The sequence below is a fragment of the Melitaea cinxia genome, chromosome 11, assembly GCF_905220565.1.
Source record: "Melitaea cinxia chromosome 11, ilMelCinx1.1, whole genome shotgun sequence".
Lineage (NCBI taxonomy): Eukaryota > Metazoa > Arthropoda > Insecta > Lepidoptera > Nymphalidae > Melitaea > Melitaea cinxia.
Window position 1 is genome coordinate 2,449,900 of NC_059404.1, and position 144,179 is coordinate 2,594,078.

The 144,179-nt window shown below is 35.3% G+C and overlaps 8 protein-coding genes, 1 long non-coding RNA gene and 1 other non-coding gene across 10 annotated transcripts; 7 read left to right on the forward strand and 3 right to left on the reverse strand.

Moving 5' to 3' along the window:
- The first annotated feature begins 3,759 nt into the window (after positions 1-3,759).
- LOC123657989 (lipid storage droplets surface-binding protein 1) lies at positions 3,760-11,270 on the forward strand. Its single transcript, XM_045593468.1, has 9 exons — positions 3,760-3,784; positions 4,886-5,004; positions 5,230-5,415; positions 5,988-6,168; positions 8,103-8,290; positions 8,824-9,005; positions 9,154-9,220; positions 9,980-10,078; positions 10,643-11,270. The coding sequence occupies exons 1-9, from the start codon at positions 3,760-3,762 to the stop codon at positions 10,748-10,750; spliced, it is 1,155 nt and encodes a 384-aa protein (XP_045449424.1). The 3' UTR covers positions 10,751-11,270.
- An 8,890-nt stretch (positions 11,271-20,160) lies between these two features.
- Positions 20,161-26,388, forward strand: LOC123657577 (splicing factor 3A subunit 1). The gene is made up of 7 exons (XM_045593102.1): positions 20,161-20,435; positions 21,443-21,607; positions 21,988-23,093; positions 23,343-23,534; positions 24,572-24,970; positions 25,556-25,711; positions 26,186-26,388. The coding sequence occupies exons 1-7, from the start codon at positions 20,315-20,317 to the stop codon at positions 26,285-26,287; spliced, it is 2,241 nt and encodes a 746-aa protein (XP_045449058.1). The 5' UTR covers positions 20,161-20,314; the 3' UTR covers positions 26,288-26,388.
- Positions 26,389-32,188: 5,800 nt separating this feature from the next.
- On the reverse strand, positions 32,189-43,403 carry LOC123657990 (xylulose kinase). The gene is made up of 11 exons (XM_045593469.1): positions 43,330-43,403; positions 42,818-42,900; positions 42,214-42,364; positions 38,254-38,430; positions 37,266-37,499; positions 36,884-37,040; positions 36,251-36,508; positions 35,690-35,863; positions 32,973-33,070; positions 32,779-32,863; positions 32,189-32,304 (listed from the first exon to the last, which is right to left on the reverse strand). Exons 1-11 carry the CDS (start codon positions 43,384-43,386, stop codon positions 32,189-32,191), a joined length of 1,590 nt encoding a protein of 529 aa, XP_045449425.1. The 5' UTR covers positions 43,387-43,403.
- Positions 43,404-52,769: 9,366 nt separating this feature from the next.
- Trnak-cuu lies at positions 52,770-52,846 on the forward strand. Its single transcript has one exon. It is a non-coding gene; the product is annotated as a tRNA-Lys (tRNA).
- Positions 52,847-55,615: 2,769 nt separating this feature from the next.
- On the forward strand, positions 55,616-92,238 carry LOC123657991 (diacylglycerol kinase theta). Its single transcript, XM_045593470.1, has 19 exons — positions 55,616-55,745; positions 79,499-79,578; positions 79,779-79,881; positions 80,274-80,485; positions 80,891-81,059; positions 81,179-81,286; positions 82,970-83,113; positions 83,964-84,216; positions 84,611-84,810; positions 85,412-85,624; positions 86,073-86,207; positions 86,523-86,697; positions 86,929-87,077; positions 87,383-87,559; positions 88,440-88,566; positions 89,020-89,175; positions 89,765-89,921; positions 90,370-90,477; positions 92,068-92,238. Exons 1-19 carry the CDS (start codon positions 55,616-55,618, stop codon positions 92,236-92,238), a joined length of 2,967 nt encoding a protein of 988 aa, XP_045449426.1.
- A 5,350-nt stretch (positions 92,239-97,588) lies between these two features.
- On the reverse strand, positions 97,589-103,587 carry LOC123657992 (F-box only protein 9). Its single transcript, XM_045593471.1, has 11 exons — positions 103,372-103,587; positions 102,624-102,761; positions 102,083-102,277; positions 101,297-101,447; positions 100,785-100,933; positions 100,185-100,348; positions 99,675-99,869; positions 99,281-99,416; positions 99,076-99,192; positions 98,475-98,706; positions 97,589-97,800 (listed from the first exon to the last, which is right to left on the reverse strand). Exons 1-11 carry the CDS (start codon positions 103,372-103,374, stop codon positions 97,778-97,780), a joined length of 1,503 nt encoding a protein of 500 aa, XP_045449427.1. The 5' UTR covers positions 103,375-103,587; the 3' UTR covers positions 97,589-97,777.
- A 6,014-nt stretch (positions 103,588-109,601) lies between these two features.
- On the forward strand, positions 109,602-118,195 carry LOC123657822 (AP-1 complex subunit sigma-2). Its single transcript, XM_045593331.1, has 5 exons — positions 109,602-109,794; positions 110,352-110,530; positions 111,753-111,861; positions 113,312-113,449; positions 117,423-118,195. Exons 1-5 carry the CDS (start codon positions 109,792-109,794, stop codon positions 117,465-117,467), a joined length of 474 nt encoding a protein of 157 aa, XP_045449287.1. The 5' UTR covers positions 109,602-109,791; the 3' UTR covers positions 117,468-118,195.
- Positions 118,196-120,200: 2,005 nt separating this feature from the next.
- Positions 120,201-131,941, reverse strand: LOC123657563 (lipid storage droplets surface-binding protein 2). The gene is made up of 5 exons (XM_045593086.1): positions 131,818-131,941; positions 130,731-130,963; positions 123,664-123,850; positions 121,549-121,686; positions 120,201-120,706 (listed from the first exon to the last, which is right to left on the reverse strand). The coding sequence occupies exons 1-5, from the start codon at positions 131,939-131,941 to the stop codon at positions 120,471-120,473; spliced, it is 918 nt and encodes a 305-aa protein (XP_045449042.1). The 3' UTR covers positions 120,201-120,470.
- A 5,230-nt stretch (positions 131,942-137,171) lies between these two features.
- LOC123657813 lies at positions 137,172-139,323 on the forward strand. The gene is made up of 2 exons (XM_045593324.1): positions 137,172-137,614; positions 138,663-139,323. Exons 1-2 carry the CDS (start codon positions 137,288-137,290, stop codon positions 139,149-139,151), a joined length of 816 nt encoding a protein of 271 aa, XP_045449280.1. The 5' UTR covers positions 137,172-137,287; the 3' UTR covers positions 139,152-139,323.
- Positions 139,324-141,790: 2,467 nt separating this feature from the next.
- On the forward strand, positions 141,791-143,292 carry LOC123657581. Its single transcript, XR_006743731.1, has 2 exons — positions 141,791-142,133; positions 143,263-143,292. It is a non-coding gene; the product is annotated as an uncharacterized LOC123657581 (long non-coding RNA).
- The last annotated feature ends 887 nt before the right edge of the window (positions 143,293-144,179 follow it).

Genomic DNA, 144,179 nt, shown 5'->3' on the forward strand with positions numbered 1-144,179 from the left:
AAATTATTAAAAATTTAAAGCTGCCTGACTCGGGAAGAACCTCAACCTTACAAAAGATCACAGCTAAATAGCACTGATTTCATGTAGCGTTGTTCTTCCGTGATGAGTGAGGAAGCCAGAGCCGGGTAGGGTCAGTGATAGGGGTCAGCAAAGCGCTTTTACTGATCTTGGAGTTGCAGATATCAATAAGTTACGTAAGCTTGTTTGCCAACTTTTTACGATGAAAATAAGACTTTTTATCTGCACACTTCTATTAAACAACAATGTCTCTTACATAGTTGTTTTTGTGTGAAGACTTGACAAATTTATCCGAATGATTAAGACAGTGAGATGACTCATGACCTCTTGAGTATCAATAGTCATTCTTACTTTTAATTATCATTAAAAGTAAGAATGACTAACCTATAATTAACTTTCTTTTATTTTTTTCTAAAAGCGAAGAACGAATAGGTTTATCTTAAGTAGGTATGTAAAATTGTACAACACTTCTAGCAGAAAATGTTAAATTTAAATTTTAGCTATATGTAAATTCAAATTTTATTCTCCTTTGTTTGTAGTACTTACATTGTTGAAATGTTTTTAAATTACTCAACGGTCCTCAGTAGAACTTTTTCCTGTTTCGGGAGTTCGGAAACACACACAATACATGTTTTCTTCGTAATTTAGGAACGATGATTTTTTAAAGAACACATATTTAAATGTTGCTTAGTTTTCAAATGTTTGTATAATTCAAATAAGATACTAATTGATCTGAAACTGGCGTCTTATCCGAACAGTCCACATAAGGGCACATTTTCGCTTAAAAGAGATCCTTAAATTAATACTTTAGTCATCAAATCTGAAAGACTTTAGAAATCAAATCGTCCAAAATTTAACCTTGAATTTAAAAAATGCCTAGATACGATAAAATAATTAATATTTATAGTTTATGTAGCCTGAACACTTTTTTTAACGTTTTTGTGTTTGACCCTGTTTAAAAACATGTTGTTCTGATATTTATAGTTTTCTTCTGTAGACATATAAAACAGACAATGTTTTAATTAAAGATTTTGAACCCATTCGATATTTATTTTTTTATCGTATTGGCATTACTGTTTTCTCCATTAGTAATTTCTTCGAAATTCTGATAAACGGTTTTGGTGTCGATGAAGAATATTTATTTAAGGAGTTACATAAGATTTTGGTCGAGTTTGGTGAATTTTTACTGTACTGCGTGTTTGTTAGAAAGTAGACCCTTTAAAAATAAATGAGACCTAAGCTTCTATGCATATTAAGTGACTGGTTGCAAAACCTAAATTGTTTTTATTCTAACTTAAATATGTAACACGCCATCTTTAATATATTTACAATTGTCTTTCCTGTAAACATCTTTCCTGTAGATGCCGGTGTCTACAGGAAATACTATTGTCTACAGGAAGGAAGTAAAATATCTTTTCCCGCATTTCTGATGGCATGTTTGAGTTTAAATTGTAGAGGTTTAGTTAGGAACTTATAAGATCGACGAGTCAAATTTTCCTGAAATCGATAAGCTTTTGAATGAGAGTGCTACACGTCCCTTTAAAGGAACGCTCGAAATACATCAAGCTTTGTGGAATATTCAGAACTCAAATATTATCCGTGCTAGATGACTAAGCTGTTTAAACTGCACAGCCATAAATTCAAATACAGTTTGAAGTCCCAAATTCCCTTTCCAATTCTGTGTTATCTGATCCTCATTCGGCCAATTTTTAACCTGTTTCTTCTTAAGCAGTACCTTCTAATCATCACAATAGTCCTGCAAGAGCTCACTCTATTCAGTATTCTGGTAGCCCAGGAACTAGTGAAGCTACTACTGAGTCAGTAACGCCCAATTACTTTGGAAGATTAACACCTGATAACTTAATTCAAAACTTAAATTTACCAAACCAAAGACCCCTAAATAGAGTACGTCGCTTCGTTTCAGAGATTTCCGACTCTTCCGTAGAAATAACACCAAAGAAACGACGCCAGTCTATCATATCAGATGATTCTGACGACGAAAATATTTTTTTTTTTCTTTAATTTTTACAGGAAAAATGTCCTTTGTGTGGACATGTGATGATTAATTATTCATTATTTTCTAATATGTACCAATTTTATAACATTATTTGCTTTACTATGGGCAATGACTTTTTTTTGAACATTTGTTTTCAAGGGAATGATAACATTATTATTATGTAACGTTTATGACTTAATAATAGCACAAACATCCAGACCACGAACCAATAGTAATCAAGTAGATAAAAATGAGTTTACACAAACACAATTATTCAGATAAATATGTGTAAAAATTATGAATCTCTAAAATTATATACATCATATTAGAAAGAGACAATTTTCTTTTTTTATATAACAGGTCGGCAAATAAGCATACGACTCTACTGATGGTAAGCGATTACTGTAGATTATAGACATCTCCGACACTAGAAACGTTGCCGACCCTATCCCCTAGTCCCCCCTAAGTGCTCTGGTCACCTTACTCACCAACAGTAACACAATTAGCAGCTTAAAATAGTATTATTTAGTTGTGATTTTCTGTAATGTCGAGGTACTACCCTAGTCGGGCTGCTCCATATTTTGAGTAGGAAATTTTCTGCTGTGCCCGACCTCAGTTGACGTCTTCATAAGATTTCATTAATAAGATGCTAAATCCGCTCTGGTGTAGTGGTGTGTTGTGTAGGCACCTAAACACCAGCGGTTTCCGAGTTTGATTCCCGCTCGGTACGGATATTTGTTTTTGTACTAATAGTTATATCCAGTTTGGATGTCTGTCTTTGTGGGTGCCCCCATCGAGCCTCGGAGAGCACGTTGAACGAATGGTCCCGGTTGTTATCATACACATCTAATATATCCACCAACTCGCAGTTGAGCAGCGTGTTGGATTTAGCTCCCATCCTTCTCCTATCTGGACAAAGAGGCCTATGCTTAGCAAGTGAGGCGGTACAGGCTGAATCGATTGATTGATATAGATGCTATAGGACCAAATATAAAATATTTGTAGACTAAAGTAATTTTTTTGCTAATGCTTTTTCTTATTTCGAAATTTTAACAATTCAAAACTTAAGAACATATATTATACAGTTACTTAGAGTATAAATCACGTCCACGTGGAAAAGGTCCAAGAATGCTGGCATCGTTTCCCCGTTAAATTGCTATGTCGATTCTCTGGGTAAAAAATACACCAGCCCTATTGTCACCAGTGTGCTAAATATGCTTAAAAATAATTTTTTGTCACCACAAGGTTGTATCGAAAACATCTTAATTCATAGTTTAACTATTTCAGGTTGTAGTTTACCAATATAGCTAAATAATATTTATTTTACACTTAAAATTAAAATTTCAATTAATAAAAAAAGTACGTGCGTACAAAGTACACATGTCAGAAGTGAAACTTCTTTGGCAAACTAATTTTTAGTCCCATTTGTATTTATACAAATCTAAAACTTTAGATTTCCGTTCCAGCGCCATCGATAAAAACGTTGTGGTTTCATCCGTAAAAATTTTACCCTCATACGCGCAAAGAAGTGTCACTTTAAAAAGTTTATCGGTATCTTATTATTTAATAAAACATTAGGGTTACTCGTGTTTTTTAATAAAACATTTTTACCTACGTGTAAAGGTGATAACCTTTTGCTGTATAGTTATAACTGTAATTAAAATATCATATCAATTGTTATTTATATCAATGTGAGACGTAGACGTGAAAATTTAAAAGTATATTTTAAGTAAATTTGATTCAAAATGGCCGACGGTAACAATTTAAATGGTAATTGCGACACATACACTGTTGTTAAGGGAATTAAAGGATCGATTGCGGCAAAAGCTGAGGCATATTTACAAGCTGTTAAAAATTCAGTTCGCATTTTTTGACTTCAACTTTGACCTTTAAATAGACTTAATATTTCGTTACAACTTAAATTAAGATATGTTCACTTTCTACCTGCAATGCTATACCATTACCTTTACAATTAATCATCTGTTGAGTTTCACTCCAATTCTTCACATTAGAATCTTCATTCCGAATCCGAGGTAGGAGTCTACCTCTAAGTGGTCATATACATCATAGAGGTAGGAGGTGACCTCTAGGTCATATACATCATAATAACATAGATACAAAATAATTAAGAATTTCAAAGTATACATTGTATTATTCATGTGATTTTAAAGGGCACTTAAATGAAGAAATGTTTGATTTAATTTTCTGCTTAAAATAAACCCTTAATAAATATTACAGACGTACGCTGTATTATTTTGATGCCGTCTTCGGTGACTTCTACATAATTACAAATCCTGCTTTTAGTGATTAGTTATAGCATACAACATGCGTGTTATCGTTATCACTCGCATTAAGGTTTTTGATTAATGTTTCGGTTGGAGAAGTGATAATAATTTTTAACCTACATTACATACCCTTGATTAGAGCATATAGCGAAAAGAAAACAAGCTCTTCTACTTATGTAACTGAGCTTTATTAGCTATTTACTTTTCTTATGCCCTTATAATTAGTAATTCATTTACATATTTGTTTTGTTAGCTGTGTGGCTATGGCAGTAAAGAATATAGTCACCCCCTCTCTTCCTGTGGATGTCGTAAGAGGCGACTAAGGGATAACACAGTTCCATTACCACCTTGGAACTTAAAAAGACGACCGATGACGGAATAACCATCCAACTGCTGGCTTTGAAATACACAGGCCGAAAACAAAACCAACCCCGCGGTCACCAATCCGTCTGCCTAGCGTGGTGACTATGGGCAAAACACATGAGTTCACGCCAGTTTTGGCGCGAACTTGTGGAGGCCCATGTCCAGCAGTGACTGTGACAGGCTTAAATAATGATGATGATGAAATGCTTATATATTTGTGCAGTGACGAAAGTACAGCAGCAGCCAAGTCTTCCGAAGCTAGAGTCGCTTCAGAGGGTTGCCAACATACCCATCGTGAAGTCTAGTATTGATGTCACGGAGAAGATTTACTTCAAGATCAGGGTATGAAATGACAAATTATTGTATTTTCTATTCCAGTTTTTATAGCAAAATTAAAATTTCATCATCTTTGTCAGTTTATACAGATATCATAATTATTATTTTGATTGCACAAATATTAGAAATTATTGTATCAAAAACTCAAACTCTTATTTCTTTTAAAAAGGCTTACACGAAAATGAGTTGTATCAATTATAATTTAGTTATGCTTGTAATCTTTTGTTGCAGGAATCAAATCCTTTAATACGTTGGTATTTAATACTGGGCGAGAAGTCGCTAGCTACTGGCACTCAATTGGCACTGCCTGCTGTTCATCTCCTGGAGTCACCTATAAACCAACTTGACAAATTTCTTTGCAAGTCGCTAGATGTCGTGGAGAAGAGAGTACCCTCAATATATTTGCCACCTCAAGCAGTGAGTGAACCACTATTGCAGATAAATGTAAAGAAATCAACCACTTCTTCTTTATCCTCGTTTTGATATTTATACGAAAATTTCATGCATAAAATATCATATCATATCTTAAAAAATTATAATTGTTGAATTTATTTAAAAATCAATATTGCTCTGTTAATTCTTTAATGGATTTGATATATCCGACTGAGATCAAAATTATTAAGGAACCTATCCTAAATAATTTACAAAACTACCGAGAAACCTTTCTTATTATATCGAAATGTTTCTTCTTTCTTCTTCTGGGCGAACTCGCTCCATCTTCGACCTCGTCTGTGCTCTAGAGCTAGACTGAGGTCATGAGTAAGCCCATAACATAATAAAAAAAAAAGTTTGGAGTACGTATACTGCTCGTCTTCAGCTGGTCTGCAAAGCTCGAGACTAGGTACAATAATATTAGTCTAGAATTAAAGTACCTTGAAAGATGCTATTCAGTTTGCGAAAGACGAGCAGCATAAATACTTAACACATTTAAATATCTTTAAAACCTATTCCGGTATAGTATCTTCAAGCTTATTTACATTTCTCCTTAGATGTACTCGGAAACCCGCCAATACGTTCTGCGCAGGGCTGACTCTGTAAAACAGTTGGGGACAGCTGTGTTAGATTCTCGTGTAACTGCGGTCACTGCTAATGTTTTGGATCGCGCCCTCACTACAGCTGACAAATACGTGGACAAATATTTACCGCCAGACTATCAAGATGCTGCCGATGGTATGATAACTATTTCGATATTTTTATTTATTTAAAAAAATACGATAATATTTTTATAGAACCTATAAACATCTGATAAATAGTGTGTCATTAAACTTCTATTATTGAATGCCCTTGAAAAATATTAAGACATTACACAAGCATATTAAGTAAGCTCTTAAGTTTTCAAGATATACATACATATCTCTTAATATTACTAAGCTGGCGTAAATAATGGGTTCTTATGACAGTCTTTGATACATCTATATATTATAATACGTGAAGCAAAAACTATGTACCCCTTTTGAATTGCGCGGACGGAGGAGTACGAAATTTCGTACACGTACAGTTTATATAAAGAAGGAGTGCAGAATGGTAACATTTTTTTTAATTATGCATAAAATCAATTAAAAAAAACATAACACCCACTACCATATATTTAACACACACGCGCATATTAACTCTTTTGATGATTTTCAGTCTGTAGTCAATTGAAAATTAAAAAAAAAAAGTAAAAAAGGTTCTCTATTTTCTTTATTTTTTGGTATTAAATTTTTTAATTATGGTTGAATTTCGACCACTAGGCAACGACCAGTAGGTATATACAAATGTGCAAGCGATGTGATTAAGCCACGTGATGCATTTAATATTATACTATTGAGTAGTGTGTATAAAATTGATGATTAAAATATCTGTCTATTTGTCTCGAAGATGTCTAATTAGAATATTCAAGACTATATTAGTTCCTATTGCGAGGAAATAAGTTACGACATAGAATGTTTTAGTTAAGTGCATTACGATAGCCGGGTTATCTAAGGTTCTCTGACAAATTGTAATATCAATAAAATAGTCGCACTTTAGACTCTAAATGGAAATTAACTTCGTGTTAAGAATCAATGTGTTTATTAACAGCTGTTATTAAAAGTTCGAAACTCGTATTTAAGTATATTTAAAAATAGAAAATCGTATAAACATTATAAACACGATACGTATTCATTTGATTATTATTTTTTATCGCAACAAAGAGCGATGATAAATTTTTTGGTCTGTAATTGTATCGTTTAGTGCAAAGTTGTCTTTTTAAACCGATTTTCAAAAAAGGAGGAGGTTCTCAATACGATTGTATAATCACACTTCAATTACCCCGACAAGTAATACAACGTAAGTAGGCGAAAAAATTCTTCAGTATATTCAAGTTAAACCGTGAAAAAGTTGGCTGGAAAATTCCTGGCCAGGCTATATTATATTCGGCAATCGCCATTAAAATTAGACTTTAAGCAGGCAACCCTATGTCATCGTATTCGCAATGAAATTGCGCTCATTTTGATGTAAGATTTATTTATGAAACATGTAGGTGAAAGTAACTAGAACAGTATATACCTACTTCTTTATAACTGTCACCCAGAAGTTATTTCGTTTATTTAGGAAAATAATAGACAATCCAAGGTTTACATTTCCTTTAGCCTTCATACGGTTGGTAGGTATAATATAAAATATAAATATAAAAGTAATTTTTTAATTTTGAATTAAATATAGCCTAACCAGGAAATTTTCAGTCAACCCTTTCGCGATTTTTTTCTCTTATACTAAAATAAATACAAAGTAATTTCATCCATAAAGCAGATGGGTATAAGCTCGTTTCGTTCTCGTTCGGATCTCCTACTAATATCATTGATAATAAAATAGAGATCTCTTCTAGAGATAAATCCGCCTATGCACACAAAGAATGAACTAAAAAATGTTTTTTTTTTAAGTATAATATATGTTATAATATATGTACTTTGTTTACAAGTTTGCTTAAACGAGGATCAAATAGCTAGATCGAATCAGATAGAGCTATACATTTTCTAAACTTTTTACTATTAAGAATTTATGTTGAAGATAAGCTACCGTCCACTGTTTGCCCACTATTAGGCAAACGGTCTAAGGCAGCTTACCTCTCCTTGCTTACGTAGTGGCGATCATAGTGACGAGCGCGGATGCCGTGGACGGGTCGGAGTCGGGGCGAGCGCGAGCGGCTCAAGCCGTACAACACGGGGCGAGGCTAAAGCGTAAACTTCAGAGGCGCCTCACGAGACAGGCCCTCGCTGAGGCCAAGGCTATAAAGGAACAGATACACGTGCTTGTGTATGTGGCTGAATTGGTGAGTACATACCAATGGCCATATTTTTTATGTTAAGGTGCTATGAGATAATAAGCTAGAGGGTAAAATATTAATTACAAAGCTGATCACAAAGATGATTTGGGTGATCACCCTTAACACAGATTATACTAATAATCCTAGAATTTTCAGTCCGAACTCAAAAATGTTTTATGTGCACAACTAAATTTTGTAACTGATACAACTTGTTAAAAAGATTTTATTTTTTTCTAAAGTAGCTTTACTAGCTTAATTGGCTAGAGCACCGACACGGTTAGTCGCAGATGCAGGTTCGATGCCCGTTGGAACGATCGATTTTTGATATGATATTGAAAAATGTTTAGAATTCCCTAATGTGTAGATAATACAAACAAAAAATCGTACAAATTCATCAAACTTTGAAAAAGAATTGTGAATTATTACGATTGTTTTAAGCTTAGGAACCAAAGAAAGAGAGCAATATAATTTGGAAAACAACTTACTAATTGCAATGCAATGTAAAGGGGTGAATTGACTGAAAATATTTTATTTGGCAGGTTGCCACAGATCCTGTACTTGCATGGCAGAAGGCCAAAGAACTCTACGCATCTTTAAGCCAGCCTGAGCCAGAGAACCAGGCCCGTCCCGACACTCTTGAACAGCTTCTAGTTATGCTGTCTCGCGAAACCGCCAGGAAAATCGTTCACCTCATCAACTACACCCATAACGACCTTCCTAAGTAAGTTATTTTAGTTTTGGTGAGCCAATAAATTGAAGAAAAAAAAATTTAGTTATAAATAATTTTAGGTTATTGTCTACTGAATTAGTAATGTAAATAGCTTACTCCCATTGAGAAAAAGATAAAATGACTTCAAACGTTTTTTCAGGAACGTCCGCCAAGGTTTGTCGATTGTAACGAAGCACATGACAGCAGTTTCAGACTCAATTCTTAAGGTATATATTTTTAACAAACCTTTGTATTTATGCTTATTTTTATTAGCAGTGGCATATTTTTAAGATTCTGTGCCCTGTGCCAATAAATTTTACCGACCCATAAATTTAAAAAAGGGAAAAGCAGCGTATCTATTAGGGAAATGATTTTTCGGAAAAAGTCGATGACTACATAATCGATTATTTTGTAATTTTTTGACTGATCTTTTTTTATGTCCAAATCGATTATTTTTTTACTTGTTTGATTGTACCACCCCTCGCAGAATGTTGCCCTGGGCCATGGTCATTTTGGAGTTAGGCCCTGTAAAAACGTCCATTCTTATTACTTAAACTTTCCTAATTACATAGCTTTTGTACTTTGTATCGAGAGTAAAGCCAGTGCTCTTTATTACGACTGTTCGTATGAAAATTCGCAAAAAAATCTTATTACTCTATCCTTAAATCTTATTTATCAATTTATCCTCGGATATTCATCTAAGATAAGTTATAGAATATAGACCATATTTCAATAGCCACTAGTTCAAAATGGCAATACGATTCATTTATTTATTTATTTAGGTTTTATAGGCGTTGTTACAGTTTATGATAAATTACTAGTTTTTTTTTATAAATATATTTGTCATTGTACAACCATATTATGTATGCGATAGTCCATTTACCGAGGAAGAATATAGGGTAGACTATATAATATTTTAGTACGCTTTTTTCCTAATCAAAACTATAAAGAGTAATTATTATTTTTGTTTGATTTCAATTATCTAGATGTTACCTGTGGATACAGCAATGACGGAAGTGCGCGGGATTCGCAACCGACTTCACGAGCTCTTGCAGCAGTTGCAAGCCACATCCAAAACATACCTTGTAAGTGATATTTTCATATACGACATTTACCAACTGGCGACTCATGTTATATAAAGTAATTGTCAAAACTCATAAGCGCTATGAATACCAGAGGATTTATAATTGTTTGTAAGAGGAATGAAAGAGAGAAGGAGGAGCTAACTGGAAGAACCGTACAAAATATAATTATCTAATATATAATTACCTTATGAATAAATGCTTTTTATGAGAGTATAATCAACATAATTTTTTTAAAGTAAAACTTCTTTAAGCACGCTTGACTTGGCGAGTAAGCTGGTGAATGCGTGACGAGAGTGTTACGAAAAGGGTAACTGGGACAAACGAATGGAAGTTGAGAGGGAGATATAAATTATTAAAGATAGAGAGCGAGAGGCACGTTTCATAAGTTTTACTTCAGTCACGCGGTCTAAAGCATACTCATTTTTTTTCAATATATATTTATCTTAAAAAAAAATAAGTACCAAAATTATTGCAAGTAATTATGGATGGAGAATACAATCTGTTTCAAGGTTTCGTGAAAAAAAAATTAGAGATCCGTATAATGTAACAAAGTTTGATTCTTAGGAACAACTCGCTATGATGCTGGCTGGAAATGAAGAGCGGGAGAAGATCGCGTCACGCTCGGTGCATGAACAGCAAGATGACCTGGCGACGATCAATGGTGTCAACTGAACCGTATTTTATACAATATAAGTTTCGTAAAATTTAATTATAAGGATTTCTTTTGTGTATATGAACCTACATTTTTTTAAATAAATATGACTCACTATTGGATTAAAATGCACTTAAAATCCGACTTGATTTAAAACAGACAACAGTTTAAACTTATTAGGTTTTACCGTATTGAAAATGTTAAAAAAAAATCATAAAAACACGGACAAATGGTGATCAAATTTTCATAACTTTTCATAACTCGACATGAGAAATTGTTCTGCATTTGTCTTTGTTTTACGAGGTACCTATACACTATTGTTTTCAAAATATAAAACTTAAATTTTGTATATGAATCTCGTTCAAAGTTCTTATTGTATTTTTTTTTGTAATAGCTATAAATACAAAATTATATGCTTATGGAGGTCGGATTGATAATTCTATAATTAATTTCTTCTGTTTTGGTCAGAAGACAATATTATATAAATATTTTATTTGCCTTTTTTTTTTTTTAAGTAATAAAAAATTAAAGTAGCATATATTTAAACTTTTTTTAAATTAATGTTATAAATGTGTGTAATTTTTTTCCAAGGGTTTAATTCTGTAAAATAACGTTAAAATATCTGAACATTTATTTAAATTTGATGTTATATTTTTAACACAATTTTTATAAATTTATTACTATTTTGGTTTCATACCACTCAATATTAATTCTGACATAGCTGTATATTTGTCTATTTAATTATATTTATCAAAAAATATCATCATTTGAATAAAAAAACATTATAACTAGTAATAAATATGTTATTATCAATCTTGTCTTTATTTCTTTTTAGCTGAAACACATATCCAAAAATTATAAGACTACTAGCTGACCCGGCGAACTTCGTATCGCCTAACACAAACTTTATCGTATGGTATTAAAGTTCAAATTGACTTTTAAGTATTATCACAAATTTTTTGTATGGGAGTATAGAAAAGTGTTGTTTTTAGACTTTTTCAGAAAATTTAAAATATTTTTTTTTGAATTTTTCTCTCCGTAAGAACCATCCTCGTACTTCAAGGAATATTTAAAAAAAAGAATTAGCGAATTCGGTCCAACCGTTCTCGAGTTTTGCGCTTAGCAACACATTCAGCGACTCATTTTATATTATAGATTTACATTTTTGAATGATTGATTGATTGGTTTTATGAATTTTATTGGTGCTAGTGGAGCATTTACATGGTTACACACAACTCATGACAGCGGTAAAATAATTTTGTCCAGCTGACATATAATCGTGCTATTTACGTGCGTGATAATTTGAATAACAATAACTTTTAAGATATGATAAACGGATGGCGTATCCAGACAACTCTTTTGTTAATGATTCTGGTAGTTCTACTCCTTGTTAAAGGTTCCAAATAGAAAACGATGATTGATGCGAAGTTATTGTAAACTATTGTGTGTTTGAAACAGGGATTCTTAATCATGAAAAAATTTTATACGTTAAAATACAATTTTTATCTGGGCATTTTTCGATCTAGATAGTTCTATCAGGATCCCTAATGGAACTTAACATTTTATGTCGGAGTTTTTCCAAAGGGCTGTGGTTTGTAAGTTATCCGTTGGTCTTTTTTTTTAAATATATAGACTAGCGCTTGACTGCGACCTCACCTGATGGTAAGTGAAGATGCAGCCTAAGGTGTTGCGCGCTTGCCTAGAAGATGCCTATTCACTCTTGATGTAAAGATACACAAGTTATAGTTAGTTGCAAAAACGGAAGCCGGAAGGGCATTCCAAATTTTTGCGGTGCGTATTAGGAACGAGGAAGCAAAGCGCTTAGTGCGAGATCGTGGGATTTCAATCACGTAGCGGTGTAGATTCATGCGATTCCTTGCGGTTCGGTGGTAGAAAGGTGGAACCAAATTGTATAGTTCTTGAGCACACTCTCCGAAATATAACCTGTAAAATACCGACAAACAGGCAATCTTGTGCCTATGTTCGAGACTTTGAAGTCTAGAGCAAACCAGTACTTGGCAGAACCATCCCATAAATGGCTGCAGTACTCCAAGCACAATCGAACTTGTGCTTGGTACAGAGTAAGAATCTGTTCCGGTGTGAAGTACTGCCTGACTTTATTGAGCATACCAAGTTTCTTACTAGAAGTTTTTGCCTTGTATTCTATGCATTGTTCGAGGTTCAGATTGGACGAGACATTTAAGTCTAGAAGATCAATACTATCAGTGATCGGTACAGATACACCCCGGAAAGTCGGAGTTAGTAAGTATGGACTCCGTTTAGAGGTGAAAAGACACGCTTGCGTTTTGGAAGCATTAACTTTTACTAGGTTGGCGTCACCCCAATCGGACACTTCTTTCAAAGCCAAATTTATACGCTCGACCAAAACCTTTCTATGCTCGAGAGTTTCGGCCCCACTAGCACGGGGATTGGATATGTATCTCTTCGTAACAGTGCTGTCATCTGCGTACCCGAAGATACCGGGCCTGAGGAGTCACCATCTTTATGTTGCTCTTTGATGTCATTACAAAATCACAGTCAAAGTTTCCTTATTACTTGTTTAACGATTCATTAGGAGAAGAATCAATAGGGCAGTATCAGTTTTTGTATTAGTTGTAGTCAATTGATGTTACAAATAAGTATAGCTTTTTTTTAACGAGATAATGATAAGGTTATCAATTTAAATGTATTTTTGGTATAAATACGTAGTGTAAGTAAAAAATAAACAGTATTTGTAAATTTCGAGTCTGTTTTTTTTTGTTACATTTCAAAAAGGAATAAAGAATTTTTAGACTTATATATATTCCCGCTATCTGTATGCTTAGATCTTTAAAACTACACAACATATTTCGATGCGGTTTTCTTTAGTGAATAGAGTGATTCTAGAGGATGGTTTATGTGTAAAATACATGCATAATATAGTAGAGGAATATAGTTTTAGTGTCGTGCGAAACCGAGACGGGTCGCAAGTTAATCCTAAAATAAATTTTAAATGCACAGTCTTTTATTAAATGTAAATTCAAATTCAAGCAATGATATAAATATAGGTGTTCATTTTAATTGGCTAATATTTTTCGTATCTTTTTTCTTGTTTACGTGTAATCTTACAATAGGAAAATTATTAAATTAATTTGTTATAGAAACTTTTTTCATTTATACTAAATTTAAATAAAATTAATATTGCGTATTTCCTCGTTCAAGCGTGCCTTTAACACAAAGAGCAACACGGAGGGGAGTAGCCATGTACAGGCGTTCCCCTCTGTCAAGGTATAAGGCCAAATGGCCATATGCAAACAATAAAACTAGTTGCAGCCGCACTGACCACTAGACTAAATCTAGTTGCGCGATTGAATCAACGTCCTTCAAAAAATGCCAAATTGTTCTGTTTTTTGCTGCAAAAAAAGATCTGCCACGTCAAATTTACTAAAACATGGCGTTACCTTTCATACGTAAGTATTTTTTAATCACATTATTACTTGTATACTTCTTTTAAACCTTTTTTAAACTTAAAAATTACAAATATTATCGTTCGTGTTGACTCGATTTGTTTACAAACACAGGCCGCTCGCCCGCATACAATATGCGGATTGGTCGAGCGACTGATCGGAGTCTATTTCCGAGAAGTCACAGTCGCCGAGCGATAGTGTTGTTACCGGTTTGTTTGTAGATGGTTATCGATAAAAACGGCAAAGGCAAAAGAGGAGACAGACATTTTTGAGATTTTGATTTATTTAAAATATTATATTGCTAGCTTTTTTTAATAAACATAGTTATATAATAAAATTGCATTAAATTAAATATAATACACGTATTATGAGTATTAATACATTTAACTAGAATTATTATGTGAACTTCCACCATAATGTTTTATATAAAAATTTGGCAGGTTTTCTAAAAATCCCAATTTAAGGGATACATGGAAAAAAATGGTAATAACAGATTAACCTGGACGACCACAAAAAATAGTATAATTTGTTCAGATCATATCAATACCACTAACTTTCAAGTGTTGGCGAACAATAGAAGGATTAGTCGAGGGCACCAAACCAACACTAACGCCACACTGTTTTTGTCCCATAAGTTTTTTTTTGTCTCATGTACAAGGTAATCAAAAATTAACAATGTCCATCCTTTCAGAGTCATCAACAAATCATTCAATCTAGCAGATGACAGGCTATCATCTTATGATGCCATTAGTGCTACGCTCCCTATTCCTGATTCGTTGACATCACAGTGTACATCATCAACTCCTCAAAATGTGGGTTAATTTTAAATCGTTTATTGTAGACTGGCATTGTTTGGCACAACAACGTTGCACCAAACGTATTGTGACATAATTATAATAGTTAGACATATGCTGTCGCGACACTTTTTAACCGTCTTCCAAAAAGGGAGGAGGGTCTCAATTCGAGTGTATTTTTTTATGTATGTTACTTCAGAACTTTTGACTGGGTGGACCAATTTTGATGATTTTTAATTTAATAGAAAGCTGATGTTTATCATGTGGTTGCGCTTAAATTTTATCGAGATCTGATAACAACTTTTTGAGTAACCTTTGATAACGCGTATATATTACATATATTGTATTACTTGTCGATGTAATTGAAGTCAGTTTTTTTTTTTCGTTTGCGAGCAAATACAATTATTGTAGATAATGATGTGTTCTACAAAGTCTTACTACATTATATATTTCTATTATCATTAGTTTTTGCAGCCCACGCAATGTAAGGAATTTTTTAGGATATTTTTTTATCCCTTGGGTTACATTATTGGAGTTTTAGTAAAGATCCCTAATATTTTTAAAAATATAGTATAACCTATGTCGCTCAAGGATAGTGTAGCTTCTCAACGATGAATTAATTTTTTAAATCGGTCCAATAGTTTCGGAGCCTATTCAATGCTAACAAACAAACAATCAAATCTTTACTCTTTATAATCGTTTATTTTACATGAAGATGTTTGATTTGTAGTATATAATAAATTAAGTCTATTTTTATAATATAACTAGCTGACGTGGCGAACTTCGTATCACCTTATTTTTTTCTGAAATATAATAATAACATAATATATCAAAATAAAATATAGCCTATCTTTTAAGTTGGATCAAACTGCACACGGTGTGCAAATTTGACTAAAATCGGTTAAGTAGTTTAGGAGTCCATTGAGGACAAACATTGTGACACGAGATTTATACAGGCTGGGGATGACAATACGACAATAACTTTGACATCGTATATGTAATGATATTCCAAGCCCACATACAAAAAATCAATAAAATACACCCAGTAGTTTAGTCAAAAAATATGATTTTTCATTTTTTAAAATTACTACGTGTTGTATAACATTAATAAACGGTCACCCGCAGGTTAACGACCCTTTGAGCGCGATCGGTACAAACATAATATTACGCGTACGCGTAATTTAAAAACGTGCAAAATTGTTATCTATTTTGGTAGGTCAGTGTTGTGTTAAGACATATTAAAAACATTTGTTAAATAGTTTTAATATTCAGTATGATTCTAATAATTTTCTTTTTATAATTTTTGTTTTTTAAAAATTTATTGTTTCTTTTAATGCTTAAATTTTAAATTCTGAAAATCTAAATTCTGAATCTAACATAGTTTTTGCAAGTAGGTAATATCACGGGGAGCACACATGGCATATCAACAATCTATAATAATATATATAAAAGCGAAAGGTCACTCACTCATCACGAAATCTCCAAAACTATAACACCTACAAACTTGAAATTTGGCAGGTAGGCTCCTTATAGGACGTAGACATCCGCTAAGAACGGATTTTACGAAACTCGACCCCTAAGGGGGTAAAACGGGGGTTGGAAGTTTGTATGAAAGTCCTATGTTTTTGAAGTAAGAGACCTGAAATTTAAAATGTATGCTCTATAGATGGTGAGAAAGTGTTCAAATAATGTATCTTTAGAAATCAACCCCTTTTTGGGGTTGAAACGGGGGATGGTACGTTGACTCACTCATCACGAAATCTCCGAAACTATAACACCTACAAACTTGAAATTTGGCAGGAAAGCTCCTTATAGGGCGTAAACATCCGCTAAGAACGAATTTTACGAAAATAGACCCCTAAGGGGGTAAAACGGGGGTTGGAAGTTTGTATGAAAGTCCTATGTTTTTGAAGTAAGAGACCTGAAATTTAAAATGTATGCTCTATAGATGATAAAAAGGCGTTCAAATAATGTATCTTTAGAAATCAACCCCTTTTTGGGGTTAAAACGAGGATGGTAGGTTGACTCACTGATCACGAAATCTCCGAAACTATAACACCTACAAACTTGAAATTTGGCAGGTAGGCTCCTTATAGGGCGTAGACATCCGCTAAGAACGGATTTTACGAAACTCGACACCTGAGGGGGTAAAACGGGGGGTTGGAAGTTTGTATGAAAGTCCTATGTTTTAGGAGTAAAAGAAATTTAAAATGTATGCTCTATAGATAGCGAGAAGGTGTCCAAATAATGCATCGTAATCTATATATATAAAAGAGAAAGGTCACTGACTCACTCATCACGAGAACTTAATAACCGCTGGATGGTCCATCCATCCAGGATGGACAAAGATGAGGCAGGGAGGTAGATTATAGTTAGTTGACGTCCGCTAAGAACGGATTTTGCGATATTCCACCGCTAAGAGGGTTTAATTAGGGTTGATAGTTTGTATGAAACATATACAGCCTGAAAATAAGACTAAAAATGTGGTGTATAGAGAGGTTTTATAAAAATAACTATTAAATTATACTAAATTGTGCCTTTTAAAAAGTTACTCAGTTTGATAAGCATTTCAAGTGACTGAAATAAAAAAATAATTTGCGTTAAACATCTTAATAGTAATGCATATCTTCATAACCACGCGGACGTATTCGCAGGCGACAGTTAGTGTATTATAAAACAAAGTCCCCAAAAGTATATGTGAAAGATTCCTTCAAAATCTACTGAACGGATTTTCATGCGATTTTACCAATGGAGAGAGGGCTTGGAGAGAAAGGTTTACGGAACGGCTAAGCCGATTTCGATAATAGTTTCACTGGAAGTTTGCCGGGAAAACTTTGTGACACACTGATTTCTACGCGGGCGAAGCCGCGGGCACAGCTAGTATTTAATAAATTTAAGTATTTAATTGACTATATTTATTTCAAGATCAAAATATTCGCGAAACTTTTGCTCGAGCAGTTCAACAAATGCGATAAAGACAACAAATAACAATAACAACAATTATTAATAATAAAATACCACGTTATTACATTAAAATATTAAATCTTGCAACAGCTGAAAAAAACAATCAACGTGGCACGTGTGTTGCAATGACCCTGAGAACGTCTAACGGTGTAAAGGACAACTGGCTGTGCCAGGGCTGCTAGAAAAATTTGTCACACTCGTACAAAATTTTCTGTGGTCATATTTTTTAACAAAAGAATTTGTTGGCTTAAAATTCTTATCATTTTCGTTTCTTCTTATTAATTGCTAGGCTAATAATGTGCCCTTAAGCGTATCATTGGATAAACTGTTTCTAAGTTTTGTTCTGATTAAATTAACTTCGCTAAATTCTCGTTCACATTATAGATTGCACTGTAATGGGGAAAACATAACAAATTTAAAGCAAATTGAGCCAGTGTTTTATAATTTTCAAATTGTTTTTTATTTCAAAATGTATTTTTTTTTCAAGTCGCAATTATTACCACAAGATAAATTATAAGTTTCATTAGAAAGCAAACAAAGCAGCCACCACAGCCTTTATATGATTTTTTAAAGAGTCCTCATTCATATTAAAGTGGTAGGTTCATTCAAGTAAGGGAAATTAACGAAATTCAAGCTTGCCGGTGAATGATGTTTCTTTAATTATGAAATGCTTCCAGGTAATAGGAATATAAAAATCGTACATTTTGCGTATGATTTTAGTCTAGCGATCGTACATGAGTAAAAATTAAAAAAAAAAAATCGTATCGATTAAAATCGTACATCTGTCAGCCCTGGTGCGTAGGCTAGCATAAACAAAACATGTTATAACCTGTTTTTTGTTTTTCCCTGAGTTGCCGCGTACGCGACAAGCGGCCAGTGGTCTCTGTGCCGTTTATTTAGGTACTCATGTTTCTTGATGTCATACGCGTTGATTTGTCAATTTTCTACATATGCGCACGAGTTTTGTTCGTTTTAATTAATTATTGGATTATCTCGAAAGACTTGGAGTGATTGTGCGATATTTTAACGCTTTATTTTTATAGTGACAAGAACATTAACGTAGAATAAATGCCTAGTTTAATAGTTATTAGGTGAATTGTGCGAAATTAGGTGCTAGTGTTAATAGTAAGAATAGTTTTTATTTTATTTATAATGCCACGTTATAATTACACAGCTTCGGAGTACATGATTTTTGTTTACGGAGAATGTCACGACAAGGCTAATTTAGCAATACAGAAGTACCGGGAGAGATATGGGAACATCCGTATTTGTCCAACCGATGGCCGCACTATTTCAAATGCTTTTCAGAGAATACGGGAAGATCAATGCTTAATCCCGCATTTTCTGTGAAGTTTTGTAACAAGCGACTTGTACTCAACAGACGTAAATACAATTGATGAGTTAAAAAATTGAATTATTAGACCTTTTAATAAATTAAAAAATATGGCCACTAATGGCGACATCATGTCAAAATTAATGAATTAAATTATAAGAAGATAATTATTTTAGATAGAATTTAAAAATTTAGTAACCTACTATGACCGACCAAACAAACCAACGTACCTAGTTCGTAGTAGTTCGTTGTGTCACCGCGCGTCATAACAGGTCAGTGCACCTATAGTCACACATGTTGTAGTATAATTTTATTATATTTTTCTTATTTAGTTTGTTTGAAAAAATCATTTTTTTGATTTTGACGTTAGAACTTTTTTGATGGTTTTGAAATACTCCTATAAACTAGTATTACCTGTGTTATCAATTTTTGTCGTATTGTCATCCCCACTCTCTATATATTAAGATATATCTTACCTTTGTATCACTTTAAAAACATTATTTCCCTAACAGAGTAGTTGAATCTATCGATAATGCATATCGACAGTTGTTACAACCACGGCTGTTAGCAACTTTTCAGTGTAGTTGCGGCGTGTCATTATACTGTAATAACACAGAATGTATCTATGTGTGTGTGAAAAATGTAAGTGTGATTTTAATTTAGTATGTGTGAGTTTCGTAGTGACAGACGATTATTTTTGTGTGGGATTTAGATAAAGTGTGCATGTGTGTAATTTCCCCCCGCAAAAAATTACAGAAAGTTTTGTATCGGTAACAAACGCAATGGCCCTCCGTGTTGCTCTATGCTTTAACATCTTAGAGCTATTGTATTATCTGTTGCTTATATATGCTATCTGTATTCTTACCATTTAATTATTATCTGTTGTCACATTGTCAGTGAGATTTTGACATTAAAATTGTATTGTATAGGTGAACGCATTATTCTCGTAAAGCTATGATTTTACTCTAAATTACTTCTTAGTTAAAGTATATGGTTTAAATGCATTGTTTTTATATATTAGTTTAGTAATATATTTCCGAGGCTAAAATGCCTTCAATCGATGTTTTGGCCCCTCCGGGGATAACACCCGAGAATCTCCCAGAAGAGCCGCAACCAGCACCTCCAGCGCCAGTTATAGGCATTATTTATCCTCCACCAGAAGTAAGAAGTATCCTTTTATAATAAATAAAAACATCACAGGGGTATCAAAAAGTGGATTGTATAAGTATAACCTATTTTTATTCAAATACATTAATAGATTTTGTTGTTAAATTTTCAATGTGCATCAACTTTTCTCGGATTGTTGAAATGAAAAATAGTTACGATTGTCCATTAATACATATACGGTTTGTTACCACACTTGAACTGTAAAAACTATACAAATAAAATAACTAATAAATGAATGAAATTATCATATAAGTAAGATTACTCTTATGTATATTTTTTGTTAGCAAGAACGGCCGATATTACTGATTATATGATTGATTCCAAGCAAATTGAAATATTATAATCGGTTGATTTTAATGTGCATTTTACCAAATTACTGATTGGTATAAAGTGTACTATGCACTGAACAATACAGACTATTCTGTATAACTGTATTTACCTCTTAAAAAGATTACAAAAATTAACATAATTGTAGAATTACAATAATTGTTCATTTCTTCTAGAAATACTCAAAATAATTAAAAAAATATTTTATTTACATGACTACAATGCATTATTATTCACTCACATTAACTTATAATTATTACTTAAATTCATTACAAATTAATCCTATGAACTATGATTCCACTTTGAGGTGGGAATGTGGAATAATCACTCCTAAAAAATCATTATGAAAACAATTTTCGAAACCAATAAATCGCTACTGCATTGACAGTTTAATGTAGTAAATATAAATTAATGGAAATGCAATGTCTGATGTTATCTTATGATAACACTGTGTAATTTATACATATATATTTATATGTTTGTCAAACCAAAATTAGCTGTGTCTGCCTGCTGTTACCTATAACACAAGCAGGAAGCTCCATACTTCAGGAACAGAGGACTGTGTTTGTTAAAGATACTCATTTATTTAATCAGCCTGTGTAAAAATTAATAAAAAAGTTTATAATATTGCTTTTTTTGTGTTTCAATTTTGCTCGATATTTCTTTAACAAAATTGTATAGATATTGTCGACAAGACTGCAAGCTTCGTTGCTCGTAATGGACCCGAGTTTGAAGCTCGTATCAGGCAAAATGAGCTTGGCAATCCAAAATTCAACTTTCTCAATTCTGGGGATCCTTACCATGCTTACTATCAGCATAAAGTTAAAGAAATAAGAGAAGGAAAAGGTAAGTCTTCTTTATTTTGTACTATTTATTACCTTATGTCATATACATTACCGATAAACAATGAGGCAAAACTAATAATAGTGCCCTCGATATGCTACCAATTACTAATTATTTTACAAATTAATTAAGCTTGTTAACATATATATGTTTTTTTAATCCATTTTTTTTGACAGTTTTCTACTTAAATTCTTAGTAGCTGACCTGAAAGACGTCCTGTCTCTCAAACTGTCAAATGCATGAAGTTTAACAAAATCATAATGATTTCTGAAATTTTACAATGTTATTTTCTTTTTCTGTTAGTCCAAGTCCTATAAAGTATTATTTGTTACATAACAATGTAATATATTTGTAATGCACAAATCATCAATCATTTTCAACAGGTACAGATACAGCGCCACCTTCCATAGGACCACCTATTCAACGTCCAGGCCTCGCCCCGGCCACTGCCGCCAGGCAACAGGAGCTTCTCAAGGCAGCAGCCCCAGCTGAGCCAGCTCCCCCTCGCGATCCACCTCCAGACTTTGAGTTCATTGCTGACCCACCTTCCATATCTGCATTGGAACTTGATATTGTTAAACTAACAGCTCAGTTTGTCGCTCGTAATGGTCGGCAATTCTTAACAGACCTGATGAAGAAAGAAGAGAGAAACCATCAGTTCGATTTTCTGCGTCCACAACACTCTCTGTTCCAATATTTTACAAGACTCTTAGAGCAGTATACAAAAGTTCTTTTGCCTCCAAAGGAATTAGTTTCAAAGCTGAGTGCCGAAATACGAAGTGGAGTATTAGAGCAAGTTCGTAGCAGAGCTGCGTGGCACTCTCACCAAGCTAGACGTAAAGCTGCAGATGAAGCGAGAATTGAGAAGGAAAGATTGGCTTATGCCTCCATCGACTGGCACGATTTTGTTGTTGTGGAAACTGTGGATTATCCTGCCGGGGAACCTGGAGATTTTCCCCCACCGACTACACCACTTGAAGTCGGCGCCAGAGTACTAGCACAAGAAAGAGGTGAAGATATCACCCATGGCAATGAAGAAGATGATACGGAGATGCAATTGGAGTCCGAATCAGAATCGGAGTCAGATGAAGACCTTGCCGAAATGGAAGACAGGACGCAACAACAGCAGCGTCCCGATGATAACCGAGTTCAAGATATGGAAGAAGAAAGTTCTTCTTCCGACGATGAAGGCCCTCCAGAACCTTTGCGAAGTGGAGAGGAAGCTCCATTGCCTCCACGACCGGATCGCGTAGTAGTTAAAAAATATGATCCGAAACGGGCTCGCCCTCAGCCGACGCCAGCTAATGAAGAATGGTTAGTGTCTCCCATTACTGGGGAGAAGATCCCGGCTAACAAAGTGGCTGATCACGTGAGGATAGGTCTGCTGGACCCTCGCTGGCTGGAACAGAGAGACCGAGCGGCGGCTGAGCGTTCTGACCGTGATGAAGCTTTGGCGCCTGGCGCTGCCATTGAAGCTTCGCTTAAACAGGTGACATAACTTGATTTGGTAGTTTATAATTTTTTATGAAATTTTGTTACTCAGGGTAGTTTTTTAATATTAAATGAAAAGGCTCTTAATTGCCGGTTTTTTTTTAAATATTTATATATAGGTTTGATTTGACTATAGATCGGCAATCGCGTGACTGCCTTATTTCAGATCAACTACTTATTTCTGTCTATGCACGACTTTCTAAAATATTTCAGAAAAGACAGTCAATGTAACTAAATATCTTTACAGCTAGCCGAACGTCGTACGGATATCTTCGGTGTGGGTGATGAAGAAACGGCCATCGGTAAGAAGATTGGTGAAGAGGAGAAACGTCGCGATGAGCGGGTAACTTGGGACGGACACACGTCCAGTGTCGAAGCCGCTACAAGAGCTGCCCGGGCCCACATTACTTTAGAGGATCAGATTCAACAGATACACAAGGTATGTCTGGATGCGGTGTCATACATTAGGTTTATTAAGAAGTACTTAAAAACTTAGGCTAATTAATATGGATAATGGTTTTTAGTATGTTTATATATTAGTATAGTTCGCGTCATGTAAAAAGAACGCTGGCCTTGAAGCTGCGCAGAAGCGATTTATCGGTCTATTTGGTGGTACGGGGTAGGACACGGGAGTGTTTATCATGTGTCGCATGCTTGCCGGTGTGCTATTGGTTGACAGCGGTTGACAGTTCGACGTCGACTCAAATTATTATCGCGCACAAAAGTTTTAAATTACAAAATTCTCCATTTACTATTTATTTCACTCAAAAACAATTATAAATTTTATCATTTTAAACACATAAAAACTATTAAGATACGAATATCGAGAGTATAGATAATTATTATTTTTGAATACGACATTTCAATAACAAAAAAAATTTGTTATTGCTTTTGTTTAAAAAAAAATTGTGATTTTGTAAAATGATAATTATTATACTTATTTAGTCCGAATAATTCGCACTTGTATTTCTAGTATTTTTTAATGTACCTACCAATAACCATTATACGAAGCCGCGAGTGAAAGCCTAATTAAAAAATAAAACAGTAGTACTTGTGCGCGAGTATACCCATGCGCAAACGCACCCCCTCCAGTTTCTTTCAGCGTTTTTTTTACATGACGCGAACTATACTCTGTCAAGAAACTTTTTTTGGTTAATTAAACAGCTTAAAAAAAGAAGGAGGTTGTCAATTTGACAGTTTTTTTATGTGTTAACTGATTTTAATGATTCTTTTTTTAAATCGAAAGTGTTTGGCTCTGGTGCATGTCATATAGTCCATTTAAGTTGTAGTCGTGTGGTATTATTTAAATTTCATAGAGATGTGACTAGTAGTTTTTCAAATTATCTCAAACAAAGTGTATTTACTTGACTGTCTTGTTGATGTCATTGAAGTCGGTTTTTTTCATTTGTGAGCAAACATAACTATGCAAAAAAATTTGAAACATTTAATCTAAAAGAGATTGTGATAATTCCTCAGGTCAAAGGGCTGTTACCTGATGAGGAGAAAGAGAAGATAGGACCAAAACCTGTGCCTCCATCAGCTCGGGGCGCTGTTGCCCCTCGGCCTCCGCCACCGCCGGCGCCCCCTCGTGTCGCAGCGCCTCCCGCTCCTGCCCCTGCTCCCGTCCTCCTCCAGCCCATTCCACCACTCATGGTTATACCACCATTGGCCCCCCGACCACCGCTCATACCTACCCCAGTTGGTGCTCCTTATGGTTACCCGGTTCCTGGAGTACCGGGTGCTGTTGGAGGTGTTCCAGTACCTGGAGCTCCTCCAGAAGAAGATGAGCCGGCTGCTAAGAGAGCAAGAACCGAGGATGCTTTGGAGTCGGAACAAGCCTGGCTTGCTGCTCATCCTGGACCAGTTCCGTTGCAGGTACAGCTATTTTATGAAATATGGTAAAGTATATGTAACTGATATGTTACCTACCAACATTGTACAGAGAAAACTGATCTATTTTTGACTAAAATAAAGAATGGGGATATTTTAACAACATTAGTTCTATCAGAAAAGTTTCTTTAACATTACTGTAGTCTTATCATATTCAGAAAACAGTGATACATCGCTGTCACTTAGCCACGCTTCATTGTCTATATTTTCGATTTAGCCTGTCACATCCCACTGCTGGGCATAGGCATCTTTCCCCATGGAGAAAAAGAATTGGAGCTTAATCCACCACGCTGCTTTGCTGCAAGTCGATGGATATATATCCTACCATGGTTAACGATCGCTATCAGGCGTATAAGATGACAATCGAGACCGACAGCTTAACGTGCTCTCCAAAGCACGGTGTGGAGACCCACTAGGACAGATATCCAAACCGGAAACAATTACTTGTACAAATATGCGCGAGTGGGAATCGAACTCGCAAACCGCCGGTGCTTAGGCCCCTTAACGGTATACGCACTATACAGTGTGGTTGTTGAAAAATAGTAAATGATGACCTTCCCTTGCCCCCAGGTGGCGCTGCCGGCGGCGCCGGAGCGCAGCGAGTGGCGGCTGGACGGGCGCACGCTGCAGCTGTCGCTGCCGCTGGGCGCCGCCGTGGCCGAGCTCAAGAACATCCTGCAGCGCTCCACCAACATGCCCACCGCCAAGCAGAAGCTGCACTACGAGGTGAGGCCTCCACCCACGTGCACGTGTACACGTACACCTTCTCCCCTGTGACATTCTCAGTTCTCGTTATCGGTCCGATCTCACACGGATATTGTTACACACGAAACAGTAGATGGATCGTTGCTGGAGTGTGATTTGATTGGAACTGTTAGGGATAATATGAATACACTCATTGTTTCTTGTTTAACAATATTTTACTAGATCGAGATCGGACCGAGAGATGTGTAATGTAGATGAAGCCTTACACCACGACGTAGCCTGACCTTCTTCCCTGTGACGTTCTTACACAAATACCATTTTGAGATGAGTCCTAGCACCAAAATGTTGTGGAGAGACATTCGCTCCTACGAGAAAAAGAAAATTTAACTTCAAAGATTTAATAATATTCGAAATTTTGTGATTAGTCAATGATGAATTAATGAAAGATAGAATTACAGACAGATATAGATGATTCATAAAATGTGTTATTTCCAGGGCTTGTTCTTCAAAGATACAAATACATTGGCGTATTACAACGTGCCTCCCGGCGCCGTCATACAGCTGCAAGTGAAGGAGCGCGGTGGAAGGAAGAAATAACACGTTTAAACTTATACCAGATACAAAAATATATCTTTCAATTTCAAATTTTTTTTATTATCTTGTAGAAGTTTTGGGAAAAATAAAATATTGAAGTGACATTATTGTTTTATTCAAACCTAAAAAGGATTCCTTCCCGTCCTATTAAAGTCAAGAAAAAAAAAATTGTAGTAAAAAAAATTATGTGTTGTCATGGGACACCAGGTAGGAACGAAGTTCCTTCGAATAGTATAGAAGCAACACAATTTGAAAACAAAATGTTGAATTTTTTTTGTTTTTTTGTTGATTGGTTTTTAATTAAGTAAAAGTATTAAAGAAAAATAACAATTACCGTAAAATAAAGTAAATCAAACAAAACAATAATAATAATAATTCAAACTATTGTGAAATAAAAAAACATGTCTTTATTTATTTTTGTCGACGGTATAAAATTACATTAAAAAAAGTTTATAGTAATATTTTAGTTTTACAAACGTCATATTTTACAATCGTGTGACTGATATTACGTCACTTTCTTTATATATTTTTTTTACGGTTTTAGTATCACATTTTTTTCAATTCGGTCACCCAGCCAAATGTCAAGCCTGCCGTAAGGAACTTCGTTCCATTAATTATTGGCACAATGTTTAATTTTAAACTGACAAAATTCCGAACATTTTTTTTAAAGTGAAACTTCTTTGGAACCGTTGTGATTTGAAACTCAATGAAACGATATTGCGTCACGATAAAGAAATAAACAGATATAATTATGTGTAGGAGAATGAGAACACACTACACGGTATTTCACTTTCTCGGTCTTTAGGCTACTTTTCAGAAGTTTCACTCTTGCCGTGTGTAAATTGCACAGACACTTTTTAAATTTGAATAGATAATGTTGTTAATTGTCAAATTAAAATTAAATACAATATTATAGGCAAATTAAAAAATTAGTAATAAAATATAGTGAAACACTAAAAACGTCTTTTTGCGAAAATATCTAATATATAAAATTCTCGTGTCGCCGTGTTTGTAGTTAAACTCCTCCGAAACGGATTGACCGATTCTCATGAAATTTTGTGTGTATATTGGGTAGGTCTGAGAATCGAACATCTATTTTTCATCCCCTTAAATGTTTTTTTTTTAATTTTTAGATAAATTACTTTTTTAATTTTTTTATGATACAACATTAAAAAATACATACAACCGAAAATTTTCAACCCTCTCCGATCAACCCCTATTTTTAAATAGCGTTTAGCGGCAAGACAACGTTTGCCGAGTCAGCTAGTATAAATATAGTTATTTACTTTAAGCTTACGAATTGTTTTCCAGGAGTTTTCAATTTTTAAAAATGAAGAAATTTTCCGGGCTTCAGGATTCGTATGATAAAAACAGGTCATAATAAAAAGACAAATTATATAGCAACTTTTATTTAAAAAACGTGTAAATGAGTAACAAAGCACTTATGATTAGGTCAAAAATATTTTATATAAATAATTTCTATATGTAACGTATATTTAGGAATGTTAAGTGCAAGGGCACCTGATTTATGTAACATGTGCACAATACATACTAATATAAAAATGTGTAAATAAATAAGATATGTGCTGTGTGGTTACGGCACTAAAGAATTTAGCCACCCCATCTCTTCCCGTGGGTGTCGTAAGAGGCGACTAAGGGATAGCACAGTTCCACTACCACCTTGGAACTTAAAAGGCCGACCGATGGCGGGATAGCCATCCAACTGCTGGCTTTTTAAATGCACAGACCGAGGACGGGCAGCAGCATCTTCGGTGCGACAAAGTCAGCCCTGCGGTCACCAACCCGCCTGCCCAGCGTGGTGACTATGGGCAAAAACCCCCATGAGTTCGAACCTAAAAATAAGGCCCTCAGTTCCCGGCAGCCCCACTATTCCCGGCTACGGCAGCGGCCGTGGTAACGGTGGGGTAGAGGGTGCTAAGAATCACCGGGGTACGGGAGGCTGCCATAGAAAAATATTCCTGGCTACGTATAATGGACGCACGCTACGGTTGGACCATCACCTCACCGAACTTGAGGTAGAACTTAGTCACATTAAGTGGAGCATACTGGGGTTGTCTGAAGTCCGAAGAGAGGGAGAGGACACGATGATCCTGGACTCCGGGCACTTGTTCTACTTCCGTGAAGGTGATGGGCTTTCCCAAGGTGGCGTCGGTTTTCTGGTTCACAAGACTCTCACTAACAGCGTTGTGGAAGTCAGTAGTGTGTCGACCCGGGTAGCGTACCTTGTACTTAAGCTCACCGACAGGTACTCCCTGAAAGTGATACAGGTATATGCGCCGACCTCGGCACACTCTGACGATGAAGTCGAAGCCTTGTATGAAGATATTACAAGGGCCATACATGGCACTACTTCGACCTTCTACAGCGTTGTTATGGGAGACTTCAACGCTAAAGTGGGAGTACAAGGCCGCGACGGATCGAGCATCGGACCACACGGATTGGGGCACAGGAATCACAGGGGGCAGACGCTTGTCAACTTCCTCGAATCGGAGGGGCTCTTCTTGATGAACTCATTTTTTGAGAAGAAGCCCCAAAGGAGGTGGACATGGCAAAGCCCCGATACTGTGACGAGGAACGAGATAGATTTCATCATAGCGGATAAAAGGCATATATTCAGAGATGTCTCAGTGGTTAACAGGTTTAACACCGGCAGCGACCACCGGCTAGTACGGGGCACTCTGAATATATGTCTCCGAAAGGAGCGGACCCGCTTGATGAAATCTACTCTCCGACCTACGCTGCCCCAAATACTATGTGGCTCCGAGCAGTTTCAGTTGGAACTCCAAAACCGATTCGATTCGCTGGAAACTACTAGCGACGTGGACGAGATAACCGACAACGTAGTGAAGACGGTGTGTACACTGGGTCGCAGGCACTTTCCACCAACAAAGCCAACGAAGCAGTCCAAACTTTCTCCCGAAGCCTTGCATCTGATGCGGCAGAGGCGCGAGTTGCCGGCTGCTTCGCCAGAACAGAGGGCTCTTTCCAAGAGGGTACGGAAAATTATTCGCCGAGACCTCCGCTGCTCAAATACGAGAGAGGTTGCTACTCTGATTGAGCAGAATAGGGGGTCCAAAGTTTTCCAAAGACCATTGGGGAGAAGCCTTCTTGCGAAGCTTAAAACAGCAGATGGCAGAACCGTCTGCTCTCGCCCTCAGGTCCGAGAAGAGGTTGAGAATTTTTATGGACAGCTGTACTCGTCGAGCGCACGCAAACCTGCGACTTGGGACACCGAAGATCCACGGGCACCATTGTTGCGCCATTATTCGGAGTGTATCCCGGACTTCGAAGAGGATGAGATTGGTGCAGCGCTCGGGCAGCTTAAAAACGGAAGGGCCCCGGGGGATGACGGAGTTACCACTGAACTCCTTAAAGCCGCAGGGCGACCTGTCCTGAAAGCCTTGGCAAGACTATTTAACGCCGTCATCCACCGAGGTACCACGCCGGAGGCGTGGTCCAGGAGTGTGGTGGTGCTGTTCTTTAAGAGAGGCGATAAGTCTCTGTTAAAGAATTACAGACCGATCTCACTTCTAAGCCACGTCTATAAGCTGTTTTCGAGGGTTGTTACGAATCGTCTCGCCAGAAGACTCGACGAATTCCAACCACCAGAGCAGGCTGGGTTTCGAAATGGCTACAGCACCGTGGACCACATCCATACTGTTCGGCAGATTATCCAAAAGACGGAAGAATATAATCAACCGCTGTGTATGGCATTTGTGGACTACGAGAAAGCCTTCGACTCCGTCGAGACCTGGGCTGTCCTGGACTCTCTGCAGAGATGTCATATCGACTGGCGATATATCGAAGTACTAAAATCTATGTACGACGCGGCGACGATGACCGTTCATGTCAATGACCAAAGAACAAGACCTATTTCCCTCCGGCGCGGGGTAAGACAGGGGGATGTAATATCACCGAAACTGTTTACCACTGCGCTAGAGGATGTTTTTAAGACCTTGGATTGGGGGGAACGGGGCATCAACGTCAACGGTGAATTCATCTCTCACCTTCGTTTCGCCGACGATATTGTCATCTTTGCGGAGACGCTGGATGAGTTAGGCCAAATGCTGGCCGGCCTAAACGAGTCCTCCCGACGTGTCGGTCTCTGTATGAACTTGGATAAGACGAAAGTTATGTTTAACAACCAAGTCATACCGATACCGGTATCGGTCGATGGTACCCTTCTCGAAGTTGTTCAGGATTATATTTACCTAGGCCATACTATCCAACTAGGCCGCAACAACTTCGAGAAGGAGGCCGATAGGAGGATTCGGTTGGGCTGGGCGGCGTTTGGCAGACTCCGTCGAGTCTTCACTTCGAAGATTCCGCAATGCTTGAAGACAAAAGTTTTCGAGCAATGCGTCCTGCCTGTGTTAACATACGGAGCCGAGACGTGGACACTGACCAAGGGACTGGTCCACAAGTTTAAAGTCGCACAACGTGCAATGGAACGGGCTATGCTTGGGGTCTCTCTCAAAGACAGGATTAGAAATGAGACTATCCGCGAGAGAACGAAAGTAACCGACATAGCCCACAGAATTAGCAAGTTGAAGTGGCAGTGGGCTGGTCATCTGTGTCGCAGGACCGATGGCCGTTGGAGTAGACGGGTCCTAGAGTGGAGACCGCGTCTTGGCAAACGCAGTGTGGGACGTCCTCCGGCCCGTTGGACCGACGATCTACGTAAAATTGCCGGTGTAGGCTGGATGAGGATTGCGGAAGACCGGGATGTGTGGCGCGAACTTGGGGAGGCCTATGTCCAGCAGTGGACTGCGATAGGCTGAAGTGAAATAAGATATGTAATTTATACGCCTTTTATTATTGATTATTCTATTCAAAGTTCACTTAAGTAAGAATTTTTACTTAAAATGCTCATATTTAAAGTATATATATGCGATATTAATAGTTATATATAAATATAGTGATTCAAGCTCATTTTTATCACATACGTAATTAATATGCATAATAACAAAAACCAAATGACTCGGTAGTACAAATACAAGAATGGACAAAGTATGTATGAACTTTCTGTGGCATTATTGTAACTACAATAGTTAACAAAAGTTTTATCAAATGTGACATTTAACAAAAAATAACAAAATGACTGATCATAAAAGCGATAGCTACAGTTTCCTTACAATAGTAATAAAAAAAATTATATATATATATAATCTTATTTATGTAAAAACATTGCACAAAAATTATAGGTTTTCATAAAAAAAAGCAAAAAAAACCAATTTTAAGTTATTTAAAATAAGTTAAAAATATAACAATACCATAACAAACAAAAAAAAAATGGAATGTAATGAAAGATTCCTTAAGATAACAATAAATTACCTCACTTATAATATAATTTTAAATCTTGTTGGAGATCTTTCAATTATAGGACTATCGAGATGAGTATAAAGTCTTCAAAATATAATTTACATATTTTTCTTGAGATTACTTTTAAATTAAATAAAAAAATTATGCTTTAGCGCTTATGGAATGCGTGCTAGGAATTATGCGACAATATTAAAACTAAAATTTACTATTTAATTAAGTATCACATTACAAGTGCAAAAAAAATGACAAAAAAATATGAGATTTCAGTGAAATGTTAACACTAAACCCACCAGAGCCTTTGAAACTTTAATTAAATGCAGTTGCACTTTGCAATCAAATCAATTTCATTGAATCTTAATGTAATATGTGTAATAATATAGAAAAAATATTTGTGTGTGTGATTTAAGTCTCATTGATTCAATTTTGAGTGACTCATTTGACTGCCGTCCAATTATTAGACAGCTCTAGTAGATTTAGTGCAATTTATTAGTATGCAACTAAGATTGTATTTTATGAAAATGAAAAAAAAATATGTAAAAGACGGCAGTAATGTATGGACATTTAACCCAGTCTAGGAATGTTTTCTATGATTTTCCTGTACCTGTCGAGCATTGGCTTGTAGATCCTCTCCGCGTCGGGGTAAGGACTCGCTACTGGAGACATTGTGGGCTCGGAACCTTTAGCAATTGTTTTGTTTACTTCACTAGTGATGTGATACTCGTATATCGATAGTATTTTGTTTTTAGTGTCAACAACCATTGATAGATATAAAGTTTATGAATACTACACGATTGTTTGTTTTCTTTATAAACTTTGACATATTTTTAAACTTTCAAGGTCACTACACTTCAGCCTGTAATATCTGGCGGATATATTCCTTATTATGAGTAAAGATCGCTCTGGTGTAATGGTGCGTGTGCCGTGTCGGCGGCACATAAACACCGACGGTCGCGGGCTCGATTCCCGCTCGGAGCGGATATTTGTGTTTATAGAATTATTTATTTCTGGTCTGGTTGTTAGTTCTCTACACCGTGCCTCGGAAAGCACGTTAAGCTATCGGGCCCGGTTGTTATCATATACACCAGATGGCGATCATACGGATACAATACTCTAATAATAACCATAATAAAAATTTAAGCATAAAATGTTACCTGTCAATTTGGTGCCAGTTTCAGAGCTCCACACTTCTGCCGCGCGAATCGCTGCCCCTAGCAGAGCGGCGTTCGCGTGCTGGTCCTGATGTTAGATAAAATAAGAGAAACATTACTAATTAAAATCCATTATCGATGAGGAAAATAGTTGTGAATAATCAAAGTTACAACACAGGTATATAAACAGTTGGCACCTGCACATATACGGGTGTGTTGAAGACGTCCGCGAAGATCTGCAACAGCGCGGTGTTGACGGACGCGCCGCCAGTAGCCACCACGCGCGACGATGGATCTGCGGAGATAAACACATTTCTAATTACTATTTTGAGAGATAAGTTTATGTAGCCTGTTTCCCGTATTTTGGCACGAACCTGGGTCACCTGGAAACCTGGTCAATGTCAAAGTAAATGAAATGAAAAATACGTCTAAGCATAAGTGTCTTCATTATTCTCTTCGCCATCAACCACAATGAGCAAGATTCCCAAAAACTCACGTTCTCGATATATCTTACATACAGTGTCTGCCAGTGTTCACACCCCCCCTCCTTTCTACTCAATACGGCGCCAGCTTGTCCGCCGCCCGCGTCCTACAGCCGCGCCCCGCCCCCGCCCCACCCCCACTCACCCAGCACGAAGCCCATGTCCTCCGCGTGCGCGCGGCGCGCCACCGCCTGCCCCTCGAGCAGCGCGCGCGCCTCGAACTGCGGCGCCAGCTTGTCCGCCGGCCGCCCGCCCGCGTCCTGCAGCCGCGCCCCGCCCCCGCCCCGCCCCCCACTCACCCAGCACGAAGCCCATGTCCTCCGCGTGCGCGCGGCGCGCCACCGCCTGCCCCTCGAGCAGCGCGCGCGCCTCGAACTGCGGCGCCAGCTTGTCCGCCGGCCGCCCGCCCGCGTCCTGCAGCCGCGCCCCGCCCCCCACTCACCCAGCACGAAGCCCATGTCCTCCGCGTGCGCGCGGCGCGCCACCGCCTGCCCCTCGAGCAGCGCGCGCGCCTCGAACTGCGGCGCCAGCTTGTCCGCCGGCCGCCCGCCCGCGTCCTGCAGCCGCGCCCCGCCCCCGCCCCGCCCCCACTCACCCAGCACGAAGCCCATGTCCTCCGCGTGCGCGCGGCGCGCCACCGCCTGCCCCTCGAGCAGCGCGCGCGCCTCGAACTGCGGCGCCAGCTTGTCCGCCGGCCGCCCGCCCGCGTCCTGCAGCCGCGCCCCGCCCCCGCCCCGCCCCCACTCACCCAGCACGAAGCCCATGTCCTCCGCGTGCGCGCGGCGCGCCACCGCCTGCCCCTCGAGCAGCGCGCGCGCCTCGAACTGCGGCGCCAGCTTGTCCGCCGGCCGCCCGCCCGCGTCCTGCAGCCGCGCCCCGCCCCCGCCCCGCCCCCACTCACCCAGCACGAAGCCCATGTCCTCCGCGTGCGCGCGGCGCGCCACCGCCTGCCCCTCGAGCAGCGCGCGCGCCTCGAACTGCGGCGCCAGCTTGTCCGCCGGCCGCCCGCCCGCGTCCTGCAGCCGCGCCCCGCCCCCGCCCCGCCCCCACTCACCCAGCACGAAGCCCATGTCCTCCGCGTGCGCGCGGCGCGCCACCGCCTGCCCCTCGAGCAGCGCGCGCGCCTCGAACTGCGGCGCCAGCTTGTCCGCCGGCCGCCCGCCCGCGTCCTGCAGCCGCGCCCCGCCCCCGCCCCGCCCCCACTCACCCAGCACGAAGCCCATGTCCTCCGCGTGCGCGCGGCGCGCCACCGCCTGCCCCTCGAGCAGCGCGCGCGCCTCGAACTGCGGCGCCAGCTTGTCCGCCGGCCGCCCGCCCGCGTCCTGCAGCCGCGCCCCGCCCCCGCCCCGCCCCCACTCACCCAGCACGAAGCCCATGTCCTCCGCGTGCGCGCGGCGCGCCACCGCCTGCCCCTCGAGCAGCGCGCGCGCCTCGAACCGCGGCGCCAGCTTGTCCGCCGGCCGCCCGCCCGCGTCCTGCAGCCGCGCCCCGCCCCCGCCCCGCCCCCCACTCACCCAGCACGAAGCCCATGTCCTCCGCGTGCGCGCGGCGCGCCACCGCCTGCCCCTCGAGCAGCGCGCGCGCCTCGAACTGCGGCGCCAGCTTGTCCGCCGGCCGCCCGCCCGCGTCCTGCAGCCGCGCCCCGCCCCCGCCCCGCCCCCACTCACCCAGCACGAAGCCCATGTCCTCCGCGTGCGCGCGGCGCGCCACCGCCTGCCCCTCGAGCAGCGCGCGCGCCTCGAACTGCGGCGCCAGCTTGTCCGCCGGCCGCCCGCCCGCGTCCTGCAGCCGCGCCCCGCCCCCGCCCCGCCCCCACTCACCCAGCACGAAGCCCATGTCCTCCGCGTGCGCGCGGCGCGCCACCGCCTGCCCCTCGAGCAGCGCGCGCGCCTCGAACTGCGGCGCCAGCTTGTCCGCCGGCCGCCCGCCCGCGTCCTGCAGCCGCGCCCCGCCCCCGCCCCGCCCCCACTCACCCAGCACGAAGCCCATGTCCTCCGCGTGCGCGCGGCGCGCCACCGCCTGCCCCTCGAGCAGCGCGCGCGCCTCGAACTGCGGCGCCAGCTTGTCCGCCGGCCGCCCGCCCGCGTCCTGCAGCCGCGCCCCGCCCCCGCCCCGCCCCCACTCACCCAGCACGAAGCCCATGTCCTCCGCGTGCGCGCGGCGCGCCACCGCCTGCCCCTCGAGCAGCGCGCGCGCCTCGAACTGCGGCGCCAGCTTGTCCGCCGGCCGCCCGCCCGCGTCCTGCAGCCGCGCCCCGCCCCCGCCCCGCCCCCACTCACCCAGCACGAAGCCCATGTCCTCCGCGTGCGCGCGGCGCGCCACCGCCTGCCCCTCGAGCAGCGCGCGCGCCTCGAACTGCGGCGCCAGCTTGTCCGCCGGCCGCCCGCCCGCGTCCTGCAGCCGCGCCCCGCCCCCGCCCCGCCCCCACTCACCCAGCACGAAGCCCATGTCCTCCGCGTGCGCGCGGCGCGCCACCGCCTGCCCCTCGAGCAGCGCGCGCGCCTCGAACTGCGGCGCCAGCTTGTCCGCCGGCCGCCCGCCCGCGTCCTGCAGCCAGCGCCCTGCCGCTGCGCGCGGCACGATCTCCGCTGTGTCGTAGTAGATACCTGTTGTTTTTTTTTGGTTTAGTTATTGCGCGTTCAATGAAAAAAAGTGATATCTATTCCCCCCCCCCACTCCCTCTTATGATGTTTTGTGATTTTTATTCGAACCCCTCCCCCTCATTTCGATTCTCACGTTATTGATGGAAGACCCTAACCAATCTTCCGCTTTTTACATCCTATATTTTTGACAGTAGAACATAATATCACAAATAGATTTTTTCGCTATACCTTTAACTGAGTCCCAAACCTAATTATTATTGGCCCAAAACATCAAGACAAAATCTGCTTAATCCAAGTGCTCTTATGGAATACAAATGTGGGCCCTGAATCCTCGATAAAAATTACAACTAGGTTCAATAAAAAAAAGTTTTCTAAATGAAAAACACTCACCCATATAACCCATATTTCCTCTAACAGTTGCTTGAAGGAGATCATTGAATGCTTCCCAGCTAGGTCCAACTAGTCTGTCTCTATGGTTCTGTCTAGTTAAAGATCCATTAGAAAAGCAGAGCAAAGCCATGTAGGGAGCACTTGTAGGACCAACAAGGATATGTCCTGCCGGTGGAGCAGCGGCAGAATGCAGACCCAAAAGTAATGTATCACTAGTCCCTAAGCTGAGACCTACCCAACCTGAGCGAAGGCGGAGTGCTGTAAAAATTTAAAGAGAAAAATATGTTAAACGCTATTTGCAGCTGCTGATTATTGTAAATAAAAGATATAAAAAAATTATTTAAAATGTTAATATATTTCGTAATATTTAATTGATATATGTGAGCTCATAAACGAGCTGTATGATATATGTAAACTAATTTTATATAGCTAATAAATTGTGCAGCTATTGTAAAATGCTGATCGGGCGATATGTATGTGCTGCTGAACTGTACAGTACTATACAAGACATTTTCCAATATAACAATTTAATCATAAAATTTGTCAATAATGCACAATTAAAATCATCAAGCCCTATTTATAACATATGTTGAGTATTGTAGCAAATAATTTAGATATTTTTTTGCAGCATACCTGCCAGTGCTGAACAATTATCTCCTGTGAAAGCTACAACCTTGCAGTCAGATCGAAAACCATATCGTTGCACATAGTATGGACATATAGCACTGACCACTGTGGCAGTTGGTACAGGATCCCCTAACTTACTTGCTAAAGTTTCGTCTCCACATGCCTGTAAAATTACCGATAACTGTACTGTACTGTACTCCAGATCTTCTAGACCTTATGGCAGAAAATTATCGACAATAAAACATGTCTTATAGATAATAATATGATGATATTATCTATCTTTGGCCATATTAACTGGCAAACGTATAAACTCATATCGAAAAACTCATCAATAATGTCTTGTCTAAATACACAACAATCTTCTAAAATTTTAATGCATAAAACTCACCTGCAGAGCTTGTTCATGCCATTTCTTCGTGTGAATATCGAGGAGATTCATTCCAGATCCATCAGACAAATCAATGGGTGCTATTTTCCCTACGAACAGCGAACAGGCGAACGATGACACGAGAGAGATTCGTTCAGTGTTTTGGTACACTCTTGGACGTGTGCGGAACATTTTTCTTATTTGAGATCCAGTGAAACGTTCGTACGCTCTTGAGCCTGTTACCCTTGCTAACTCCTAGAATTTATTATTTATTGTATTCTTTTATACATTAAAAACCATTTTTACAAATATAATATGAATTTTCTTATTAGGGTAGGGTACATAAAAATTTCTTGCTCCAAATTTGAAGTAGCCTGGTTCGGGAAAAACGACAACATTACAGAACATCAGCTAAATAATACTGCTTTCAAGTATTGTTGTGTTCCTGTGGTAAGTAAAGTAGCTAGTACTCCTTGATAGCACGCATACTTAGCCTACTTTTTTTATTATCGTTTTTTTTTGGTATCGCATGGGAACCCATTTACGGGTGCTATCCAGGACGCCCGGGTAGGTAGTCCTAGACTGTATGTCGGCTTTAGCACTTGGGGGTGCAATACCGACCAAACCCCTGCGGGAGCTTTCAGCCGTTTTAATTGGAGAGTCCCGGATCTGCAGGCAACAGGATTCCTCCAGCGACAGGCTGGCCTTGGCGAAAAGGCCAGACTTCTCCTCCAATACATAGCCTACTGCTTGGAAACCGCTTACCGCTTTCTTTACCACTTATCATGCTGACTATATGCTTGTTTGCAACGCTAGTGGTATAAAAAAAGATGACAAAAGCAAACGCCTAAGACTAAATTATAAAACTCTTAAAAACTCTTGTCTATATTTAAGTGTCACTTTCTAATATAATTAACTAAATGTAAGATTAATCTAATGTAAAATTAATGTGATGATGATGATGAAGTGATGAAATGTAAGATTAATATGACATACGCGATATTCTCACCTCAGGACCTCCAACTGCTTCTTCTAATGCTTTACAGTCAGCTGTGGTGCTCGAGTCCATCCACACTGGAGAATCAGCCGCGAAACATGTGGCTAACTGGGTGTGTAAGAACTGATCCCCTGATAATGATGCTAATTTAGCCTCAGAGCCTTTCAGCCACCACACTGAACCGTGTTGCTAGAAAAAAAATTCATTACCAGTGGAAAGGTAAAAATGAACTACAGCTGGCATATACTTACACTATGCAAATTTTTCTTGTGTATGAGTGTATGGTGTGAATTTATAAACAAGGTGAAGACATGAAAATCATTTTCTCTCTCTCGAACATGACTCACACATGACTTTAATATAAAATATCCATCTTTTATAACTGACTGTGTAAGTTGGTTAACTGAAGCAATGTATATTCAAAGTACACACACCAATGCAACTTATATCTGTTACATTTATTAATAATGTTAAATATGTTTACGTTATTAACTAAATTTTACTATTAGTTGTTTTGTTCTTTTTTTTTCAGTAGATTCACATTATTTTTGTTATTTATTTGTAGATTTTTTTTTTTAAAGAGAATAAGTTATTTTATCAGTAAGCGTGCCAGTGCTTGTATTGATGTTATAGTAGTAGTAGAGAAGCCCACGAAGCTAAATGGGGATTTATTCGAGCGTCATAAAGACTTATTAGGTTACAAAGCTTAGATGATAAGAAGAAAAAAATGTTATATAATATATACCTTTACATCGGTGGGGGAAGGGGCTATAAGTTTTTAAATATGTAAAAAACACTGTTGCATGGACATACTTGAGCGCGTCAGATATTGATAGCATCAATGTCCTACGTTTTTTTAATAATGTACGTATGTTAATCTGATCGTTTGCACGATGCGGGTGGTTGTACTTAAGGGTTAAAAATGAAGAAAAAAAATTTAATCGAGCGCGTCAGATTTTCTAAGGGGCCGTTAAGTGCACCAAAAAAAAGCTCTCATTCAATAATCTGACGATTTCGATCTGACGCAAACTCGAGGCCATTATTATAATGTGCAAAAAAAAAGCCATTTTGAAATACTCAAGCAGGTCAGATTAAGATATATATGGTTCATCTTTATGTTTTAGACGTACCTACTGTCTCATAATCTGACGATTATCTAGAGGGATTCGCCTAATCTGACATCAAAATAGTTTTTTTTTAATTTTTTATAATCATTGAACTTCATTTATTATAAATAAATATAATAATAATAATAGCTCAGGAAATAGCATGCAAATAAATAAGTGTATGTTTTTTAAGTAGAATACTTGTATTTGTAAGAAAATAATTTTAAAAAATGCTAAAAAAAATATTTTTTTATAATTAATTGATTAACTAATCATCATCTTCATCAGTAGAATTACCTTTCTATTCTGGCTAGATTTCATCCTCAGATTGCGTATCTGTTACAAAAAGTCATTAAAATATTTGACTATTTTTTTTAATGGATAACGTGTTTTTTTTAAATATTGGAGGAAAAAAATACCTAATTCTGGAGTATCTTCAAGAATATCAGGTGTTATGACTACATCTTCGTACTGTTATACGGGTTCCCAGTGAAGAGTTTAAAAAAAAAAGATTTTTAGAAACTACAGAATTTATTTATGGGATTGAACAATATTTCTCTTAAATTAATAAAATAAAATACACGACGGTATAAAAAAAAAAGATATGGGACCGATATGAGGGATCCGAGCAGACTGACGCGAGGTTCTGTCCCTACTGCTTCGTTGGAGACAAAATGCTGATGCAGCATCTAAGGCTTGTATCACAGCGCAAAGAGGTGCATGTACTAGCTATAACAGTACGCTTTCGACAATTGATCACCTGCAAAACAGATCATTTTGAATTTTCCGTCGACAGCGTTCCATCCATAGTCCGTTGGTTAAAGATCAATAATTTTTGCATTGTGTGCATTACTCCAAAAGCATGCAATGAATCTTGTGCGTCACACTTGCTGGAGTAACTCCGATTCACAGGGTGGCAAGTTGCACGCATCGCAATTCCGGACACTCTAGGAAAAGGGTTGTGATTTGTCTTTTACCTGTACGTCCTATTGAAGATGACAATCCTGGCTTGATTGACGTCGTCTAACTTTTTCAACCCATACAAGTGGTAAGTAAAAGACTGTATGATGGTAACAGAATCCTGTACATTATGCTCCTTTGATCCCAAATCCAGAAATGCTTCTTGAAAAATTTCTGAATTCATCAGATATTGCAAAGGTTTCTTTTTCTCTCGTCATTACAATGCTGGGTTGAAATCGCAACCAGTGAATGCATGCAAAGCTGAAAGCGCCTTCGGAATTTTCGGGCCTAATTTTTTGTAGAGAGCGAATACGTCGATGTATTCTTAGTGCAGTGTATTTAGCTACACTGGAATATACACTTTTTAGCATGTAATTAACTCACCCTACCTTAATCTGACACGCTCGAGAATTTCTGATGATCAATTTTTTTTTACTAATCTGATCCTTTATCCTACACGTTCGGCTTTATACATGGGACTCATATTTGTTGGAGGTACTGAACCGGGTACAAGGTATACCTCTGTATATTAATCTGCCGTGCTGTAATAAATCCCGAAATCCCCGCTTGGGCTCCCCTACTATAGGAGGTATGAACTAGGGACGAACTTCACCCATCTGTTTAATGGATGAAAATTATTTAATATTTATTTTAATGTACTAGAAAAATAATTTCGGAAGAACCTGAAAAATCCTGGCCAGGCTATATTTAATACAAAATTGAAAAATTTATTTTTATTTAAAATTTCACCTACGAGATTGAAGAATAAATTAGTACCCTACAGTATGAAGCCTGTAGAAAATGCAAAGGTTGGGTTAACTATTAATTTCATGGCATAACTACTGGGTTGGCAAGTATAAACTGGTACATTACATATATTTTTCTAGTTACTTTCACCCACATATTTAATAAATAAAATCAAAATTAGTGCTGTTTAATTACAAATACGATGACATAGGGTTGCCTGCTAAAAGTCTGGTTTGAATGGCGATTGCTGAAGATATAATATTGCCTGACCAGGAATTTACTTGACAATTTTTACGCAATTTATCTTTAGCATACTAAAGAAGATAATTATTTAATTTCTATCAATTAAGCAGAGGGGGTAAAGATCACGTCTAGTTCGTATCTTAGACTATTATATAACATGTAAATGTTTTGTGTAATATACTTCTGATGTGTCAAAAATTAATAAATTAATTGATTAATTAATTATAATCCAAATACTACTACTATATTCTGTTCACAAGTTAGTTTTCTTTTACATTATTAAAAAGAAATAAGCAATCATGATTTGAAACTCAAAAACAAAACTAATTTCATTATTGTACATTGTACTATGTAGGCATGTGTGAAATGTGACTTAATCTAATAATAATGTATGATAAAATTGTTTCTAAAGATAAATATCTATTTATTGACGACCATAAACTGAAACATATCACTTTTAATGATAACATACTTAATTAGATATACATATTAAAGTTTATACAAAAATTCTATAATACAAAACAATTTATAAATTCATTGAGTGATACTTCTAATGGGTGTCTGCTTCTTTCAAGAACAAATTAGATCACAGCTTGATATACTGCTTTTAAGCAGTGTTGTGTTCCTATGGTAAGCAAGGTGATCGAGCTCCTGGGGAGTATGAGGAATAGAGTTCGCAATGTGTTTGCAATACTTCTGGTGTTACAAACATCAATAAGTGACAGTATCGCTTATCATCAGTTGAGGCGTATGCTTGTTTGCCGGCCTAGTTATATTAAAAAACAAAAATTGATCTAAAGAACTTACTTTTTTCGCTAGGAAATCAACCCCAAAATTATCTGAGCCTTGCTATAACCTATGTCAAAAATAAGTATAACTAATAAGTTATTTACTTTAAAAAATAAGTGTCTTGTACCTGTGCGGCACCAGACAAAGCTTCTATAGTTGAAAAATCAACTCCAGCAACAACAAGTCGATCCATCACCATATCTAAAGCTTTGACCCACAGCAGAGTAGGTGCTGTCACCTCACCCCTCCCTTCCCCTCGTACAACACCCCCTGCAGTTCTGAAATAAGAATATAATTATTACTTGTAAGTGTAACGCTTAACATATTTACACTATCTGATAGAGTGGTACTTGATAGTAAAACATAAACAGATCTTAAACATTAAACTATTGGATACTGTTATATGACAGATGCTTTTGTTAGTTTATCAGTGTGGACTTTCACTGGCAGATAGCTGATGTAACTAAGGCTACTTTTATTTTAGAAATTTATTTATTTTGCAACTGCGAACTAAACAATATTTTTCTTTATTCCACGCAGAGTCGCAGGCGCAGCTAGTTAGTAATAACATAAAATTTTGTAGATGATCTTATTTCTGGCTAACTTGGTTTCTAAATAGTAAAATAATTTATGAAATTGGTAGAAGAGTTCAATGATCACAAAACAATGAATAAACAAATCCTTCAATTTTATACTTGGTTTGTCAATTTTTAGTAATATAAATGTAATACCTAAATTCTGGAAGGTCCACATCGAATTCGACATCTGCTTCTTGTTGCACCGCATAATCTTCATCTATCACTACAGCTTTCAACTATAAATTAGTAAAAAAAAAATAAAACAACAGAAATTAAAAACTAAAATTGTTTAAAAATTGTTAAATTGTTTTAAAGATTTGATACAAATAAACTGAAGTTTTAACACGTTAAACACCCACAATATGCATAAATTATTATAATAGATTAGTCACTTTCAAAAGTTTTTTTTTTCTATACATACATTTAAAGCAAAACTGTTTGATGAATACTTAAATGAATATAATTCTATAATAACAGTCAGCAATATAACGAAATATATGTGCTAATTTAATTGTATTATCAAAGTTTGCGAAAATAACATAAAATTGACAAAAACTTTATTAAAAACTTAATTAAATTTAAAGAAACTGTAAAACTTTCATGAAATGTCATTGCTTTGAATTCAAAATTGAGTTAAGAAATTTTCAAATCAAATTCTGACTTACCCTTTGAGTACTAAAATCAAAACCTAAAAAAGTTTTTTTTCGCGTTTCTTCAATCATTTTTTTATTATTATTTTGACAGTACGGTTTGCGAAATGATACAGTTTAGCGTTCGTTCAGAAACGACCGCACCAACTTCGCGTATTTCGTGACTAAATACAATTTATTAACAATAGTCTGATTTCAAGCTATCTCATAATGCTTTAGTTTCGTAACTTTTAACTATCTTATAATCATTGTTGTTTATTATATTATACTTGATAAGGTAAATCAAGGTCATCGTATTATCATTCCTCTAGGGTAATCAAATATTTATGTAATTATGAAATATTCTTAATCTTACGTTTTACTGCTTTTAAATATCATTAAATTTTTATAATTTCATGGATAAGTAATCTTTATTTTTACTTCTGATTCAATAATTTAGTTTAACATATAAAATTGTGTTATTAGTTTTTGTTTATTGAAATTTTTGCTTATTATAGAAACTACAATTATTATTTATTAAAAAAGAAACAAACTTGCATACCTATTTTTAGCCTGAATAATTTCTAAACTAATTTTTGCTCTATTTTTATCATATTAAAATGAGTAAATATTGTGGCAGAAGTAATTTTTATTAAACCGACGCATCGCCGGATACTAACGGCTTTATGTTCTTATTAGTGGTCAAGAGCCGTTATTTCGCACGCCAACAATAACACCACTATCACGTACAAACTGCATTTATAATAATAAATCTTTTTTTGCTACATAATTACAAACAGACTAGAGAGATTTGTTCAAAGGCGTAACTTTCAATTTATCTTATTATTATAGGTATATATAATATATGAATCATTTACGAACATAGGTAGTAAAAATATTTTAATATAACAAAACAATTTTAAATAATTGTGTTTGCTCGCAAACGAAAAAAAACAACTGCAGTTTCAATTATATCGACTAGTAATACAATGTAAGCAGACGAATGAATAGTCAATTAAATATGCGTTTTTTTTAATGTCACTAGGTCGGCAAACAAGCTTACGGCTCACCTGATGGTAAGCGATTACCGTAGCTTATAGACGCCTGCAACACCAGACGCATCGCAAGCGCGTTGCCGACCCAATCCCCAATCGCCCCAGGAGCTCTGGTCACCTTACTCACCAACAGGAACACAATACTGCTTGAAAACAGTATTATTTAGCTGTGATCTTCTGTAAGGTCGAGGACTCCCCCAGTCGGGCTGCTCCATATTTTGAGCAGGAAATTCCTGATGTGTCCTACCTCAGTTAAATATTAATTATCAAAGATTACTTAAAAATCAGTAGTCAAATCTCGATCTTTGATTGAAACTAGAAGACAATCATTGGTTTTGGATTAAAACAAGAATTCAAAATCAATATACCCAGTAAAAAGCTATGAGGTACCTATACTTAATACAAAGTAGGTACTTGTCAGACCTCGATTAAATTTAAATGACCATTATATTTTAATGATGGAAAACTACAGGAGAAAAAAATCACCGAAATCGGTTCATCCAGTAAAAAATTCTAAGATAATAATAAATAAAAAAGTCGAATGAGAACAGCTCCTCCTTTTTTTGAAGCCGAATAAAAATGATCATGAACTATGAAGATATACTGATACAGGCTCATTTTTATATCATGAGCGTACCGCACGGTGTCACAACGTGCCTGTTCACCAGCAGCCATCCGTGCTTACTGGAGGCCGGAGTCCTCGCTTCGGTCTTCAAGAAAAGTGAAGAAGAGATCGTGTGATAGGTCGAAAGAAGACACAGTGCGGCCGTTCTACTCGGCGTAGATTTTGACCGGGCACGGCTACTTTCTCCGTTATTTGTGCCGAGTGTTGAATGATAAAGGGCTAAGGACAAACCCTTGAGGAAGTCCCCAGATAACAGACAAAAGTTTAATGTACAAAGTACCTCTACCAGGTAGGTAAAGGTTAATCAGTTTACGTAAACCACAGTACGTAAGTTGGAGAAACGAAAAAGTAGCGTCCTCGTCCTTTGGTCTTGTACTGTACCTTTCGAGAAACGTGCAACGATCCACCAGTTTGAATAGACCATTGCTTATGCGGCATTGACCACCAACAGACGTTTTAGACACATAAGAATGTTTTTCACCCGGGAGAGTACTCAAAAAGTAAAGTCATATAAAAATTATCAACATCTATATCATAAAGCTGAAGAGTTTGTTTGTTTAATCGCGCTAATCTTAGAGTTAACTGGTTTAAATTGAAAAAATATTTTTGTGTTCTATAGTCTTTTTAGCGAGGAAGGCAAGGAATAACAGGGGTTCCCAAACTTATTTTGCCTACTGCCCACTTTGAGAATAAATAATTTTATAGGGCCTCCTTTGAGCAATCTTTTAATTGATATTAGTTGATGTTCACAAGTTATAGTCGAGAGTCGAGAGCTCGGTCGGTGTCTAAAAGTCCTTATAGATCAAATGATAAATCGTCCTCCAAGCCTCTACACAACGCCACCATTTTTTTTTCTGAGTCTCTTACCGCCCTTTAGTACTGCAGCGCCCAAAAGGGGGCGCTATTGCCCACTTTGGGAAAGGCTGCTTTATAATATTTATAGTAGTCGTCATATAAGGAGACCAACTTTTTATGCTATATTTCGAATGTTTATTTATCTAAAAATATTCGAAATTAATACACATTAAAAAATTTATCATAAGTAAAAATATGTATGTACTTTGAACTCGTTTTGTAAATATTTTCCTATGTTTACAGTCAAATTTTCTTTATGAGATATGTACAAAAAGTACTGAATTTATTTAAAAAATTATAAATAACACCTATAAAAATAAATAAATTACAGTGTCTGTTTGTAATATTAATATAACCGCTTTTTACTAAATGCATGTGGATGTATACACGGTACATATACCAAAATAACTTTTTTTACAATTTTTGTCTGTCTGTCTCTCTGATGTCTGATTTTGACGGGACTTTCTCTGACAGATAGCTGATATAGTAAGGAGTAACTTACGCTACTTTTATTTTAGAAATTTATTTATTTTATAACTCTGCGAACTGAACAATAGCTTTATTGTTAAATTCTACGCGGACGAAGTCGCGGGCACAGCTAGTTAGCAAATAAATATTGTATTCACTATTCACACATTATTTCATTAAAATATTATTAAATTTACCAAACGAAAGCTTTTATTTAAACACATATTAGAAACCCCATTTTTTACAATAACTCTGTTGTGGTATTTTTGACCCGGTAGCGACAAACATAACTTTCCTAATAACCTCCATCCTTGTTGAAGTTAGTTAAAAGCGATTACAAGAACCGCTATGGTGTAGTGGTGCGAGTAGTCGCCAAAAACACGAACGGACGGTGCGGGATCATTCCTGCTCGGGATGGATATTTGTATTTGTACAAATAATTCTTTTTTTTTCTGGTTTGGATGTCTGTCCTTGTGGGTCTCCCCACCGTGCTTCCGGGAGCACGTTAAGCCGTCAGTCCCGGTTATTATCATAAATATTTGATAGCGATCGTTACTCATAGTAGGGAACATATCCGCAAACCCGCAGTGGAGCAGCGTGGTGGATTAAGCTCCTATTTTTCTCCTCCATGGAGAAAGAGTCCTATACCCTACAGTGGGATGTTACAGGCTAAACGCGGTGCGATCACAAATTGCAGGTACAATTTTTACCAAAATCAATCTTTTCCACAAGAATGAAAAATTCTTGTCAGATTTTCAAAAGGATTGAATTTCACGTATTAAAAAAATAACTTTAGAAAGTTCTATAAAGGGCTCTGTCGTTGGGTATAGGGTGACTAAAGTAACAGGTTCACTCGTCCGACAGGGCCTTGTTATAAATAGGCCAGAGCGATCCAGCCGTGGCTTTCCGAATGATTACTCCGCCACCCTCGTGTACAGCTCGCCATGTACTGAGTAATAACATCGGTTTTACCTACTTTGTGTTTTTTTGAAAGATTTTTCTGAATTCCTTTTATGATTATATTATTTTACAAATAAGTATATTATTTTGATTGATATTCAATTGTGTCATTAGTAAATCATATAATTGTATTTTGAGTTTTTTTATTTCGTTTATTTACTCCAGGAGAATAGTAGATTTCCAATTTTCTTTAATAGTACCTTAATAGGAGTCTTAATGTGACTTTTTACAGCCTAAATTAAGGATAGATATGTAAGCCACTATCAGGTTAAGTTGAGTATGAACCGGTTTTGCGCTTTTTCAGATTCTCGCGTTCGTAAAAACATAGAAAGAGACAAATAACCTTAGATCTAAAATAAATACATATGTATAGTATAGTTACATTTTTCATTAAATATGTTTATAATATCTTCCGTTTGCAACAATCATGAATTTCACTTAACCAAATAAAAGTTCGGTAGTGCTTGCCAAAACATCTCTCGATATTTTATTAACACACTCTATCCGCTAGACCACTTTAGTTACCAATTAGTATGAATTGCACTAAAGGTATAAGATCATCCAGAAGATTGTTTTTGTAGTGGACATCCTGACAAAACTTTAGTTTTTGATTTTTTTTTCTTTCTAAATCTGAATAATCTATATTAAATAAAAAAGAATGGATAAATTTGGCGGTAGTTTTTGGATTTCGTTCCTAACCAACTTCCAAAAAAGGAGGAGGCTCTCAATTTAATTGTATTTTTTAATGTATGTTACCTCATAACTTTTGACTATGTGGACCGATTTCGATGTTTTTTTTTTGTTACCAAAAATTGTTGCGTGTCATGTACATTAAAATTTCATTGAGATCTGACAAGTACTTTTTGAGTTACATATATCTAATAATAAGTACGTATTTCCTTGACTATTATTTCGTCAACGTAGGTTACGCGGTTTTAGGTACCTATACCTTGCTACGTGTTAGAAAATTGCTTGCTGGGTTAGAGAGTCACCCACAATAAATTGCACTCAGATCTTAAGACGGCGAGAGAATCCAACCCAAAAAGAAAAAGAGCAAAGAGGCCCGCAAACACTCGCCCTGAGGCTTATATACAGCCAAACCAGTGTGTCGCGACACAACTACCCCCTAAGGTGCACCGCAACGTAATACGATACGAGGGTATTCCAAAAAATTAAATCAGTCGCCTAGAAAAAGTAAATAGCAACGCTAGTGCATAACTGTGCTATTATACATCAGCAGGAACGAAACTACGTGCTAATAAAAATATATGCTACAATACCCCCCCCGACAGAGAAGAATTTTGCATCTCTGGCAAAATTCTAAAAAAAACTAATGTAAGGAGAGAATCTGGTAAGCTCAGGAAGGGATTATAAAATTTAACTCCATACTAAGAGAAAATAATTTTTTTTGATAGATTAATCATAAGAGATAATCGAATTACAAAAACACCACATATAACTTTGAATTCACTGCAACACTGTCTTACGACCCAATCATACTTCACTAACATACAACATCCTGAAATTCAACTATCAATGTGCGTTAACCGACCTAGACAATTAACGCCCTGACACACAGAGTGACGGTCTATAAATGAGCACCACTCAGCAGCTACTTAAAATTTTTAATTTACCAATTTTTTTTCTTTTTAATCCATATTTAATACCGTATTCCCGATGTAGGCTTTAGAATGTGCATAACACAATTAGTATCGAATATATATTCGATAGAATAAAATAATATGTGGAATCGCCACCCGTTCCAGAGTTAAGTTGTAACACAACAACAACAACAACTTATGGCGTAGGCTTTAAACAAAATAATATGAGTGAGTAGATACGTTAGAGATGCACCCAACACACACAAATTAAGTTATTGCTCAGTGGAATAACTCAACAAAAATAAACACCAAAAGTACATTAGAGATGTACCCAACACACAACTATCATAAGTCATGTACTTGTATAAGCACAAAATAAAAAAATGAGATCATCACCCGTCTCAAAAATGGAATACGTAATATAGATTTAAAACAAAAAGAAAACACAATATCAATTACCCTTACTACCAGAACTTCCTGTTAACTTCAAATCTTTAATATGCCAAACCCCAAGATCTTTACCATTCATATCCTGTAATACGTATACAAGAGGAGACCTTTTACCAACAATTCGACATTTGATAAATTTAGGCGCTAATTTCTTAGAAAAGTATTTATCTTTATCACTCAAGAAGTAAGTTTTCTTATAAACAAGATCACCAACATTAAATTCCGCAGTCCTACGACGCAAATTATAACTTGAAGTATTTTTTAAATGAGCGGCATACAACCGAAATTGAACTTTATCGAAAATACTCGCCAACTGACCTAAGTTCTCCGCATAACAGTCACGAGGAGTAAAAATCATATTTTCTATACTATCAGAGTCCAAATAATGCGAACCACACGACACTAACTCCCTACCGAAAACTAAAAAGGACGGAGTGAAACCCGTAGTTTCATTTACCGCGCTGTTAATTGCAAATTGAATTTGAGGTAAGTACCTATCCCACGATCTATGATCCTCATCGACAAAGGATGCAATACAAGTTAAAATAGTACGATTATATCTCTCAACCGGATTAACCTGTGGAGTATAACGTGGAGTAAAATGAACATTAGGAACATTATAACTTTTAAAAAATTTGATACACTCATTACTAATGAATTGCGTACCATTATCCAATATTACCGACTGAGGAATACCATGAACTAAGAAAACATTATCTTCAATTAACTTAATTATTACTTTGGAAGTTGCGCGCTTCATAGGGAAAATTAAACAAAATTTTGAAAAACAACAAGTTACAACCAATATATAATTATTTTGTTTTCTACTAATAGGCAATGGACCCATAATGTCAATTGAAATAACCTGCCAAGGACGGACACAATTCTTAGGACGACCCATGACACCTAATGTCAAATGATTTTGAGCTTTATATTCTAGACACTTAGAACAATTATTGACATAATTTAAAACATCTTTATACATTTTCGGCCAAAAGTACTTTAAATTTAATCTTTTAAGAGTTTTAAACATACCCAAATGACCTGCAGTGGGTACATCATGATTAATTGATATTATTTCCGAACGATGTTCCATAGGAATCACCTCCTTCCAATCAAACTCCGATGTTAAATAATTTTTATTTTTAGACAATCTAAATAATTTATCATTTTTAATACAATAATTTTGAAACGATGCTGGCTTATTAGCGCAGCCATTAAAAATATTAAGAAACCATTTATCATTACCTTTATAATTTGAAATTGAAAATATACTACTCACGGGAACCGAACGACTCAACGCGTCAGGAATAACATTATCACAACCTTTACGATGTTTAATCTCAAAGTTAAACTCTGATAACCTAGTACTCCACCGAGCCAAACGACCCGACGGGTTTGACAATGATAAAAACCACTTAAGGGCACTATGATCCGTGTAAACTGTAAATTTTTTACCATTATCGAGATAACAACGCCAATGTTCGACCGCTGCCAAAACCGCCAATGTTTCTCGTTCCGTAATACCATAATTTTGTTCCGGCTTGGTAAGTGACCTACTCATATATGCAACAGGATGTTCTTTCCCTTCAAAGGTCTGAGAGAGCATCGCACCAATCCCATAACTACTCGCATCCGTGTGAACTTCAAAAGGTTCGTTATAATTAGGACACCTGAGAACAGGAGCAGAGACCAAACACTCCTTAAGCTTTCTAAAAGAACAATCCGCCTCCTCCGTCCATTTAAATGGAGGTGCACCCTTACGAGTAGAAGTTAATTTATTTAACGGTGCCGCCAAAGAACTGAAATCCTTAATAAAACGACGATACCACGACGCTGTCCCTAAAAAACGTTTTAAACCCCTAACATTGGTTGGAGTGGGAAAATTAACTATTGCAGAAACCTTATCCGGGTCCGTACGCAACCCGTGTTCATCGATTACATACCCCAAATATTTCAACTGACTCCTAAAAAAACGACATTTATCAAAATTAATAGTAAGATTACATTCTTTTAAAATTTCCAATATTTGTAATAAAATAGAAACATGTTCATTGAAATCCGCGGTTGCAATTATTAAATCATCAACATAACAACAAACTTTAACCCCGAAACGGTTTCCAAACAACTTATCCACCAGTCTCTGTTGAGTGGCAGGTGCGTTAGTTAAACCAAACGCCATACGTTTAAACCTGAATGTACCACGTGACGGAATATAAAAAGCCGTTTTATCCCTATCCGATTCCTGAATCTGAGTTTGAAAGAAGGCACTACAAAAATCGATTGTTGACAAATAATGAGCATCCCTAAGATTATCTAAAATTTCTGATATATAAGGCAAACTATATGCATCCTTTTTGGTTACCGCATTCAGTTTCCGACTATCCAAACATAACCGATAGCTACCCGTATCCTTTCCCTTAGGAACCAAAAGTACCGGAGAACTCCACTCACTCTGACAGGGTTCGATGACATCCAACTCAAGCATCTTATCAACCTCCTCCGAAAGAATTCGTTGTTTCTCAGGAGACATCCGATAATATCTTTGCTTAATGGGAACAGCATCCCCAGTATCAATTCTATGAGTAACCACGGTAGTCAACCCTAAACCTTTACGCTCAAAAGAAACAGAACGAAACTGATTAATAATGCTATCAACAATTGAACGCTGATCGCTATTTAAATGTTCATAACCGGTAATGACGTCATCCGAATTATTACACAAAATAGATTCTTGCTTAAAACTAACTGAATTAATATATTTCGGACAAATTTTGAATATTTTCCAAAAGTCAATGCCTAAAATGATATCTGAATTAATTTCCGGAAAAACAAAAAATTTTATAAAATGAAGTTGATCTTCGAACGCAACCGGTAAACACAAGTAACCAAGAGAAAACAACTTGTTCCCGTTAGCCACAACCGCAGAAATAATGTTATCTTTAAAAAGAGTATAACCTCGTTGTAAGAAACCCTTATAAAAATTACCCCCCAAAATTGATATAGACGCACCAGTGTCTAAGAGACCCGACAACTTAATGTCATCTATATGTATAACGGCATAAGGCCTATTTTCAATACCATTATCATTACACAGAACCGAGTTTAATTTATACGATAAAAAATAAATTGAAATTGTTTTAAGCCAAGAATTCCAATCAGATTTAGAAAAATTAATATTATTACTAGTTTTAACTCGGTTCCAACTTACTCGTTTTTTTAAATCTTTAACCCCATTATTATATTTCGATTTACATTTAACACAATCGGGACGCTTCACATTAGGCTCTCCGCAACCAAAACAAAACACAACATTCCGATCCTTAAAACAATCGGCATAAGAGTGAGAAAACGATTTACAACGTTGACAATAAACAGTACGATTCGACGCGCGATCACCGATGGAATTAATGCTCGGCTGAATTTTACTATTGCTATTATTACTAGGCACAGAATGTTTACGCTGAGTCGGCTAGCTCAGTCGGTAGAGCATGAGACTCTTAATCTCAGGGTCGTGGGTTCGTGCCCCACGTTGGGCGCCAGTGCTACGTGTTAGAAAATTGCTTGCTGGGTTAGAGAGTCACCCACAATAAATTGCACTCAGATCTTAAGACGGCGAGAGAATCCAACCCAAAAAGAAAAAGAGCAAAGAGGCCCGCAAACACTCGCCCTGAGGCTTATATACAGCCAAACCAGTGTGTCGCGACACAACTACCCCCTAAGGTGCACCGCAACGTAATACGATACGAGGGTATTCCAAAAAATTAAATCAGTCGCCTAGAAAAAGTAAATAGCAACGCTAGTGCATAACTGTGCTATTATACATCAGCAGGAACGAAACTACGTGCTAATAAAAATATATGCTACAACCTCATAACATTTTACTGGGTGTAGGCTGTACCGATTTTGATGATTTTTGCTTAAATCGAAAGCTGATGCTTGTCTTGTAGTCCCATTTATATTTGATTGAGATCTGACGACTACTTTTTGAGTAATATTTGATGACACGTATTTACTTGATTATATATTCGTCTGCTTACGTTGTATTACGTTTAGCAAACACAATTATAGTTTACTAGCTGTGCCTGCGACTTCGTCCGCGTGGAATAGTGACTATGGAAATCATTTTTTAGATATATCTTTTGGTTTAGTTTGGACATGTGAATGGTTCTTTTTAATCATTTACCGAGAGTGATCCAAGACAGCACTTCAATTTATGCTTTCAAGGACAGGCTAAGGAATCATCTTCTCTCCGAAGCTATGAACCTCTCATAATTGTTGTACTCTCAATATATGTACGTAGGTATGTATGTGTGTATGTATGTATTTATGTATGTATATGTGTACGTATGTGGGTATGTATGCATGTATATGTGCATGTAACCGTGTATGTATTTAAGTATATATGTATTTTATATCACTAATTTTGAATGTATATATTGCAAAATAAGTATATGGCTTTTTTCATTTTTTTTTAACTTTTTGTTCAGTTTTTTTTTACTTTATCACAAATGCGCTTATGAGTCCCGCGATAACATCTTCTCTCACCACCATGGGTAGACTGGTAGAGATCTCTTACAGAGATAAGTTCGCCCTTGCCAAAATTCTTTGTAAAAATGACTTGTAATTATGATTTTTTTTAAAGTGCAATAAAGAATATATATGGTTCTAATATTTTGCCTCTTGCTGCATACTTATAAAATTCACATAAACGTTACATATTTCCATACAAACTTTTCTCCTCTATTCCAAATTGTTATTTGACACCCTTGAGAGTAAAGGTTGAACTTTGAATGTCATATTTATTTATATCGAATCCACAGCCTTAAAAATAAGTTTAAAGCTTCTAGCTCCAAAAATGACGATACTTCCATACAACTTTTCATCCCCACCTTTCTACACCTTACACCCCTTTTTTCGAATTAAAAATGTAGCCTGTGTCCTTTCTTAGGCCCTAGACTATCTGTGTACCAAATTCCATTTAAATCGGTTCAGTAAATTTGGCGTGAAAGCGCGTCAGACAGACAGACAAACAGACAGAGTTACTTTCTCATTTATAATATTAGTAAGGATTATCTTGCGAATAAAAAAGAGTCCATAATAAATCATGGCAATTAACACTGTCACATATTTTTTATGTTTTGTATTAAAACTGATACTGGTTTAAATTAATTATGTAACTACTGTTGTACCTGTAGGACTGACCACCATTCTGTTTACAGACATTAAATAAATATATAATATAAATAAATAAAAAATAATAATAAAAATAATAAAAAATAAAATTCTTATGTTTACAGTAGATACTACGCTTAGTTAAAAGTAGTTTAATATCAAAATACTACTACTACTGCGTTTGTCTTGGTACTGCCCGGACTCGAACCTGTTGTCATCGTTAATTTTATTATATCTATCACGCTACATCGGGTTCGGAGAAAAGTGAGAGCTTACTGAAGAAAAAAATATCTTAAGCAGTATGACAAAAACGTTTACTTTAATATGTTTACTAAATTTTCAGAACGCATCAATATCAGACGAATGAAACATAGTTATATAAAATATATAATATCCATGTATAAGGGAATCGATAGTAAGACAATATTAAATAATCGTAGCCTACATTTTGTTTCTAAAGTAGGTAGGTTGTTGGTGTCAATACAGCGTGCTGGTCGGCGCAGCTCCGTGGCGCCGGCGACTGCCGGGCGCCGGTGGATGCTGCGAGCCTCCCGCTGTAAACAAGAGCTTTCGATTGGAACCCAGGGCGCACGCGCGCCGCGCTGTGAGCTTGGCAGGACGTACGGTTTTACTACTTTTATTAGTTTACGCGCAGCTTTAAAATCATTGTCCGATCGTCATCCGCGTGATTTCATTTTACGTGATAGTTGATTTTTAAAATAACATTAAAAGAACATTACTTAAACTTTCTTGAAATTAAAATTGTAAGCTTAAAAAAAACCGGCAATACTGTTTATTCGATAACTTTTCCTGGCATTATTCAGAAAACCACATAGGTAACGTTTCGGTAAATATAATTTCAATTGATCTAGGACTTTATTTGAGATAAAAAATCGATAATGGAAGCTCGGACATCGTATCAAGGTGAATGCGTGTGCAGATCCGGCGGCGGCGTAGATTGTGGCGGGGCCGCGGGCCGGGGCGGGGCGGGGCGCGCGTGCGCGGGGCGGGGTGGGCGCGGGCGGCAGACGCGCCGCGATGGTGGGCCGCGACAGCCGCTCGGAGAGCGCGGCGCGCCCCTGGGCGCCGCGGCATGAGTAGCGCGCCCGCCCGGCCCGGCCCGCGCGCCCGCCATGGCGCAGGCCGCGCCCGCGACCCAACGCACCCACTCCTTCGCCAAGAAGACCTTCCACAAGCCCACCTACTGCCACCACTGCTCAGATCTGCTGTGGGGGCTCATCGGGCAGGGCTACGGCTGCGAAGGTACGCGTCGCGCATGCGCCCCGGGCGCGTCGATACCGGCCGCGCGCTCAGCACGACCAGCGTTATGCAACCCGCCCGGGCGTGTCCCGCCACCCTTCCTTACCCTCCCCCTATAGAACCTTCGGACCTCCAAGGTCTTCTCGCGTAAGACTTTCCAAAGACCTAAGATCGTACTCCGCAGAACCTATCTTTCCTTCTACTATCTCCGCCTCGACCGCCATTTTCGACCTCGACCTTCACCTTAGTTGTAAAGTGCGATTCCGCTTAGCTTTCGCCCCTTAAAGCCTGAAAAGTCCCCTCATAAGATATATACTGTTTAAAACCTAAGTCCATTCAAGATGTAAGACGGTCGAAGATATCAAATAAGTTGAAAACAAAACGTGTCGGTAGAGCGAGTGAACTTTCATATCGATCGATCTGTTTTGTATGAGGTTTTTTCCTAGCGGCGCGGGGCGGGGCGCATCCCCCTCCCGGCTCGAGACGTGGGGATCTCGATCTGATAGATAAGCCCTACGATTGTGGTAAGCCACGACCCCCATTAGGGTTTCGATATTTTGCAACGTGCCTCTCCCTACTTGGTGGTACAACACGATATGCTCACGGTGGCAAGTTTCTGAAACACCACGCGCGGTACGCACGTACCGTAATCATTATCATCGTCAAATAGAATACCACCCCAGAAATATCTTAACAAGCAAATTTTATGATTAATTATAGAAATTAGAATTCCCATATCATCAATCATTACCACATTATGAATCGTCTCTACTTCTCCGATTGTAAGTACCTAATGTAATTTATAGTACTTAATAATAAGTGTTTTGTAAGTAATAATCAATATCTTTAGCTGTAACTGCCATTTCTTTATTTTTATTTTGTTATTCTCAATCTTCTTATTTCGTGGCATATCTACAATCTCTAGTTAGGTACGTCTTAAATCTATACTAAAATTAATAAATTTAAAACTACACCAATAAACTTGAATAGTTACACGAGAAAACCTATACTTAAATGAATATTAAGTTTTTTAATGTTATATTATCATCAATCTTACTTTGTTTTTGAGTCCAATCTGTCAAAACAGTCTAAACTTGATATTCAATACTACCAAAAATATGTTCCCATAAATCGACTATTCCATGTAACAGTATTTTCCTTATTCCGTATTTGGTATAGTTGACGTAATTTATCCGTATACCTACTTATGATAAAGTATCTACTCCCGAATAGACTAACACTCGTGGCGTCGCGCGTCGTGTAGCTGCACCGTATTGATTACGCTAGTCACTGAGAGAAAATGTGGAAATATCCTATAATATTCCACATATCGCATGTTTTACGACGTACCCCTAATACGGCTATCGAAACTTATTTAACGTGTATTAAACTTATTTATCATTGTCGTTTCAAAATCATAAAAATCGTTATTTATACTTTTTTAAGAATGAATTCATAAAGGTTTATATACGATACTTATCTAACTATTTTGTACTCTGTGTATTTTTTGGAACAAAGTTCCTTACGGCAGGCTTGACATTTGACTGGGCGACCGAACTGAGAAAAATGTGATACTAAAACCGTAAGAAAAATATATAACGGAAGTGACGTAATATCAGTCACAGGACTGTATAATATGACGTTTGTAAAACTAAAAGTAAACTTTTTTTTAATTATTTATGTAATTTTATACTGTCAACAAAAATAAATAGACATATGTTTTTTTTTATTTCACTTAATAGTTTGAATTATTATTATTATTATTATTTTGTTTGATTTATTTTATTTTACGGTATTTGTTATTTTTTTTAAATACTAAATTTCCTAAATACTTTTATTTACTTAATTAAAAACTAATCAACAAAATTAAAAAAAAAAATCAAGAACTAGAAAATATCTATAAAAATCAACATTTTTTTTCAAATTGTGTTCCTTCTATACTATCCGAAGGGACTTCGTTCCTACCCGGTGTCCCATGACACCACATAATTAGATATTTTTACTTTTTTAATTTTTACATCTTTGAAAAGACTTAATATACCTACCCACGTTTCATAATTAGTTAGATTTTTATAAGTAGTATATTATATATATTACGTTTTATTATATAATATTACGTAATATTTGAATTTATCTTTATAAAGACAATAGTGAAAAACAATATGGAATTATGCTATTGTCCATCTTGACCCGATGTAGTTATTCTATTTAATATAAACTATTAACCGTAAAAGTATTATCATCATCATCATTTCAGCCTATCACAGTCCACTGCTGGACATAGGCCTCTATAAGTTCACGCCAAAAGTCATCACGCTGGGCAGGCGGGTTGGTGACCGCAGGGCTGGCTTTGTCACACCGAAGACGCTGCTCCCCTGTCTTCAGCCCGTGTATTTCAAAGATAGCAGTCGGATGGTTATCCCGCCATCGGTCGGCTTTGTAAGTTCCAAGGTGGTAGTGGAACTATGTTATCCCTTAGTCGCCTCTTACGACACCCACGGGAAGAGAGGGGATGGTTATATTATTTACTACCGTAGCCATACATTTAAAAATAAATAAACTTAATGTATAAATTTTGTACCTACATACATGCGTATTAACGGCTTGTTAGCCCTTTTATACTACGGCATAGAACTGTAAACTTCTTTGATCGCACATACGTTATACTTATATTTAGAAAGGTAATTAGAGGACGTAATATTGTTACGTCATAGAATTATCAATCAGGATTACGAATTTAATGTAACAAATACTGAAATTATTTCTATGAATTACTTGGTAAGCTATTTTACGCATGCTCTTTTTTTTTTTGGCAGACTTTTAATCATATTCAGGTATTGTCTTCGTTTTTCATGATAATAACCACTCGAAAGAAAATTGTAACTATGAAAATTCATATTAAAATCAGAAATATCCATAGCATATATCAGAAGCGAAATATGGATATAGTTTCAGCGGTATTTGTTCGTGTATAGGTATACCTGTTGCCTGTTGCTGTTGAAATCTGTCACACGTGAATTTGTGATAGTAGGTAATAGATACGTAACACATTTGTGTTATTCCAGCCTATATCCTCTTTATTCAAAAAATTTATCCAGACCCGTTTAGCTGGCATAATTGTGAGGCAAACGTCGAATTTCAATTCGTCGTAATTTCACATCCATAATAGTATTCGTCAAGAATACAAGTTTTTTTTTTAACACATTTATAATAAAAAAATCTAAAGTTAATAAAACACATAATTTATTAATATTGTAAAGAAAATAAAGAATAGTTTCGGTAAGGATTTCGCATCATTCAAATCCCGATTGTCAGAAATCTTCTCAATCTCCAAGTTATTACATAATGACAACATATTTTCTTCTTATATAGGAGTAACTATTTTTAAAACTCTACAAACGTCTGGCAATTATGATTACTTTTCTAAATTATCCGTGTTCTTTATGTGTGTTTATACTCTCAAAACTTAATTAATATACTTGAAACGAATGGACTTATCAATCAGTATCTTAAAGAGTTTAGCAATCACATGATTTCAAGTAAACCTAAGAATAAAAGTAAACGGATACTAAAATATGGAGATGGCCATCACAGCATATCGCCTTAAATTACACAGCTATACAAAAAATGAAAATAATTTCTAATTTTTTTTATTAATCTTATTAAGTTTTCATTTTTATATTTGGGTCGTCTGGAAGAAATGAACAATTAGTCATAAGTCTCTCCATTATACTTCATATGCTTCCCATTATACTTTATATATCTTCTAGCTTAGTTTGTAATGTATTTGTGGTATATAATAAAGTATAAAAATAAAATATAAATAAGTAATATAATCTTGTACAGATTCAAATAGTGATGTACTAAACATATTTTAAAAAAATGCTTAAAAAATTAAGGGAGGATCTATCTATGAGATAAAACTATACACATTTTTAATAATCGTTACAATCGAAGACGTCTTTAAAAATAAAATAAAAGTAACTCGAAACTAAAAACATTAAAATTATTATCAAATAATTCAATGACCAAACTAAATTCCATGTTAACCATAACTAATCTTTTGTCATAAATACCTAATATCTAAAGCTCAAGACGTGTGACTAACCTTATTTTACTTGAAACGGGTTAAAAGATTTGATGGAGATAAGAAAATATCGGACACGAAAACCACTCTTACACTACTAGGCTATAAACGGTATTATATAAAATTTTGATGTCCTCTATCGACCTATTTAGATAAGCCGTGTATCTTTCAAGAAGCAAAAAACTAGAATATAGGTATTGTGGGTATTTACAATATATATTTTATAAGTACAACATTTTTAATAACATTTTTTAATCATTTGAAATAATTCAAAAGATTCATTTGACTTGACATTTTTCTTTTAGACGTCTTTAAAATGATAAGCTCGAAAACACTAACTGACAGAATATAAATGTATTCACTTCAGCCTATCACAGTCCACTGCTGGACATAGGTCTCCACAAGTTCGCGCCAAAAATGGCCTGAACTGGTCATGTAAAATATGAGTTGACACATGAGCCCATAGCCACGCTGGGCAGGCGGGTTTGTGACCGATAAATAATACATTTATATAGAGGAAATAAATGATTACAATTCTCCATATACATCCCCAAACCTTACTTATTAATTTTCATAAAAAATTACCTGCGAAACCTTTGTTAAAACCTTAAATTTCCTTATTTAACCTCTCTCATTCCTGAGCTGTAATCAAAGATCAAACACGTCGAAAACGTAACGTATTACGTTAACATATTAAAGTTTCTAAATATGTCTAAACTGATGTTTCACTAACCTTTTAATAATTTTATTTTTAAGCTTTTGTTCCTACTAATAGCTACTGTAATTTGCAAAGATGTCAGATGCCTATAAGGAAAAGGTTCTCCATCTTTAGATTTTAACTGAAGTTTTTCTTGCAACATTATTGCTAGTCGAAATTGTATTCCAAAATTATTTGATAGAACTACTTTAAATAAGTATATTTTGTGTTTGAATCAAAATACTAGCTGACTCGGCAAACGTTGTCTTGCCCGCTGAACGCTATTTAAAAATAGGGGTTGGTGGTAGAAGGATTAAAATTTAGAGTTGTATGTATTTTTCAACGCCAAATCATAATAAAATAAAGAATAAATAATTTATTTAAAAATTAAAAAAAAAATTGGTCGAACTACCCTTAATATTTAGGAGGATGAAAAATAGATGTTCAATTCTCAGACCTACCCGATATGCACACAAAATTTCATAAGAATCGGTCAAGCTGTTTCGGAGGAGTTTAACTACAAACACCGCGACACGAGAATTTTATATATCAGATTAAATTTGGTCCTTATATAGTGAACTTAGACTCGTAGCTCTTCGTAGCAAATCGTAGAACGGACAAGACAAAGAGAAAGTAGAGTACAATTTATTTCAATATATTTATAAGGATAACTATGATGAATGATTATTATTATTATTATTTGGTAAATAGTTTTTACATTTTTTTTTAAATGTTTTAAGCCATTAATCATATTCAAAAAGAGCCCATTTTTATTAACGTATCTTATACTTGACTCGTACGTGGTTTTTTATTCCTGCCAATTATCGAACGATACAAATAGATTTTGTAAGTATCACTTTGTTTTAATGACATGTCACTTTACAATATAAGCGTTACAAGATTTTCTTACACAAATAAGATTTTTCGTACTACCAACTTCTGAGATTAAATAAATGAACAAACAAAGTTAAAAAGTAATTTCATATTACAAAATAAATCTTAAGCGTATCCCAATAAACTGTGAACACTATTTCTATATTTTTAGAGCACAACAATGTATTATAAAAAATCGTAAATGAAAAACCATACAACCGCGTTCACATATAGAATACGCACATAGAGTTTCCTGTAATGTCACAATAAATGGAGCTTCCCTTAAAGAGACATGTGATAATAGCATTCAGCGAGTCTCACAGCCGTCACGATACAATAACCGTCGGCGGTGACAAAGCGAGCATACAATGCAGCAGAAACAATGGACATACCCAACTAGAACACGAAGATAAACAGATACCAGGGGTGCGTGGGTGACCGTTAATTCTATACAATTCTTTATTGCAAATGAAATATAATATATAAAGATTTCAAATAAGTGACGTAGGTGGTAATGAACATATATATCAAAAAAATATTTCCAGAGATTCCAGAGAGAGATATTTTCAGAGATCTAGTCAACCATTTTGAGACCGAGTGTTTTGAGACTATCCACCCTGTTATTTATGAACTAATCAGTTCTGTCGTAATTTGGGTATATTATAATAATCTGCTGCTGTCGTAACCACCTTGGAACTTATAAAGCCGACTAATAGCGGTATAACCACCCAACTGCTGGCTTTGAAATACACAGGCCGAAGACGTGCAGCCGTGACTTCGGTGCGACAAAGCCAGCCCTGCGGTCACCAACCCGCCCAGCGTGGTGACTATGAGCAAAACACATGAGTTCACGTTATTTTTGGCGTAAACTTGTGGAGGCCTATGTCCAGTAGTGGACTGTGATACTGTATAGGCTGTAATGATGATATAATGATGAATAACATGTGAATACAACGTGACCTTGAAATAACCCTCGCCTTGTCGTCCGCCAATGTGCTTTCAAGAAATAAATGGATCTAATTTAATTCTAATTTTTCGTACACATGAAGTCACGACATTTTCGGCGCGAAATTGTGGAGCCTATGTCGACCAGTGGACTGCGATAATATTGTATAAATATTGTGAGTGGGAAATTGAAGAGAAATACCCGAATAGTTAGAGCGCCTGGATATTTCAGAAAGCTCGTACGTTTAATTCGGGGCACAATTATCAAACCTAAAAGCCTCCAACTATATTTTTAAAAAAGTTGCCACATGTTTGAGAGGATATATTGAAATCGTTACCTGTAATAGAAGAGATCTTTGCCGATATGTCGTCTGACTTTATCCTTCCAAACCTCATTCATATTATTTAAAACACTATCAAGTTTCATTTTGATTATATTTCCAAAAAGTATTAAAACGGCAACAATGAAAAAGGAAACTAATAAATCTATAATAATAAATATTTTTTTTTATAATAATAAATATTTATTTTGTTTTCTCTCACACAAAATAGACACAAAATACAAATTTCAACATTAACGAGGCAAAATCTGTGTGAGAGACTGGCGACTGTACTAGGAGACCTGTATTACAGATTGCCAGTCCCTCCACAACACACATCAGTATTAAAACGGCAACAATGAAAAAGGAAACTAATAAATCTATAAAACTATTTCAATGTATATTTACTGCTCTGTAATACCGACATAGCAGAATGTATTAACTGTAAATTTTAGTGTGATATTTAAATACGACTAACTAGACCTTTGAAAAATTTTGTATCCTAGTATGATGCAGATTTATAGCAACCAAATCAGTGCATAAGTAAAGAATAGCCTCACACGAAAACTTTTAAACGATACTTGCACACGATATATGAACAATCTCTCAGAACTTGTGAAGGATATATTAACAATCTCTCAGTTTAATATTCACCCACACGTGGGTTACGCGTGGACAGCACGGAGGTCTTCCTTAGAAATTTTCCAAAATAAATTTCAGCATAATGTACGATAACATTAGGTACATAATAATAAAAATGGCGATACGTTAAGTAATTAATAACAAAAACATATAAAAGTATTCTTTTTTTAGTCGTAATTGATTAAAGTGCTTTATGAAAATAGAATATCCGCTCATATGTAATTATTAGTTGTATGACTCCACGCTATTTATAAATAAAAAGAAACGTGAATGAGCCGCGGGGGAAATCGCTTTAGGTATTAAATTCGAGTATGTTTTATTACGTTCTTCTACTCAATTGGGACTTTTTTACAAGTTACGTTTGTAACTAGTTAATTATCAAATTAATTTTAATAAAGTTATTACTTTAATATTTTAATTTTATTAATTTTTAACTATAGTACTATACAGCAAAAAAGAAAAACTTAAATTAAAGAATTTTACGAAATTAAAGACTATCGTATTACATGACCTAAAACGTGAAACCGATTTCAACGATGTCAATAACACTTACCTACTATTTGTGCCTATATTAAACAAAACAATAATCAGAAATTACAATTTTTTTTATTTCAAAACATATCAGTTGTATCTACCTGCGTCCAAAAAAGCTAATATTTCTAATATGTTGTGACAGTTAAGCATTCTATTTTTAGAAGTGCTTGCATACAAGTTGAAGCACGCCAGGATCCGCCCGGCGTATGTAGGCCAGGCCTGACGTCACCGTGGTGACCCAGTTCATACGCCATTGAGACACGCGCGTCAATGGTGTCCCCTCCGTCCTCGGTGTACACGTGGTGTGTCAAAAATTAAAAAAAAAGCAGCCATTGATCTATAAAAATACTCTGAAAATTTCTGTCAAAAATCAAAAACATTTGTACTATAAAGATTCCGAATAAAAAATATAGTGACGTCATTAATTGAAACGTCTCAGAGAGCATTATTAAAATTCATAAAATGCACGTTGTATTTGCAATCTTGAATAACAAAGTGAAAGCTGTTAGAGCTGTAGAGTTTGGTTTTGAAAAGTTCCCCCTTTGTCTATGCCGAAGTTGGTGACAGCGTTCGAAGCATAATAGTCACAGGTTGTTCTTAGCAAGTGCCCAGTAACAAAAGCTTGTCACAATGCAACATCGCACTGATGCATTTATAACAGTAACAAAGGCTCAGTTTAAAAAGTTTAAACTATGAATGTGCCTCTACACTGCGCGCCCAACTCTGACGCTAATGACGACGGAACTTAATGTTTCTCTGTTAATTACACGCAACCTGGATTTTTTTCTTTCCGTAATGAGATCCTTTTAACGTCTAGTAGTTTCATAATTTCACCATAAGACAACCATTAAAATCATTGGCAAAAATATCACATTATTGACTACCAGAACTACGAAAGAAGCGTTTAATATTGTATGGGAAATGTAGGTAGGTGTTATTAAGCTTTATAAAGCTTGGCAACCACTAAGAATTTTCACAAGTAAAAAAATATTTACTTTAAAATTATAAAATTAATGAGTGAACTATAAAAAATAAATTAGACTTCCGAAATTCTCGCGGCAAAACTGGCATTAAATATAGGTCAAAACATACTCACAATGCATCTATTTATAACAAGGAAAGCTAAAATAACATCTAGTATTCCTGTACAGACGTAAATAAACTTACGCGCATTGGTCTAGTTCGCGAGTCGGGCAACATTGACAGTGTTGCCCTCCTTCTGGTTAATTATGATTTTTAAGAGAATTAATAATAACAAAACTGTTTTGAGATCCTTGAATTCTACTTTCTTAAGCGAAATAAATGTGAATATTTGGCAGGATTTTTATTACTCGATTTTTATTACTCTTTTACGCAAAAACTCAAAACCAATTGAAATGAAAATTGGTACGTAGTGAGCTGAAGCGTGGTGACTATGGGCAACACACATGAGTTCACACCATTTTTGGCGTGAACTTGTGGAGGCCTATGTCTAGCAGTGGACTGTGATAGGCTGAAATGATGATGATGATGATGAGCTGAAGTGCCAGAATCTATAAACTACCAATGTCGCCATTCTGATAGGTTAGCAAGTTATACGGGTAAAACAAATGTAATGGATGTAAAATGCAAGTTATAAGTGACGTACAGCTACTGCATTATTTAGAATAACTTAATTGTTAGTAATCGATAGACTGAAACTACTAAGTCGAATTTAATAATCGTGTTAGTATTAGAAAGTTTCATTATCCAACCGTATAAATAGCTCATATATAATCCAAGGTGTCATAAAAATGGAACGGTTACCTTATGCATAGGCGTATTCAGAATTTTGTAAAGGGTAGGGCGAAAGCAAATAAATGTAAAAGCTGGACAAGTAGAAACATACTTAGTTGAAAATTCAAAATTCTTTTTTCTTTAAGTACCTTCACTATCTAATCTATTTAATATTATATATATTAATAAATAAATTACATATCTAAAAATCATATTATTAGCTTCAAGTCAGGATGCGGCAAATGCCCCATTTTGCCCCGCTGTGGTTACCATGACCACAAATATAAAACATTTACTAAGAATTGAAGTTGTTTGTTGACTCATATGATTGTCACACAGAAAATATTTTATACGTATACATAACTTATTCACAATATAATAAATTTCAAAACTAGTTAAGTCCACTTTTCCACAATTCCACCTAGGTACGACGATATCTGAAACTTAAGTCTTTTATATAATAACTAGCTTTTACACACTGAATTTTTTTAAATAAAAAGTATCCTATGTTACTTCTAATATCTCCAAGAATATGTGTACAAAGTTGCACGATGATCGGTTGAGAAGTTTTCGCGTGTAAGCGTAACAAACTAACTTACATTCACATTTATAATATTAGTAGGGAAATAGGCTATTTTTAAAATAGGGAAATATCTAAAATGATTTTAGAAAATTATTTTATATTAGACTTTGTTTTAAAGGAACTATATTGGTTTCAATCAACGATACAAGCGTCTGGTAATTTTTTAAAAATGAGTTTAATTTGAAGATAACCTATTTCTAAAATTATATAAAAATATAAGATGCATTACATCTGTTTTTATTTCAGTTATACTTCACTGTTTTCGATAACGTAGGTATCACATTTCAAATAAGTATTTATATTTAACAAACATATAAAATATTTAAGTAATTTTTTGTTCCATTTTTAAATATATGTTTTTTAACACGCTTATGAAGACCATAGGCTATATAAAATTACGGCAATCGTACAACGCGAATGATTATAACTGACGTCAACCTGTAAAAATACTTACCTTATTAATTGATAGACCTTTAAAATGTCATTATATTGTTGTCAAGTTGATTACTGAATGTTAAAAGCATTCGATATTTTAAAAATAAATAACATATCAAAAATATGTTTTCATTCCAGTACTATACAGTGTTTTGTGATTTTATCGTATTTTAGTTTTTGTAGCAAGGTCTGCGTAGCGGCGGGCAGAGCGTAGAGCCAGTTCGTAGGCCTGGCGTAAGCACTATGTATAGACCTCTATGCACAAATGTTATATTTTTATACTTCTATAACAACCGCGCTGGTGCAGTTGTGTCTACACCGTGTAAACACTGGCGGTTTGCGGGTTCGATTCCTCCTTTTGTCATGAATAATTGTATTTGTACAAATATTTGTTACCGGTTTTGATATCTGTCATTGTGGGTCTCCTCACCATACCTTGGAAAGCACGTAAGGCTTGTCGGTCCTGGTTGTTATCATATACACCTGATAGCGGTTGTTATTCATAGTAAGGAATATTATCCGCTCGCGTGGAGAGCGCGCGTGGAGCGCGCGTAGTGGAGTAGCGTGATGGGTTAAGCTCCGATCGCTCTCCTTCATAGGTAAAAAGCCTATGACCAGTAGTAGGATATTACAGGCTGAATTGTATATTTTAATACGAATATGTAAAATAGCAATATTCAAAATCACATTAATAATAAACAATACCTAATACAAATAAATAATTTTAACAATAATTTCATTATATTAAAACTAAAACAACTAATTACAGCAACACAATGTCAAATATGATATTTAATAAAATAGATGTGCATACATACAACGGACACGTAAATTCTACTATTTCAAAATAAAAACATGTACCCAATAAAAACATATAATATGATTCTAATGTATTGTTCACTTCGATATCTAAGGCAAATACAACTTAAATAAAATAAAATTAATAAATGTCACGACAATTTGAAAAATACAATTACAATAATAAAATGAAACTAATTACAATCACACAATGTCCAATATGAATAATAATAATAATTAATATTTAAAGCTTTCGCTCCGGCATTTGTATCGCAAGGTGTCTATTGCAGCAATGCCGGAGGTAGAAGCAGTCAAAACGCTCCGCGATCATCTTCAGCACACTGTTTTGGCTACCCCTTACTCTACGCACAAAAGATGCGCATCGCTTACGCATGGTGGTGTGGAAGCAGTCGGTTCTTGCGTCTGCAAACATGCCTGAGGCGCTGCAGCATCGGTGCAGCCCCAACAGTATCCTGAATGCATTATTGTAGAGGACACGGAGGTCACTGTATCTTTTCTTTGTGTAGTCAGCCCATAAGCTACACGTATAAAACGAGGTACAATATGCTCTAAAAAGTGTTATCAGATTGATATTTACATGTTCAACGTAATTCTTAAAATTGGCATATATTTTTTATTTATGAACCGATTGTCATGAATCAAACACTAAATGTTAACTTAAGCTTACTATAATATCTTGGTGGCGAATGCTAGCGCGACCCCATCTCGCCCCACCCAGGCGGACGACTGCTCACATGTGGTGGTTTTTTAATCAGTAGGAGTCTGACATAACCCTCTGGCGCCCCCGCGCTGGAGGGTATCCATGAAGGATTTTCCCCACGTAAAAAAAGCTTACCACAATATGTTAGTGAAAACCACATCTTAATCGGATAAGCCGTTTCCGTGATTAGCGTGCACAAACGCACACACAAACAGACAAAAATTATAGCAATCATTATTTTGGGTCCCATTTGCGTTGATAAAGGTCTCAATAATATTTTTTCTCATACATGTACATACAGCGATCCGTTACATTTTTATTACATGTATTTTATTACATGATATGTAAGAAAAATTTAAAATGTGACAGTTTTTTAATTATACACAAGACAATCATTACTGTTATTGCGCAGAATAATCTAAAATCAAATTCAAAATCAGTCTGCAAATGGAAAACATACTAAAATGACTGCCACTGACACAAACAGACACTGCTATGTCATTATTTTAGACCACCCAAATTGATAATACAGCGTATGTTACATAGGTATATTATACATGCAGTATTTTATTTATTTAAATACAAAATACAATTTACTCAAAATAGCATCAACAGGCGAGTGTACTAAAACTTTATCCTATAAATAGACATCTATTACTTACCGTGTTTCGTTAAAATGTTTACGCGTTGAATGAAACATCAAACGATGTTCTGAACCGGAACCAGGAGACACCTGCAGGAAAGTTCCATGTACAGATTAATTAGCTTAATTTTATGATTTACCTCGAAGAAAAATCGTTTTTGGTTCAAAGAAAAAGTAATTTATTCGTCAATTTGAGTCTAAAGCTTGCATACAAAGATTAATTGAAAATAGTTCATTAGTTTAAAGTCATTAAAGAGGCTTCTGATTATAGGAGGAACAACACTACAGTAAACTAAAACTTTTTTTAAGCATAGGATAGATATTCAAAGGCTATAGAAGACCAAGAATGTTTTCCCGAGAATTATATAACACCGAATTTCTTGTGTATCACTTGCTGTCAAAAGCATCATAATAGTCTCCATAATTTGTAATTTGAAAGAAGTTTATGAGAAATTAATTCTCATCACCACTAAAACTTTCGTTCTAAGAGAGTGGGTGAAACTTACTGGTCAACAAAGATAAGAAGACACACATATTTAGTTTAAAATTAACGTAAATGAATACTCTATGTCTGTAGTAATTTCTTTTAAAATCCTATTAATATAAAAACTAATTTAAGTAGTTTCAGTTGTTGACGTTTATTAATGTTGATTTCTTTTAGCCTATATCATTATTCAAAATATAGCCTTTCGAATTTATAGAAAAATCAAACAAAAAAATTAAACATAAGTATAAACTATATATATATATATATATATATATATATATATATATATATATATATATATACCTATAGATATAACAATATCACAATCTGTACATAAAGGCAAATTTGCTTTATATATCACAAAATATTAGGTACATTTGTCATAGTTAACAATAAGGATCACGAAAGGGGTTAGGTGTAGTATAGGTGTTTTGTAAAACAATAAATAAAAAGTTTTGAATTACACATTACCTTATATTATACCAAGTTATTTGTGGTTATTTTCTTTGTTTTATCGTTGAAACCCACAGTTCAACGTTTAGACAAAATAATAGTATCTTATATGATCTTGAATACGTCGTTATTATTAATTAATCTCGAACAGAAATTCGTAACTCGTAATTATTAGCGTTACATCTTCTATACGAAGTTGAATCTCCCAAACGGGGAAAGAGCATCCCGCGGTTAAGTCAAACGCGATCGCGGCCGGCGTGCCATTGGCTGGTTCGCGCGTGACGTAAATGCCGACCTCCCGCGCCCCCGCCGCGCCACCCGCCCGCCCCGAAGGCCGTCGCTAGCTTCTGAAAAATACACACGCTTTCGGACGAAACGACTTTTATTTTTTACGAAAAGGTGTTTGTATATGTAAGAGAAATCTTAGTTTGCTTAAAGTTGTAAGTTTTTTTTTCTATAATATTTTTTTTCTACATTAATAGAAGTGGAAATGATTTCTAACTAACTGTTATAACGGACTATGATACATTAGTTCATTATAGATTCTAGATGTCTATCGAGTTACGGTTACATTACATTACACGGGTTCGTTAAACGACTGAACCGATTTTCATCAAACATATCTAAAAACACTCGCCGGTAACTCACCTTTCATATAAAGAAAAAAACTAAATTGAAATCGCTTCACCCGTTCGCGAGCTACGGAGCCACAGACAGACAGATAGACAGACAGACACGTCAAACTTATAACACCCCTATTTTTGCATCAGTGGTTAAAATTTTAGAGATAAATGAAAGGATTGGATGATTATTTTTACGCTTAAATTCCTGAACTATTGACGACGCTTCTTCTTCTTCTTCTGGTTAAAATGGCTTTCTATAATGCCAAATGAGCACAGATGATTTCGCCAACGTCACGTAGAATGGAGAAAAAAAAGCGAATTGGTTTCTTTGTCAAATTGAAATCAGTTGTGCAATTTATCACAAGTTATTTCGCCAATGTCATTTCGGATATAAAAGACAGAGTAGAGTTCGGCGTGGTCGAGAATTTAACCTCAATATAATTTTTAATGATATGTCGTTACATACATATATATTTTTTTATTAATTACGAATTATGAACTTAATAAAACAGTTCAAACAAAGTAACCGGCATAAGCTTGCAACGGAAACGCGTGTAAAATCGAATAAATAATATTTCATAGGTATGAAATGTTTCCATTGCAATCACACGACCACTAATTAAAACCTGTTTGCGACTGTTGCAAACAGGAATCGGGTCAACAGCCGATTTAATTTATTTGAAAATATTTTTTGAGCGTACAAAGTTTAGCTACAATTTTTTTTAATTTATTTTTTAATCTATATAAGTTAACTTAATTAACATGTACCTACCTACAGAAAATAAATTTTTTCGTTGTTTGATGTTAGTAAAATATGCTAGAGTAAATTTTCTCTTACATTCGACATTAATAAACTAGAACCAACATCGTTTCAGCTCCAAAATAATCGTAAGAGCTTATTTTTATCCTGATTTATGATATTAGAAACAAACATAAAAGCAGACAAATCAGATAGCAGATAAAGAATTTGTAGGAAGGTAGGAAGGTTATTTATCTATTCTACAGATATAGTACATAAAGTGTAAAAAGTTAGAAACATTTTGTAATTTTATAACAATATATTTACAAATGTATTTATAAAATACGAAGACATTAAAAGTACATCATCTATTATGGGCAATCGTCGACCGCGTTTACATCTCGTATATAAATTTAGAACTATGTTTGAAACTCATCTGATTCATCCATAAATATACTTTTACGGTCCTACATCAAAACGTATTAACATAGCCGTGGCTTAAACCCGTGATTGTACGTCTTTTATTCATTATATTTACTTCTTACGCCGTCTTAATTTATAGGTACCCTTTTGTAATGTTTTATAATGTTCTAAGAAAATATGATGATATAATATAGGGAATAGATTCTTTGTTGTTTTCTGTTATTTATTTATTTTGTACTTTAATTTTTCAAATTGTTGTTATGAAATTGTGGTAAGTCTTTTGATATTTAGTATTGGTTTTGCGTTTAGCTCCCTTCACCAATCTATTATGTTAAGTTATCAATGTGAATACGTAAGCCAGTCGTAGTTTAGATGAAGTGGAGACATGCACCAGACGCAACGCGAGGCGGGCCGACGCGTGCGCAGGCCCGCTCCCGCCCGCGGCCCGCCCGTCGCCAGTACTCTCGCGTGTTTTGTTTTGAGTGCACGTGCTGTGGTCATATCGAGCAACTTGCATAAAATAGCGATTTTATTCGCGTTTTCTCGCCCGTGCCTCCTTGCATAGTCCTCGATATTTCAGTCGCCGTGTTCTTCAGATGTATATATTTATCCAGCACTGATCAGTTGACAGCAATTCACATCATTCATAAACATTGAACTTCACCAATGCTCGTCATCGACTAGGCTATTGCCCTCAAGCTATTTCAATTTTACCTGTTTACTTTGGAAACCGCGCGAGTGCTATAAAACCTTCGGCGTCTAGTATTCGTTCCGTAAACAAGGATGTTGCGATTTGACAGCTGGGTGACAGATGGCAGTATTTTATTATTATCTTTAAAATGACAAGACCGGATCGGGAGGTGGTGCCGCGCGGGCTGCGAACGCGTCTATTCCCGACCGGCCCCGCCCCGAGGTTATTTAAATATACCGTGACGTATTAACGTCAGAACTACACCACTGATACGTTTCCACCATCTGTCCATCCGTGCCCTTCCGCGGTACGAAGTACCTCGGTATTGACACACGCGGAACTAAAAATAGGGTCGCATGATTTGTTGTTAAACGAACATAAAAGGGCGCTAAATATAAGCTGCGAGTGTTGCTATCACTTAATCAGTTCATGCTTAAGCTGTTTGCTGAAAATGTCCTGTGACGAAATAGTCTCACAAGTAACGAGTATCGTCACCACGGCTATAAGAAAGGGAGCCAGATTTTTGAGTTATCCTCGACGGTGTGAGTTTCATTTTTGATATTGGTAATACTACTAACTGCTAATTTGTACAAACGTACAAGTTATGCTATAATAAACAACTAAACAAAACCACGTTTCAGTTATTACTTTACTATACATGATATGACGCCGCGTTGGCGCAACGGTCACGGTTGCGAGTTCGATCCCCGCACATGACAAACATTTGTATTAGCTATATAGGTGTTGGCCGTGGTCTGGGTATTTGTGCAGTCCTTGTGGGTCTCCCCACCGTGCGTCGGAGAGCACGTTAAGCCGTCGGTCCCGGTTGTTATCATGTACACCTGATAGCGATCGTTAGGTACTCATAGTAGGGAATATATCCGCCAACCCGCATTGGAGCAGCATGGTGGATTAAGCTCTGATCCTTCTCCTACATGGGGAAAGAGGCCAATACCAACTAGTGGGATATTACAGACTGAGGCGTATACATTCACAATAAAACATCAAAATTATAATTTTTTTAGGTCCGTATTAGAATATTTATATATACATATATACTAATAAAAAATAATAAATAAATACTTGTGTCTTGAAACTTAGCTTAAAATATAAACACGTAACATTTTTATAAAAAGCTTTGCGACAAATGTTTCAATGAAAAAGTTATTTAATCCCTTACGATTCGTTCACATTTCATGATAATTCATAATTTTAATTATAAGTTACATTGCTACAGACAAACCGATAGATAACATCAATATGCTTCTAACATTCTTTTTGTACCTCACTCATGTTTCAACTCAAGTTGTTTACTAATAATTAATTTGTAAAGATACATGAATTATTATTACTAAAAAATAAATGCATCTCAATTAATGTTTTTACAATACAAGATGTTGAAGTATTTAAATCCGGCATTTTAAAAATAAAATTTCTAGTACAAATCATTTCCTCGTGGAATAGTGACAGGAATGCACCGGTATTCCTATTTGAACTGCAATTCCGATTGTCTGAGCGAAAAATAAAATGGTATAAGCGTTTGCAATCGAAACAAATTAAATATGGAAAGTAAACATAATTTTTAACCAAATACCTTGTAGAGTCGATTACGAGTAAAAATGTGAAATAGTCTTATACCCTAATTTATCACGTATAAAATTATAGTTAATTAATTTAATGAATTTTACTATATTTAATTTTAATTGTACGAGTATATTTAATTATTTATTTATTTTTAATTTGGAAGCAATATCGTAACTTAATATTTTATTATAAGTAATTATAAGTAGAATTGCTTATGAAATTTTCTGACTATGGCACAATCGAGCCATTGATTGATAAAGAGGAGCTTTTTTCTAATGTTAAATATGATTATGTGCATATATATATATATATGTAACTCTATGTATGCTCTATGGCCGAAACTTAATTCAAACTTCTTTTAAATAGACTTAGAAACAATGCTTCTTACGATTTCATTTCGAGTTCCGACCTGAGCAATCTCAAAATCTTTCTCTTAGATGCTTATAAGACCCAATTAGGTATATTTTAATAGATAAGATACAGTTATAATATCGTGTAAACAAAAAAAAAAAATTGAAATTAGCTCATTTTTTAGCTGCAATAATGGAGGTAACTAATTATGTAAGTTAAAGCGTACTCAATAATGACGAATATTTATTTCTTTAAAATAGAATTAGTATGTAAAGAAATATTTAAAACACTATTTTTTGCTAATAATGTCAATAAGATTTTTAAATAATTGTGTTTGCTCGCAAACGAAAAAAACCGACTTCAGTTACATCAACAAGTAATACAACGTAAGTAGAGAAAAAAATTAAAAAACTCACTAGTCGTCACTACGATTTCCGGACGGGATACGATTACGATTACGATCACGGGATTCCATCAACAAATCCTAGTTTCCAATCATCAATTGCTCTTTTCCAACAAAAAAAAGAATTATAAAAATCGGTTCATAAACGACAAGTTATCCCCGAACATACATAAAAAAATCCTCCTCCTTTTATGAAGTCGGTTAAAAATATATTTATTTTGTTGTTTGTTGAGTTTGAAAAAAAATACAGCATTAAGAACACAAAGTACAACCGAAAGTAATCTTTTATAAGTATAAGAAAATCCCCCCCATTTTTTTATGTCACTTACCCCCTAATTAACTATACCTACATATTATATATATATATATATATATATATATATATATATATATATTAGGTTATTATATACTATATAATAACCTAAACCCCCTTAATTAATGAAAATTTAAATAGAAAACTGTACAATGGAAGTAGGATTTCTAACCTACATTTCGAAAAACATTACTTAAATTTGTTACCTTAAAGCATAGTTGTTGTGTAAAAGATTTTCACAGGTGCTATAGTTCGTGAAAATTCCATGTAAAAGGTGAAATATTGGCAATCAAGATAGCAGATTATGATTTTTAACATATTATAACAGAAAAGTGCGAAACATCACAGGAAACGCAAATTTTTAAAATACTTATCTGAAAACGTCGATATAACAAGTTTTTTTTTTATATGCCACTAAAATTTTTAACTTAATTATTTCCTGCAAGTGGGATTAAAAGCCTTTTATTTTTCTAATAACATTTGTGAAAAGTGTTTGTCTATCACAGTAGTAAAAAGGTAATAGATTCATATTCTAAGGGTTGCGGAGAAGACACTTTGTGAATAATCCAAATTCCTTTAAAACTCAGCTTTTAAAACAGTTTTATATAAAACTAAAGTAAGATATTAAATAACATTTATAATTTGTTATTGTATATATTTTTTTATTGTATTTTGTATATATCTTATTTTTTTTGAATAAATTTTTAGTCGTTAAGTCTCTGCAATAGTTGTAATATCCCAAATAAATATACTTTTCTTTCATTTCTTTCTTTCTTTCAAATATCAAACCATCTACTGAATGTAACTACTAGTAAAAATCATTCGGTTTATATCAAAGGCACGGAAGCTATGTAGGTTCTAATACATCATTAGGTACATCTCATCGGATGCGCGGGATGCGAGCATGCGCGCAGCTATCGATCCCGCGAGATGAGGCACTCGGCTCCGTGTTTGTCTATGAACGCACCGAAGACATCACCGTAGCTTGTTATGACATTCGTACTGACTATTGTATTAAATACTTTAACAATAATTATTACTAACTAGCTGCCCGGGCATTGTGCTGTCATAAGTTAGTAGTAAATTTTTGTTTCAAGATTAAAACCTTCTTTGGGACTTAAGGAACATACAAAAAAAAAAATAGCCAAATTGGTCGAGTCATTCTCGAGTTACGAGTAAACGCTTAAGCAACATTCATTTTTATTTATACTTTAACGTTGTTGATTACATTCCGCTAAAGTGATAATTGTATTTAAACATTATACGCTTTAATAAAGAAGTTATAAATACGAAAATACTCGTCCGTCATAATATAAAAAAATCTTTACCATAAAATAATAATAAAAAGGACTATATACCTACATGTTTTTATATTATTTTCTTGTAAATCAATATTTATTTTTCTTCTTCCATTATTTTAGTAAACTAACGAGTTTAAGTAAACTTTGGACATTTAGCGTCTTCAGTGCGACAAGCCAGTACTGCGGTCACCAACCCGCCTGCCCAGCGTGGTGACTATGGGCAAAACACATGAGTTCACGTTATTTTTGGCGTGAACTTGTGGAGGCCTATGTCCAGCAGTGGACTGTATAGGCTGTAATGATGATGGACATTTGTTAAGCTTTTATTTAATAATGAAAACCCAAACTTTTCAAAAACTTGTTATAATTTTAACAGGCCGCTTGCAGTTCATTGCAAATAAAATAAATAAAAAAGGTATTGCATATTTCATACATGGCTGAAGTGTAACTTCTGAAAAGTAGCCCACGAGAATTTTTGTTTTCACCGAGAATATTAAATCTATACAAATAAATAAAATTGAAGTGTCTGTTTGTAATATTAAAATAACCGCTTTTTACTGGATGCATATGGATGTATACACGGTACATATACCAAAACATTTTTTTTACAATTTTTGTCTGTCTCTCTGTTTGTTCCGGCTAATCTCTGAAACGGGTAGACCGATTCTAACGGGCTTTCACTGGCAGATAGCTGATGTAACAAGAAGTAGCCTAGGCTACTTGTATTTCAGAAATTTATTTATTTTATCACTCTGTGAACTGAACAAAAACTTTTATTACATCCCACGCAGACGAAGTTGAGAGCACATCTAGTCTACTATAAATCTCTCCTACATATTTGTGTTTGTTTTTTTGTTGTGACGTATTTTCATTTCATCGAGTTTCAATTCACAACTATTCTAAAGTTGAACTTCAGGAAAACCTTTAATAGGTCTAAACAATGTGTTCATTTACACACAATCTATGTTCAAGTACGAACGTACTACTTACTATAGTATCGCTAGTGTCATCCGTTGTCATTCAATTGTTCAGTTCTTTAACTCAAGGAATCTATTAAGCCTTATTAGTATCGATAATCGATAGAATTCATTAAATCTAATCTATAACCAAAAAATGAAAGCTCGACACGACGATTCGTTAACATATATTTGGGAATAAAATTAGTCAGTATTTAGCACAGTAGGTACTAGAGCTACTGTTATTTGAATAAGAAAAAATCGGTAAAGTGCGAGTCGGAATCACGCACGAAGGGTTCCGTACCATTGACTAAATTAACAATAGATCTGCATTGTGACTTAGATATACGAAACGTAACTGGCTATGAGATAAAGAGAGAAAGAAAATGCGTGCTCGCACCTCTCTTGGTCTGTTCACTTCGCCCAATCACACTTTTCGTAACGCTCTCGTCACGCATTCACCTGCTTACTCCCCAAGTCAAGCGTGTGTAAAGAAGCTTTACTTAAAAATGTACATTTAAAATAATGGAAAGTTTCTACTCTTCGACGTATAGAAGGTTTCCACGGTAAGCGCCGGCTGGCGCACGTTACCAGTGAACTTGAGTGCGGTCGCGTGCCGCGCAATCAACGCTTGACCGTAAATTCCTGTCGCGATGTGTTACAAGGGCTTGCGTTCGTTTGTGTAGGAATCAACAAGTCGCTTCGTTTAAAAATTAATATACTTTCGTGCCTTCTGTTTGTATGGTTACGTAATACACGGATATGTGGCAATAGCTTCGAAGCTTTTGTTAAAAGTATCATCGTCAGTTAACGCTTACATAAAAATAAATGTTCGTACGTGAAAAAATATTAAGAAAAACAAAAAATTTCGTTGCTGTTGATAAGTATTCCTCGTAAGTTTTCTGATATAAAAAAAAAAATTATCGAAGAAATTTACATATAAAAAAATATATATTTCAAAGTATTTTTGACATAATAATCATGTATTTATATCGAAAAGCAAAATCCCATAATTATTTAGTTATACGCGTATTTGATTCGCGATGATTCAGTGATAAAGGAATTTTCCTCAAAACATTATTTAATTTGCATCGTTTTCGCCGAAATTCAATATATTAAAACTTCTGCTATGTGATAAACAAAACATTGCTATTTGGTATGACCAACACCGTCATCGCGTCAGGCCTCGGCGCATTAACAAAAAACAGATGATAGATCCTGAGCGTAAACAATGAGACTTCATAGACTTCATCCCTAAATCTAAACTAAATTAAAATTTAGTATTTATATATTATTAAATTCTTTATTTCTTTTTTAATTATTAAAAACATCCGATAAAAACGACCACGATCTTAACTAAATAAATACCTACTTAAAAATTACAAGTGCTATTTTATACTCCCAATGTGTGTTTATTCAGCCTGTAACATCCCATGTTGGGCATAAGCATCTTTCTCAATGTAGGATAAGGATTGGAGCTTAATCCACCACGCTGCTCCACTGCGGGTTGGTGGATATCTTCCCTATTATGAGTAAAGATAGTTATCAGTTATTTATGATAATGACCGGGACCACGGATTAACGTGGTCTCCGTGGACAGACCCACGACCACAGACATCCAAACCGGAAAGGAATATTTGCACAAATACAAATATCCTTCCGTAGCGGGAATCGAACCCGCAAACCGCCGGTGTTTTAGGTAACTACTCGCACCCCCTACACCAGAGCTAATTTTAAGTAACTAAAAATGACGTAGTAGTAACCTATACCTGAGACGAATGCATTGCGTACTCGTAAACGGCCCTAGCTTAATATTATTTTATATACTTTTTTTTTTAATTTTTTATATTTTTTCATTCATTACATTTTGTATCAACGATCGAAACCTATTTTACCATATAGCCAACTCAGCGAAATTCGTGACGCCATATTTTTCTCATAAATAAACCCTACTTGCCCTGACAATAACGAACACAGAAAAAAAAGACAGGATTATCTAATTTAGTGCAATAATTCGAAAGTTATGAGTGTACACATACATTTCTGCAATTCAATTTTATTTATGAGATTACTTTGTTTAGTATATTATTGAAACTAAAGCGTGACAAATTGATTGATACCAAATACCAGTCGTTCACAAAATTAATCTTGAAAATGTTCATTAACCTCGATCATCTTCATCAGTCACCGCCACAAGTATTGTATGACAATGCTGATTTTTTATACGCTTCTCAAAAAGCATCGGAGACTATGTTTACTCGACTCTTTCCGCTCTCATACATCTCGCACTTTCATTCCTATTACTGTATCTTTCTTACATACTTTCACAGGATCCTTGACCACAATGTTAATTATATTGTTGTTAATGAAACCAAAGTAATCAAAGTACATTGTTTCAGTGTGCAACTTCATTGTACACGAGCGGTGCGTGGGGTATGTGGTGACGCCGTGCTGCGGGGTGGCGCCGAGCCTCATCAAGGTACTTGACAAACTATGTTATTATTTTGTTAAAATTTTCTCTTAATTATACGAGTATGAATATACAACTCTTCACTTATATACTTATTTTACTACATTGTAATTAAATTGTTATGTACTTTATTGCTGTTGGATATCCATATATCTTTTATGTATCAGTATTTGATTCATTTTGTTAATTTAATGTTATTTTTAACGCAGAACCCAGTAGCTCACTGCTGGTCAGAGCCAACACACCACAAACGAAAGTTTTGTACGGTGTGTCGAAAGAGGCTCGATGAACTGCCAGCTTTACATTGTATGAGTGAGTATCACGCCTTGAAAGGATATTGATTTCAACTCCTAATAAATTATCTAAGAATTATAATTGTTAAGTTATTTACTCACTGTGAAGACTACTAACATGTTTTACATGAATTATCGAAGTAAATTATATTTTATCTTAACAGGTTAAAAGAAGACAACAGCAAAGACGTAATTTTTAACAATATACGTACTGTGGCTAGTGTACCCTATATATTATGCTACAGTAGCAGCCTAATCCTTATAATTAGACAAATGTTACTTATTTAGTAAATGCGCTAAAAGTGTGATAGTGGTTATTAACAGCACACAAGCTACAGAGGATAGTGCTAGATTTTTTTTTGTTGTCTATAAATTTATCCGTATTAAACAATTTGAAATTTTAACGTGTAGTATGCGAGTACTACGTCCACGGAGAGTGCGTGGACTTCGCAGCGGCGGACTGCAAGGAGAATGCGACGTACTGCGCGGGCAGCGAGCCGCGCCATGTGCACCACTGGCGTGAGGGCAACCTGCCCGCAAACTCCAAGTGCATCGCCTGCCGCCGCACTTGCTGGTCCACGGAGTGCCTCACCGGCTACCGCTGCGAGTGGTGCGGCAGTACGGTCAGTATCGTCGCCGGATTTTTTTTTTGGTGATGAGCAAGCTTACGGTCCACCTGATGGTAAGCGATTACCGTAGCCTATTGATGCCTTTTTTTTACGCTGGAAAATGCATTTACGCATTGACCCTGTCACGCGCAGGCGACGGGAGTGTGAGGCTCCCGGCGGAAGGTGCAATGCCAGACTACTCACTAAAAACCAGCGGTGCCCTCGTCGTCGTTGGTGGTCTCCTACCCAGGAGCTCTGGCTATCTTACTCATCACAGGAACACAAAACTTCGTTATTGAACGGCCCATTTCCTGCTGTGCCTTACCTCAATTTTGGAACTTCAATATTATATGTATAACTAAAATGAAAAACGAAACTCACCGTGATTTAGTTCTTGAGATTAATAAAAGCAATCATCAGTGCCACGCCGGCTGCCGTGCACTGATACCAGAAGAATGCAACTTCGGCGCTCTACAGCCGATCTTTCTGCCGCCGTCTGCGGTGTCGATCCCGCGGACGGAGGTGCCGATGGAGGCGATCATCGGCGTGCACGTGCGCCCGCCTCCATCCCAGCGGGACTTCGGATGCCGTAAGTGTCGAATCCACAGCGTGAGGCGGGCGGCCCCGGCCCCGCACATGTGCCCGCGTGAGGCGGCACACGTGTGGGGCCGCGCGGCGAGCGGAGTGTGAGCGGTGTGTTTGGGGCAGCGCGGCGGCGCGGCGGCTGGGCGCCGGCGCGGCTCGTGACGCTGGCGCGCCGCCTGCTGCCGGCCGCCTGCAGCCCGCACGGAGGCGCGTCCCCGCCCTACTCCCGAGGTGACCACGCTTCGTCATCGTGCTTGCGCTGTTCCGAACGAGGACCTAGCAAAACTATAAACTTAAAACGGACGCCATCAATTATCAAAAGCAATCTTTTGAAATTGTCAAATATTTTTCTAGGTTTTGGTTCATTTGGGGATTTAGCCGGAAGCTTTCTTCGAGCTTTTTCACTAAAGTTTTTTTAATGCTTATTGTTTTTTTTTTCCTAATGAAGATGATTCTTTTCTCAAACATAAACAATAGATTAGTTCCTAAAATATTGAATTAGATCAAAAGAATCATCTCAGCGTTGTGAACGATACTTGTTTTACCGCTTTCCTAATTACACACACATCTAGTGATAACTTCAACCATTCTTTTCTGAAAGCCCACTGACCGAAACTGTAACATAAGCTTGGTTAAACCTTTATTTAACGCTGTCTAAATCTCTAACGATTTACTCTTCAAGCTAGTCAACTGGAAATTTATGCACAGTTCTGTTAACTAGAACTCTGAAGGAGTCTTCGTCTCAAGGTCGCAGTTATTTTGCATTCTTCAAACATTCGAACGGTCACGACTCTTTCAATCTCGGGGCACCAGCACGATCATCCTTTAAGCATATCCAACCACTAGTTACTAGACTTTATAGTCTTCAGTTAGCTTCATCTGCCCAATTTCCCCATGTCTCCGGATCGCCTCCTCAAGGATACTCATGATGCAGTATTCCAACGGTCCAAGGTAAAGATGCACAGACACGGTGTTGCTCTAAATGTTTGTTTGGGTGGTACCATCACATACTTGATGGCCACATTATAAATATAAACTTCTCCTTGTCTGTACGCACTAGCATTGCTTGTAGAAAGAAAAGTCGATGTCGGGAAAAAAAATAAGTCAGTCGTTTCAACAGATCAGCGTATTGTATAAGCTTGAAACGAATAAATGTTTCTTCTTTTTTTATCTAAACACCTGCTGTAACACCTGCTTTGTTACCACCTGCTAGATTTTTATACTATGTTCAAAATGTTTTTGCCAGTGCGTATGGACTTGGAATCTTTCGAAAAATGTTTCGCAAAATGTGTCGTTGTTATAATTCCGCCAAAAAAAGTGTCTTAGATGAAATGCTAGTAGAATATGTGTTCAAGGTGTGATTTAGTTATAATAATTCATATAATAACACGCCACACTAAATAATGTGATTAAATATTTAATAACGATATCATAATAAAATATTAAAACTAAATATATAATTAAAATGTATTCGAATGTAAATGTATGTTTTTATTTATTTATAATTATTTCTGTATTGTATCCAAAGTATTTATTTTATGGTATAAAATGGATTAGTTTTTTATGAGCATAAACGACCAATCCATTAGATGACTATCATTTGAGATATGCCATAAGAAATAAGCACAACGAAAATGTTAAACACACGTCTTGCATGCTTAAGATTGATAAATTGTTTCTGATATACGTTCAAAGAGCTAAAGAGAAATTTTCTGATAAAAGAAAAAAAAAACATAACCAGGAAACAAAAAGTCTCTTTAAAAATTTGAATTATTCAAAATTAATAATTACGTATATCATTTTTTTGTGTCTTATTACTACCATGAAAATTAATACAACAATTGGTCGCTGAGGTCGTTTTAAGTATAGCAAGGGCGTAGGGGCAAAAGCGATACGGGATTTCCCATTGTGCAGCTCGAAGCGTGAGTGAGGAGTTCAGCTCAGGCTGCGAGGGCCGCTCGGGCTCCGGTGGCGGTTCCACCGGCGCCCCCGCCGATCAAGACCACCGCCCCGACCACAAACAACACCGCGATCGCACTCCAGATGATAGAGATGAAGGTAACCCACTATTGTCTTTATTCTATAGGTTAAATAAGCTTCAGCCTGTAATATCCCACTGCTGGGCATAGGCCTCTTTACCCATCTAGGAGATGGATCGGAGTTTAATCCACCACACTGCTCCAATGCGGGTTGGCGGATATATTCTATTACTATGATTAACGATCGCTATTGAGTGTACATGATAACAACCGAAACCGACGGCTTAACGTGCTCTCCGAAGTGCGATGGGGAGCCCTACAAGTACTGCACAATCACCCAGACCACGGCAATCAACTGTATCGCCAATACAAATGTTAGTCATGTGTGGGGATCGAACCCTTAACCACCAGCGCAACAGCCACAAACCAGTCCGTTGCGCTAACGCGTGTCATTCAGTCAGTAGTGATATTATTGATGACATCAAATATGCAAGTATCAGATGTTATAGTGTTCATGTTATCATCAATTTCTATTCAAATAACGAGCACGCCAATATCGTCAAGTATTTTTTTATCTAAATTTGAAAATAAATTGTAAATGTCCTACCATTAGGTACTTGACAGTAAAATGTATCTTAATTTTTATCTTCAATACCAACTATCTCCAACTGGTCGACCCAAAAAAATTTAAGTCCCAACGAGTATAACCAACATGAAAATTTTCCGAATTCAAAGTATTGAAGAGCATCGGTTTGGTTCCTATGGAACTTGCCGCGATTAATATTTTAAAGCACGACATTTCTCGTCGCTGCGGAGTGACTGACTCGTGTCACCCGCGAGCATGGTGCAGTTAAATCCCGTAGAGTCCGAAGTGTTCGTAATGACAGTGAAAGCTTACAAACTTATATTGAGCATCGTTTTGAATGCAGAGGTAGTAAAGGTGTACGACGGCGAGGCGGCCTGGTCCCGCCGCCTGTATCGGCCCGTGGTTGTGGGGCGCAACTTCAGTGAGCGCGAACTAGTGGCGGCCGCATTGCGAGCCTTCCACGTGGCGCGCGAGCCCGAACAGTTCGAGCTAACTGACGCGCTGGCCGGCGACGAACCGCCACTGCGGGACCCGACACCGCTGGCGCGCGTCACACGCCTGCCCAATAAGAGACCCGCACTCTTCCTACGCTTCAAGTAAGCTCATTCAGCTAAACGCTCATCTATTGTCCTCTCTGACATTGGTTAGAGTTGTGGTACTTAGAAATTATTCGTAGTTCATAACTTTATATGTGATTATAGTTTTATACTTTTTTTGATTAGTCCGTCAAAGCAAGACAGTGTGCAGTGTCCTTGTTTTATGCTCCGGATGTCGTCGATCAAATTCCCGCTTCGAATCTGGGTGTAATATATGTAAAATTATGGAAAAAATATAGTTTTATTAGTTGATTGTGTGTAACCTGTATGTTAAAGATATTTATATACAATTACTTATCCCAAATAGTATTTGAAATAGTACTTATCCGGCAGCAAAAATCATTTCACGTGCTACTAAAGATCAGATATTGTATATGAGCGCATGCGGCGGCAGGGAGCCGGAGACGGGCGGCGGCGAGGTGCGCGTGTACCCGGGGCGCGTGGCGGGCGCGGGCGACTCCTTCGTGACCGTGCCGTGCGCCGGCGACCACACCGTGGCCGACCTCATGGCGGCCGCCCTCGAGCGCTTCGGCCTCGACCCCGCGCACGCCACGCTCGACTACCGCTGCTCCGAGATACTGCTCGACCGCGGAGGTGAGCCCGCTCTGTGACCTCGCCAATAAACGTACATAATGACTATCATCTGTTCGAAACTTTTACCTCTCCTTCGGAGTGATCTTTTTTAGACAAATAGGTTGACAAACAAGCGGCTTAGCTTTTGGTAAGCGACCGTACCTACATTGCAGCACCAGTGGTAGCGCAAGCGCGTTAAAGAACCAACTCCCGACCCTCCCCCGAAGCTCCGGCCATCTTACTCACCGCAAGAGCGAGACGCTAGTTGAAAGCAGTGTTATCTAGTTAGGATGTATGGATTAACTGAGGTAGGGCACAGCAGGAATTTACTTCTCAAAAGATGGAGCAGCCCGACTGGGGTAGTACCTCGACCTTACAGAAGATCACAGCAAAATAATACTGTTTTCAAGCAGTATTGTGTTCCTGTTGGTGAGTAAGGTGACCAGAGCTCCTGGGGGATTGGGGATTGGGTCGGCAACGCGCTTGTGATGCTTCTGGTGTTGCAGGCGTCTATAAGCTACGGTAATCGCTTACCATCAGGTGAGCCGTACGCTTGTTTGTTGACCTAGTGACATAAAAAAAAAAAGGAGTAGAGACAGGCTACAGCGGCCGCCCCCCGCAGTGTCGGAGCGCGTGCTGCAGGAGCAGGAGCGGCCGTGGCGCATCCTGGTGCGGCTGGCGCGCGAGTCCGTGCGGCGCATGGAGCTGGCGCGCTTCTACCTGCAGCCGCGCCGCGACCCGCACGGGCCCACGCTGGCACTGTTCGTGGCCTCGCTGCCGCCCGGCCTCTCCGAGCGCAACTACGAGAACATCCTGGTCGAGTTCCTGGGCGCCGGTCGGTACTGCGCTTCGGCCGCTTTTTCTTACTTGCTGCCCTTCTCATGGCCTCTTTCTACGTGTCCTCAACTGTAGGTTTAGCAGATACATCCCATACTATGAGTGACGATCTCATCAGATGTCTATGGTAACAGCTGGGACCACCAGCTTTACGACCACGTTTTGGTAATATAATACCAGTTTCATATATGTAACAATTACTCAAACTATAACATAAGATCCTTCATTGATCTATCTCCTACATGAGTAGGTAAAGAGGCCTATGCCCAGCAGTGGGATAGTACAGGCTGAAACGTATAACATAAGACGTAATTAAATTCTTCAAATATAATTAATTCACTTACAAAATAAAAAAAAAAAATACTTGAAAGTTAATTACTTCACACAAGAACTGATTAAAACATAAAATAAAATGTTTTTCTTAAACAAATCATGAAATCCAACAGAGAACAAGTTCACATCAATCGGCCCGATCTACTATGAGTATGGATCCATGGTGATCACATATGAGGACGCTAGCAAGGCAGTGCGCGCCCTCTACGCACTCCGAGAGGCCAAATATGAAGATAAGCATTTATTAGGTAAGGAACAAAGATTTAGATCATAACACTAACTTCATTTCGACAGTAATTGAAGAGAAAATAGAACTACTATACAATAGAACTATGATAATATAACCAAAATATGTGCCAAAACCATGAGAAAACTGCGAGCTGCTGAGCGATCAAAATCAAAAATTACTTTTTTAACGAAGGAAGCACTTGCATCGTCATTTACTAAAGAAGCTATGGAAGTTAAGCTATAGGATGTAGATTCTGAAGAAAAGAATCGGCAAGAAACTCTTCAAATGCGCAGAAACAAAATAAACTTTAACAGAACTAATTGCTTTTCTGTAGTGTTGCTGTTACCCAGCATTGAACCATCGATGGTGCCATCCGGCGTGAAGCCGCTGCTGGTATTCGTGAACGTCAAGTCTGGCGGCTGCCAGGGACTTGAACTTATTTCTTCCTTCCGCAAACTCCTCAACCCCTACCAGGTGTTCGATCTGGAGAACGGAGGACCATTACCTGGGTACGTCTTCTTAAAAAATTCAGATCTCCATTATTCTATACATCTAATTCGTATAAATTTGAGGACAGGATATGGCACTACAAAATAAAAACTCGTAGAAACATTTGAACACGATTTCTTCTATTTCTATATTCAAGACACGGTTCGTTTAGCTCACGGACCGTTAAATTTCGAACACGTCTATTTTCAATTTTATAAAACCAGTTGTAATATATATCCCACTGCTGGTAGGTTGTATGTGTTCCGCCACATCCCCAACTACAAGATCCTGGTGTGCGGCGGCGACGGCACCATCGGCTGGGTGCTGCAGTGCCTCGACAACGTGGGGCAGGACTCGCAGTGCTCCAACCCGCCCTGCGCCATCGTGCCTCTCGGCACCGGTAACACTTACTCTTTAGAAGATAATTATGAAGTCTATTTCATATTGTCTTTTAAATTTATCTTTCAATTAAAAAAAACTAATTAGATATGTTAAATCTATAAAATTTAATACGAACCATCATACATTTAAAATGCTTCCAACAATAAAACCATACACAAAAGAATATTTGACCTTAATAGCTGAAGTTCGAGAGACGCTTAGTAAAAAGCAAGGGCCTGTGTGGGGGTAGATAGACATTCATAGTCTCTAAGCAGATATAGAGCAGCCCCTACTAAGTTTATGTACGAGTGGTATGGTGGGCAGGTAACGACTTGGCGCGCGTACTACGCTGGGGCTCAGGCTATACTGGCTGCGAGGACCCGCTGTCACTGCTGCGTGACGTCATCGACGCGGAGGAGATCCGCCTCGACCGCTGGACCGTGGTCTTCCACCCTGAAGACAAGCAGGACGAGCCCAAGGAGCTATCTAAGCAACTACCTGGTAAACATTTTTTATATACGATTAGGACGAAAAATTGCGTACGGCCCTCACGATGGCAAGTGGTTACCGTAGCGTATAGTCGACTGCAACACCTGGATCATCGCGTTACCGACCTTTCGCAAAAGCTTTGGTCACCTTACTCACTACAGGAACACGTCACTACTTAAAAGCAGTATTTCTTAGCTGTGATCTTACTAAACTGATCCTACTAACATTGTACACAATAACAACTTCAGATACAGGTAAATTAATTAAAACTGGCACGTGGCCACACACTCAAATATTGCGTACCTATGTGTAGTGTTCGTGAATAAACGTGCTAAGTGACGTCACTTCACACGCAGACTGTTGAATGACGTTGCGAGCTTGACACATAGGGATTATGTTTTTTTGACTACCGTAGAAAAATATAACGTAGATTTTTCTGTTTACTACGTCAATTAACTATTTATTTGACCATTTCTTCATGCCAGCTTTAACTAACTGACTACACACACAGTTGTTTTATTTCTATACTAGCTGTGATCGCGACTTCGTCCGCGTGGAATTTAACAAAATAGTTATTGTTTAATTCGCAGTTATAAAAAAAAACTAAAATAAAAGTAGCCTATGTTACTTCTTATTACACCAGCTATCTGTCAGTGAAAGTCCCGTCAAAATCGGTCTAGTCATTTCAGAAATTAGCCGAAACAAACAGACAGACCAAAATTGTAAAAAATGTTATTTTGTTATATGTACCATACACATACATATGAATTTAGTAAAAAGCGGTTATTTTAGTATTACAGAAAGACACTCCAATTTTATTTATTTAAGTTGTGAAAATTTAGGTAAAAAATATTGTAAATGCGCAGTACGTAATAATGTTTTGGTTACACAGGCTCACAGAGCGAGGATAACTCCCAAATTCTCGTCATGAATAACTACTTCGGCATCGGCATCGATGCCGACCTTTGTCTTGACTTCCACAACGCTCGTGAAGAGAATCCTAATAAATTCAACAGCAGGTGGGTAACATTTCTTCGAAGTACAGAAAAACGCACTATTGTACTAATTGTATATACATATATTGTACTCTGTGGTACTAACCAAGTACTTCAAATATGTATAGAACTAGTTGACTCAGCTACTCTCCTTGCTCAGCTAGCTTGGTACCGGCATTGTTTATTTTTCTTGAATAAAGTGAATGTTTTTTTATTTAATTTTGTTTTATATAAGCCTTGTCATGACATGACATCATATTGAACATTTTTAGGTAACGTGACAATAACGAACAAAGATCCGATAACGAACAATTATCCAATTTAGTGCAGTACGTTTGAGAGTTACGCGTACCAACATTCCGGTCACCACTTCAATGTTAATCACTTAAATATAATACATAAACTAAAGTCTAGCTAGTAGTATAACTAGTTGTTTACTACTAATTATTATTGATAAATGATATATGTCCTCCAAAGGCTGCGCAACAAAGGCGTGTATGTCAAAATGGGCCTACGTAAGATGGTGGGGCGCAAGATGTGCAAAGATCTCCACAAGGCCGTTAAGCTCGAGGTGGACGGCAAGCCCGTCGACCTCCCAGCCGTTGAAGGCATCATCATATTGAATATTCTTAGGTAAAGTGACACCGCTTATGACAGCTACGCTAGTAAAGTAAGAATGTCGTTTTTATTTATTTTTAATGTAAATACACGTGAAGTCTTTACTTAAGAAGAATTCACATTTTTATGCAATATTATATTGTATTGTCTTTTCACCAAGTTACCTTTACATTATCATAGAACGTTTAAATTACATAAGATACGCAAAAGTTCACAGTAATTATTTTTGCCACATCATCACTTCAGTCTATCGCTGTCCACTGCTGGACATTGGCCTCCACATGTTCGCGCCAAAATGGCGTGAACTCATGTGTGTTGCCCGTAGTCACCACGCTGGGCAGGCGGGTTGGTGACCGCAGAGCTGGCTTTGTCACACTGAAGACGCCCCGTACCCTATACTCGTAATAGTGAAATCGATTATTATTAATAATGAAACATATTTATTTCTCAACTTTTAAACACTCAGCTTAAATTGAACGGTGGAGTGAAATCCCTATACTTCAATCCCTTCGCATCAGTCTTTCTTCACAAGTGTATGTGCAAAAGTATGAAACTTTTGCACATACACTTGTGAAGATTACTATATTAACCAATTCCCTTAAAGTTGGGGTTCTGGAGCAAATCCATGGGGTCCGGAGAAGGACGACCAGTTCAACAAGCCTAACCACTGGGACGGTATGCTGGAGGTGGTGGGCGTGACTGGCGTTGTTCATCTCGGACAGATCCAGTCTGGTCTGCGCGGCGCTATGCGGATAGCACAGGTACTGCGAACTTTCAGTATGTGTTAATCAGATATAACTGCGGTAGCAGGTATTAACTGTGAATTAATCAGGCTAAGTCAGTAAAAGGCTAAATGGTCTAGTTATTGTGCTGAAAAATTTATACAAAGGGTAGAGTAGAGTATAATATATAACTGATAAAGGATTTTTTGAGAAATATGTAGTAACTGAATCTGAGAAGTAAGTAGTAAAATGTAATGATACTTTTAGCCGAATACAGTAATCGTAAAAATTGCGCCTTTGACAAATATCGTTCTCAAACTTCGTTGATTTCATAATATGAACTTTTAATGAAAGTCTTAGCCTATGACATAATTTTTAGTAGAAACTACCCAGAAATTTAACAAAAAAATTAAACAAAAATGGCCAGTCTACCGTGTATCAATATTACCAAGAATGTGTCCCAAGGTGTTGGTCCGTGTGTTTCCAGGGCGGGCACATAAAGATCAACCTGCGCAGTGAGATCCCGGTGCAGGTGGACGGCGAGCCCTGGGTGGCGGCACCCAGCGAGGTGGTCGTGCTCAAGTCTGCGCTGAAGGTAATATATGCAATAATCCCATCTACTGCTTGATATAAGTCTTGAGGAGTAGCCATTTTGTTCATTTCGAATTTGGTATCATCCGCGTAACTATCATTTTTTAATCTTCCCTGCCCATTCGTTGCATCTTTGAAATATCAATCATTTTTGTCGAGATTTCCTCTTTAATACTTATATCATCTTCTGGTCCATTGGCTTTTATTGTGATGCTGATTATTTGTGGAAGACGTGTGTTTAATATTTTGGTTTGATTTTCGTGAAATGCAGAAGTATTGTTTCACGTTTTCTTCATTTTAAGCCATTAAACGTTGCACGTCATTTGTTTATCATGTTCATCACTTACCTACAGTTAACCAAAGTATACTTCAAAATATAATACTAAAAATATTTAAACTGCCAATTCAATGCATGTCGAAAAATGAGCAGTAATAGGTATAGACAAAAAAGAAAACGAATTAGAAAGTCTCAGTTTGATGTTTCATGCATGTGCAATACATTTGATTGGTGTTAAATGTTGGTTTCGCATTATTTTTGCTTTGATGTCCTGCCCAGCTAATTAGCAAACTGCACTATCCACGCTACGCCCGCGTATTCACTGCCCAGACAGCGCCGGCCCTACGACAACTAAATCACCCTTTTTCAACATCTTCTATAATGTTACTGTACCTTTAAGAAGCAATCCTGAACTTTTTCATATAAAAAGCTACTTAATACTTTTAACCTTCGTAATAAATTTGGAGGCTTCTAAATATATGAAAGTTCAGAATTGATCTTTGGAATGCAGCTTGATGACAGATACAATAACATTATCAAATAACCAAACAAAATATTTGGTACGCAACCGCGCATCGCACGCGGCATTTAGAGTTAGTATCACAGTTTGAAACTAGTTTCAAATACTTATGGTTTTTTAGCTAAAAAGTTGATTTCACACGACTCATGCAGGTTATAGCTAGTACTCTGCGAATGAATCGTCTTGTGTGATTTCACAAAGTCCCCTCGCCGGTCACAGCCCCGAGCCGGCGCTGCCCAACGAACTAACATTTGCTTTGATCGTTTGTGTATCGCCAACGTACTGGAATGTTCGTTCAGTGAAAACGCGGTCAACTCCCGGGACCAGTAATATATAAATAAATGTTATGTAAAATTTACATTTTTGGGTACCCGTCCATTCGAGTGTGAGATTTTACAAAGTTACGTTTCGGGCTAATCAGATATAGAATATTACGTCAGATATCAAATACCTACACAGACAAATAGTCCTTATATGTTAAACTGTAGATATATTATTGTAATACTAGCAAAAGGGTTTAGATAAATTAAAATAGTAAAAAATCATCCATTAATAAGAGGAAGCATGGAAACGCGAGAACGTAGAGCTTCAGGGTCGATCATTTTAGAACGGTAGTTCGAGTAGGGCAGGGTCGCAGTTGTAAAATCCTACACCGGGGGGACGGGAGAGTCGGGCCGAGGTGAGCGGGTGTGTGTGACCGGCAGGCGACGATGCTGAAGAAAACGAAGCGCGGGTCGGGCGCGGGCCCCGCGGCGGGCCCGTGACGCCGGCCCGGCTCAGTGGCGCGCTGCCCGCAGGCCACCATGCTGAAGAAGCGCGGCAAGGTGCGGCGGCGCAGCACGGAGCCGGCGCTGGCGCCCGTCGCCGTCCCCGGGGCCGCCGCCGGCCCCCCGGGCCCCCCGGCTCCCGCCGGCCCCGGGGCGCCCCCGGCCCCCCCGCCGCCGCCGCGCGCTCCTCCGGACTCCTGAATCTGGCTCAGCGAGCGTCTCATCTGACGCCCCGGGCTCAGGGCTGTCGGGGCGCTCGCGGGGTGGATTCCCACCAGTAGTTGTAGAACGTTCGATAATGTAATATCGTGAATATGTAAATAAATTATTACCAAAGAAATAATATATAACTATAATTGAAAAAAAAAAATAAATTTATAGTCATTAGACGTTGTTTCATTTCTAGTCGAATACGATTTGAGAATGTGTATAAAATAAAAATTTAAATATGTAACGATATCTTTTATTTAAACGCCTCTATTCCGAATACGTTGATCTCAAGCAAAATAAGATTTCTAGTATTATTAATATCTAAATTTTCGAATAAATTTAACGTTAAAAACAGAAAAAAACAATGTTTCCATTTATTGGAACGAAGTTCCTTACGGCAGGCTTGACAATTGGCTGGACGACCGAACTGAAAAAAAATGTGATACTAAAACTAAGAAAAATATATAACGGAAGTGACGTAATATCAGTCACACGACTGTATAATATGACGTTTGTAAAACTAAAACATTACTAGTAAACTTTTTTTAAATTATTTATGTAATTTTATACTGTCGACAAAAATAAATAAAGACATGTTTTTTTTTTATTTCACTTAATAATTTTGAATTATTATTATTATTATTATTTTGTTTGATTTATTTTATTTTACGATATTTGTTATTTTCTAAAATACTAAATTTCCTAAACACTTTTATGTACTTAATTTAAAACCAATCAAAAAAATTAAAAAAAAAATCAAGAACTAGAAAATATATAAGACAATTCAATATTTTTTTTTCAAATTGTGTTGCTGCTATACTATCCGAAGGAACTTCGTTCCTACCTGGTGTCCCATGACACCACATAATTTTTTTACAACAATTTATCTACTGTAAGACAAAGAAGATAGCCTAATAAAAAACTCTAGAAGGAATCTTTCTCACTTCAACAATTTTAATTTAATATACTAATACTAGCTGTGTCCGCAACTTCGTCCACGTGTAATTTAACAAAAAAGTTATTATTCAGTTCGCAGAGTTCTAAAATACATAAATTTCTAAAATAAAAGTAGCCTAAGTTACTCCTTATTACATCAGCTATCTGCTAGTGAAAGCCTATTTAAAATCGGTCTAGCCGTTTCAGAGATTAGCCGGAACAAACAGGCAGACAGACAGATAGACAAAAATTATAAAAAATGTTATTTTGGTATATGTACCATGTATACATCCATATGCATTTAGTAAAAAGCAGTTATTTTAATATCACAAACAGACACTTCAAATTTATTTATTTGTACCTATAGATATAATAACATTATCTATCGAAATAAAAATATGGAATAAATAATTTCAATGTGTTATAACAGTGTAATTTTAGACTTATGCAGATTTCCCATTCCTCTAAATTTATCCGAGACGATTTTATTTACAAATTTAATTTAAAAAATTTGCCCAATGGCGTTTTTTGTTTTTTGCCCATTAGCATACGTAGTAGTAGTAGTAGTAGTCTATTTCGATGACGGCGACCCAGGGAGTCATGACTAATTTCTCTGATGGGCTCTAATATGGCTCGCTAATCCACATTTAGTTTTAAATGTCCTAGAGCAAGTGCGGCAGTAAAGCTGAGGGTTTAGGTCTCTGTTTATTAACATGGCGTTTTGAATCAAGCGCTAGAAGTCGATTTTCTTCAAATGATTTTTTTTTTGCATACGTACTAGGGACGTGAAAAGTTACTCGATTTTTACAATAGCCAATACGTAAGAAAACCCAACCTCAGCCTGCAAAATAATGATATTTGTAATAAAAAAAAAAAGTACTAATCGATAGATTTTCAATAGCTCAATTCAACTTCGTTGTCCTTTAAAATTGCTCACCTTAAATTATTGAATTAAAAATCAATAGTCTGAAAAAAATTCATTTATCAATATAAAATTTTAAAAAATAATAATTGTTTAATTATAAATGTATTTAGAGATAAAAATTTCAAATTTTATAACAATAAAATTTCCATATGTCCCAAGTATAAAATAGGCGCATGCATTTTACCTATACGTAAAAACAAACATTAAATTCGAAATTGTTTTATTTTTACTTTCATCTAATAATATATTTATGCCTAGCCCGTTGGCGCAGTTTGTAGTGACCCTGCTTTCTGCTCCGAGGGTTGTGGGTTCGATTCCCACTCCGAGTCTGGATGTAATTTATATATTTATTTATACATGTATTATTTATAAGTATGTTTATCGAAAAAAAGAATGTAGCTATATACCAGTCGGCTGTGACATATAACACAAGTATTAAGTTGCTTACTTTAGGAACAGACGACCGTGTGTGTATTGTGTAGATATTTATTTATTACTTATTAATTATGCCTGCTCGCCCTCGTAAAAAACTAACTTCAATCACATCGACAAAAATAAGTTAATTAATTCGCATTGGTAGTGATAACTTAAAATGAGCTAACTTAAACATTTCTCGGATCTCGAGCAAATTTAAATGGGACTACTCGACATCCGACATCAAATACCCAGTAAAAAGCTATTAGAAGTGTTAACATATTTTTAAAAAATTGTCGAATTGAGAACCTCCTCTTCTTTTTACGTACAGACATTATACAAGAGCAAATTTTCCTTTTAGAATGTGTCCTATTTGTAACATCTCGACTAGTTTCGTAAAACATTAGTATTAATCATTTATCAACTCTAATTTAAATTTAAAAAAATTAAAATTAAGGACATTAAAAAATTTTATTTTTGAAAATTTATTTTTTATTTTCCATAAACTAGAACATTTAACAGAAACTTAAAAAAAAGTTTATTAAAACATTAATCGTTACATCTGTCTGCGTTTTAGCTTGCTTTAATTTGAGTAAATATTCTTTTAAATCTAATATGCAAAAGCAAATTTACTTAGGAATATCATGTGTTAAAGTTAGTTTACACGATGACATTGGCTGGCTGGCTGGCTGGATTAAAGTTTACTGGCAACTTCAGTACTAGTAACTGGCAGCCAGTATGCACTGTTTTTTAATATTTCGTATGCATTTAATATTCATAAGTAAAATACTGTGAAGCTTATCCCATAGTGTATACCAGGTATTCAGGACAAAATTTGTACTTCATCAGTTCACACAGATAATAATAAAAAAAAGCTAAGCGTAAGGTCATGACAGATTCACTCAATCGCAGACTTACTGAAAACAATTTAAAATTACCAATATTTATATTTCATTAGTATTTTGTGAACGTGAATTAAAATTACAATTATAAAATAAAAAATAAAAATCGAAAGTTATATTTTCGTTTAAACTTACATAACATTTTAACTTTACTACATTTATTTTTTATTTACATGGGATATAATAATATAATACATATATATTTTTACAAATAGCAGGTGATTAACGAAGTCACCGTTGACAAACAGTTGAGTGAAATTCAATACATATTTCAGATTATTCAAGCACGTGTTGCTGTGTGCGTTGTTCTTTATTATTTATTATTATTATTATTTTTGGGCTTAATGGCTTTCAGTTGTGCCAGGTTGCACTGTCGATTTCGCTAATGTCACGTGGGATAGAAGAGACACGAAGGAGAATGATCAGTGTGGTTGAGATTGTAAGCTACATTGATTATTGCAGACAGAGAAAAAAAAATAGTCAGGCTTTTTATTTATACCTTTTCATACCAATACACAATTACATTTGAACTAACATAGTTGCATCAGTTGCAACAGGCGGTCTTACCGCTAAAGCATCGATTTAGTCCCGACAACCTGTGGACAGAGGATTGGCATATAAACGTTTTAAGTATATATATAATACATATATACATTAATTATTAAGTAACATTATATATGACAGTCAAATAAGTTTTTGCACAATAAAGTCTAAATCAAGTTTATATGACAATTTCTTATTATTCCAAATTTAAAAAAAAAAAAAAACCTCTGCACACAATTTAATAATGAAGGCCGAATACTGTACATAACAGCGCGTATTATACATATACGCACACATAAAACCACGTATCAAGACAAAAACAGCTAAGGTTACCGCACATTAGCTTAGTCTATATTAATATTATAAAGCTGAAAAGTTTGTTTTTTTTGTTTGATTGTATAAACGCACTTTTCATCTCGGGAACGACTGGTTCGAATTGGAAAAACTATGTTTGTGTTGGGTAGCCCATTTACCGAGGGAGGCTATAGGCATTTTTCCTCAAATTAACGCGGGTAAAGCCGCGGGGCAAAGCTAGTTAACGGTAAAAGGTTTAACTAATATTGCGTCAAGGAGCACAAATTGAGATTGTACAACGATCGAGATACTCAATTATACCGTTAATACTAAATATTATTTGTAAACTATATTTTAAAAAAAATAGTCAAATAGAATTCTAAGTTTATGTTCAGTTCATCTATCTTGTGCCAAAAAAGGCTTTTATATAATTGATTTTACGTATACATCTTAGAATTTGTACCTATATAGTACACGTAATTTAATTTTATTTCCTTTGTCCATCCATTCTGTAGATGAAATACGAAGATCCACAAATTAAACGTGTGAACTCTCCCTTAAATACGAATCTTGTTCAACAACTCACATCTATTTTATTTACAAATCGATACAGATAAAAAAAAGGTTTCAAAATATAGTATTTCCACATAAAAATACAACAATTCATAACAAGATTTTTTTTCAAAAAACAACATATATTAAATGCTACATTTTACAATGAATTTTCAAACATTTATCAAAATATATAGAATTAAAATAAATACAAATCCAGATGCAAATAATATACAATATACATATTTTATTATTTCATAACACAACCATCAATTTCAAAGTTTTATAGTATCTTCAGTCAAGGCTTCGATTCCCGTTCGATCAATTCATCAGGTTTGGATTTGCTAAACTGTTTGACATCTGACTTCGATATTATAAGACTTATGAGAACAATTTGTTTGAAGTAAAACTTTTGTACAAACGCTTGGCTTGGGGAATGAGCTGGTGAATGCGTAATGAGAGCGTTACGAAAAGTGTGATCGGGCAAAGCGAACGGAGCAAGAGGGAGGTTCATGCACACATTTCCTGCCTCTCTTTCTCTTATAGCCAGTTACATTCCGTATATCTAAGACACAGTGCAGGCCTATTGCTATAGAAGTATTCCTTCAGTCGTGTGGTCTAAAGCACACTCGTTTTGTTTACAGTATGGGAAATTTCCGCTAGCACTAAGTGAGGCAGTTAAACGACTTAATTTAATTCCATCAGTAAATCAAAGATAAGAAAGAATTCCGATGACAAGTTTTATGGTAACCGGCATCCAAAAAAAAGTCATTTATCAACAGCATTTTAATATATTTTTAGAAAACATTTCACGCTCTGTAAATAGATACTTGAATAAAGAGTGCAATAGAACCTTATTATTTATATTTTTTATTTTAAATTTTCTAAAAAAATAAGAAGCATTTACGAGACGACTCTTAGATTCTATATTAAAACAGCAATCGAAAATAATATATCAATTTTACTAGCTGGTGCAGTTTTCGAAATCTGAAAAAAAAAAATTATTTAAAATTTTAGGTATAGCAGATATGGTAAGGAGGAAAGAAAATATTGGTGAATAATTTCAACCGCAACGACGCATGTATAAATATAATGAGTATAAATAGGGAATATACTAACAAAGTAATAAATTATATTATATCAATTAATACGAGACGTATTGATATAATATTATTTGAATATAATTGTATTTGCAGGTAAACGAAAAAAACCGACTTCAATCGACAAGTAATAAAATGTAGGTAGACGAAAAAATAGTCAAGTAAATACGCATTATCAAAGATCCACTACTCCAAAAGTTGTAATCAGATCTCGATGAAATTTAAATGTGACCACATGATAAACATCGGCTTTCGATTAAATTAAAAATCATCAAAATCCGTACACCCAGTAAAAAGTTATGTGGATTTTCAAGGGTTTTCCTCGATTTCTCTGGGATCCCATCATCAGAACCTGGTTTCCTTATCATGGTACCACACCTGGAATATCTCCTTTCCAACAAAAAAAGAATTATTAAATTCGGTTCATAAACGACGAAGTTATCCCCGAACATACATTATATATATATATATATACGGTCGAATTGAGTAACCACCTCCTTCGAGAACAGAAAATGCGCTACTAAAAAAGACTGCATGGCTAAAATGAAAAACGGGCAATACGCAAGTGCGAGCGGGCGACCGACCAGCAGCCGCAGCGCGGGCCGGGCGGCGCCGGAGTCAGCGGCGCGCCGGCGTCGGCGGTGTAGGCGCGCACGGCGCTGAAGGCGAAGGGCGGGAACTTGCTGGGCGCCAGCTCGAAGGCCGACCACTGGTCGCGCCGCGAGCACACGGCGTAGCGCCGCCACACCAGCTGCCAGTTGCGGCGCCGCCGCACGCTGCGCAGCTGCAGCTCCTGCGGGGGCGAGCTGCTGTGTGGCTACGGCGGCAAACAATATAGCCACCCCCTCTCCTTCCGTGGGTGTCGTAAGAGGCCACTAAGGGATAACACAGTTCCGCTACCACCTTGGAACTTGAAAAGCTGAACGGTGGCGGGACAACCATCCGACTGCTGGCTTTGAAATACACAGGCCGAAGACGGGCAGCAGCGTCTTCGGTGCGACAAAGCCAGCCCTGCGGTCACCAACCCGCCTGCCCAGCGTGGTAACTTGTGGAGGCCTATGTCCAACAGTGGACTGTATAGGCTGTAATGATGATGATGATGACATTTTTTTTTTTCAAAAAATTTATTTAACTATACAGGAAAACAGTAAAAATATCATACCATATGGAACACTTGCTCATGTTGCTCATGAACCTCCTTACGTCTGGAGCGGAAACGCGTATTAGATGACTGTGAAGGCTTTTTCTCACTTTTGTCCTTTTTTATCACAATCACAACCTGGAAAGACAGCAAAGTTTCTATTTAATAAAATTTCCCACAAGTGGGCAAAAATAAATATCTCTATGAGTATTAAGGGTGTACGCACCATGTCACCAACAAGCCGGTAATGTCCAGACATTATTCCGAGATTATTCTTGGTTTCGCGATGCTTGAGTTGCCCAACACATGCCGCTGGCTCTTCAGCAGTTGTCCACATTAGTACCAAGCCTTCCGGGAAGAACCTAAAACATGTATAATTTACATGTTTATTTTTACTAAGTTATATTTATAACTAAAACTCACATAAAAACTTTAATTTGAGATTTTTTCTAACTACCCACTTTCAAGCTCTAAAATCCATCTCATTCTCTATCTCTCTCTGTCTCATTTTTTCTTACGTCACTATAATTCTGTCCTTTTTCATTATTATCGCATCATTTAAAGCTTCTCTATCACTGTAATTATATGAGTTAAGTATTGGCAAAATATCTTTTCTTTACCTCAGATAGCGGTAGTAGTATATGAGGTACCAAGGCCGGTAGAGGTGATCCTGGAAGCTGTTCTCCCCGTGACGCAGATACGTGGTCCGGCTGATATAGCAGCCGTGTAGGTTCAACCTCGGTCGCTCAATGTACATGTGCCGCCAGTTCATGTAGCCGTGCACGCGGGGTGTTCCGCACTCGATACCCCATGTTCTGGAAAATTAAATTTTTTTAGAACGGGCTTTTCTTTCGGTAAATGAATGTTCATCATCACATTGCAACCTTGGTGTGGTTGATGTTATTGAACTATAATGCGCAATCAACACTAATTAACCTGTCTCTTTTTGGAAATGTAAGGTTTAAATGATTTTAAGCTTTAACATTAGCAACAACAATGAATAACACATACAATATAAAAGCTAAGAACACGGCAAACGGTATATGTCTTGGTGACACACGACACGCGGCGTGTGTCGTGTGTCATGCGACACATGCGACACGCGACAAGCACCACGGAGGCCGCCTCACCGCACACACATGCAGCGCCACAGCTCGGGCTCGCGCGCCGCCACGTACAGCCCGCGGCAGGCGGCGGCGGCTCGCTCCAGCGCGGCGGCGTCCAGGTCGGCGCCCACCACCCAGCGGAGCACCAGCTGCACCACCTCGTACGGCAGCCACGAGATATGAGCACCCTGACCAACCAAAACAACATTAATTAAAGTAAACTAAATAATAACAAGGGAATAATAACAATTTCTCATAGTAAACATTTATATAGGCAATACAGAAGTTAGCTGCTGTCTGGGCATTTGTACTTGCATGTGTTTCCAGACCTCCGACAAAGGAGTAAGTCCTAGTGGCGGACGTTGAGTGCAAGGCCTTTATTTATTAATGCAATAAATTATATTGTGAGAAAACTGACCAACTATATTTTCTATTAGCTTTTCAAGAAGTGAATGATTTATAAAAATTACTCAATAAGAAAATGTTAGAGATTAGACTAAAATCTACAACAACTTCAATACATCTACAATACATCTACAATACATCTACAATACATACTACAATACAACTACAATACATCGTTTTGCAATGCCAAAAGAGCTCTACAAGCATTTTACATCCTACCTTAGTTGGATACTCTGGTTCGCATAGGTGTCCCTTGCGTGCCATTATTCTCTGCAGCCTGGAGAGTAAATCCTCCCCTTCTACTGCATCTTCATCATCACTGTCCAGGTCTTGTTCCACATGGCTTGGTTCAACAATTACTGACTCCTCTAAAACAACAATTATTTATTAAACTATTATTAACATAAAAAAAAGAAGATTGCGGAAAACCGGGGTGGCTGGCGCGAAGTTTGGGAGGCCTATGTCCAGCAGTGAACTGCAATAGCTTGAACTGAACTAACATATAAATTAGAAATAGTAAGTAATATGACAAATCTATAATGTCCAATGCAGTTCAACGAATGTTTATAAAGTTCTAATAGTCAAATTATTAAAAATTTATTCAAATTATAATATTACCTAATAAGATTATGTCCTATAACGTTTCTCAATTAGCAAGCTTACAAACGCAAAAAGGATTTTGATAATTAGACTAATATGAGTGTAGCAACAACTCTTTAACTTCACAATACCTTCAGGAGTGTCAGCTCTCAATTCAGAACCATCATACAGTCTGCTCTCCACGTCAGGCAGAATCTGAATAGCTCTTTTGTAGTGTTGAATGGCTTCATACAACTGTCCACCTCTCTCCATTTCTACACCACATAGAAACAATTGTTTGGCCTAAACATCAAAATTTCACATTAAAAATATAAAAGGTTTTATTTTATGCTATTCAGGACAACAAACAATTGCATAAGTGCCTCAATCTATTGAGTAAGAAAACAATTGCATAGTAAAATTTTACATAGTATCCTTATAATTACACAAACGACACCATTATCAAGGTTGTTTATTTTAATTACATTTGTTACTAATTTCAAGTCTGTTAAAATTCAGTTGATTCTCAATTATACTGATTTTTTTTTTGTTTCTGTCTCCAAATAAACTTTTTACTGAGTCTTGACTAGTTTGACTAGCCAATTTTGATAATTATTTTTGAAATCGAAAGCTATGAAGCATGTAATCCCCTTAAAATTGATTGAGATCTGTGCCAGTGCTTTTTGAGTTATTTCTAATAATTCGTATTTAATTTACTGTTTTTTGACTAGCTACATTGTATTACTTGTCAGTGTCAATCAGTCAGTTTTTTTTTTGCAAATAAAGACACATGTTTTAATTTATCTCAACTGCACCGACCAATCTCTTTCTCGTGTCCTCCACTCTATGTGATATTGGCGGTATTAACCGTGCCCGACTGACACAACTGAAAGCCATTAAACCATTCAATCGATTAATCAATTGTTTAGTCAATATACCTTTTCCTCATCAGTAAGTTGTGCTTCAGAAATTTTAGGTTCCTTCTTAGCTGGAGTTTGGTTCTCCTTGTATGGGGAAGGAGTAGATTCCAATTCTCTTTGCCATTGCTGACGGAAAACTGCAAGTTCATCTTCAATGTCTTTGTTCTGTGAAGTGTAAAACATTGTACTTTTTAGTATTATACTTAAATTATTCTTCATTTTTTTGTTGTTGAGGGTAAATTTCAATTATTAAGTTGAGGCAAGTGATATAGAAATATTTATGGCAGAAAGAATGACTATGAAAAGTTTTTTAAATTGTAAAAATATTGTAAAAAAAAAACTGAAATAATTAAAATTTAATATAAAAAAGAAAAATTTTAAAAAACTAAAAAATCAATATAATTATCAGTCGTATTCAAGTGTGAGGGTAACTTGTAATTGTTATATTTTTATTAATTAGGTTGTGATGCTTCTGGTGTTACAGGTATCTATAGGCTTTACAATTACATATTTATTAATTTATATTTAATTTTATTTTACAAAGATATACATAACTAACCACATCATTAAGGTTCAGTCTATCCAGTGCCTCCCTGGTTTCCAAGACAGAGCGGTGAGAGGACGAAGAATCTTCCTGTTCCTCTCCCTCGCAGTCACCAGCACCGCCAGACCCCGAACCAGAACCAGTTGCAGATGCCTTTAAAATATAACAAAATTACATTGTGAAAAATACAAAATTTATAAATATATGTCTCGGACTAAGAATCAAAGGATATATGTATACTAGCTGACCCTCGAAACGTTGTATTGCCATATATGTTATTAACCCCCTTAATTGCCCCCTTATAACTTAGGGACCTACCCAATATGCACACAAAATTTCATAAAAATCGGTCCAGACAATATATACATATTTTTTTTATATATTTTTTTTTTTTTATATTTTTTTTTTTTTTTTTTTTTGATAATAGACTATAAGCTAGTACAATAAATAGCAATTCTAACAAAAGATGTACAAATGTAAATTTATTTTTCAATTGGCTAATATTTAGTTACTATTATGTTAACACTAAAATAATAATATAAAAGTAATGTAAAGCTTCATATGCCGTGTTACATATAAAAAGATACATATAGAAGTAAAAGTTTGTTTATTATAAATGGTATGTTAAATTTAAGCAACAAATATTATGACACAGAAGCTTGCAGCAGAATTTGATCCTTTGATATAAGTATCAGATCCCAATTTGTAACATATTGTTTAATATATTAAAAATATATATTGAAAATGTCAAAGGTAGGCTTACCATTTTTTTTTTTTTTTCTTTATATTTATTTGGTTAATTTATGAATGTTCCTTTCATTAAAATATCACTGATAAATATCAGATTTTAATAGGTTATTCAATGCTATGAATTAAAAATTCGAGTTAATGCGTACAAATATTGATGACATTTAGAAATGACAAATTGATGACAAATGTGACAAGATATTGAAGATATATGATAACGAAAATTATTTCAGTAGGTACTAGGTACCTACATACCTATCAGATCTTGATAATATTTTCTATTTCGTAATGATTATTACTTAGCATTTTTAAATACCGTAATTTGAATTAAACGTGATATTGATGAAATCACCGCAGTATCTGGGCACTAATGAAAACTGTAAATATAATTAAACGAATAAAAATTTAATATATTTTTGGTACTGATTTGATATTTAAACACAATAAAATAAAAGTATATTCTTAATAAAAAATAATCCACTTTCAATTTAGCTACGTATTACAAATGTAGTTATTTATTCGAAATTAGAAGTTTAATTTTTCATTAACTTTCAAAGCAAATTTTTCCTTTTTATCCTTTTTATTGAATGTTCATCACATTTTTTGACCCTTTAGTCTAAAAAAGGCTACTTATACATTACATATTGTTTAATAACATAAATACTTTTCTGTAGACTATTTATAGAGTCTCCAACTTTTAAAATATATTTAAAATTAAAATTTGAAAATTGAAATTTGAAAGTCCTCTCTGTCATGGTGTGAAATCTGTGTATTCTGTGTATTATATTATTAATCACAATTTTTTATTCTGTCAACATCAATCGTCATTGCAATTGCAATATTTTCCTGTTTATATCATACACTGTGGCTACTGGCTGTCAATTAATGCCTGATTGCCTGCGAAAAACGTCAGTTATCTTATCACTAGCTGGTGAGAAAAAGCGCGGGAACTTTGAAGTGAAAAGGCGGTCTTTTTTTTTCAAAAATATTTTATTAATTTTATAATTCATTCACTGGAGTTTTTTATAAATAAATACTTATAAATTAATCAAGAGATGGGGAGAAGTAAGAAAAGGAAAAAGAAGGAGGAAGGTAACGCTGAGGACGACTCGTTGAGCTCCGACTCCGAGTCCATAAAATCTGTTGAGCTAACAGACGCCGAAAGGTATGCCCCGTTTCGGGTAGCCGATTACGTGCGGCACTACCCTGAGAACGGGGGTAATTTTGACTATATTGTATTCCTGGAGAGTACAGAGGCTGACAAGCCAATCGGAACAAGAGACATGATGACACTCGCTAATAGCATAAAAAAATATAATAAAGGCGTGAAACAACTAAAACGCATTAATAAAAGTAAAGTTGGAGTTATCTTTGATAGACCTGCTTTTGCTAACGCGGTCTTAGGCAACAAAAAATATCTTGATGGGTACAAACTTAAAGCTTCCCTTCCGGCTGCCGCTACAGAGGTCACTGGGGTAATTTCTCATGTGCCTATAGAATTATCCAATAAAGAAATATATTCAGCTCTAACTAGCACGAAAAATATTATATCTATACGTAGATTTATGCGACGTGTAAGAGAAAATGGAGAAATAAAATTAATCCCCACAAAAACAATTTCTATAACCTTTTCCTGTCCCAATTTACCAGATAGTGTGGACCTCAACAGCTGGCGGTTCGAAGTACGGCAGTACATCCCGCCAGTAAAGCAGTGTCTAAAGTGTTTAAGATATGGTCATATTGCAAAATTCTGTAAAAATTCACAAAGATGCAGCATTTGTGGCGAAGGTCACAATTTTAAAGATTGTCAGACTCCTTATACTGCAGCCAGTTGCTGTCACTGCTCTGGCAATCACATTGCCATATCCCCTGCATGCCCTGTTAAAAAAGAAAAAATCCAGCTTAACAGAGATAAATTTCAGAAAAAAAGCTTTGTTGATGTTTTAAACAGCTCTCACTTTCCATCATTAAACAAAACTGATCAGTTCTTATCTCTTTTAAATTCCGAAATAATACTCAAATCTATTACAGAAGCTTTAGTAAAACTTATAACACTAAACAAAAATAATGAAATACCTATCTCTTCCCAAAATATTAAAAATGTCCTGCAAGATACATTAAAAAAGGTTACTAATAAATAATTTGTACTTTATGGATACTTTAAATATTGTGCAATGGAATGCTCAGAGTATTCTACACAATCAACATATTTTTAATTATTTCTTTTTGGACAAAAATATTCACATTGCGTTAATTTGTGAGACTTGGTTAAAGCCTTGTCAAAAATTTAAGATACGTCATTACAATGTAATTCGTCTTGATTCAGGAAACACCCACAATGGCGTAGCCATATTAATACATAGCTCTATTTCTTATTCTAAAATTGATACTTTTTATGATGACTCCATTCAAAATGTTGTTGTTCGTATAAAATACTCTAGCAACAAAGAACTTACTATCATAAGCTTTTACAGTCCAACTAATTGCAATCCTGCTTTTTCTAAATCTAAACTAGACAGGTTAATTAAAAGTTTACCAGAACCAATCTTCCTAGCAGGAGATTTTAATGGCCTAAACTCAGCCTGGGGCTGTTCTACTTCTAATTGTCGAGGCAAAGACATTTTAGAGTCTATCAATAACAATAATTTGGTTATACTTAATGACGGAAGTATGACCACTGTTGGTTCGCACATATGGAGACAGAATGCTCTTGACTTAACCATAGTATCACCTTCATTGGCTCTAGAGTGTGACTGGTCAGTACATGACGATCCCTTAGGCAGCTACCACTTTCCTGTAATCACAAAAATTTTACTTAATAACAATCATTACAATGCCACTCCTATTCCCAATAGTAGCTCACTACCCTGCTTCCCTAACCTGAACAACGTTGATTGGAACATTTATAATTTAAATGTCCAACTATTGCTCACTGAATTTTCTCTTGATACACAAGACCCCCTTCATAACTACACAAAATTTACAGATATTTTACACTCAGCACTGTGGAAATCATCTTCTATTTCTAAGCACTCTTTGGTTAATACAGCTTTATCTTCATGCTCTCCTTCTAACTTAAATAAAAAAAAAAACTTCTTCCTTGGTGGAATTTCAATTGCACCAAAGCCGTATTAAATAGCAAAAACGCTTATTTGACTTTTAAATCTGATCCCACTGAGGCTAATTACATTAATTTTAAAAGACTACAAGCCACCAAAAAATATATTATCAGAAATGAGAGAAGAAACAGTTGGATAAAACTTTGTGAACAATTTAACAGATCGACTCCTATATCAGTCATTTGGACGTATATGCGAAAATTTAACAAAAGCTATTCTCCACCTTCCCATAACAACTCTGACTATTCTTGGATCTTTGATTTTCTCAAAAAATATACTCCAGATACTGTAGAGCCAGCCTTTAATCTTAATTCTTTCTGCCATATTCTTCCTAATCAAAATTTTATTATAAAATCTTTTACCATTGTCGAATTAAATTCTGCTATTTCATCCAGAAAAGACTCTACACCTGGCCTTGACTACATTTCATATAAAATGCTTAAACACCTGTCTTCTCAATCTAAACTAATTTTATTAAATATCCTGAATCTTCTTTGGGAGCATAATCTTATTCCTATGGATTGGAAGGTTGATTGTTTAGTACCTATCTTAAAACCCAACAAGGACAAGTTTAACTTTGATTCATATAGACCTATAGCATTGACTTCTTGCATGGGAAAAATATTTGAACAACTTTTAAAACAAAGATTGGAACATTTCATAGAGTCTAATCATATTTTACCTTCTAATCAGTTTGGTTTTAGAAGAGGCAGGTCTTCAAGGGAGAGCATTGCTCACTTACATCTTGATATTTATAATGCTATACAATCAAAGCAAGCTCTCGCTGGAGTTTTCTTCGATGTAGTTGGAGCCTTTAATAATGTTAACCATCATATTCTATCCACGGAATTAGCTGCGATTGGTTTACCTGTAAAAGTTATACAATGGATTTTTAATTTTTTGCACAGTAGGAAGGTATTTGTTAAGTATAATAATAGACTTATTGGTCCAAGGCTTTCTCATAAAGGTACATGTCAAGGTAGCATTTTGAGTCCATTGATTTTCACACTTTATATACATAGATTAAACTTAATTCTAGGCTCTCATATATACAATTTACAGTTTGCTGATGATTTGGTAGTCTATTGTTCTAGTAATAATATAACTACCCTAAATCTTAAGTTAAACGAAGCTTTAGTTAAATTAAATTCTTATTTTAATTATCTTGCATTGGACATTAGCTTTGAAAAGTTTAAAGTCATAGTTTTTAATAAAGTAGGGTCTGAAAGAATTAAAATAAACTATAATAATATATCTCTTCTTATCACAAATGAAGTTAAATTTTTAGGTGTTATATTCATGAATAATTTATCATGGAACAAATATGTAGACCACATAGTTGATAGAGCTCTTAAGGCTCTTAATATTTTAAAGTCTCTTGCAAAAACATATTGGGGTTCTGATCCAAAAATCCTTCTTACCCTATATAAATCTCTTGTACGCAGTCATTTTGAATATGGATTTCTATGTTTTTCTGCTAATGACAAGTTGGTTAACAAATTAAATATTATTCAAAATCACAGCCTGAGACTTATCACTGGCGCCATGAAAACAACCCCAATTAATTCGTTACAGGTCGAGTGCAACATTTCCCCTTTACACCTTAGATTTAAATATTTGAAATACTGTTTTTTGCTAAAACTGTTTTCCATTAGTAATCATCCTCTAATTAAAAAGCTTAATTACTTACATAGTAAATATCCTATAAATGCTCCATTAACTTCTAATAACCCATTTATTCTCTTCGAATATTCATTCATGTTAAATCTAAATAACCAACACAAAATACACAGTTCTAGCAATTGGATGTGTTACGAAAAGGAGTTTGACTGTCTTATTAATCAAATCGATATTATTATTGACCATAAGCTAAAAGAGCGCCAGGAAGTTTACAACCTCATAGCACAATACTCTGATAAGTTCAAACAAGTTTACACAGATGGATCAAAAAATGATATAAATGTTTCCATGGCCTATTATGTACCTCATCTGAAGTTTGGCCAAGGCGTCAGATTGAAAAAGGAGATATCAATATTTACAGCTGAAGCTCTAGCAATTACTGCTGCCCTAGAATTCATTAAAAAACAAACTAATCAATATTGGCTGATCATTACTGACAGTATGAGCGTTCTAAAGGCTTTAGATAATTATCAATTCAGTGCTAATACAAACTTCATCATTTTAGAAATAAGACATCTCCTTTATCAACTATCCAGAAGAAACTACAACATCAAATTATTGTGGACACCTTCACATATAGGAGTAAGGGGAAATGAACATGTGGACTTTCTGGCACGTTCAATTGTTGACAGTGACAGCGGCAGCCCTGTTGATGAGATTGTTGCCGTACCATACACTGATCTATTAGTTGCTATTAAATCAAAAATCCTATCTGATTGGCGTGATCTTTGGCGACAAACCTTGTTAAGAAAAGGATCTTGGTATGCTCAGATAAATCAAGATATTGGAAAAAGTCCTTGGTTTACTAAATCGCATCAACATAGAAGCAGAAAATATTATACAATACTATGCCGCTTGAGATTTGGACATTGCAGATTTAATGCACATTTGAATCGTATGCGTATCATCTCATCGCCCGTTTGCCCACATTGCACCAACAACTCTACACAGTCTTTAGATCACATATTTTTTGAATGCTCCGCTTTTAATCTGGAACGCCTCTTATTTATAGCCAACTTGTTATCAACTTCTGGACCAAAAAATGTCCCGCGCAATACACAAGATTTATTGACTAATTTGGATAACTATACTAGTATATTTGAATTTATTTGCAATACTATCAATGATATTTGAAACAGGATCAGGACCTTCATTCATCGGATGTGAAATTTTATTTTGATATTTCAGGCTTCGGCCTATTACAGACTTGGTTTCGACCTCGCCTATCACTTATAGACAAAGAAGAGTAGACGAAAATATGAAATTTCAGACTTGGTTTCGGCCTTACTCTACCAGTCATCGAATCAGAAGAACAATAAAGTTACTTCAGACTTGGCTCCGGCCTTTTGATATATCAGAACGAAACTTACAAATTCAGACTAGGCTGTATGGATTATAGTCCTTTGCCTTTCCCTATTGGGGATAAATTTTAAAACAACAACTGATTGCCTGCCTAATGCCTATGGTCGATATAAATTACCTATGTGAAAAAGTAATTTGGCAATTAATAAATCCCATATTACAACTTTTGATTACTTTGAAATGATTTTAATGTGATATCAAAGCTTAAGTAAATATTCCTTTGAGTGTTATAGTGACGCAAGATATCTAAGTAATAGAACATTTAGATTGACAAAATGGCAAGTATTAAAACAATTTCAACAACGAGTCAATACTGAATAATAATAAAACGAGTCAATTTACCATATAAAAGCTACTAAATAACTACAAAAATTACAATACCTATTTTTTTTATATGTGCAAAATTATGGGTTATCTTCTTACTCGGTATTTAAATTTGCATGATTTGATAATTTAAAGTTAATAATTCTGTACTGTTTTAAAAAGGAAGTCTGTAATGCTTTAAAAAGGATTAGTGCCAATTAAACTAAAAGATGCTCAAAAACGTAATGAATTTATTAAGTTATTAATTATTATTGTAAAAAAATATATATATTTATGATAACAATGCTTTAAACAATCACTCTGGAGTAGTGGTACGGTTTGCGGGTTAGATTTCTATTTAGAATGGATCTTTGTATTTGTACAAATATTTCTTTTCGGTTTATATGTCTGTCCTTGTGGATGTCCCCACCGTTCCTCGCAGATCACGTAAAGTCGTCAGTCCCTGTTTTTATTCGTAGTCTATACCCAGCAGTTGGATGTTACAAGCTGAATCATAAAATTTACCTTTCAGATGCAATTCATGTTGTTATTCAGCCGGCAAGGCAAGCTAAGGCTGCAGAAGTGGTATGTGGCCCATCCAGATAAGCTAAAGAAGAAGATTACTAGGGAGCTTATAACCACTGTACTGGCACGAAAACCGAAAATGTGCTCCTTCCTGGAGTGGAAAGATGTGAAAGTTGTATATAAAAGGTGACTTGTACATAATTGTCTATGTAATGTATACCAAATTTATAACTAACTTACTACTTACCAAAGAGATTAGTATGTACAATTGTACATACATAAAGTAAAAAGCCCACTCTCCATAGTGTCTCAGGCCCAATGTGGACGTCAAAGTGCTCTAAAATCTTAACAGTATTAGATATCTGGGAAAAAAATTTAAAATGGCGCCATTATTGCAGAAATATATATATTTTTAACTTTTTGGCTATTTTATATATTATTAAAATGTTCATGAAAGAAAGATAATTCAAGGCCTTTTCCGAGTTTTTCAATCATTTATAATAATAAGATATTGAGTATAACAATAGGTGTATTTCAAATATAGCTTATTAATTTTGACAAAAAAGTTCTGATGCCGTTACCAGATGGAAGAAATTTTTGCAACAGTATCTTTTAACTATTATAGATTGGCATAACATTTAATGTACATATTTATTAGGTTATAATATACCTGCATAATGCTTCATTATATTGAAATATAATTCTATTATAGGATAAAAGCTAATAGTAGGTACCTATTAAAAAAGTTCTTGGTGGTACTGCCATTTAGTTATTTTCACAACTTATTTGTCAAGCTGTAAGTATATTTATTTATTTAAATCCAGTTGAAGATAAAGTAACAAAATAAAATAAAACATATTTGTATGATATTAAATATCTATATTTTCTTCAATCTCATATACTCTTAACAAATTATCTAAAAATGGTGCTGGACATATTTGATATATTTGACTGAAATCTAGCCCTATATTTGGGCTTTCCTTTTTAATGTTATTATACTCCAAATTTGGAGCAGCCCGACTAGGTAAGTACCTAGAGACTTAAAGAAGATCACAATTAAATAATACTGCTTTCAATTAATGTTGTGTTCTTGTGGTTAGTTATATAACCAGGTCTTCTGGGAAGGCTTGGGGGTAGAGTTGACAATGAGCTTACAATGCTTCTGGTGTTACAGGCATCTATAAGTCTACAGTAATCACCATCAAATGAGCAATATGCTTGTTTGCCAGCCTAATCATATTTTTAAAAAAATGAAGATAGTTTTGTTAGTATTTTTCTAATGTTTAAGAAATTTACACACATAATTTAAAAATACATTTGTATTTTATATTTGTATAAGACATTGCCTTATAGGTAAGTAGAAGTTCCTTAAAGATTTAATTTAACACAACAAATTTAAATGTTCCAGATATGCCTCATTATATTTCTGCTGTGCGATGGAGCAAGAGGACAATGAACTGCTCACCCTGGAGCTGATCCACAGATACGTGGAACTCTTGGATAAATACTTTGGCAGTGTATGTTACTTTTAAATATTTTGTTCATCTGATAAGAAAGACTTATATGACAAGAACTTAGTAGGAAATGAGTTGTATCATTTATTATTATCAGTTACTATAAGTACAGTGCAGAATGTAAGCCTTTCCCTATCATGTCTGCATAATTATAAGTACATATAATATTTTATTTTTAATATTGATCAACATTTTATAATTGTTATTATTTTATCTTACATTATTTTTATGTAATGTAATTTTCTAAACATGAAAGACTTATTAAAGTTGGTTATTTTAAGTTTAATAATTGTGTTTGCTCACAAACGAAAAAAAAACCGACTTCAATTACATCGACAAGTAATACAACGTAGATCCACGAAAAAATAGTCAAGTAACTACGCGTTATCAAAGATTACTCAAAAAGTAGTTATCAGATCTCAATAAAATTTATATGTGACCACATGATAAACATCAGCTTTCGATTAAATTAAAAATTATTAAAATCGGTACACCAAGTAAAAAGTTATTACGAATTTTCGAGAGTTTCCCTCGATTTCTCTGGGATCCTATCATCAGATCCTGGTTTCCTTATCATTGTACCAAGCTAGGGATATCCCCTTTCCAACAAAAAAAGAATTATCAAAATCGGTACATCCAGTAAGAAAGTTATGCGGTATAATACAACGTAGGTCGACGAAAAAAGCGTCAAGTAAAAACGCATTATTAGATATAACTCGAAAAGTAGTTGTTAGATCTCAAATAAATTTAAATGGGACCAATTGGCACACACCACCTTTCGATTAAAACAAAATTTGTCGAAATCGGTCTACCCGGTCAAAAGTTCTGATGTAACATACATAAAAAAAAAAAAAATGCAGTCGAATTGAGAACCTCCTCCTTTTTTGGAAGTCTGTTAAATATGATATAGTAAAGTACAATTTACAGTTACTTGATGACGCTTTAGTGCAGCGGTCAAAGTAATGGCGAATGGTTGTTGCCCTGGTGTTTCCGGGCTACATACCGATATTTGCTGTGGTCTTGGTGTTTGTGCTTGTGTATTGAATGTGTTTCCGGACAACCAACACAGGATTAAATCCTAGTGGAGGCCTTTGAGTGTGCTTATTTATTAAAAAAATGAAAGTTAATTTCTAAATAAAAGTTTTAATCAGGATTACACAGCCGTCTTATCAGTGACAAAGTCAAGTATGTACTTATGAATTTTTCTTGACTTTATATTAGTAGAAATATTATAGTCTAAGGTTCTAAGTAAGCTCGACCTTTACTCATGTGCTTACCAGATAAAAATTATAAATTATCAAAGAAATTATCTTTCTAAACGTACTATTAGGGTTTAGTTATGGTTCTAAACAGTTTGAAATATGTATGCAATACGTTTTAATAATATAATCAAGTAAATCCACATCAATATTAAATATTTTTTTAATAAGAAACTTTCTATTTTACTTTACAGGTGTGCGAATTGGATATCATATTCAACTTTGAGAAGGCTTATTTCATCCTTGACGAGCTGGTGTTAGGCGGTGAGCTGCAAGAGACAAGCAAGAAAAATGTTCTCAAAGCGATTGCAGCCCAGGATCTGTTACAAGAGGTCAGTAGCCAGGATAATGAACTTGTGTGAATTTATATTCACGAAAGTAATAGTATCCTAGTAGGAGAGTTATACAAAAGCAAGAGATTTTTGCTAATATTGTATCCATCCTATATTTTCTTTTTATAAATTTTTTCTAATGTTTTGTGTGTAAAGATTTTATGTTGCATGACTTATCGTGTGAGATCTAAGATTTGATTACATGCTAAAATAATTATGGGACCATAAAACATCATATCGAGGCTTAATTGAATTTTCAGACAAAATATTTACCCATTTTGCTAAATTTTTCACTAACAGAATATAAAGCATAAAATTTAAAAAAAGCTTTTCTTATTTCAAAATATACATTAATGTTAATATCAATGAGCTTTTTTTGCTAACAATAACTTTTTTTATAATAAATGAAATTGACGATTCACTGCAGTATAACAATTTTTGTTAATTTTTAATAAATATATTAGGAAATTTAGGTTATGGATGGTTTTATATATAGGTAAAGGTTTACCACAAAATTAAAAAATTAAATATGGTATAGCTGGAGAAATCACTACATTAGTTTCTTAAATTAATATTATTTATTATAAAGAAACAATTAATAAAAAAGGTGTGCAATAAAAAGTAAATAAATTTTATGTTTAGTCAAAGAGTATCTGTTTTTGTTATTCTAAAATATGTCAATCAAAAACAGATGTAATCTCAAAATTTTCAATTTTAAAATCTAGTCATGCCTTAATGAGGTTCGGTGTTAACAATTTATGTATGAGTAAAAGTAATATGATAATGTGGACCAGTTTGATAGGACAGTGGCCTGTGTAGTGCCTTTTAGTTAGTTAGTACCTTCGGAAGACTAGACGTTAATTTATCGTAGGAGCACTGCCTTTTAGGTGTAATTATAGGTATATTATGTACATCCATATATACATATCTCAGAATTTTGTTAAAAACAAAACTATTTCAATTATAAAAATAAAATATATAATGCAGTTTTAGTAATATGTTGTTTAAGTCACAACTCTGTCTATCGACAAGTTTTAAAATTTGCATATCAACCATATCAAATATAAGTAATTTTAATGTTGTCATTTTAGTTGAATTAATGCAATAAAATTTTAGTACTTACCACGTATTTTTCGAGTTTTGATTATATATAAATAAATGTATATCTATTTAATTGCATACTTATGTTCTTTTTTATTATATTTAAGGATTCTTACTCACAAAATTCCAAATAGCACACACTATCTGATAGTCAAAAACCAATTATACAAAAAATACAATTATATTTATTATATCCTTGTCACAATGTTTCTTACTAGACATTTATATGTTAACGATTTATTCTTATTTATCTGCTTGTAAGTGGCAAAATGTCTGACCGTTTAAAACCTCTAAGCTTTCCCCCTATACGCACTGCATTCTGCTAATATATCCTGTTTTGGTGTGACAAATGCATGCTCTGGTGGCGGTCAGGACCTGAACGATGGGCTGATACATTGATGAGAACCACAGATTACACTGAGCTAACAGTATTGTATACATACAGAAACTCTTTTGCATATTATTATGTCAGCGTCTAATTAAAAAAATATATACCTTAAAATTTTTAGTATTCAAACATTATTCACATCGTTACAATTTGAATATATAGAACAATAAAACACAATTGCTGCTCATTGTTTTTTTTTATTTTAAAATCTAGACTTTTATGAGATGAAGTATAAAGAGATGTGTAAAGGAGTTTATGTCAAAATATATAACCTCTTTAGTAGAAGTAGATAACAGTTTTTTGCTTCTGCTTAATTTTTTTATAATGCATGCATGCAAAAATCAAATGATAGTAACTTTTTTTTTTTCACACTGATTTATTTTATAATTATTATTCAATATAAATAATTTATCCCTTAGTTACTTCTTAACTTGTTACATTTTCAAATCACAACACAACGATAATTTTACATTTTATTAGGTATAATAGATAATTATAGACGTAAGATTAATTTTTCATATGCTCACATTATAACGCCGGTAGTATATGTAACAATTTAACATTAAAACATAGGCTATTTTATATTAGTATCACTCGAGCTAAGTTATTCAATAAATTTTAAATAACAGTCGAGCTTAATTAGACCTTTATGAAGTTGCCATTGCTTCTGTCAATATTTATTATCTACTGTTTATGTTTCATTACATTATCTGTGTTGATTGGGCTCAATGATTATATGCTTAGTATATATGTAGCTTAGGAATAAAATAAATGTAATGAGGACATTGATTTATAGTATTAAACCATTTTTTTTTTATTAATAGCAATTATGATGTATATGAATCAATGTCATTTATTTGTCTGGCTGTTCATTCGTTTACTGTAATGGGATGTTTAAATACACTGGTTTTAACTAAAACAGTCTGTTTTCTTGCATGGCTCCACTCCTAAACCTAACTAGCATGAGTATATTTTTATTACAATTTAGCATTGGAGTAGGTTTTTTAACATTTAAATATTGTTTTATTATAACTTTTCGGTATCATTAACTAATAATCGTTGTAAAATCAAAGTGTGTAATATGAATTGTTTCGCTCATGCTATGGTACTCCCGTCTTACTGTGAAAGTGGTTTGGGTTGAAGATACAATGCTTGTTGAGGTGTGGGTTACATCATATTAACTTTAAAAGCATGCCACAAGTATTTAACTTTGCTTTGAGCTCTGTAATATTTTTTAATATCATCAATTAATGATAAAATTTTCATCTATAAAATATATATAAATAACAGTATTGAGGAAACATAAATTATGATCAGCATATGAAATCGTTTTGGTAATAAATGAATTGGTTGTGTACATGCCAATTGGTGGGGTAGGACGAGGCAGTGGACGGAGCTCTACGCGAGGTGGGTCTCCTCTGAGCCCTCGCTCCTGCCGGCGACTTGCGGAAACCGTCGTGATAGTCTCCGAGTCAGCGTATAAGGACGTTTCTTAGTGCTTTTTATACCAGTCACGTATCATGTACAATTAGTATGTGAAAGTATTTTGGTGCGATTTTTAAAAAAATTGCCTTTTTGTTTTTTCTTATTTTAAATATTTTATTAGATTCCTATGTTTTCTGTATTAAAAACATAATTTGAAAAAGTGAAGATTGTGTACTAACAGTAATAGTATAAGGTATATTGTTTTGTATATAATAAAATTGCCATTATCAAAATACATAATGTTGCATAGAAGTTCAGTAAAGTTCCACATTTAATCTAATATTTGCAATGGACCAAATATTTTATTTTACTAACAAAATTTGTGCAACGAATTTTCTCTATTTAGTTAAATGTAATACGAATTTATGACTTTTCTGTTATTTTTGTTATTTTGTTTTATAAAAATTTTATGATCTTGTTATTTTAATGATAAATTCACATTTTATAAAGTTAATACATATATAGTTTTTAATGAAATCAGTTTATTTATTACTATATTTTAATATTTAATGACAAATTTTCAATATTAATACTAAACTTATTTAATGTTTTTAGTTAGATCTCTTTGGAGTTCCTTTGTGTATTTCTCGTGTATTGTAACAAAAATGTTTGGATGATATAATTATCTAAAAATTTACATAAATATCTTTATATAAAATCGTGTGTATATTTTTAAAACAATTAAACATTTTCTAAGTAATTAATGCAGTTTCATATTTAAATACATTGATTAATTAATTTATTTTTCTTTATTTTTATAAATAATATCCCACTCGAAGTCTAATTCATTTAATAAAATTTTAATAATTCTATTTGCCTTTTTAACGTGAATTCTTTTCTTTTTTCTTTTATTTATTTATGAATTTACATAACAGTAAAGAAACCGAGCAACGAAAGTGTACTTGCCCTTAGTGACGTATTAATGTTATTTCGTCGAAAAGCGATGCTCGGCTAACACGGCCACGAGCGACACTGGCTCAGTGATGACCCTTGTTGCAGGAGGAGACGCCGCAGGGCTTCTTCGAAGACCACGGCCTTGGATAAACCAGCGACTTCGAGCAAGATGAAGACTTGTTTTGTACATTTCTTAGAGGTAAAGGATACGTACAAATAACATGTAATTTTAAATAAAATATTTGCACAATTTTTTTCAATATGTACTTAAAGGTTTTTAATTCTATACATATGGTTGGGCAGTATTTTTTTACTTTTTACGTATATACGATAGGTATGTATTCTTTATATTTAAGCAAATTATATACTTTCCGTGTTTTAATTTTATAATAATTATAATATTAAAATGTTGTAATTATAAAATGTTAAAAGCTTATGCAGTCGGATATTATTAATTGTCCTTTAGATAAATAAAATATTTAGTTATAATTACAAAATTTTGCTTAAGCGTATCGTTCCCAAAAATATAAATATATATTTTTTAATTTAATATAAATGTTGCCCTTTGCGTAAATGTTTTAAGGTCAAATGAAAGTTCTTGTCGTCAGTTGTTTTATTAAAACGAACGAATTATTTCACTAAGGTCGTTTTAAATTTTTTATCTATGTAGTGACTGAAAATCATATTAACACAAAATTATCGATAATGTAAATATAATTATATTTTTACATATATATCTTGTAATTAACTTACTACGTTTAAGTAAAGTATGTATATGATAATATGATTATTTTATCTCCTCTAATAATTAAATGGCGTTCGTATCAATCTTTAATCGATAATCTAATTACAAGTAAATATCTGATTAAGTATTATAACTTTTGGTTTTGTTTTTAAATACCTATATTGCGTTCTTAAATTGTTATTTAGCTACTCTATATACCAGTGGTTTCAACCTTTGAAAATGGTAAAAAATGAAAAAAATTATAGTAGGCTGAAACCCATTGAAAAAGGAAGAGAATGCAACGAAAATAAAAGGAAAAATAAATTACGGGTGATATGAGGTTGGGAAATTGTAGGGTTTTAAAGTAAAAAACGGTTAAGGTTTACATTTTCTGAAAACATTTACCATAGTAATGTATATTTTTTTTACACCATCAGAAATTAAAGATTTCAACAAGCAAAAAAGCTGATATTTTGACGTGAGAATTTTCGATTGAAAATGAGGGTGCTTTTTCAATATAATATAAAAAAAATAAATATTTTAAATCAAAAAATTACAGTATGTTTGGAACATAAAATGGTAAGTTTTCACCAAATTTCGTATAATTTTTTTTTCTTGTAAAAGAAAAATAAAAAACCAAACACTTAGTTTTTTGAATTTTTCACATGAATTGTGAGGTTATGTGAAAAAAGTATAAATATACAAAAGTTGTAGATCTTTATACTACCTACAACTGTACCATTGAATTTTTTTCCATAAGACTTGTAGTTTAGCCGAAAATCGAGATAAACCGTTTCTTACCTTAAACCCCCTTCTCACCACTCCCGACCTCAGATCTCCCGTAATTTATTTTCCTTTCGTTTTCGTTGTATTCTCTTTCTTTTACAATGGGTCTCATCCTACTATATTTTTTTTATTAAAGCTAAAAGCACTGGTCTACTATAGTTAAACGAGTATTAAAAAAATGTTTGTCTCTTAAAAGAGATTTTTATTCCTCCTTATATGTATATTGGTAAAGCCTAAGGTCTAGTATTAAAAAAGTTTGGGAAAGAGTGCTTTGACATTTAAGGCCTGTTTCAACGGTTGCTGATAAAATGATCTTATGTATAAAGGTATCGGGCAGATATATTTTTTCTTTTTTACCATCTATCTTCTATCATCATTTCTATATATCATTTATGTTAATCTAAAAGCTAATTTATTAGTTGAGATAAAACGAGTTCATAGCCTGAGGGCCTATTTCACCGCTTACCGTACGCTGAGTTAGAGTAGAGCAAGAAACATCCTGCCAAAAATCTGGAGCAGCTCGACTCGGGAAGTACCTCGACCACAAAAGATCACAACTAAATAATACTGCTTTCAAGCAGTGTTGTGTGCTTGTCGTGAGTAAGGTGAACAAAGCTCCTGAGGGGATTGGAGGTTGGGTCGGCAACGCGTTTGCACTGCTTCTGGTGTTGCAGGCGTCTATAAGCTACGGTAATCGCTTACCGTCAGGTCTGCCGTACCTAGTTGTAAAAAAAGCTATTTGACGTATGACGGTATCCAACAGATATAAGCTTATATATTATTGGTATTAACCATCGAATTCCACTACATTTTCGAGATATTTCTATTTGCAACTGCGAATCTAAGATTGTAGTTTATTAATCCTAATCTTGAGTAACCGGTAAAAAAGGCTCTTAAGAGATTTGTAATTTTACTGCTGTTAAAAAAAAACCTATCCGTTTCATATGTAAGAAATACAGTTTATCAGCTACTGGCTAAATAGGTCCTTAAAAGAGGATATTTTCTTTGTAATTTACTTATTCCTTCCCTTACAACTGACTCGGATGGTAGGAGTGAGAGTAGTATGATTTATAAGCATTCTTTTCTGGTTACGGCAAAGATTAAGGACCTTTATACTTTCGTTGTTATATTTGTGTCTATTTTCTACATGTTATTTAGATTCAGTATTCAGAAAACGTTACGTTCCGCTATTTGAGACTGGTTTTAGATAAACAACTATATTGTTGATGTAAGGTAGCTCTTAAAAATTAATTCTCCATATCTATATCCATATCTCAATATACAAATAGACAGCTAATAAATATATGGGCCTAACTGTTTCAAAGATGTACGCATCAATAATCTGTAATTATTTTTTAAATAATAAACCGTTGTATCTATCCAGAGTTTTATTGAAACCACAGTCTTTCATATAAAATTTTATTATCCAAAATGTTCAATAATAAAAATATTCAATTAAAAATCTTATAATAAACATTTTAAAAAGACCATCAGCCTTGATTACATAGAGCTCATACATTTCATATTATATATTAATAATATAGCCATAACAATGTCGGTAAGGTGCTTACCGTCAGTGTGGCTTTACATAGGATTACAATAACGTACATTATAAGTGATAAAATTAAAAAGATTGATATAGATCATTCATGCTCGCTATTAGATTTTGCTTCTGGGGTAGATTTGACTTGCTCGGTGGTTGTGGGAGCTGAGTCATTGGTTTCAGTGGTAGGCTGGTGGTCATCCTTTGAGGGCTCAGCGGCTGCTTGAGGTTTGGGCTCTTTGGCTTCCTCGTTTTGTTGCTGGTTGCTTGTCACCTTCGCGAGGTGCAATGCTGCTAGGAGCGCTGTTACATAGCGACGGACATCCAGTTCGATACCTGTTAAACATACATACATGTATAAAAATCAACAATAGTTTATTAAACCCAAATTATGAGACTTAAGAATGACTATTAATATTTAATACAAAATACAGAACGTAGTTTGTTGATTGTTAATATGAATAACAAAAGTTGTTCTTGCCAACTTTTTAGACTAACAACAAGAGCGTAATTCGCAACTTAGTTCAATAGCATTATAAGCTTCAGAATTTTATTTAGGAAGGTCAATTTATGGTAAAGGTATTTTATTCATTGAGCAAGTACAGAACATAAAATAAGACATAGTAATTTTGAAGTTCAGTCCAACGCTTCACCAGTAATGCTTATTAAATGCCCCTTGTATGTCATACTTGACTCATAGAAATGATTAAATCAAAATCAAAAACAGCTTTATTCAAATAGGCCCCAAAAGCACTATCGAATCGTCATTTTACAAATGAAAACTTTAAAAACAAATTATTATTTTTGTGAAAGTAAAGCTACCACTGGATTCGGAATGTAGATTCTGCAGAGAAGAATCGGCAAGAAACTCCACAGTTACTCTTTTGAAAAATAATATATAAACTGTGTTTTAGTACAAAATTAGTAACATGTTGCATAAAATACAGCATCACTAAATCCTCACATCTTTATCAACTATGTAATCCTGCACCGAACAACAAGCGTTATCCATTAATTTTTTAAATAAAAACTTGAAATTTATATATATATATATATGAAATTTATGCTGAGACAATTCCAAAATTAGCATGCAGAAGCGAGTATTATAGTGACTAAAGCACTCGACTGGACACCGACGTAGTGGGAGTGAAGCAGGCGTGGTATGTGGGTAAAGTTACCGCTGTCTCGGAGCTGGTTGACGCGCGCCGCGAGGTTGGCCCACACGCGCCGCGCCGCCACCGCGCTGAGGCGGCGCACCGTCTGCACCGTGTGCAACGCGGGGTCGCTTTCCGCCGCCACTACTTCCGAGCCTACGCCTGGTGACAACGGAAATAATATATTACTTAGGTTTAGTGGTACAATATTCACGTGATGATGATACTTTTCGCTAGAAAATTGTTTGTAATTACATATAATAGTATATATTGGGCTAGGACACTGGGCAAACGGAGCTTTGTCATGGAATCGGTCCCGAATATTGAAAATATCATTTTATGGGGTATGTGTATGGCAGTTAATTCCAATACTTATATTTTTTACACAGACCAAGTTACCCAAGTTTGGGCTAGAAGTGATCAATTGGGACCATCAAACTGGGCCGAAGTGACGAAAAAGTATAACATTATATGGGGTATATATCTAACTGTGTACTATCGTCTAATCCAAAAATTATTATAAAGGGACCCAAGTAAGTGGGTGTATCAGATTGTTATTGGCAGACGCTAATGAGACACGTAGGTACTTTGGGCTTTTACCAATGTACCCACAAGATAAGAGGCAACAATCTATCGTATCTTATTGTTCAATTCTAGTGGTTGTAGCACTAGAGTTGAGCAATGTTTTGAAGCACAGTTTAATGTACTCGCAGTTTTATTTTTATCTCGTTTATATAATTAAACAAATAGAGCATTTTAATTTAGTCTCAAGCTATTTTATTTACTATTCCGTTATTTTTGAGTTTTTCACGATATATTTTATGAAATATGTTACGTCATCATTTATGAAATTATGAGTGTAAATATATAAAATACATAATAACATGATTCTGTATTGTATTTTCGTGACCCAGTAGCAGGTCACGACCCGGTGCTGGAAACGTTGTTGGCACGAGTGATCATGAGGACATATCGTGATTCTATTTTAGGAATCAAGTTCCAGAGTAAATCATTGAAAGCCATTAAACCAAATGCGTTTGAAGTTCTAGTTAATTTTTTTATCTCCATTTCATCACATGAAATGTCCACACACGTCTTATATATGACTTATGCATGACATAAGTGACTTATTCAGTTACATAAAGTCGATATATAGAATTCTATTTTAAGAAGTAGTCTGGTCATATTATTGTAATAGTTTGCTTATAGTCCACTTCTGTTCCAGATAGAAAGAGTTAAAAGTTCAATCTACTAATACTTCAGCACGAGTTGGCGAATTCAGAATGTTTTAGAATCATACAGGTATTCTCAGAAATATAAAATTTTAAAACTGACAGAGCCATCTTGGCTTCTCCAGAACATATTTATATAACATTTTAATATTAGTCACAGCTTTGTTTTCTGTGATATGCATTGTTAAAATAACAAAGACTTATTCTGAATTCCAATATTCGTAAATATATTTAAAGATTAATTTAAATGCACCAATGTTAATTGTTACATTATAAAAGCGTGTAAAAATCGGTTTTTGTTTAAAGGACATCAAAGATAAGATTATATTGGAACAGTTCGTTAGAATGTTCTAGTCCATTATGAAAAATCAGCGATTACTACGTCAGAGTGATAAGCAGTGTCAATAAAATCATTGGTGTTTTCCTGTGTCAGGGGAAGCGATTTATCAGATATGTCTATCTTACTCAACATATAAAAACTGATTATTTTTTATCTCTGGACTCTAGACTTAAACGAAGTATGTGCATGTTTGATACACTAGTAATCATACAGCAAGTCATAACGTGATTTGTTTATATTGATTTTTGATGCTTTTCGACTAACTACGTAATCCTTAAAATAATTCTAGAATTGAGGGCTACATAATTGTGTTCGCTCGTATGCGATAAAAGAGACTAATTGACATCGACAAATAATGGAACGTAGGTAGTCAAAAAATAGTCAATTAAGTATTTCAATTTATTTTTATTTATTTAACATTATAAAAATCAGAGAAAGAATTATTCCGATACAATATAAGTCTAATAAACTGTACCGTGCACCATAATTTGTACTTATGTTGTATTTCAAGACCTTAAATAATTTTCATTCTGTACTGAGGGTAGTTACAACTTTATATTCACTCACCATTAGTTTCGTCTTGTGACGGAGGTAGGTAGTGGTTCAACATTTGCATCGCGTAAGTGGCACCCGAGTCGACACTGTGCATGGCCTTCTGTCCGTACGCTGTGGACAGCAGAGCGTTGGCCTTAGCCCACGTCAGCTCTTTCAGGGACTTGACGCGCTGCTCCGCTACATCACGCGCACCGTATACCTGTTATGAGTTATTAGTTTGATTATGACGGCTTTTGATTTTTCTTACTTTAAAAGTGACGAATTAAAAGAAACGTAATTAATACAATTGTTCAGATTCAGATCATAAACCTAAATATGTGTACACTTCGTGGCTGTGCTTTCTTTTAATAAATATCAATATTTAAAGTTTTACAAAACTAGGACAAAGATGAAAGGGCTAACATTATAGGTATCTAAGACTTCTTTTGTCAGTAAAGAAAAAAACAGTTTGTAAATTGATGAATATGAACACTAAACCCTTATTACAATGAATACTATTTCTAAATTGAATATTACGCCTATTTAGCTAGATTTTCTCCGAGATTTACAAAAAATATTTTAAATAATTAAGTAAATAATAGTGTTTGCAGGCAAACGAAGAAAAACCGACGTCAATTATATCGACAAGTAATACAACGTAGGTAGACAAAAAAATGTCAAGTAAATGCGCATTATGAAAGATTTTTTTTTTTTATGTCACTAGGTCGGCAAACAAGCGTACGGCTCACTTGATGGTTAGCGATTATCGTAGCTTATAGACGCCTGCAACACCAGAAGCATCGCAAGCGCGTTGCCGACCCAATCCCCAATCCCCCCAGGAGCTCTGGTCACCTTACTCACCAACAGGAACACAATACTGCTTGAAAACAGTATTATTTTGCTGTGATCTTCTGTAAGGTGATCTTCTGTAAGGTACTACCCCAGTCGGGCTGCTCCATATTTTGAGCAGGAAATTTCTGCTGTGCCCTACCTCAGTTTACTTCATTACTCCAAAAGTTGTAATCAGATCTCGATGAAATTTAAATATGACCACATGATAAACATCGGCTTTCGATTAAATTAAAAATCATCAAAATCGGTACACCCAATAAAGAGTTATGCGGATTTTCGAGAGTTTTCCTCGATTTCTCTGGGATCCCATCATCAGATCCTGGTTTCCTTATCATGGTAACAAACTAGGAATATCTCCTTTCCAACAAAAAAATAATTATCGAAATCGGTCCATAAACGACGGTGTTATCCCCGAACATACATTAAAAAAAACATATACGGTCGAATTGAGTAACCTCCTCCTTTTTTGAAGTCGGTTAAAAATAAGAATTTATTGGAGGAAGACTGCTCAGTAGCAGAATATAAACAAAATCTGTTCTTAACCGCTATTCTAGTGGTAAAAAAGTTTAGCAAACAGTTTTTATTTTTAATGTAGGTACTCGTCAAAAGATTTCTTGGCAACCCAATAGATTTATTTTTCATACTTCAAGTATTCGACGCCTAGCTACAATTATACTTGCATGAACTTAATAAACATTTATATAACCGCGTTATATTATTATTATTTATTTTCTCATAACTAATTAGATTGAAATCAATTGAAATCTATTTCATAAGATCATAAGTAACAAAACTAGAACAGTCATTTGTATAAGCCGTGAGACAGATTTTGAACAAGATTAATTAATAAGCGCGAGAAACGAGACTGTTCGAGAAAGAACTAATTCATTTCAAATACGACACGTTAGAATTGCGATTCTAGACCAAATTAGGCATAAAAAAATTCTTTATTCAAGTAGCCTTCAAAAGCATCATCAATAAGCTCAGCCAGCTCATTTTCTAAATTATAATTATTCAATAGTTATGGTCCATTATAACCACCAACTGCTGCCTTTGAAATACACAGGCCGAAGACGGATAGCAGCGTCTTCGGTGCGACAAAGTCAGCCCCGCGGTCACCAACCCGTCTGAACAGCGTGGCGACTATGGGCAAAACACACGAGTTCGCGCCATTTTTGCCGCGAACTTAGGCAGGCCTATGTCCAGCAGTGGACTGCGACAGGCTAAAGTGATGAATAGTTATGGCAAAACTACCACCGATTTGGAATATAAATTGTGCAGAAAAGAATCGACACTGAAACAGCATTACATTGACTTTAACGTGAGATATAAGATCGCTTTATTAGGCATCTAGGATTTAAGTTTTGCTTTATGTAATAGTGTTTTGTAAGTTTAATTTTTGTGTAGTATGCAATAAAGAATATTATTATTTTTTAAACGCAACAACTAAAAATAAAAATATGAACGATACTCAATAAGAGTTGGTCGTCGTAAACAAAATACTTGGTACACATAAGGTTTTTATTCGATTTGCAGATAAGGAAGTTAACATTTTGAACTTTGATTTTTTTCACAATCTTTGTAGTATTTCATTTTTTTTTTTTATTGTCCTTGGTTCCTTGATACCTACAATAAGGTGGAGGTATGCTTGGTGTAACGTTAAATTAAGTAAACTAAAACAATCTCTTAATTCCATATTGCTTTGAAATTTTTTATTTGTCTAGCATAAAGAATTTAGTTCACCAGTCACGGGGGGTTGATAAGTAAAGCCATAATTCAATAAGTTAGTAAATCCAATGATACCTTTCATTTTATATAATTAAAAATCAATCACCGAAATGTTAGTGGACATCCATTAATTAAGTGAGCTTAGAATGCGGGTGGGGGTCCAATGAAATCTCACCAAATCTCATTTAAACCGAGGGGGATAATCGAAAATCTCACCTCAACTTCAAAACATATAAAATATTACAGATATTTAAAAAAAAATGAATGTTCATTTTGTCCGCTAAAATAAATCTCATGGCTATTAAAATAATTTAGTTCAAAAGAATTCTCACGTAAGGGGGGAAGGGGTCCAGACAAATCTCATTAACTCTCACCTAAGGGGGGGAGGAGTCTAAACTGATCGAAAAATAGCTCACGTAAAAAGTGGATGCTCCCTTACATACATTATACAAATGAAATTTATGTACGACCATAACGACCGAACGACTGACTGCATCAAATTGGATATTTCTCTTTTTGTGTTCGTTATTTTCAGGACAAAAAAGTGGCAGCTGGCTCAAAGTAAAATGAAGTATCATTGAATTAATTTTTTGTATTATAAAAGTGCAGTCATATTTTACAATTGCCTGTTAAATATTTCTATAAAATTACAATTATGAGTGAAAATAAAACAGATACAACACTACAGTAACATAACTGTCAGGTTTCAACAACAAGTCGAACCGCATACCGCTCGTGTAATACAAAACGTTACTCCTAACTTAGCTTACAAAACAAAACAAGGTCACTTATTACGACGAACAGGTTTATCGTGAGTCCAAATAACATCGCGGTGCACTTTTATAGATCTACTGACTCGGCAAACGTTGTCTTGCCGCTAAACGCTATTTAAAAATAGGGGTTGGTGGTAGAAGGGTGAAAATTTAGGGCTGTATGTATTTTTCAACGCCAAGTCATAATAAAATAAAAATTAAATAATTTATATAAAAATTAAAAAAAAAATTGGTGTGGACTGGGTAATCAACACATTTAGGGGGATGAAAAATAGATGTTGTTCGATTCTCAGACCTGCCCAATATGCACACAAAATTTTATGAGAATCGGTCAAGCCGTTTCGGAGGAGTTTAACTACAAACACTGCGACACGAGAATTTTATATATTAGAAGAGAATAAAAATAAAATGACGTTTGAAAAATTCGTGAACGGCTCGACTGTTTTGGCTAATTTTTGTTGAAATATCTGTAGAAGTCCAAAGACGTTTTAAATGTTGAAAAAAAAAACCGTTTCTTTTTTACTTTTAATTCTACCATACAACGGTTCCTACTTGTCAAATAGGGTATGTTCAGAAATTGTGAATTGGAATGTGTTTTTCGTAGATAATATTTTAGTGTATTTTTTACTTATTGAACTTATTTCATTCGGAAGCGGTTGAAGTTATCCGAGTCAGCTAGTAATAAATATGACAGGATACTGAGACGGATGACGATATTTTTTATTTAAAGTCCGGTTCAATGTACGTTGCATACGATAACACTATAACATTATCTTATCATTTAGGATGTAACGTTACTTAAAAAAAAATCATAATTATATTTGAGTCTAAGCGTTTTCTGTGAGATATACGTCTAACATGATTTTGATAATCAATTTTATAATAAAGGCAAATTATTGATGTCGTAAAAAATATGTTTATACTTATTAAATATTGGTTTTTTACTGTTTTCTAGTTTCTCCATCCAACCGGCCTTAATTTTATTACTTGTCTAAAGTTCGCAAGAAAGTGAAGCTATATCAATTTTCATTTCGTAACACCTGCCTTATGACTCACCTAATGCTAAGAATTATTCATATAGGTTGTTTAATACATGAACATTTAACTTAAAAAAAAATCAAGGTCAGCATAGGTTATATACCTATGAAATGACCTTGAAATATTTTTTTCTTTTATTTCAACTTTCTAATTTAAAAAAAGTTTCTATCCTATATATAACTAAAATAACCTTAAATAACTTTTTAGTAAATACGACACCCTAACTAGGTTGATAATTCGCCGCCATAAGTTCCTATAATTATACAGGACTTCGAAAAAAGAGAACATTCTCAATAGAACACAACTGTTCCTTTTAAAAAATTTGTGTTTTGGAAACATTTTGAATATGTAATTATGAATTTACTATACAAATCAAAATCATAATTTTAAATATTTCTCGATAAATAGTTGTATAGCATGGATCCGTTAATTCTAAGGAAAGACAAACAAATACCAAATATGATGAGTAACACTGATGTAAATAGGATGAACTTTGTTCACTCGATACTTAAGTACAACCAACTAACCAGTCATACGCAGATTTTAGCACGTAACTCGTATGATTAAAACAATTTAATATTATGAAATAATGTTTAGTTAGTAATTTAAAAAAACCAGTGAGCGTTAGATCACACTGAAGTAAAACTTCTGTACAATAGGCCTGCACTGTGTCTTAGATATACGAAAGTTCTTGCTCCGTTCGTCTCGAACGATCACACTTTTCGTAACGCTCTCGTCACATTTTCACCAGCTTACTACCCAAGTCAATCGTGCGTAAAGAAGTTTTACTTCAAAAAGTTTTAGAGATTTTTTTATATATGTACCTACTTGCCCAATATTCTGTTGTTTTTGTAATTTAACTATCATAATTATATACGTACAAACCGGAGCGGATGTGAGCACAAAACATAAATACGCAATTTATTTAATGTCTAAAAGGTATTTAAAGTTTGAATATAAACTGCATAAATTTATAGCAGTAGGACAAGACATACCTACACTGTACTTCCTAAATTGAAATATTGTCACTATGACAAACATACTGATGTTTTTAAGAGTAACCTTTAGCTACAAGATTTTTAATACAATTAATAAATATATTTATGATGAGTTTTTACTAAGGAGCTACCTTCAAAGGACATAATTAAAATTTTTTAAATCCGATCCATATTTGACAAACATTGTTCCAAAAAAAGAAAAAAAAATACAGTCGAATTGAGAACCTCCTCCTTTTTTGGAAGTCGGTTAAAAAGACATTAAGAGGAACACTTCTAGATAACTTTTTAAATATTAATATTTATTTCAAACTAGCGAAAAAAAAAAAACATTAATATATTTAGACAATTTTTATCAAAGTATGTAGTGTACCATTTATTTGATATTGTTTTCGTCGACCTTCTAAGATTATGTTATGAGGTTACGTTTATATAAATATGACAATATTAATCACGATCCTATCTTATGTGGCATGCGGTTGAATGCCACCACTGAATTATTATAGGCATTATCGTGTGTTTCGTACAGGTCTCGCTATTATTATAAGTGCGAAAATTTTGTTGAATGTTTGTTACTCAATGACCACAAAGGTTGAACCTATCTAAATAAAATTAGGTAGAGGTATAAAAATATCTTATGGCCAATACAAGCATTTTTAATGAACGGGGATCGAACCCGTGACCGCTAGAACATAAGTCCGAGTGATTCAGTAAGTTAATGTGCCACACTGTGTTAATATAACGAATGCCCGAAATTTGTCTAAATTAATTTTGTCCAACTTACAAAAATTGCTAAAAAAATTTTGAATGCGCGATGAGAACGTTACGAAAAGTGTGATCGGGCGAGGCGAACGGAAGTTGAGAGTTTGATATAAGTTAGTGGGGTCATGAATATTTAGATAATTATCAAACGTATAAAAGGACCTATATTTTGTCATATCTAATTGGTGGCAACTTTCACACTTCTCATTAATTCTAGACTTACGATTAGTTGACAGTAATTTGTCCCTTGTATAAAAAAAAAGAAATAGTTCAACTTTATATCAATAAAGTAAATGATAACCACGTTAGGTTATCCTAATGACACCTAAACAATGTCTGGCAGTTATCAAATTAGTTAAAACACGAAATCAAAATGTGTCATTAAAAAATTTGGCATTATCATGTTAAGGCCTCATCTGAATAATTCTTATATGAACTTTGGAATAGACATGTTCATTTATTTATTTTATATTGATTTAGTTATTTTTAATTTTTTAATACTTCATTTCACAATACATTACAGCTGGTACTAATGCTATATTTTCTACTAGCGTTAGATGGTTCGAGAGACAATCTTTAAATGTGACACGTTTTAGTATTAGGGCTATGACATCGTTTTGAAAATAATATGAAGCAGATGCTATTATAAGCAGGTGCCTTTTATTACCAAACCAATAGTAGTCTTTAAACCAAAAGCGCACAAAACGAATGATCTCTTAAAACAATATGTTTAAATAGTTTATTTTGATACCTTATTGGACATTATATTTTGGCCAGGAAAAATGTAGTAAGGTAGTAATATCCAACATTCAAAAGAACACTTTTTTATCAATAAGACATAACACAGATTTTTATTTATTTCCATATATAAGACAATAAGAGCAGTAAATAACTCCTGTAGAATAGTTATGTCAACTAAGGAAGTGTAAATAGAAATGCTATAAAAACTCACCTTACTCAACTGTGGGGCAAGTCTGGCAAGCACAGCTTGCTTTGTTGTCTCAACGATAACCTTCGGTTGTTCAGTGACAAGTGGGACTCTGCGTTCGAGTTCATCAATGGCGGCTGCAACTTTAGCATCTCCAGCTGCGATTGGTGCAGCCACATAGGGTGCAGCGGTATTCGCTGCGAATGTTACACTTGCTTCTGCTGTGGATAACGCCCATTCTAATAGGGAGTGTGCACCTATAACAATTACAAGACATTGATACATTTTGTGTTGACTTAAGCTCCAAGCCTTCTCCTATGTGGAGATAGAGGTCTATGCCCAGCAGTGGTGTTACAGACTGAATTGAAATCGTGACATATCTATAATATAAAAATGAGTCGCTGAATGTGTTGCTAAGCGCAAAACTCGAGAACGGTTAGACCGATTTCGCTAATGCTTTTTTTTAAATATTCCTTGAAGTACGAGGATGGTTCTTACGGAGAGAAAAATTTAAAAAAAAAAATTTTAATTTCCTGAAAAAGTCTAAAAACAACACTTTTCTATACTTCCATACAAAAGATTTGTGATAATACTTAAAAGTCACTGTTAGGCGATACGAAGTTCGCCGGGTCAGCTAGTTACATTTAAATTTGAACATTATGAGCAGGTGCATTGGTCACAGCTTCTGGCTTTTGTAGCTTGTGGTTCACTCGGAGTGAAACCACAAGGTGATAGTGTGAGGATAGATACAGAGAGTAAATCAATGCATTTTCTTTTTTCTAGTTGTTAAATTAAACAAAAGAAAAACCGAATTAACTACTTAAAATTGTTTATACAGATGTATAAACAATTTTATTTTTGTTTTTTATTTTAACCAGAAAGTATAATATTGAGGGTAGTTACCAAAAATTTTAGGATTTTCTTTGTTCTGGTGATAAAGTTAAGAAAAAAATTAGAACATTAATAATTAAAGTAATTCTAGTTTACAATTTGTATTATTTTATACTGGATTGTTAAACTAGGTATCTCCATCAAGTAGACCCTACATTCTACAAATTTCACATATATATAATAAAAATAATTGAAAATCAATAATATAATGCATTGTTACCTTTTATTTTATTGTAGAAAGCGCCAACTTGTCCAACGGCTGCTTCTACTGTAGGTAGAGCCATAACCTTCTGCACGGACTGATACTGAGACATTCCGGAAGCTGGTCCCACTTCTGTAGCCATCTAGTGAAAAAAAAAATAGAATTTTTATAGATAAAGGACCTTATTTATCAAGAATTTAAAGTAATGACATCAAAACTATTTTTCATATTATGAAAGATTTGTAATGCTTAAAATAAAACAATTTTTATAAATGATTGTAGGTAATTAAATAATTAGAATTTTTTTTTTAACAAAAATAACTATTAAAAAGTGGGTAGTAATTTAATTTTACTGTTATTTGGATCAAAGTGACTTTTTATTAGAATAAACGATACGTTTTGTTACAAATTGAGAAATAAAAAATTATATCATTAAAATATCAAAACGAGAACGTAGAAATATAAATGATTAGATAGGTATGTACCAGACGAAAGGAAAAGTTACAAATTAATGAGGGCTGTATTACACTTTGTTGCAATAAGAATTCATATTTACCTTACAATTATAAACGACTTCAAAACAACAAAATCACTAAAACTTATTTTAGTTATCGTATAAAGTTTGCTGATTATGTTTTATTATAATAAATAGTTAGCAATTAAAATATTGTACTGACTGAGCAACTCACAAATAATAAATGAGGAACTAAAGGAACGAAAGTCGATTTATTAAGCGAATACTGAGTGAATGTTATTATCACGAGTGTGATGAGTGGTTGACAACTTGACACTTGCACTTTAGATTTGGAAGAGTGAATGAATGAAGCAAAAAAGTCGTAAACAGTGTTTCAACTTTAAAAATTTCGCTCTTTTTACAGAAAAATACATCATACGAATATACATAAAGATTTTTATTTGTTGTTTATAATTTTACTTAAACAAAGTTACAAGTACTTAAGAGAAAAAGTTGAAATTTGATATTGACATGATATTTTAAATGTGTAAACATTAGCTTAGTTACATTCGCTGTAACCAAAGAGCAACATGGAGGGGAGTAGCCATGTACAGGCGTTCCCCTCTGTCAAGGTATAAGGCCAAATGGCCATATGCAAACAATAAAACTAGTTGCCGCCGCACTGATCACTAGACTAAATCTAGTTGCGCGATTGAATCAACGTCCTTCAAAAAATGCCAAATTGTTCTGTTTTTTACTGCAAAAAAAGATCTGCCACGTCAAATTTACTAAAACATGGCGTTACCTTTCATACGTAAGTATTTTTTAATCACATTATTACTTGTATACTTCTTTTAAACCTTTTTTAAACTTAAAAATTACAAATATTATCGTTCGTGTTGACTCGATTTGTTTACCAGCACAGGCCGCTCGCCCGCATACAATAAGCGGATCAGTCGAGCGACTGATCGGAGTCTATTTCCGAGAAGTCACTGTCGCCGAGCGATAGTGTTGTTACCGGTTTGTTTGTAGATGGTTATTGATAAAAATGGCAAAGGCAAAAGAGGAGACAGACATTTTTGAGATTTTGATTTATTTAAAATATTATGTTGCTAGCTTTTTTTAATAAACATAGTTATATAAAAAATTTGCATTAAATTAAATATAATACACGTATTATGAGTATTAATACATTTTACTAGAATTACTTAATGTGAACTTCCTTGGCGAACAATAGAAGGATTAGTCGAGGGCACCAAACCAACACTAACGCCACACTGTTTTTGTCCCGTAAGTTTTTTTTGTCTCATGTACAAGGTAATCAAGATACGGTTGACCTTAGTCATAGTAGTGAAATGAAGCTTAGACTTATCAACTTTGAAAATGAACAATGTCCATCCTTTCAGAGTCATCAACAAATCATTAAATCTAGCAGATGACAAGCTATCATCTTATGATGACCTTAGTGTTACGCTCCTTATTGCCAATTCGTTGACATCACCGTGTACATCATCAACTCCTCAAAATGTATGTTAACTTTAAATCGTATATTGTAGAATGGCATTGTTTGGCACAACAACGTTGCACCAAACGTATTGTGACATAATTATAATAGTTAGACATAGGCTGTCGCGACACTTTATAACTGACTTCCAAAAAGGGGAGGTTCTCAATTCGACTGTATTTTTTTATGTATGTTACTTCAGAACTTTTGACTGGGTGGACCAATTTTGATGATTTTTAATTTAATAGAAAGCTGATGTTTATCACGTGGTCGCATTTAAATTTCATCGAGATCTGATAACAACTTTTTGAGTAACCTTTGATAACGCGTATATATTACGTATATTGTATTACTTGACGATGTAATTGAAGTCAGTTTTGTTTTCGTTTGCGAGCAAATACAATTATTGTAGATAATGATGTGTTGTACAAAGTCTTACTATATATAAATATTTCTATTATCATTAGTTTTTGCAGCGTACGCAATGTAAGGAATTTTTTAGGTTATTTTTTTTTATCCCTTGGGTTACATTATTGGAGTTTTAGTAAGGATCCCTAATATTTTTGAAAATATAGTATAACCTACGTCGCTCAAGGATTATGTAGCTTCTCAACGGTGAAATAATTTTTTGAATCGGTCCAGTAGTTTCGGAGCCTATTCAATGCTAACAAACAAACAATCAAATCTTTACTCTTTATAATCGTTTATTTTACATGAAGATGTTTGATTTGTAGTATATAATAAATTAAGCCTATTTTTATAATAACATCTTACCTTTGTATCACTTTAAAAACCTAATTTCCCCAACCGAGTACTTGAATTTATCGATAATGGATATCGACAGTTGTTACAACCATGGCTGTAAGAAACTTGCCAGTGTAGTTGCGGCGTGTCATTATACTGTAATGACACAGAATGTATCTATGTGTGTGTGAAAAATGTAAGTGTGTTTTTAATTTAGTATGTGTGAGTTTCGTAGTAACAGACGATTATTTTTGTGTGGGAATTAGATAAAGTGTGCATGTGTGTCATTTCCCCCCGCAAAAAATGACAGACAATTTTGTATCGGTAGCAGACGCAATGGCTACTCCCCTCCGTGTTGCTTTATGGCTGTAACAGTGTAACATGATCGTACAAGTTGTTACATATATGCATAGCATGACTGACTAATTTTAGCGAAGCAGTATAATAACTATTATATTTTTTGCAGTAAATCTTTTATTCGCACGCTTGATATGGGGGATTAACTGAAGTAGGGCACAGCAGGAAATTTTCTACTCAAAATATGGACCAGCCTAACTAGGGGTAGTACCTCGACCTTACAGAAGATTACAGCTAAATAACACTGTTTTCAAGCAGTGTTGTGTTCCTGTTGATGAGTAAGGTAACCAGATCTCCCGGGAGGAATTGGGAATAGGGACGGCTGCTTCTGGTGTTGCAGACTCTATAAGCTACAGTAATCGCTTACCATCAGGTGAGCCGACGCTTGTTTACCGACCGAGTTGTATATAAAAAGGGGAGTAAGCTGGTGAATGCATGACGAGAGCGTTACGAAAAGTTTGATCGGATGAGGCGAATGAAAGTTGAGAAGGATATCTAAGTTAGTGAAAATAGAAAGAGAGAAAGTTACGTTTGATAAGTTTTAATTCAATCGTGTGGTCTAAAGCACAATCATTTTTTCACATATACCCAACCTTTGATGTATGTGGAGTAATTTTTTTATAGATTTATAAAAAAAAACTTATAGTATTAATTATCAATTAAAATAGTTTTAAAATATAAGTAACTTAAATAATTTTGTGTATAAGATAGATTAGCAAAAGTTTAGGGTAAAATTAAAATAGTTACTGGGCACACTGAGCATTATGAACTATACAAGAGAAATTAAAAAAAGGACTATACATGCAATTACTAATCTATAATTACAAACACTTTTTTATCAATAAGACAATCGCTCCAACCTAAAATATTCCACTGCTGGGCATAGGCTTCTTTCCCCATGTAGGAGAAAGATCAGAGCTTAATCCACGACGCTACTCCAATGCGGTTGGCGGATATATTCTCTACTATGAGTAACGATCGCTAGCAGGTGTGCATGATAACAACCGGGACCGACAGCTTAACGTGCTTGCCGAAGCACGGCGGGGAGGACTAACAACCATGTCGGAAATAAATATTTGTATAAGCACAAATATCCACTCCGAACGGGAATCGAACCCGCGACCATCCGTGTTAAGGCGCCGCCGACACGACACACGCACCAGTACACCAGAGCGGTCGTCCTATTATAAATTAATCTTTTGTATTTCCTACTGGACTTTGTATTTTGACCGCATGACGTATGTGTATTTAAATATACATCATATCTTACGCATGATACAAAAATATAATATGAGAAGTATCTACTGAATGATGAAATACTTAGGATTATTTTTTAGTAGGTTTTTTTTAATTTTTATTTCATATTTATTGGGAAACAACCTAAGTCAATAGTACTTTTATAAAAAACATAATTCTAACACAAATTTCAAACAAGCTCCCATTGATAATTCTGTGGTGTCAAGGAAAAAGGAGATAAATCAAGATGTAAGTAGTATATATTAAATAAATTAAAATTCAAAATTTGAGCTTTTTGCACCTATTGATTCAAAATATTAATATCTCATAAGGCAAAAATGAGTTAATTCACTAATGATATTAAACGTTAAATAAATATCATTTTCTAAAAAAATTATATGAGTGGCTTATTTATTAATTGCCCATTATGAAAAGTTCAAATATATGTAGGTACTTATCTCCTTATTTGTTTCCTTCATCCAATAACACTGTATTGATGAGATATTTTTATTCGCAAAAATGAATCTAAAAGCAGTAGTTTATTAATTGGGGTGAAATAGGCCGCATAGGTCTAATTTACGGCGGCTCTTGAAGTCTAATCGTGACTTAGTATTATATACTTTATTGCACTAAAGAAATAATGTTCAGAAAATTACACATAGAGTTGATGGCAAAGGTGGAATATTACTTATTTGCGGGATAAACTTTATCAACTGGTGAAGCAGGCCTTTATATTATCAGTCTAGTTTTATTATTCACATTCAAAAACACACGAAATCCTAGTGTGGCGTTGTGATAACAAATTAACAAGTATCCTTGAGATTTTTTTTTGTACTTTTTTATTATTCTCTTTTTGAGAAATAAATAAAAGAGAGTAAAACAAACAGTATTAGATACCGAAAGTTATTAAGAAATTACTTTAAGCAGTGTTTTTTTTTCAAATCAACAATATTTTCTAAACATTCATTGTCGTATTAAAACCAACCATACAACAATGCCCACCAAACAAATGATATTATGACAAACATCGACCACCTTATCTGTACATTCTGGCCAATATATTCATAAACAAACATTGGATAAACGAACGATTCTGATTGGTCAGCGTGATCCAGTCACTCCAATTTGACAGTATTGGTCAGACGTATTTACTCAATAATTCGAGCTTGGCCTACAAAGTACAAACATTTGTGATGTCTTGGACAAATGATGTCGTATTGGAGTTCTTGGACCACTATCGGACGGAACACCTTTTATGGGACCCAAAACATCCATTGCACAGAAACAGGAGCGAGGTTAATGATGCATGGCGTCGAATACAAAATAATCTAAGTATAACTTGTTCGATAATAGATTTGAAGAAAAAAAAAGAATCTTTAATGACATCGTTTAGACTACACTTAAATAGAAAAAAGAAATCACCTAGCGAATATCGTATCACGTGGTTTGCATATCCTCTGATGGAAAGTTTCTTGGGCGGGAAATATGAATGTGATAGTTCAACTCAAATGGATCACGAGGTACAATATGTAGTAAAAATATTTATTTTTGGCTTAACATGACTTTTACTGTTGAAAAAAGTTTATTTTGTGGTAACAAAGAAAAGAACTATACTTTTAAAGCAGCAGCGTTACTGCTTTTATACATTGCATTGCATCTGGTAGTTGCGATAGCGGTCGCGGGTTCGATCAATTGTTATTGTAATTATTTGTATGGATCAAACGTTACAAGCAACATCTTTTCTTTTTTTTCTTTATTTTAAAGCAAAACAATAATTTTGAAAGCACGTTAGCGTTAATTAAGTTGTTGTAATTCAACCCAGTTTCAACTGCACCGTTTACTTACTAAATTAATACAATTATCGATATAATAATATATTTATCTATATATAAATCGCAACATAATTTAACGCACTAAAAACAAATAAAGTAAAAATTCGAAAAAAGGACGTTGATGAAAAAATAATGTTTCATTTTTTTAATTATACACCTGAATAATTGTGTTTGCAGGCAAACGAAGAAAAACCGACTTTAATTGTATCGACAAGTAATACAACGTAGGTAGACAAAAAAATGTCTAGTAAATACGCATTATCAAAAATTACTCCAAAACTTGTAATCCGATCTCGATGAAATTTAAATATGACCACATGATAAACATCGGCTTTTTGATTAAATTAAAAATCATTAAAATCGGTACACCCAGTAAAAAGTTAAGCGGATTTTCAAGAGTTTCCCTCGATTTCTCTGGGATCCCATCATCAGATACTGGTTTTTTATCATGGTACCAAACTAGGGATATCTCATTTCCAACAAAAAAAGAATTATCGAAATCGGTCCATCAACGACGGAGCTATCCTCGAAGATACATAAAAAAGAAAAAAAAACATATACGGTCGAATTGAGTATCCTCCTACTTTTTTTGAAGTCGGTTAAAAAAGTCTAAAACAAGTTAAGTTTCACCACTAGAGTTGCTTTGTGCTAATGTTCATGTTTTAAAATAATATTTTACAATATTAACTTACATTCACATGTAACATTTATAAAAATACTGTCCCTTTTGTTGCAGTACGAATCAAGTAGCAATTACCAAAACCCGTCATACAATACGCGACAGCCAATTACCAATCATAACCAAACGAGCAGTCCAACCATCAATACAAATACCGATAGACATACTAACAAACGACAAAACAGACCATCCGGCTCAAAAATTCAAGTTAATAACGAGTACATGTACGCAAAAAATGAAATGGACGACGTAACAGATTATTTAAAAGGAGTTTCTGACTTCAAAAAAGACATGGATGAATATGATTTATATGGACAATTGCTTGCCAAAAAGTTAAGGAAGTTAGACGAGCGACAACGAGATATCGCCATGCATGAAATAGATAACATAATGTTTAATGCTAAAATGCAAAGTGCAACACAAACCAGAAGTTTCACATCGTCCCCTCCGCCTGTTAATGGGAAGATAAAACCACCGATGTTTATAGTCCAGCAGCAGCAATTTGATGATGATAACATCACGTATCAAGAACATGAACAAGCGTAAATTAAAAATTCTAGTATAAGGCCAAATCCTCAAAGTTTTGGTAAAAGATTTTTGTTCCAAATCATATTTTACTAGAACGAATCGTTTCTTGAAAATTGGTTGTTTTTTTTTCGAATATATATTAAAAAAAAAAATGACTGGATAACCTAATCGAAATAAAATAGGTTAATGATTATAGTATTATACCTTGGTTATAAAATATAGATAACAATTAAATTTATATTAGATATTTAAGTGTTATTTTGTTAAAAAGCTATTGTTACAAATAAAAATTTGATAATAACAATGTTTGTTATTTTTGTAACTTACGTCGAAAGCTTTCGAACTACTAATACGGTAATAAGTATATAATTTTAAAATCAGTGCTGAGCTTGGTGACAAGCATATAATTATACGAATTAAGTTTTGACACTGATTACTAATATACTATTTGCTAGTCAGGCCAAGAGATTATCTAGTTTTAATCAAATTATCGAGGTACTTAGTAGTTAGAGATTAGTCCATTGGCGCAGTTTTTTGTGGCCCTGCTTTTTGCTCCACAAGTTGCGAGTTCGATTTCACCGCTTGGCCCGATCACGATGTGCCCTAAAATACCTAGGACTTTTCGAACTTCTTCCTGGAGGTCAGTACCAGAGGGACCTCCATCGATACTCGCTCCAGATTAGCTAAAAACACTACCACGTGTCACCAACGGGTCACAATATTTATTTTTAACATTTGTTAGAAATTATTAAATTGAGTCATAAGAGCACCTTTTTTATTGGATTTTAGTTTAGTTCCAAATTAAGTAGCCTTTATAATGTTAGGAATATTGTACTATGAACCTAATTCCATAATACATACCTATCGTGAATTTTGTTTTGCAGTATAAATCTAATTAAAATTTTTCCTCATTGGAATGAAACAATGACCCTGAACAATTTAAATACTATTTCATTTAAAACACAAGTTTTGTGACCTCTAAGACAATAGTTTGTCCATTATATAAAAAAAGTTAAATTAATTTCTATAAATAACATAACTAGAGCTGGAAAGTATTATTAAACTATTAGTAAGTCTCAAAGATTTATTTGACATAAAACAAATTATATAAATTACTAGCTTACCCCACAAACGTTTTTTACCATATATATATATTTTATATCACTAGGTCGGCAAACAAGCGTACGGCTCACCTGATGGTAAGCGATTACCGTAGCCTATAGACGCCTGCAACACCAGAAGCATCGCAAGCGCGTTGCCGACCCAATCCCCAATCCAACCCCAGGAGCTCTGGTCACCTTACTCACCAACAGGAACACAATACTGCTTGAAAACAGTATTATTTGGATGGGATCTTCTGTAAGGTCGAGGTACTTCCCCAGTCGGGCTGCTTCATATTTTGAGCAGGGAATTCCTGCTGTGCCCTACCTCAGTTAAAATATATATTATTAACCCACTTAATCCCCTCCCCCTTAACTTAAGGATATGAAAAATAGATGTTGGCCGATTCTCAGACCTACCCGATATGTACACAAAATTTCATAAAAATCGGTCCAGCCGTTTCGGAGGAGTATTTTAATTAACATTGTGACACGAAAATCTATAATATAAAAATGAGTCGCTGAATGTGTTGCTAATTTTTCGCTAATTATTTTTTTAAAATATTCCTTGAAGTACGATGATGGTTCTTACGGAGAGAAAAATTCTAAAAAAAAAAAATTAAAGAATCGACTGTTAGGCGATACGAAGTTCGCCGGGTCAGCTAGTTTTATATATAAATTATAACATAATAATACTTGAAGTAAAGAGATCGTTTTACAAGGATATGAGCAACTTAAATCCTAACTATGTTTAACAATAATTTACGTGCGTAAATTTTTCAAATATGAGAATTCTTGTTGGACTGGACCTGTCTTTATCAAAACTTTCGTGAGGGCTGATTCTAAGTAAAATTGAACCATGCAAACGCGTGTTATTCTGTCGGTGGCAGATATAGACAGAGACCATAAGAAAAGTTACCATCTTTGGGTGACTCTCAAGGGACTCTCTGGGATGACCTTCAGAAGTTTCGTCGTCAATATCCTTGATATTAGAGAAGAATTTAGTTTTACTAGAACAAGAGTGAAGATCACTAAAAAGATTACGGAAACTTTACGGGAGATTAGCAATTCCTGGTATGGAAGAGTGATTGGAACTACGAAATAAAGTTAACGAAGAACAGTTCAGACCGATGAAGCAAGCTGAAGACGGTTCTCGGACCCCCTATTATTGTCCATTGTTCCACCGGAACCAGCTGGAAGGGAACTTTAGCAAGCTGAAGACGGTTCTCGGACCCCCTATTATTGTCCATCGTTCCACCGGAACCAGCTGGAAGGGAACTTTTTGTGCGATACACATAACACAACGAACTAGAACAACTTGATAAAGAAAAAGAAGTTTGAGTAGCTGAAAAAGTTCTTAAAATTAGGAGCCAAAGGCATACTAGTGTTTACCTTCCAGAACATTATGAATTTTGCTACTTAGTAATGATATGTAGGATAGTGCTATTTGTTCGAAAAGTACCTATGCATAATGAATTCGGACGTCGGATTCAAAGTTGTCAGTGCTAAAGTTCCTGAGTACGTGTTATTTTTTTTAAAAGACATTAATACATTTTATATGTAATTATTTAACGTTAGTATATATTACGTTTACACTCATTTAATATACAGTCGTATAAACATAATTTATTATTAAAACAATTCCATGGTTTGATCGATTTTTTACTATGGTAATATTTGACAAATTGATTTTGCATCGTTTTGCTCTATACTTCATGGTTTTGCTGTTTTGCTCCGATTTAAAACAGCTGATCGTCAAAGTTACGTCTTATCATGTCTTATAATAAATGACACTTGTAGATCATATAAAAACAAACAAAATATTTAATAACATCATTGTTAATGGTAAACCACAATATATATCACAATGGCGACTATGGTTAAAGAAAAATCGAAAGACGTGAGTAACAAACGTTTTCAATAAAATAAATTAATCATCTTAGTTTACAATAACATTGCACTAATTTTATTTTGCGACTTAATTAAAATGAACAAAGAGTAATTAAAATTCATAGTAATTTTTTGTAAGCGTTGAATTATAGTTATGCCATTATGTTTTAAACACTAATATGATAATTAATATTGGGTGTACAATTATATAAATATATGTGTATTCAAAATCTAAATCAAAAATAACTTTATTCAAATAGGTCTCAAAAGCACCTTCGAATCGTCATTTAACAACTTAAAAAATTTAAGTGATTATTGTTTTTAAAAGTGAAGCTTCCACTGATTCGGTATGTAGATTCTGTAAGAATTGGCAAGGAACTCCGCAGTTACTCTCTTGAAAATAATATATAAACCGTGTTTTTGTTGATTTAATAATTAAGAGATAATACATATACATTTGTTTTATTGATTACCTATAAGCCGTGGCCCGCGGTTTTATCACAGTGGTAATAAATTGGTAGTTGACTATAAGTTTTAATTTGCCTCAAAGAATTTCTCAACCGGAAGTCTTATTTTAAATTCTGTTTGAAATTTTAAAAATGTTATTTATATTATTTAACGTTTATAATATTTTAACACCAGAGGGTGCATGCAATTTTTTTTTCTTTACAATCCTGTATTAAATTACTCTATGTGGTGTACAATAAAGAATAAATAAATAAATAAATAAATAAATAAATAAATAAATAAATAAATGCAAAGCATTTTTTTTAAATACTAAAATAACAATATTCCCTTTTTTCCTCTTTACTGTGGGATTTTCTTTAAACTCATTCTTAACTGATGTCTTCTGGTCATAATTTACCTCTGTCAAAAATTTCAAGTTTGTTGGTAAATCTAGTAGTATTTTGTTACTCATTGAATGAATGACTGATGCTTTGCTTTCATATATAAAGAAATGCTCTTTAATTATTATTAATTCTAGTAAAAATTTTCCCAATAGTGAGTTTATTATTGACAAGCTAGTCTGATTAATTTGGTGTTATAGATTGTATGTATGTATCTGATTCTTCAAGGGCTTATTTGTTGACTTTTGGTTTTTCGAAAATGTTAAAATCAATGTCTTTATTTTATTTCAGAAAAAAAAGAATAAAAATAAACTCAAATTACAAAATACAATAGACCAGGTGGCAAATTTTATTAACGAAGTAACAAACATACCAAATGTTATCTTAGAAGAAGTACAAACTGCACCAGAAGCTGCTAATATTAATTATAAATTTGTTTCTGATACAGAAAATACAAATTTACCTGCAGCTTCAGAAGCTACAGAAGCTGCTAAAGTTACTGATAAATGTGCTACAGACAAAATAGAATCAGCTATTGCTAAACCTGTAGAAGCCATAGATATTACAGAAGTTACAGTAGCTGCTAATATTATTAATGAATGTATTACTAACACAGTAAATACAAATTTAGTTGAAAACTCAGACATAGATACTAATAATAAAATAGATAATTTTGAATCCAAAGAAAGTGAAAAATTAATACAAGAAAATGAAATACTAGTGCCCTCTGCACCAATCTTTGAAGTAAATGAACCTGTACCGTACATTCCTATTGAGAAGGTTCAGGAGACAGCCAAGATCAAAGTAAAATGCTTGCCCATAGAAGAAGCAATAAGATTGTTTGGTGGACAGGAAATAGCTGAAGTGAGAGCGATTAGTGAGGCAGAGGAGGCTATTGTGGAGGCTGGACCTCAATGTAAACCTGATCATCCTTTAGTGGATTTGCTCTCTACTTTTAGGTGAGTAGAGTTTATTTTTCTTTTCTAATATTGTATGAACTGTTTTTATTTACTTATACATTATAGATGTCTCATTTCAATCAAGCATTATATGGGTAGAATTCATGTATTAGCTCATCTGTTAGGTGAATTGGTGCATATTAAATTATGCTGAACCTTTTATGGGCTAATTAGGTCTCGATTATTTTTTTGTGTGTAGTAAATGTATAGTTTTTTATTGTTGCCAATGAAAACATCATCTCTTAACTT

Excerpts from the sequence above, each read along its gene's own strand:
- LOC123657813 (XM_045593324.1), top strand. The coding sequence starts at position 137,288 with ATGTCTTGGACAAATGATGTCGTATTGGAGTTCTTGGACCACTATCGG. Across the intron at positions 137,615-138,662 it reads CAACTCAAATGGATCACGAG|TACGAATCAAGTAGCAATTA; the intron begins GTACAATATGTA and ends CTTTTGTTGCAG.
- LOC123657577 (XM_045593102.1), top strand. The coding sequence starts at position 20,315 with ATGCCTTCAATCGATGTTTTGGCCCCTCCGGGGATAACACCCGAGAAT. Across the intron at positions 21,608-21,987 it reads AGAAATAAGAGAAGGAAAAG|GTACAGATACAGCGCCACCT; the intron begins GTAAGTCTTCTT and ends CATTTTCAACAG. Across the intron at positions 25,712-26,185 it reads AGCAGAAGCTGCACTACGAG|GGCTTGTTCTTCAAAGATAC; the intron begins GTGAGGCCTCCA and ends TGTTATTTCCAG.
- LOC123657992 (XM_045593471.1), bottom strand. Across the intron at positions 99,417-99,674 it reads TACTACTACCGCTATCTGAG|GTTCTTCCCGGAAGGCTTGG; the intron begins GTAAAGAAAAGA and ends TACATGTTTTAG. Across the intron at positions 99,193-99,280 it reads ACCGGCTTGTTGGTGACATG|GTTGTGATTGTGATAAAAAA; the intron begins GTGCGTACACCC and ends CTGTCTTTCCAG.
- LOC123657991 (XM_045593470.1), top strand. The coding sequence starts at position 55,616 with ATGGCGCAGGCCGCGCCCGCGACCCAACGCACCCACTCCTTCGCCAAG. Across the intron at positions 84,811-85,411 it reads GATACTGCTCGACCGCGGAG|TGTCGGAGCGCGTGCTGCAG; the intron begins GTGAGCCCGCTC and ends CGCCCCCCGCAG. Across the intron at positions 85,625-86,072 it reads GGTCGAGTTCCTGGGCGCCG|AGAACAAGTTCACATCAATC; the intron begins GTCGGTACTGCG and ends GAAATCCAACAG.
- LOC123657989 (XM_045593468.1), top strand. The coding sequence starts at position 3,760 with ATGGCCGACGGTAACAATTTAAATG. Across the intron at positions 5,005-5,229 it reads AGATTTACTTCAAGATCAGG|GAATCAAATCCTTTAATACG; the intron begins GTATGAAATGAC and ends CTTTTGTTGCAG. Across the intron at positions 9,221-9,979 it reads TTTCAGACTCAATTCTTAAG|ATGTTACCTGTGGATACAGC; the intron begins GTATATATTTTT and ends TCAATTATCTAG.
- LOC123657563 (XM_045593086.1), bottom strand. The coding sequence starts at position 131,941 with ATGGCTACAGAAGTGGGACCAGCTTCCGGAATGTCTCAGTATCAGTCC. Across the intron at positions 130,964-131,817 it reads TTTCTACAATAAAATAAAAG|GTGCACACTCCCTATTAGAA; the intron begins GTAACAATGCAT and ends TAATTGTTATAG. Across the intron at positions 123,851-130,730 it reads TTGCCCCACAGTTGAGTAAG|GTATACGGTGCGCGTGATGT; the intron begins GTGAGTTTTTAT and ends AACTCATAACAG.
- LOC123657990 (XM_045593469.1), bottom strand. The coding sequence starts at position 43,386 with ATGATTGAAGAAACGCGAAAAAAAACTTTTTTAGGTTTTGATTTTAGT. Across the intron at positions 32,864-32,972 it reads ACACACCCGTATATGTGCAG|GACCAGCACGCGAACGCCGC; the intron begins GTGCCAACTGTT and ends ATCTAACATCAG. Across the intron at positions 32,305-32,778 it reads AACTGGCACCAAATTGACAG|GTTCCGAGCCCACAATGTCT; the intron begins GTAACATTTTAT and ends CAATTGCTAAAG.
- LOC123657822 (XM_045593331.1), top strand. Across the intron at positions 110,531-111,752 it reads GTGAAAGTTGTATATAAAAG|ATATGCCTCATTATATTTCT; the intron begins GTGACTTGTACA and ends TAAATGTTCCAG. Across the intron at positions 111,862-113,311 it reads TGGATAAATACTTTGGCAGT|GTGTGCGAATTGGATATCAT; the intron begins GTATGTTACTTT and ends TTTACTTTACAG.